Raw genomic sequence first — 144179 nt, 5'->3', positions numbered from 1 at the left:
CTGAATTCTGATCTGATAACATTTCTTTACATAATCCTCTTCCTCTTACCAATTTAGTAATCTGAATATCAACATCATATTCCATTACCCTAGTGATCCATCCAACCCTCTTTTCACTGATGTCCTTGCTTAACAGGAAGTCTTTTACACTTGCATGGGGCACCAACAAATGGATCCTATTGTGGGATAAGAGGTGTCTAAATTTCTTCAAGGCTCTAATGACTGCAAGAGCTTGCTTCTCAATAAAGCTATATTTATCTTCATATTCCTTAAGCCCTTCACTAAAGAAGGCTATGGGCTGCTCCTCATTCTTGTCATTTTTTTGAGTCAAGATAGCAGAAATACTTGACTCACCACCTAAAGTGTAGAGGATGAAATCTTTCTCAAAATTTGGGTTCATGAGGGTAGGGGCCAATGCTATGGCTGCCTTGATCTTTTCAAAACTCTCCTTCCCCTCCTTGGTCCATGAGAAGACCATATCTTTCTTGAGCATGGCTGTAAGGGGTTTCACCATGGTAGCAAGATTAGGAATAAACCTTCTTACAAAATTTATCCTACCAAGGAAACTTTGCAGCCCTTTCTTGTGTTTAGGGAGAGGAAGGGCAAGTATTTCTTTTGTTCTTTCTGGATCAATGGTTAATCCATCTTTAGATACAATGTGTCCCAATAGTTTCCCGTGGTTTGTAGCAAAGACACATTTGGCTAGGTTGAGAAAAACCCCAAACTCTCTACATCTTAGAAATACCTATCTCAAATGATCAAGATGATCTTCCACATTCTTGGAATACATAGTTATATCATCAAGGTATACTAAGACAAACTTGTCAATTAATCTTTTGAAAGCTACCTCCATTGCCTTTTGGAATGTGGCACCTGCATTTGTTAATCCAAATGGCATTTTTCAATAAGCATAGGTGCCCCATTTAGTAGTAAATGCTGTCTTATATCTATTAGACTCTTTAACCAGCACTTGGTTATAACTAGAAAACCCATCAAGAAAAGAGAATCTCCTTGACCCACTGACCTTGGATAGAATTTGCTCCATAGAAGGAAGAGGATGGTGATCCTTAAGGGAAGCCTGATTGAGATCCCTAAAGTCCACACACAATCTGATTTCTCCATTCTTCTTCCTCACAGGGACAAGGTTAGCCAGCCATGATGAGTGTTTAATAGGAAAAATTATGTTAGCTTCAATCAACTTGGATAGCTCTTTCCTCATCAAAGGTTCAATCTTGGGATTCACTAGCCTCTGCTTTTGCCTTACTGGTTTGACCCTATCAACTAAATCTATGGTATGCTAAAACAAACTAGGGTCAAACCCTTTTAAATCATCATATGTCCAAGCAAATACATCACTAAATTCTTGACATAGATGAATGAAATTTTCTTGCTCAGCTTCAGAACACACCTTCCCCATGTTAAGAGATTTTCCATCAGCAATAGTAACTGGGGCATGGTCATCCTTTTCTGCAGCTAGATTCATCCCTTTGCCTCTTGTTTGATCATCAGGGTTAAAGATACTTTCCAAGGTAATGAGACCCTTGGGCAACTTGTTGGAACTGAGGTGAATAATCTAATCACCATATTGATCTTGTAGTCTTGACTAATTTCTCTTTGAGAATTCTGCCTCATTCTGCAAGAAACTTACAATTTCCTCATCAGACTCAAACACTTGCCAATGAGTATTATTATCAGGAATAGCAGGCCTTACTACTACCCTTATTTGTTGCTTCTTATCTTCCTCAAGATTCCCTGGCACATCATATGATGCACCCACTACTGCAAGTCTATCAGCATGTTTATTTTCTTTCCTAGGAATGCTCTGAATATTAAATGCATTGAAACCCTCAAGAAAATCCCAGACTCTGTGTTTATAAGACTTGAGCAAGCCATTTTTGGTGATATTCTGATTTCTCACTTGGTTCACTACCAACTCACTATCCCCATATACTTTCAAGGCTTGAATTCCCCTCTTTTGGGCAAGTAGGAGACCTTGGATCAAGGATTCATACTCGGCCACATTATTGGTACAACCGAATTGGAACCTAAAAGAGAAGTAGTATCTTATTTGTGCAGGATAGATCAACATAACACCAGCCCCTGATCCATTTCTATTCCTTGAGCCATCAAAGTACATACTCCATACTCCATTTATGTCGTCATTAGTCCTAAAAAGGTCAGGAACTTGAACCTCTTTCTCTATTATGCAATATGTACTAAGGCTTGTCTCAAGGGTTTTCGACATAGGCTCAAACTAACATGTATTTGCCCACTCATCTAAGAAGAAATCAGGAATCTCTGCTATGGAAGTGACAGGCTCGTTTACTATGTTATTTTCGTCCATCTCTAGGATAGGGAAATTCATATTGATGAAGTTGGGAGTGTAGGGTTCAGTGTGATGAAGGGCTTGAGGTTCTACTCTTATTGAAGCATTGGCCCCATATCTGGTCTTAAATGACATGTAAGACCAATCAGCAGATATGAATCCACCAATTTGAGGAGTGAAGTCTCTTGAAAGACAGATGGAAAAATAGGGCTTAACCTCAGCAACAAATATGTCTTGAATAATAGTACAACCAGGGCATGCATGTAGGGTCATTTCCACACTTCTAAGGATGCCTACGGTTTTGACAGTACTCCCATCTAGTTGTAACACATCCCTAACAATGGGCTCATATTTCATCCCTAAAGCATCAGCAACACACCTAGGCATTACTGAGCTACTAGCCCCCGAATCTATCATGCAATTATGGACTAATTTGCCCCCTATAATTAGAGAAACATAAAATGGAGGAGGTCTAACCTTTTTATTTGCCTCCACATCTCCTATTGGTTGTACTAAACTAGTGGCACTCTCCATGGTAGACGACTGATCCTTGGGTTCAATCCTTTCCAATTCTTGCTGCAACATCTTCCTCTGCATTGGTATGGTAGCAACAACATCCCACATGGAAATGTTTACATTGGTCTTCTTCATTTGCTCTACCACACTCAATGGTGCGCTAGGAATTTTGGTAGAAACTTTGGGGGCTGCACTTATAAGAGGTTGAGATGGGGCAACAAAAGGATCACTTGCATCCTCATTTCTTGGACCTTGCTTTTGCTGTTGTGAAGTGTTTTTCTGCTCATTTGCTATTTGTGTATGAGGTGTAGGACTTGAAGTTGAGGCCTGATTGGGAGAAGGGGGGGCAGCATGTTCCATAGCTCTCTTCTTGCTTCTTGTGTTATGAGCAATGAAATCCTGGTTTACATTACAATGCTCCTCCATCTGGTGATTCATAAAAGAGAAATCACCCTGCCTCTAAACATATGAGGCCTCCTTGGGATGATCTTCCTTGTGTGATTGCTTTACTGTGGACTCCTGGACAGTTAGGGCCAAATAAGATTATGCTTTCTGACATAGGCAGTAGGTATAAGAATAGTTACATGAGGGACAAAAATCTTGGTCTTGGGCCTAGTTATTTTGAGGGACTATAGCTCTGTTCTGATTTGAGCTTGAAGTAGAAGCATGACTATTCTTCCTATTCTGATCAAAAGGGCTATTCCACTGATTAGGAGGCCTACCACCACTTGGAGCTTGATATTGCAATTGGGGAGGCTTGCTACCTTGGGCCTGCTACCTTTCTAAGGCCACCACCTTGTTACTCATCTTTTGTATTAGAGAAAAACTATCCTCTAGTCTCTTCCCTTGGTCCTTCAACTCCCTCCCCTACTCTTGTAATTTTTTATCTAGGGTCTTCTCTTTTTTTTTGTGCTCAGCACTAGACCTTGGAGCATTTCCTTGAGTTCATCTATTCTGTTTGACGATGTGGAAGCTTGGGGGACTGGAGTAAGGGCTTGTAATGTAGGAGTTGTAGGAAGAGGGGCTATCGCTGGTTGGTGGTTGGGAACATCAGGAAAGAAAGGCATAGGAGGCCTTGGGGCTAACTTTCCACCTTGTATTAGGATATTCTCAGCCTTTATAGCTGTCTCAGAAGCATTTGGTAATGTATCTCCTCCCATAGTTTGGATTGTGGTGGCAATGTCACTGTTGAAAGCTCTAAGGTAATGCAAGAAGGCATTACTAGGGGTAGGTTTCACTATAGTAGGTATTCTATCCCATGTCTTTTGGAATCTGTAATTAAAATCAGTCATACATTCATGGGGGGCTCTTTTTATTGTAGTCAGCTACTCTAGTAGTGACAAATGGTCACTCTTATCCTCAAAATGTTTGCATAATCCTACTCCTAGTCCATCCCAATCAGTTATGGAACCATGAGCTAAGCCTCTATACCACTGTAATGCTTTTCCTTTTAAAGATGAGGCTAGAAGTCTGACGGCAACGTCATCTTCTATAATACCATGAATATTGCAAACATTCGCTACCTCTTGGATATGCTCTAGGGGGGAAATAGAAGTTTCACCAGTAAAATTAGGTATGCTTTTCAGTGTAGCTACTGGTATATCATGTCTTTGGGCTAACAATAGAGGACTTCCACCATTAAAGGTGGCAAAAGGATGAACTCTTGGCTGTGCCATATAAACAAGTGTTCTATTGATGAGTGCTGATGGCAATCTAGGCTAAGTTTGGACAGTAGGAGGAGTAGAGACAGATCTTACAGGTATATTAATTGTTATTCCACCTCTAACTGGTGATAATGAAGCTCTATCCCTCCTTCTTCTAGGACTTGAAAGTGAGAGTTCTTGATATTGAAAATTACCTCTAGAAGATGCCCTTGTTTCAGCTCTAGGCATGAATTTTTGCAACTTTGGCCTGAAACCAGATTTGTTGATGTTCAGAGTCACCAAGTACTTAATGAATCAGCCTCTTGAAGGCTTGAATATTGAAGCCAGCACTACTTCTTTAGCATTAATCTCAGAAACTCTTTCTTCTTTAGACACCAGTAGACATGAAATCTTCTGATCAAGTCCCACCGGGCGTGCCAAAAACTGTTGTCACTTAGGTTTGCACCCTTGTCCAAGGCCTAAGCATGAGAACAACCTAGTGAAACATGGAAACAACCTCCAAGATATGGGACTTGAACTACGAGGTTGAGTCTCTGGAGAAGGCTGGCTTCCTCTTACTGTCAGGGCGCACCTATCTATTCTCAGAAGGGAAAGGGAAAAAGAGAGCGTTAAAGCAAATCTACCTAGTCTAATCTAAGGCGGTGATGCACCAAAATAGAGTGTTCAAACATATTCCTACCCATATATGCACTAAAAAACTAGGGTAATATACAAAAGTCATACACGTCCAGACTTATATCGATCAATAGTCACATACAGATCAGAAATCCAACTTAATGACACCAGGAAATGAGATTTCACTTGTATATTATCCAATAGGCCAAAGATAGATACAGTATGTAGATCACTGATCTCAACAATACACCAATGGGAGGAAAAGTGATGCACATGCACACTAATGGCTGAAAGAGATGATACAAGATATTACATGGCTCAGAGACAAAGGGATTTTACACTGCAAGTCTGCAAGCAGTAGCAGAGAAAATCAGGAAGAGTCGACCCCAAGAATAGATCACAAAATTGCCTTTATAGCTTAGGCATAACTGAAGATTTCTGCATTACATTCACTTCTCACCTACTGACATTAACTCCATACTAAAAATCCAATCAGAGATCTGATTGAATCCTAACTTGCATACCAAGAAATCTCATATCCTTCTGAGAAGGAGCCCGGAGGAGACAAAACGGCGCCACAACATTCCCTAACAGGGTAGATGAGCCGACTGAATGGGTGGAGTGTCCTTATATCTTGCATTTATTCCTGGCAGGTCAGAAATGATCACGAAGATCAGAACGCAAGATAACGTCGATCATTTCTGCTTCTTGGTTCATGAATCGACCTAGCCTATCAGTCGACCAGGCTTCTTATATGTCGACTAGGCCATGCGAGCCAATTGTATCTCTTTGTTTTGCCACCTGGAGAGTCCTTCTGTGGTTGACTGCCTTCATCGAATTAACCGTGCCATCTTTACCATCTAACCGCTAGACGTTAGCTAATCGCCACGTCAAAAACTGGACTCGCGAGGACACGTGTCCTCCGAGTGCTAACTCGCCATTGTAAAATTTGTGCAGTTCCTCCATGGTGAGATATCGCCGACCCTAGATCTCTGCAGATTTGATGGTGGAGAACCCACCCCTTAATGCACTGGTTGTATCAAGAAATTTGGCCCCTCGACATATCTGTGTTCTGACTCGGCACATGTGGTTGTTTCTGATTCACCGTGGACCCTCTTTCCTGCGACTGAGCCCGTCCGAATCGATGCCACCTCAGTGATGCATCCAGCAAGACCTGACCCCACCGACACGCATCAATTGGGCGCGATGTCGCCATGGTAAAAATCTTGTAGCTTCACTAAGGCGACATGGCACCTACTGTTGATCTTTTCTCATCTGACAATCACAGATCTGACTTCTCGCGACCTTTCTTTTCTCATGATTCGTCGGGCCCGCGGATACGTGGCATCTGTCCATTGGTTTGTCAGTCATCCAACCCTAACTGCTTCTAGTGGCATGAAATGCAGCCCCGCTAGGACATGTGGCGCACGGGCGCTATGTCACTGATGCTAAAGTCTGAGCAGTTCTCGATGGCGAGATAGCGCTAGCCGTAGATCTTTGCAGATCTGACGATCGGAGTGACGTTGTACTTCACTCACCATCCCTTCTGAAAACTACTAGGCCCAAGGTACACTGTGGTATGACACATACACATGGCATCATCTGATTGGTTCGATGAACACCAACTGGCAAACCCAAAACTTGATCCACAGAACGGCCACATGGCGAATGGGCGCTATGTCACCATGATAAAATCTGTGCATCTCCGCCATAGCAAGATGGCGCCATCTGTTGATGCGATCCAATCTGACAGTGGAGATCATAAACCTTGACTGTGCTAACCATACTGATAGAGACTCCAGCCTGGTTACACGTAGCTACTTTTGATTTGCCACCGCGACGTTGGGCTAAAAAACTATACACGCTTAGTACCGTCGGGACCCACCTGTCTAGTCATTCTTCACCATGATGAACTTTTCCGTTTGGGCACTATGTCGCCATCGAAAAACACATTAGTTTTCCATTGGTTCCATGGCGCCTCGCTGGTATTTGGAACTTTCGCCCTGTGAAAACCCATTGCCCGCCGATGTGAGCATCTCCGCTGGGCGCTATGTCGCCATGGAGATTTTCTAGTCGACGTGCGATAGCGCCATAGCGCCTGCGGAATTGGTAAACTTTCTCGACCCACCCTCAGTTGTAGCCTGCTTGCTGGGTCCACCAGACACATGTCAATTGGGTGCGATGTTGCTGATACTATCTCCCGTTCAACTTCTGATGACAAGATCGTGCCGACCGTCGATCCTTCTGAAATCTGACAGAAGAGAAACTTTGGCGGGTGAATATAACAATAACTTGCTCATCTCAAACAATACTGCTATCAGTTTCTTCCATGTCATCATGAATAAGATTTTTTAAGACCTTATGTTGTTCAATAAAAGATAGAGAATGAAAAGTAGAGACATTAACCCCATCACATCCCAAATTTGATAAAAAATCTACAACTTTATTCCCTTCATGATAAGTATGCAAGAGGAAAACTTCTAAACATTCATCAAGGAGTCTCCAAATTTGATTGAGAACATACTTTAGTTTCTAGGAAATATTGTGTCTATGAATACAAGCATCAATGATAACTAAAGAATCCCCTTCAATATGTAGCTTATTAAAACAACCTTGTTTAGCTAATAAGAGCCTAGCCAAAAAAGCATGGGCCTTAGCAATATTGTTTGTGTCAATAGGTAGAGGAGATACACTGATTGCAACAACCTTACCAAAGGAATTTTGAATACAAACCCCAAAACCTAAAGGACCAGGATTACCTCTAGAAGCACCATCAAAATTTAGCTTCCAAAAACTAGAAGATGGAGGTCTCTAACTATTCTTCCTGAGTAAGATCTGAGCTGGTGATGGAGTAATCTTCCACCCATTATGGATAAATAAAAGTTTTCATTCCTAGACCAGTTGTGAATCCCAATGAGTCACAATTGGATTAAATTTAGTCCTTTTCAAACTGGAATTAATCACTTCCAAGATAGAACTTTCAATACCATTTAAGACAATTTCTAATGGAAGGGATTTCTTTCTAAAGATACGTTTATTTCTTTCCCACCAAATAACCCAAACTACCAAGGCTGGAATACATTTCCATAGGTTTGTAAACAATGATTTATGATAAAATATTTTGTAATCAAGGTACATTAATATTAATCATAATTGTCTTTGGCATGTGTTGTTAAAGAGGGAGAAGTTTACTATCACATCTTTCTAAAAAATTATAATTCCAAGAAGGAGAAGTTAAGTAGTTCATTCAAGAGGGAGAATCTTTCTGATAGAGGGAGTCTTGTTCTCAAAATTTCATTGCACTATGACATGTTGTGTTTCCATCAATGCCAAGGAGGGAGATTGTTGGATACAATTGATTAATTGTGTGTTGGCTTTGATGTTACACAAATGTCATATTAGTTGATAGTTAGTGCATGCCAAGTTCACTTAATCAATGAAGAAAATTTTCCTAGTCTACCAAGTATTCCTTACTCTGCTATATACAGAAGACAACATCTACCAAGCTCACTTGATCTTTGAAGGAAGTTAAGTAGAAACGAGTGTTAATCAAGCTCACCCAGTTAACAAAGGAAAGTTGAATAGAGTTAGTATTAACTAGGCTCACTCGATTATCAAAGGAATTTTGTAAGTTCATAATGTTAACCAAGCTCCTATTGGTTAACACAAGAAATCACTTCAGAATCAGTTTCTACTGAGTTGGGTTGGCTACCAAAGGATTTTCTTATTTTGGCATGTAAATCTTAATTATTTTACCCATTGATTCTAGCTAACTGAGGTGATCAATATTGGTTATTCTAATTTGTACTTAAGTCAACTTGACAATCTAGAAGGTATATGTAAAAGGTCAATTCATGATTTCAATGTATGCAAGTTGAATGAGTTGAAAGAGATAAAAAGAGTGAGGAAGTGAACTTGAAGGATAAGTTGGTTTTCTTGTGGAGTAGAAAAGTGTTATTCAATCAAGAAGGATCAAGTATAAGCTACACCAAAAATATGTAATCAGCAATTCAGTTGCATCACAATTAGGTCATTTCATTGTTACTCTCTAACCATTATAGTAGTGATCTAAAATCTCCTAACAGAGTTGGTTTAACAACCATTTGTAAATCCTCTAACAAGGCAACAATTTTATTGAATTTTTTCAAGACCTCTTACAAGAGGTCACTCCTTATAGGGTGATTAAATCCTTTAATAGGGTCACACCTAATAGTGTGTTTTGTAATATTTAATAGGGTTGGCTCCTAATAGGGCTCACTTTAGAAGAGTGAAAAATAGTAACTAGTTTCATCTGGTGGTTTTTCCCAAATTGGGGTTCCATGTTAAATCCTGGTGTCATATGTGTTCATATTTACAAGTAAATTACTGATAACATCTTAAGAGCTACTAAAGTATACACATGAGCTATATTTACTAAGTTACAAAATTTTTTGTATGCTTACTAAGTATCGATAGTAATCAATTTTATTAGTCTAGATTTTATTTGACATCTAAGGGATCTAGGATTTATTATAGGAGTAACTAATTCACCCCTCCCCTCTTAGTTACTCCTCTTATATTTCCAAAAAACTCAACCTTTCCTCTAGGTGCTTTTGTTACATCTTATTGATCAAATCCTCCTCATCAATAAACTAAGTGATAGTACTTGAAGCTTGTAAGTAGTTATCTTACCAAAAAATAGCAGGTTTGACATCAATGACAAAACAATGATTGAAACACATAGTCTTCTTCAATAATCTCCTTCTTAACAATACTCTTTTCAAATGATCTTTTCAATCAGATATCAACAATCTCCCTCTTTGGCATTGATGACAAACCAAACTAATCAACCAAGTCAATCAAATGATAAACATCTTATTCAATTAAACTAACTAGGTTAAAACAATAAGACAATACCAAAAAGAAAACTTGTATTCCCTCTATCAATAACTTCCATCTTTTGATTAGGTTACAAAAACTCTTTCTTATAACTCCCTCTTTGTTCTGATCCATTCTTTGATATGCTTTCTCCTTCTCTAATCACTTTCTTTCTCTCTGATCAACAGATCAATTTAGGACTTTCTCCCTCTTATCTCTTGCACTTGATCAGTAAAACTCTTCTATTGATGATGGTCAACTTAATGTACTTTCTCCTTCTTTGACAATAATGCTAAAGATATATACCAAACACTTGGCATCTTAGTACATGCAAATATAAACTTTTTCAAGTTCTTCAATTTCTCCCTCTATCACCTTGCTTGTGACTGCTTTGTAGTTCTAGTTCTATGATTACTTTAGGTAGTTCCTAAATTAAGATACACTACATCAATTTGTATTATATGAAAATCAGCTTGTTTTACATAGGGAACTCCCTCTATTTCTTATATAGCCTTTGATAGGGGTATCACCCCTAGTTTACCTCTTAAATACTCATAAACATCCTTAGGTAATGGTTTTGTGAAGATATCAGCAATTTTATCCTTTGTGTTAACATATTCCATCTTCACTTCTTTATCTTGAACCAATTCTCTTACATAATGATACTTGATTGCAATGTTTTTTGTCTTTGTGTGCATCACTAGATTCTTTGGTATATTGATAACAATTGTATTATCACAATAGAGTATCACTGATTTTGTGATTTTTTACTTCATTCCTTTGAGTAACTATTTGATCCATACAATGTTTGTGCAGTTTATATCAGCAACAACATATTCTACTTCAATAGTAGATTGGGAAGTACAATTTTGTTTCTTGCTAGTCCATGTAAGTAGTATTTTGCCTATGAAGACTGCTCCTCCACTAGTTATCTTTCTATCATCAATGTTTCTAGCCCAATTAGCATTAATGTAGGCTCTTAGTTTAAACTTTTCATTCTTCTTGTAGTATAAACCAAACTCTTCTATTCCTTTTAGACATCTCATTATTCTCTTCACAACCATTAAGTGATTTTCCCTGTGATTAGCAAAGATTCTTGCAACTATCCCTATAGCTAATGCAATATCAAGTCTGCTATGTACTACATATTACAATTTTCCAATCATTGACCTATACAATGTCTAATTCACCTTAGCTAAATCATCAGTCTTTGACAACTTGTGTTTTATCACCATAGGTGTACTTACTGGTTTGAAATCCTTTAGTCCAAATGTCTTCAATATATCTTTGACATACTTTTACTGAGTGATGTATATACCATACTTCATCTGATATACTTGTAATCCCATACAGAATTTAATCTCTCCAAACATAGATATTTCAAATTCTTGCTTAATTTGATTTGCAAAGTCCTTAAACAAAGCATCTTGTCCTCCAAATATGATACCATCAACAAATATTTTAGATAAAAATATACCTTTGTCCTTTTTCTTCTTCATGTATAGATTTTTTTTATCATTAGTCCTTTCAAATTCAATCTTCACAAGATAAGTATGAAGTATCCCATACCATTCTCTTGGTGCTTGCTTCAATCCATATAGGGCTTTGTGTAGTCTACATACCATGTTCTTATTTTTATCATCAAAAATTTCTTTTGGCTGTTCTATGTAGACTTCTTTTAATATACCATTCAAAAATGCAAATTTAACGTCCATTTGATAAACTTTGAAACCTTTGTATGCAACATAAGAAAGTAGAATTCTCACCCCTTCCATTTATGCAATAGGGGCAAATGTCTCACCATAGTCAATTCCTTCTTCTTGTGCATATCCTTTGCAAACTAATCTTGCTTTATTTCTTGTCACTTCACCATTCTCATCTAGCTTGTTTCTAAATACCCACTTGGTGCCAATCACATTCTTATCTTTTGGTCTAGGAACTAGACTTCATGTTTTGTTCTGCTCTATCCATTGAATCTCTTCATCCATGGCCTTGTACCTATCATAATATTTGAATGCATATTTCACTATTTTGGGCTCATTCATGCTTACTAAAAATGATTCACTTCTCAATCTATTTCTTATCATTGGCCTTGCATCTTTGTTTTCAATGATTTGATCAGTAGGATGATGGCTTTTGACATATTTAGACAATCTTGGCTCAACTCTTATTTCTACATTTTATCTTTCAACTTTAGAGTCATTGTGTACATCTCTGTCAAGTATCTTAGCATCTCTTTCATGTATACTGATCTCAAAATCAGAATGTGTATTTTCTTCATTCTACAACTCAACATCTGAATGTAGCTCAGTTCCTAAATGCAACTTGGCATTCACAAGATGTGACTCAATAGTTACTGAGACTTGTTGTTGCTTTGTAACTTGATTTTTAAAATCTTCTTCAGCAGATATTCCTTCATAAAAGTATACAAATGATTTGTATTCTTTTGGTTCTTTCATAGGTTCAGCCTCATGTACTTCTATAAATTCATAAAAATTCACATTTGCACTTTCCACAATTTTGTTAGTGTTAGTATTCAAAACCTTACAGGCTTTGCTTCTTGTGGACCATCCAAAGAATATACCTTCTTCACTTTTTGCATCAAACATTCCATTCCTAAAATCTTTAAGAATATAGAACTTACTTCTAAATGCTTTAAAGTATTTTACATTAGGTGCATAGGTGCATATCCATACCATAGTTCAAAAGGTATTGAATGAGTACCTTTCTTGACTTGCACATGGTTTAAGGTATATATAGTAGTACTTATAGCTTCTCTCTAGTATTTTGGAGCAACATTCTTCTCCATCGTAAGTGTTCTAGCATAGTCCATTATAGACCTATTTCTTCTTTCAACAATTCCATTTTGTGGAGGGGTCCTAGGTGCAGATGCCTATCTTTTAATTCATTTATCATTATAGAATATCTCAAACTCATTTGAAGTGAATTCTCCTCCTCTATCTAATCTCAAGCATTTCATACTCTTACCTATTTATTTTTCAACTCTTACCAAGTACCACAAACATTTAAAAAGCATCAAATTTCTATTTTAGAAACATGACTATCATCATCCTAGAGTAATCATGAACAAATAACATTATGTACTTATCTCCTTTATATCTTTGCACTTCAATTGGTCCACATATGTCAGTATGAAAAATCTCTAGTATTTCTTTAGAGGTATAAACTTTACTCTTAAAGCTTGACTTTGACATTTTGTCTAGCTGACATTATTTGCATACTATAAGAATTTGGCTTAGGTTAGAATTCACCCAAGAACTAAAGAACTCAACACAAGAACATTGTAGACCAAAATAGATAGAGTATGATCAGAATGATGATATTAATTCAATAATTGAATACAAGAGTACACTAGGAGTGCTTGAATATAAAAGCCTCAGGAGAGCTTCTAGAATGCATAGAAGTCAGCACCATGATATGTCATACAATCAGGCACATGTCCACCAGATATGGATTATCCTCCATTAAGCATGGGATTAAGTGTGATGATGTGAGGATAAGACTACAATGGTGTAGCACACAAATTAGTGGAGTAGACAACATGTGCTAAATGAGGAGTGCGAAAAACTATGTTGTTATCATAACAACTCAGTGAATGATGCATACTCCTATGTTGTAGACACCATGTGCATAATTAGAGTTGCATAACTTAATGAGAGTTCACAAAATCTTAAGTGTCTCACCTAAAATAATAATAAAATAATGCAAAATAATAAAATAATGCATTAACCTAAGTAAAGCTTAAGTAAGTGTAATAAGTAAATACTTATTTACACCAACACCCCCCCTTAAGTGAAAGTTAGGGAAATGCCCTTAAGCTTACACAATCTAGGATGAAATGAAATATGGGTCCCGACTACTAGGCCATGTTAGGTACCCATGTACATAATGATATGCAATCTCCCATAAAGCAAGAAAAGAGGGAAAACCTCATGGGAAAAACCCTCCCCCAAAAAGAGAGATAAAGAAGGATGCATTGATGGATGGAGTAGTCAAGACCCTCCCATTATGATATACATACAATATATACATAAGAGAATGATGAAAAGAGGTAGAGACATAGGATGGACTCCCTCCCCAAAGAAGAATGCTGAATAGTGAATGCTCCAATGAAGAAGCTGATCCAAGACTACAGAATGGTGTTCCTCCCTTTAGGAAGAAACAATGCCAAAGGTACAAATGAGACACTTCCACTGTGTGTGGAAAGAATCCCATGGATAAATGATGTCTCTGAAACCTGCTCAACTAGTTGAAGAACCTTTCCCAAAGAACTATCTATCTTTGCAATTGATGAAGAACCCTGCTGCAACTGTTGATCATGAGTATCCACAATCACTTCAATCTGTGATGATTGATCATGTAGAGGATGAACAAGAGAGTTTGAAACCCTCGTGACAACTAAAGAAGGTAATTCTACATCAAGAAGAGGTAGATCATCAAAACTGTCCCCCAAATCTATCATTGAACCTATATTTGTTAGACTGGATGTACCCTACTATTTTGGACCTATCACTGTGGCGATGTATGCATGTGGACTGAACTGATGAAGTGACCTCTCACTATATCTATTGATAGAACTCCACATATTTGAATTTTTTGAAGCTCTATCATTGGACTCACTATTAGTATCCACATTATATGATGTGCGAAGAGGAGTAGAGGACAAGTTTGGAGAAATTTCCTCAAAATGTACATCCTTTTCCACAAAAATTTGATGTGTCTCAAGATCTAGAAGTCTATATGCCTTCACACTGTCTTCATAACCAATAAAGGTACAAGGCTGAGATGTCTATGCCTTGTGACCCTTGGAAGATCTATTTGCCTATGCAGGACAACTGAAGATTCTGAAGTGTGTCACAATAGGTTTTTTGCTGCACCATGCCTCAAAAGGAGTTTTTCCATCTAAGGTTGGATGAGGAGAACGATTAAGAATGTGAGTGGCATTAGAGATTGCCTCAACTTCTAATGATGGATCTAGAGACTTGGCATGAATCATGCAACTTTCCATAGACTTAAGAGTTCTAATCCTCAAAGCTACAATATTGATCTTATGTGGACTGAATGCGGAAGGAGTCTGAAGATCAATGCCCTTATGTCTGCAAAAATTATTAAGTCTTCTGTTCACATCCATGTTTCCATTGTCCATGTGGAGTACTTTGATGGCCTTTCTGGATTTCTATTCTACATGAGCCTTGAAGTCTAGAAATGCATCCAAAACTTCACCCTTACTATGTAGAAAGTAGACCCAAGTGAACCTTGAAAAGTCATCAACTAAGGTAAGTATGTAGTGACCCTGGCTAGATGCAAAAGGACCTACTAATACCATGTGAACCATCTAAAGAACACTAGTTGCACTAGAAGATTTCGCTCTTTGTAACTTTACCTCTGGATGCATATCCACTAAATTTGATGAACACTTACCCTTAGAAAAGTTGATTTGAGGTAGACCTTTCACCATTTGGTATGTGCAAATTTGTTGAAGACAGTGATAGTCAAGATGACCATACCGCTCATGCCATAATTGCATGTTTGAATGTGATTGAGTTAACAAGGCCTTTGAAGGAGTCTTGTGTACAAAATGTGAGAAAGTGTACAACCTCTTGTGATCATTCACTTTCCCTACTGCAACCAAGGAATTATCTCTAAGACTATGCACTTTTACTGAGTCAGGAAGGAACTCAACTCTATGTCCATCTCCAAGGTGAGTGATTTGGTAGATTGATAGGAGATTTGAACTTAGGTTTGGAACATAGAGAGCCTCTTGAAACTCTCCAATTTCCATTTTCACGTTGCCTTTGCCTTCAACTTCCATTTTGCTATCATTCCCCATGAAGATGTGTAGTACCTTTGAGTGATTCATTGAAGAAAAATCCTCCTTTGAAGAACCCATATGATATGAGGCACCAGAGTCAAATATCCATTCCTTAGAAGAGTTTGCATTTTCCATGAGTGCTTGCCCTTTGCCCTTTGAATTTGAAGAAGATCCCTTCTCCTTGTAAGCATTAGGCAATGGAACATTATGTTTCCTCATGATGTTGATTAATTCATCAATCTTTTTAATATAAAACTCATGCTCTTCATGAACCGATTTCTTGCAATAAGCACACTTCTTCTTATCCTTATTATTGTTGTCCCCTTTCTTGTTGGAATTCAAGGACTTTCCTTATTGATTTGATTGAGGTGTTGTCTTTTCTGCATCCTCAGATTTGTTCTTCCATTTCTTCTTACACTTTCCTTTATTTGAAGACTGTCCAGCTAAATGTTGAGAACCCTCATTGGCCACCAATGTTTTGGACTAAGGTGATTTGAGAATCCCCATTGTTTTCAACTTCTTTTCTTCATCATCCAATAGTTTAGCATATTCATCAAAAGTGACTTTCTTGTAGGCAGAACCTAAGGTAGTCTTTGAGGTTATAAAAGAAAATACAAAGGTGGAATATTCAGATGGCAGCTTGTTATGGATGAGATAGATCAGTCTATCATCTTTGATAGAACTCCCATAATCAGTAAGCTTTGTCCTTAATTCATTCACCTTGATGATGAAGTCCTATATTGAGTCATACGACTTAGGATCTAAGGATACATGCTCATCTTCTATTTTGAACACATCATCTTCAGACACTTTACCATAAAGGCTTTCGAGGGTATCCCAAGCTTCCTTGTATGTAGTACATTTCTTGATTTGATACATTATTTTATCATCTAACCCCAAACATATATCACGTAGGGCTTTCCTATGCATGGCTACCCAATCTAAAATTTCACTTGCTGATACATTAGCACTTGCTGGTTTAGGAATATTACCATCTACATATTGTGAAACTCCATTATGCATTAAGTGATACAACATTTTGATTGACCACGAAACATAGTTATGAGGAGTTAATTTAGCAAACTTAAAGTTGCCCATAATGCAGAAAATGAAAGGAAATTACAGAAAAGAGAGAACACAACACCAAGAACAACCCCCCTTTTCACTAAATCAAGAAACCCCCCCAAAAATAGATGCTTAGGGAACTTTATTAGTTGTGCGATTACAATGGGCCACTTGCCAATTTTGGCCTTTGTGGACTTCTAATTTTTCTTATTACAATCTCTTGATGGAGTACAAATCTGAAACTTTATAATGTGCTACAATACTGAAGCATTACAAAGCAAATAAAGGCCCTATGCTAAAAGTGACAATTTTGTCCATATAACACTACAAGTTGATGCCAGATCTAGAAAGTAGACACAAAAAATGCAATTTTAAAAAATATGGAACCTATTTTCGACTCCAGATGTGCCCATATAGAGCATTTGAAGTTGCAAAATGTAGGATTATCTAGCTGCACCACTAAAAAATTTAGAAAATTTTACCCAATTTCAAAAAAATTGCACCTAATTTGGAGTTTGGATGTGCGAGTTATGGCCTCTTGAAGTTGGACTGTAAAAACCAAAATCAATTTGGTGAGGGGTTGCACCAGCAAAAGATGGGGTTAAATTTGATGGTCATACGACTGTCGTAGTAGTTCTAAAAAGGCCTATGATGATGTCCAGATGGGTGTCAATTTTAGGCTCATAAAATGATGACATCAGTAGAAAAAAGGCCCACTGGATGACATGGCAACTGACTAGTTGATCCATATGGTACAGACTATATGGATGGTATAGAAAAAACCTTCATGTTAGGTGACTTGGTGATCCAGTCCAATGATGACTGGACGACGTGTATAGTGACTCAGATGTTGACCATAGGACAACTCAATACGGACTGGGCTACTATAAGATGGTGTGGGCATATCAAACTACACCATGTGGCGCTGGCGCAAGCTGCTAGACTTGGAGCAGTGGCGGTCAAAATTGCCTATGCTGCCAGAGATCCAACTGATCTATCAAGACAAGAATTCATGCCAAAAATAACCTTTCACCATTGGTGGAATCAATATTCATTGCCAGAGATTTGAATCGCTATTTCACTGCAATCGGAGATGTGAATCGCTGAGGAGGGAGAGTTGACAATGTCGATGCCAGATTGTTAGAGGTGAGCAGGCCAGAATTTTGCTAGAGACTACTTCAATGCTATCGAGTTATGAGCAATGATCGCAGGAAATAATCTCGCATTCATGGGGTGCGCAGAGTATGCACTGTTTAAAAGCAACAGGCCGTAGTCATAAGGCAACAATGCCTCACCAAAATTGATGTTACCAGATGTCATTACCAAGATGTTTGCTTGCCGCCAACAATGTGGGCTGCGGTCATCAGTTTGGTGCCGCTAGGTTGGTGAAATATTGGCCTCCGGTTGATGTAAGTTCTTAGGGTCCACAGTACAATACTCGCAGAGTTTAATATAATATGCCTTATGATTAAAATAAATTCCACCACTAAAATTATAGTACGAGATCTGACAGCTCGTACTGTAAAAAATTTTCTTTGATAGAAAGATGAATATCAAAAATGCTTTCAGAAACTGCAGAGAGAAAATAAATTTAGATCTGAGAAATAATCAAATAGATCCGAGAAAAGATCATACCCAGATTTGCAAATCAGTGCCTTTGGGTGCTGGTTTGCAAATTTTTTTTGCCTCACGATCAACTTTCACCCAATATAGGTGAGTTTATAGTCAATCTTCACCAATTCAGCACACTAGACAGAACGGAGAGGTTAGATTTGGCTCTAGACACTCCCAATTTTTGTAGATCCTCCAGAATCGAGGTGCTAAAGCATGAATGGTCTCAAACGGCTATATGATGAGAATCCTCCTTGGCTCTGATAGCATGTAAGAATTTCTCTTAGGCCAAAATTCACCCAAGAACTAAAGAACTCAACACAAACACACAGTAGACCAAAATAGACAGAGTATGATTAGAATGACAATATTCATTCAATAATTGGATACAAGAGTACACTAGGAGTACTTGAATATAAAGGCCTTAGGAGATCTTCTAGAATGCATAGAAGTCAGCACCATGATATGTCATACAACTAGGCACATGTCCACTAGATATGAATTATCCTCCATTAAGCATGGGATTAAGTGCGATGATGTGAGGATAAGACTACAATGGTGTAGCACACAAATTAGTGGAGTAGACAACATGTGCTAAATGAGGAGTGCAAAAAAATGTGTTGTCATCATAACAACTCAGTGAATGATGCATACTTCTGTGTTGTAGACACCATGTGCATAATTAGAGTTGTGTAACTCAATGAGAGTTCACAAAATCCTAAGTGTCTCACCTAAAATAATAATAAAATAATGCAAAATAATTAAATAATGCATTAACCTAAGTAAAAATTAAGTAAGTGTAATAAGTAAATACTTATTTACACCAACACATACTATATTATTAGGTTTCTTCAACTTAGGAAAACCTCTAACTCTTTTCATGTTACTAATACTAACTAAATTATTAAAATTAACATGACATAATCTCTTGTACAAAAGCCATAAATCATCAAGTTTTGGAATAAGACAAGTGGCATCCTCTATATCTAGATAGAATAGATTACTTCTAGCTTGATCACCTTTTCCAATTAGCTTTCCATTTGTGTCATATATTTTGGCAGTTTTGTTCTCAAATTTGACCTTACATATTGAATTATTCAATTGTGACATACTTAACAAGTTATAATTCAGTTTTTCAACATAATAAGCATTGTCACATGAAATCTTGTGTATGAGTTTGATAAAGCCTTTTCCTTTTATCAAACATGGTGCATCATTACAAAATATTACACTATTTCCATCATAACAAGTTAAGGTAGTGAACTTACTTTTGTCTCCAGTAATGTGATGTGAGCATCCACTATTACTAATCCATTTATCATTCTTATTCACACAAGTCACAAGTCTAGTTGCCTCATCCTCATCAGATTCATCCTTCATTGCAACATATACCACTTCGTTACCATGTTCATAAAAATTATTTTCTTTAGAAATCTAGCATGACTTCTTGCCTTTGTCTTTGTAATCTCTGTTGTCATCTTCTCTTCTATTTTTGTACTTGTTTCCTTCTTTGAGGTTCTTCTTTTGTGTAGATCTTGTGGTGATATGACCAACTTCAATGCAATTGAAACAAATGATGGATAACTTACCTTTGAACTTGCCTTTACCTCTATGAAATCTCCTTGCTAGTAGTGCTTCCAATTTTTCAATGTCTTCTTTATCTGTATTATTGTTGCTAGATGCAGATTTTATCTTTCTCTTCTTCTTCTTCTAGTTTACCTCCTCAAAATCCTTCAATAACAACTTAGCTTTGAAAGTAGATTCAAGACTCTCAAGTTTGTAATTGTCAAAGTTAGATAGCTCAAAAGTAGTGAGTCTACCTACTGGACCTTCAAGGGTTAGATCATTTCCTAGAATACATCTCAACTCTTGGATTGTAGAAAATCTAATAGCATAGATAGGAAATAATGTTCTCAAGGCTTTACTTAACACAATATCATCATCTATATGACCCTTAGCACCTTTTATTTCACTAACAACTTCTTTTATCCTAGCAGTATATTGAGCAATATTCTCACCTTCTTCCATTCTTATGTCATCAATTTTACCTTTGAGGCTCTGAGACTTGGCTCTTTGAACATTTTTGTCTCCTCCATAGATGGTAGTTAGGGCATCCCACATCTTTTTTGCAGTGTTTTAGCCTTTGATATCATCAATTTTGACATAGCTTAGAGTAGAGGCAATCTCCAACATCGCTTGATTGTGTTCCTTTTTCTTCTTTATATCTTCAATAGTTAGGGCTCCTACTAGATCAACATGTTCCACTGCAATGGTAGATTGTGCATGATATTCAAGTCCTCCAAGGTGTAGCTTCATTGGACTTTTCCATGCAGGAAAGTTATCTCTGTTGAGCTTGGGTACTTCTCTTTTAGACATCTTGATCTTTGTGCTTCTAGTACCTTAAAACTAGTCCTCTTAAGTAGATGACTTTAATACTATTTGTTGGAATTATTTTAGAATAACTGAGAGGGGGGGCGGGGGGGGGGGGGGGGGGGGGGGGGGGGGTGAATTAGTTATTCAAGGTCCAAATGTACAAATAACCATAAAACATTCATATTCATGCATGCATCCAAATGAATATGTAAACACTTAAAAATTGTAGGTTACTATTTAATAAAATTGCAGAAATGTAAGGCATGAAACACAACACATTCAATAACACACGTGACACAATAATTTAGCATGGAAACCCAATTTGGGAAAAACCACTAGTAACATGCTACTCCTTTTCACTCTTTTGAAGTGATTCCCTATGAAAGGCTAACCCTATTAAAGGTTACAATACACACTATTTAATGTGACCCGATTAAGGGATTTCTACCACCCTTTTAAAAGTGAGCCTTGATAGAGGACTTTAGGCCATTCACTTGGAATGCCACCCTATTAAAGAATTTTTTAATGACTATTAGGTCAACCTTAATCCAAAGAATTTACCCTAGATTGATACAATTTTTAGAGATTAATAGTAGAGCTTTGATCTTATACAACTTACAACTTCACCTATAGATTATAGATCTTAGTTCAATCATCAATTCTAGCTTTCATACTTTGCAGCTCTGATAGCTTATTCACCCTTCAAGCATTCATCTCCTTAAGCCTTCTTTCTTGGTATGCCATTGTAGACTCTTCTCTTGGGTCACTTGATGAAGCAAAACTCTTAATTCCTTCTCCTCCTTAGGTTCTCACACATGACACTAACTTTCCTAACCTCTTTGCTTCATGACCAAACATTCCTATATAAAGGAAATTAGAATATTTTCTTGCTCAGTATCCATTGTCTAAATTAGGGTTTTGAATGGATTAGGTAGGATACATTGTATCTAACCCATATCTTGTATTTTCTAGAAACTTCTCTTAGAATCCATTTGAATTCACCTAAAAATGGTTTACATCAAATTCTATGCCACCAGCTCATCAATCTTATCTTCCTCCTAGTTTACAACTTCCAAGAACATAAACTTGTCAGCTTATATTTGGCATATCTTTTATCTTTGTCATAATGCAACAACTCAACATTATCAATCTTCTGATGCTTAGCACATACTGCATCACTTAGCATCAACTGTATAATCACTTGGCATTAACTAGATTTTATTGGTGCTCAGCATCAACTAAAATTTACTTGGCATCAATTGCCTTACTTCACATCTAATAGAATTTGTTTTTACTCAGCTCCAACTGACTTTTTTGTTAGCTTGCACTAACTTTTCTCAGCACCTACTATCCACTCAGTCAAGCTTAACAAATAAACTTTGTGTAACTTGTTCTTCTAAAATTTCTAAGTGTAGCCAACCATTTTGTAAGCTTAAGTAGATCATCAATACATCATGTCATCACTATCTTAATTGATCCTTGTACTTCATTACATAAGCATAACTCAACCTTTCCTCTAGGTGCTTTTGTTACATCTTATTGATCAAATCCTCCTCATCAATCAACTAAGTGATAGTACTTGAATCTTGTAAGCACTTGTCTTACCAAAAAATAGCAGGTTTGACATCAGTGAAAAAATAATGATTGAAACACATAGTCTTCTTCAACAATCTCCTTCCTAACAATACTTTTTTCAAATGATATTTTCAATCAGATATCAAGAAGAAGTCTAAAATCCAACATCTTGAGAGAAAGTTATGGCTATTTTACTAAGATAGTCTTTTTACCATTTTCACTGTGATTTTATTTTTTGTGACAAATTTTTTGATAGGATTAAATTTGACGACCATCATAGGCTAAAACTAAAAAATTCTTTTATTTTCTCTAAACATGGCCAAACTAGGACATATTAAATATCAACATTTATAAAAGCATAAACCCATATCTAATGGTGAGTTCTATTTTTACCTAAGAGGTCATTTTTGCAACCTCCCTTTAAAACCCTCATTTAGATGAAATATCTAAAAAAATCTTTTTACCAAAAATTTCACATGGCCAAAATCTACCAATATTCCATCATAATAGTAAACCAAAAAATCGTTAGATCTACAATAAAATACTCATATATCTTTCCCTTTCTTTTATTGTCTCATGCATTCCCATAGATTCAATCTAGGGTCACAACAACAAAACCATAGCTCTGATACCACTTGTAAGAAAACTTGCAACAAAGAATATAACCATTTTCGAAAAACCTATAATAAATCTAAAAAAATATGCAATTAAAATCCACATGCAAGTGAATAGGCAACATACCCACAAAAGTTGTGACACAAGATATACCCTAGGAAACCCTCATTGAGGGAAAAACCTAGCCTCCAAAAGAATCCATCACCATGTATTATTCAACAAAAACACCATTGCAATACAACCATGGAAGCCTTCAAAGCCATAGCCACAACCAAGAAATCCATGTGAAAAAGCATAAATCCACACATCCCATGCCATGCTTCCAACCTTCACAAATGCTCCCTTGGCTAACCTATCAAGCCTTGTCCCACTCAACTCTTTCCCTTTTTTCCTTCTGTCTTCTCACATGAAAAACTACCCTTGTGTCTACTTATATAGTATCAAGTCCCATAAAACCACCAAGTGGTATTACATAAACCATGTGATACCTAACCCCTTGAGCTCACATTTACAATTGAAATTTTAATTCTTTTCTCCAATATTAAATAATTACATCAAATATTATCACAATGTTATAATACAACTCATCAAGTATATCACATGAGAATATTTACATGTTGCATGCCCATCTAGGTGCATTACATAACAAAATAATACAATCTAACACTATTATGCAATGTGTGCAACACCCATTGTCTCAACACTCATCATAATCTCTACCATACAACTATAGATACAAATTACTAATTAAAAATAAACTAAATAAATATGTTTATATTTAATTTTAAGAAACAATTTTACTAATCTATGTTATGTTTTTTTAAACTATTTTGTGATTGAATATTAAGAAGATATTCATAAAAACTTAAATAGAAATAGGAATCTATGTATTTTTACATTGAATCCCAAACTAAACAATTTACATTAAAAAAAAATTAATCTTATTTTATGCTTTTGATGATGATTAAAAAAAATTAAGGACCTAATATAGTATAGTTAAATTATTCTAATTTATATAGCATAATTAAAGTTTTAATTAAAATTTTAAAGTCATTACGATATGAATAACTGTGTTGTTATATAGTATATTTATTAGTTATTAGGGACTACATATGACACATATCTATTTTCCCATTGCATTTATAAAAATGGTTGAGCGCTCCCCACATTTTCCCAAAGTTCATCTTTGGTTGTTAATCTAACGAAATCAAAGGATACTACTATGAGCATATTGATGTCACACTTGATCATGTTTTCCATGTGTCTTGTTTCTAGGGAATTTGGAAAAGCTACTCGATTGTTGCCAAATTTGGCCTGAAAAACATCTGAAGTCATTTATCTTTGCTCATCCAACAGTCATTGCAACATCACCTTTATAATATTACTAACATTATTCTTAAATATATTAAAATATTTCTAATTTAAAAAATGAAATAGTTTCTCAATGATATTTTAAATTTTATTTTAAAATAAGTCCATCCAATGGAGGATTAAATCTGATTGTAAAAGTAACTATTGATTATGTTCCACATATTCTATTATTCTATATTGCTAGTGTTGAAACCAAACACTAAAGTAAGTGTCAAGTGATTGATTAATTAAATTGATTGTGATGTGAAACCTCAATATGTTCATTTTAATTCAATGTTAAATGTTCTATTTTGTTTCTTAACAATTCAATAAAAAATTTCAAAAATGCTAAAATATTGCATAAGTAAGCATAATAATGAAATATAATTTTATATGGAACTCCAAAAATTTCATTGACATTCCTTGAAAATTAAATTTTGAGGTAGACACATGTACAGTGATTGTAATTTGATTAAAATAAAAAAAAGGTGAAACCAAACTTCAAGGTAAACTATAGTACTACTATATTAGTTATTGTAGAAAACACAAGACCCAAATAAGGTTGTGAATTCTTCTAGCCACAGCTTGTCTTGTGCCACTTGATCTAGATTATATGTAACATAGAAATTTTTTTAACCATACAATCTCAAATTAAACTAATTTCACAAGTAACTAAATTCATTTCACCTGACATTGATTTATATCATCTAATTATAACTGAAGGAAACTCTTTTCAATCTATCTTACATATTTATGAGAATAAAAGAGATATTCAAGTATTGCTAACATTTTAACTACTTTTAAATATTCAACTAAAAATTAAATATGGCTAATTATATCAATTGAAAAGCTTATTAACATAAAGTAAACATTTTCTCTATATTGAAATGAGGTAAGTAATGTGGTTGTAAGTAATAATGTAAAGATTGTTGGCAATATGGCCAATCAATCAAATAAGGTAAGTCAATATATTTGTTTTGTAGATTAGTCATGTTCATTGGTGAACAAAAATTGTCTAAGTATCAGACAACATCACAACAACATGACCAATTTGATGATAGCATAATATTCCCTTGGAATATTCTCTTGCATAGTTAACTAGAGATGCATGACATCATACTGATGATGTATACCCATGCACATGTCTGTAAAATTAACCAAATCCAAGTTATGAAGGAATTTGTGATGCAACAATGATATTACATAGAACAAAGTATCTCAGCAAAATGTGTTGAATGACTTGATTTATTATTTTGAGTTACCATTTCTTAATGAGCTGACTCTAATGATGTTATGTGAGCCAACTAAGGTAGAATTTACCAATACATTTGGTATAAGTAAAGAACTTCATTTGTGAAGTTAGTGTGAAGTGAAGAAGTGAGAAAAATAAAATCAATGATTGCGAACTTGATATGATCTTATGAAATGAGAGTAAATATGATGTAGATTGATATGTGTGCAGTCACTCTTGTATGAAAAATTGTCAGCCAAAATATTTGTGAAGCACAACAAGTATGTTAGTATTGTCTGTATACTTATTTTCTTGAAGATCTTATTGCATAGTTGCATGTTAGGGTAGTGGGCTCTTCTTGCACACATTTGTATATAATCCACCAACTCCTAATAGGGTTGAAGTAACTCCTAATAGGGTTGAGGCTTCTAATAAGACCTAGTCTCCTAATAGGGACTCAAGACACTATACATTCTTCATAGACTCCTAACATGGTCAATATCTTTAACTGGATCCTTTATATAGTGAATCATCTAGTGGGTTTCATCCCCACCGGGGTTTTCACTTGGCTAGGGTTTCCCTAGTTAACAAAATATGGTGTTATGATCTCTCTTTGTGTATGGTTTTTTATACTATTCAAGGTAAAGTAATTTATAATATCTAGTTGTGGGCAAAAAGATTTAAAATACTGTTTCACACCACCTCTCAATATTATCTATTTCTAACACTTATGATAAGACTAGTCTTGGTTATTTGATTAACATGTCTACAAAGAAACTTGAGATTAGATAAAATTTGAAAGAAAAAGACAAATCTGATGATAATATTGAGTCAAGTCAATCCTCTAAGAAACCTAAAGAAGTTGAAAAAATCAATGAAGTTGAAATCTTGGATGAACCAAAGCAAGTGGAGACTCCCAAGATAAATAGGTATGAATTTAGAGGTAAGTGATTTTTATGTAATGAAATAGGTCATATGAAAAGAGATTATAGTAGTAAGTCATTTAATCATGTTAAGGAGTTTTATTGTCATAATTGTCATGGTATGGGTCATAATGCAATTGATTATAGGAAACCTAAGTATGATAATGATATAAGAAATAGTAGAATGTCTAGAAATACTAACCCTATAGATATGATCTTATGATGATAGAAGGCAAATTGTATGCTATAAGTGTAACAACTTAGGACACATTGCTCATAATTGCTATACACCTGATGATCAGTAGAATCCTAGAAACAGAGCATCTATATGTCAGTTATGCAATAACTTTTGACACAACAAGGTACTATAGAATGAACTAAAATTTCAAAGATAGAAGGAACAATAGAAGAAACTTTGGAAATAGAAGGAACTAGGAAATGAACCTCAAAACTAGTTGAAGCAATGACAAACAAAGAAACATTGTAAGTGAACTTCAAGAAGAACTTAATGAAACATTTGTGAAAGGAATAGATATCTCAAAAGAGAAGTTAAATGATGATGAAATAGAAAGATCAAAGTCAGTTGTTGAGTTTGATTCAATTAAGTTGAATTAAGGTTGTTCACAACATAAAAAAATGAGAACTTCAGTCAAAGACCAAATTAAAGGTAGTGAAGTTGGGAAAAGGTGTATCTAGTTGCATTTAGATGGTACGTAAGCTTGCTTGTAATTTGGAGCTCATCTAAACAAGTTATGATGAATTTCAGAGTTATTGGTATTACAGTAAGAGTTGATTCTATAACAGAAGATGAAAATTACATTTTTGCAAAGAATCTCATGGTGTGAAGTTTTGACAATGTTTGTCATGATGAAAGAAGGCTATAGTAAACCTTAGATGACATCTAAAGATTAGATAGATTAGTTTGTGTAGTTATCTAATTACATAATGCAAATAGTAGCTTTTCATGTTTGTGATAATATTGTGTTGATTCTGGGTCATAGGTAACCCTCATACAAAATCCATGAATATTATTTTCCATTTCCACTCGGGTACTTCATTTGGGTATAATAGACCTGCTAGGTACCAATGTTCTGCCTTTACTCTCTGAAATTCTAAGCATCCTACTACAAACTCAATTATTTCCCTTTTCATCTCTTTTAAAAAATATAAAGGTTTTATATTAGATAATATTTTCATTACTCTTAGATGTCCTAAATATGGAGCTGAGTGATATTCACCTAAAATTAGTCTTCAGAGTTTAGGGTCATTAGGCACATAGATTCTATGTTGGTTTATTAATAATCCATCTTCTTCTAGGCTAGACTCTAAATACTTAGGATCTTGCAAGACTCTAATAAGAGTCAAGCTGATTTCTATATAAAACTCATCATGCTCTAAAGATTGTAAAATTTGGTCCCTCAACCTAAAGTTTACCATAGTCATTGTCGAGATGTGTCTTCTCTAGCTTAGGGCATCAACCACCTTGTTTTCCTTGCCTTTAATGTAGCTTATGTCAAACTCATAATCTACTAAAAATTCCAGCCATCTCCTTTGTCTACCATTAATGTTCTTTTGAGTGAAAATATACTTCAAACTTTGGTGATCAGATCTAAGCTCAAAAGGTTTTCTAATTAAGTAATATCTCCACATTTGTAAGGCATGCACAATTGCTGCTAATTCAAGATCATGAGGTGTATACTTTTGTTCATAATTTTTTAGTTTCCTGGACTCATAAGCAATGACTTGTTCATCTTGCATTAACACATCCCCTAGACCTTCTCTAAATGCATCAGTTATAACTACAAACTATTTCTATGGATCAGGTACCCTCATAATAGGTGCAGTAGTCTTTTCTCTTAGAAACTTGAAAGCTGATTAACACTTCTCTATCCAAATGAATTTCTTTCCTTTTCTCTGAAGTGAAGTGATTAGATGGGCTATCCTTGAGAAATCTCTGACAAACTTTCTGTAGAACCCAGCTAATCCCATGAAGCTCCTAACTTCAAATATGTTTCTAGGTATAGGCCATTCCACGATCACTTTTATCTTAGATGGATCTACTATTATATCCGGAGCTGATATAATATGCCCTAGATACTAAATTTCCTTTTGGTAAAATGCACACTTGGATAGTTTTCGTACAACTTGTGTTCTATTAGTCTTTGTAGAACTATTTATAAATGATTCTAATTTTCTTCTTCATTCTTGAAGTATATTGAAATTTCATCTATAAAGACTAATACAAACTTATCAAAAAAATCCTGAAATATACTACTCATTAAATTCATGAAAGTTGCTGGGGCATTGGTTAACCTGGAAGGCAATACTATAAACTCATAATGTCCATACCTAGTTCTAAATGTAGTTTTATGTATATTCTCATCTTTAATTCGTAGTTGATGATATCTTGACCTTAAATCAATTGTTCAAAATACTATTGCACCTTTCATTTGATAAAAAAGATCATCTATTCTTGGCAATGGGTATAGATTTTTGATGGTGAATTTATTAAGCATCCTATAATCTATACATAGTCTCATGGTTCTATATTTCTTCCTTACAAACACACTAGGGATCCCCATGGTGAGACACAATGTTGAATCATCTTTTTATCTATCATATCCAATAGTTGGATTTGTAACTTCATTAACTCTATGGTGGATATTCTATATGGGGCTCTGGATATGGGTTCTGCTCCTGGTATCAAATCTATGGTAAAATTAAATTCTTGGGAAGGGGGTAGTCTAGGAAGTTCCTCAGGAAATACATCTTGATAATTCTTCAAATAGGGGTATTTTTCTTTGAAGGATTCTTTTAACTTTTTCCTAATTTCTCCATCTTCATAAATGTAATTATTGCCATATGTGGTTGTTTTAGACTCGATTGTATCCTCAATTCTAATTGCAAAAATTTTATAGCCTTTCCTCCCATGTCTCTTAAGTTGAATTGTAGAAATTTGTTTTGATCTAATTTTATGTTTAATGCTTGAAATGCTTGTTAGTCTACCTTGATCACCCATAGTTTACAGTTTGACAAGACAATCTACTTTGGCCCTATGTTCACTAAGCCAATTAATTCCTATGATAATGTTGTATGACATAGTGGTGCTAGATATAAGTTCAATTACATAAAGAAATTCAGAAAGTCAACCCGAGCTTTAAAAAAGAATTTCTCCACCTTGGCCCTTGACTGGTTAGCATACTCAACTGTCCATGGTTTTTCCATAAAACTAGATGTTTTTGGGAACCTACTTAATAGTCTAGGTGATATAAAGCATTTAGATGCTCTAGTATCAATTAATGTGGATACAGGGTTCTCGTAAATCTTACCTAGAGTTTCAATAAGGCCTATTTGCTACTCTACTTGCCTATTATCCAAGGCTACATGAATCCTCTATTGAAAGGCTTGTTATTATTATGGAAAAGGTGAATGCTATAGATAGAAAATGTTGGGTTTATTGGGGCATTGCCTCATATAATGATTCCTTCTATAGTTAAAACATCCTCCTAGTGATCCCTTCTATTTATACCTATTGTTCTTATTTGCATAAAATTTTATTTTGACATCGTTTGCTCCACCACTTTTCAATTTAGGTTTATTATTCTTATAATCCTTAAATTGTTTTTTCTATAGTTCATAGTCATCACCTTCTGAATTCTAGGTAGTTTTCCTTTTGTTGTCTTGGATGGAATCATCCTTTTCGATCTTGTGTTACTATCGAACAACTTTTTCTAGGGCCTCTTACATGGTTCAGGGAGCAAGAACATCAACAGATCCTCCTATCCTATTACTCAACCCCATGATAATTTTTCTCACCTTTAGATTGGTGTCTTGTTGATAAGGTGGCGCGTATTCAAGCAATTGTTTGAACTTCTCCTAGTATTTATGTACTGACATGTCTCCTTGTTTTAAGTTATGAAAATCTAAGAGCTTCTAATCATAAAAGGTCTAAGGTAGCCAATGTCTCTAAAATATGCTCTCAAATTTATCCCAAGTGATTTTAGTGGTTTTAATGTTTTTCTTGACCTTAGTGTTTCCCCACCAAGTTGTAGCTTCCTCGATGAAATGATATATCCCCCTAACTATCTTTGAGGTCTCAGAGAAATTCCTAATCTCAAAATATTGCTCCATCTCAGTTAAACATGCTTTTTCTTCTTCTCTAGACTTAGAATTGAAAAATTTAGGTGGTTTTATCTTCTTTATGTCTGCTAATAAATCAGCCACTATCTACTTCTTCTTTAGGTTTTATTACATTCAGAGACAAAAAAGTGAATTTCGTTTGCACTTCCTCATGGTCCAGCCCTATTTGGGCTACCATTTCACTCATTCTTCTTTCCATGGTTTCTAACTTTAATTGTATTTCTTGCAAGATTTGGAGTAGCAGTTCATTCAAAGATTGAGGGTTCTTGCATATTATATCTTGGTTTTCTATATTCCTGCCGTTATTCATTTTTATAAGTGCAACCATATTTGGGCTACCATTTAACTCATTCTTCTTTTCATGGTTTCTAACTTTAATTGTATTTCTTGCAAGATTTGGAGTAGTAGTTCATTCAAAGATTGAGGGTTCTTGCATATTATATCTTGGTTTTCTATATTCCTGCCATTATTCATTTTTATAAGTGCAGCCCTATTTGGGCTACCATTTCACTCATTCTTCTTTCCATGGTTTCTAACTTTAATTGTATTTCTTGCAAGATTTGGAGTAGTAGTTCATTCAAAGATTGAGGGTTCTTGCATATTATATCTTGGTTTTCTATATTCCTGCCATTATTCATTTTTATAATCAAGATTCCCACCTGTTAGTTTGTAATTGTGTTATTATGTGGAAAGAAGAAATTTATAAGTGAAAAAGTCTTACAACACATATTTTCAAATAACTTAATTTTATTTTCATTGCTCAACTAAGCAATCTTATTTAAAAAATTTCCTTTATTGGTGAAGTCTACATTCACATAGCTTTTAATCTTTCTTTGCAACATTACATTTTGGTTTAGATTGGTACATATCTCATACCACCAGGACCTATGAAACTATAAAATGGGGCTACTCTGCTGAGCATTCCAACTTTGTATCAGCTTGTTTCTATAGGCCACTTTCTTAGCAGAGTCCATCTAACTCTTTCCTTCTTCATCTATTGAATTTCCTGATTCAAGGTTTTATTGTCTCGGGGCTTAAAACAATACGAATAGTCATATTTAGTCATATTTCTAATGAGATAGGGAAAGATGGGATGCCAAATTTTCTTGTAGGGAGTTTTATGTACTAATATCCTATAGTCAATTTAGATATTCATTAGGTTTCAAGAAGGTAGGGTGTCTGAGGTTCAGTGTCAAACCCAACACTCTGATACCATATGTAACATACAAATTTTCTTAACCAAATTGTACAATCTCAAATTAAACTAATTTTACAAGTAATTGAATTCATTTCACCTGACATTGATTTATACCATCTGATTATAATTGAAAGAAACTCTTTTCAATCTATCTTACATATTTATGAGAACAAAAGAGATATTCAAGTATTGCTAACATTTTAACTACTTCTAAATATTCAATTGAAAATTAAATAATGGCTAATTATATCAATTGAAAATATTATTAACATAAAGTAAATGTTTTCTCTATCTTGAAATGAAAATAACCATCTATTCATTAAGAGGTTAAAAGTAAAATAAACATATCGTATAAATGAAATAATTTCTTTAACTCATTGTCCAAGCCTTGAAATTGGTGAGAGGAGAAGCATTATGATAGGTTTAACCTTCCAACCATGGACCATTACTTATCTCTACATATTCTAATTTAATAAAATGACCCTCCCACCTTGGGATTAGGCTTGGGATGTTCATAAGCCCAACCATTAGAGTAATTAGGTGCGTTGAAGTCCCAATAGTTATTCTCCAAAATAACTGAAGCATCTAGACAATCAACATAGGTCACATGTTTGGCATATTTGCCTAATCTCTACCTTGGCCAAGGATTTCGAGTTGGGTCTACAAACCCAATCTCCACCACTGGACTTGACAAATTTTTACATAACTAGAACTTGCATGAGTTACTATAGCTTTTAACTTATTATTTATTAAATCTGATGCCATTCTTATTGTGCAGATTCTCTACACATCCGTACCTTTTTTAGGCTACCAAGCTGGTGATTCCTAGGTGCTTTCAAGTTTATAATCACAACATTTCTTTACACCTTCTTCACCTATACTGGCATCATTGCCTGGTGAATTCCTCAGTGTTTTGATTCATGATATCATTTTCACCTCTATGAGATATAAATGGATGTAATTAAATCTAAATTGAGATGATTGATTTTACATGATTGATATACTTTCATGGCAAATAAAACATCAACATTATATATTGCAGATTAAATCTATTTATTATCCCTTGAATTTAGTTTGGAATGATAGACATAGAGTTATAGATTCTATGATTCAATGGCACAAATTCTATACTACTGGTGCTATACAAAGGAAATAAAATGTAGAAGGAACTAGCAGTATATGAGTTATATTCTATTCAAAATGCATCAGAATTAGCATAAGAAGAACATAAAATAAGTTCATGCTACGGTAGATGTGTTACATGACTCCTCTAATGTAATTTAGAATGCTTTGCGCTCGAGAGGAAGGACTCAAATTACTATTCTGAAACTCATGACAAGGTATGAAAGAAAGAATGATATGGATAGTATATCAATTGAAAATTGAGCTCTATTGTTTGAGAGATACCAATAGTAGAGAGTTTGAAGGAAGAATGAATACATTTGATACAATTATGGAGTTCTATTAAAAGGAAGATGCTTGACTTTATAGCTCCCTTCAGTTACAAGAATTCATTGAAAACTATTCAAATTGATAAAAGAGGAAAGAAAAGAAGGAGGGAAGAAAAGGAAAGAAAAATAAGAAGTTAAAGGGTTATTATTATTATTTTATTATTATTATATTTTCTTATCTAAATTCATGTGTATGTATTGATAAGGTGGCATCATTAGATTATTATTTATAATGTATTGGTGTCACCTTATTTTTATATACATATGTTCATATTTAATAGTGTATAATATGATTAAATAATAAGTTCTTTGATAATTATTTAAAGATAAGAATTTATGTTTATTTTATATTATTTATTATAATGTTCCTTTTATAGCTCATGTGGTTCCACCATGTAATATGTTGTCAAGTCCTAGTAATCTTGCCAAGATAGTCTTAGGTCAAACCTATCAATTTTGATGACTGGACCATTCAACCATCCCCTTCCAATGACCCCATTTAGTAATATTTCCCCTCTCTTCAATCTTCTTCCTACAATAACTCAAAGATACATTCTTGCCAAGACATTAATTCAAGATATATTAATTGTTAATTCAAAACCATTGCCAATCATCTAGAGACCTTTAGATATTTCATCAATGTTTAAACAACTAACTCATTTCACATGAAAATATCTCATTATCAGTTAATACCACATATATGCTTCACATGATCAGGAAGAAATAAATTGATACACTGGCTATAATTAACTAACTCACTTCACATGATCAGGAAGAAATAAATTGATACAATGGCTATAATTAACTAAGTCACTTCACATGATTAGGAAGAAATAAATTGATACAATGGCTATAATTAACTAACTCACTTCACATGATTAGGAAGAAATAAATTGATACAATGACTATAATTAACTAACTTGATTCACATGATTAAGAAGAAATAAATTGATACAATGGTTAAAATTAACTAACTCACCTCACATGATAATAATTTGTTTTTGAAATTAAAAGCGACCAAAAATAAGGGGGTTGGCCCTTAACAGTCAAAAGGCTGGTAACGAGCACATTACCAACCATTAGCAAAAATAGACAAAAAGAACAGGAGTACTAGTAGGTAGAGACTTAAACCATAGACCAGAATTAAGCTAGAACCAGAAGGGAAAAAACCTAGCTACTAACCACAAATTCCAAAAATGCACCCAGGCCTAATAAAATCTTAAATACAACTGATTACCAACAAAACCATAACTACCATAGAAGCATATAAAGTCTTTGGATCCTTAGATCCTCATAACTAAATAGAACTAAAAAAGACTTAGATTATTTTGTTCCTTTTTCCCCTTGCATTAAGTAGAATTTGGGCCCAGTCATTGGCAAGAAACTTGAAGAGTAATTTTTTGTCCTCCATGTCCAAGCCAACTTCTTCCTTCTCTTGTGCCAACAATTGGAGGGTAGTAGTAGCAGCATGAGTAACTTTATGTCCAAACTTGGAGAAGGTGAAAAACCCCTCCTCTAAAGCTTTGACCCTTTCCTCCAAGTTCATGTAATGCTCCTCCACCACCTTAGTCTCCTCTTTATGCTCCTTGACCTTCTTTGCAACAACCTCCTTCATTTCCTATCCCTGTGGTTTATCCTAATGCAATTGTGGGTTAGAGGAAATATTTGAATTTTCCTTAACAGGGGAAGAAATGGTAATTGGGGAATTATGATTTTTTCTCATCTCATTACAAAAAGTAATAGGTTTAAGTGAGATTCTAGTTGAAACATGGGTTGTCTCAATATTCCTTTCTTTGTCGTTTGATAGTTGAGTTTGAGTGTCATCCATCAAATTGTTCCCAGAATTGAAACTTTTTTCTGCCTCCTCATTACTTTCATCCTTTTTGGAGTTGGAAATATTTTCCTCCTTCCTTCTGTTGCTATTATTACCTGAGCTATCTTCTTCAACTTCCTCAACATGGTATCTAATGGAATTCTTCTTACACCTAGCCTTGAACTTAGCTAACCTACCAGACCTTCTTCTTTCTTTTCCCCCAATATCCTTACCCGAATCCTCTCCAACAACCTCAACCACCTTTTCAACTTTAATTTTCTTGTTTCCCTTTTGTTCTAGGGCTATATCAGGTTTTTTCTTTTTCTTAGTATCCTTGCTAGGAGATGGCCTAGGAGTATAGATTTTTATCCTAGTATTGGAGCTCATGGGGGAATTCAGACTATGGCGGGGGTTTTCCACTACAACCTCTCTAGGGGGACACAAAGCTAAGTTGAAATGATACAGATGAAAAATTAACCCCTGGTGAATAATGGTGAAGTTTAAGCCTTTAATCTTTTTTCCCCTAATATCATTAATCATATCCTCAAGTGAATGCAAAAGGAAAAATAGAATGGAAATGAAATCCCTATTGCTAAAGTGATTCAACAAAGGAAAATGATAATGGTAGCACACACCAAACCTGCCTTCTAGTGTAAGATACTTCATCAAGACTAGGCACACATCATCCCAGGGCTCAGGTAACTTATCCCTTTTAAACCCTCCTCTATGGCAAATTGGCTCCTCATTCTTTGCAAAGAAGTTATTCATGCTAGCCTCATTTGATACTTTAGTAAATTTCTTCCATTTTTTCCCCTTCATAGTGAGTCCTATTGCCATGGCAATTACCTCCTCCATGACTTGAAAAGTAATGCCATTGATTGCAACCTTCCTATTGTTCCAACTATTCACAAATTGTAACACACAATTTTCATCATACCCAGCCATGGACATCATATAGGGTAGAAAACCCCCTTCTTTCAAAAGATACTAGGTCATCATCCTATCCTTGAAGTTCTCTAATCTTGTTGGTTCCAAGCAATTCAGATCACCTCCCATTTCAATTCCTCCACTATCTGGTCTCTCTTCCTTAGAATTACGCATCAGAACTTTATCACTTTCAAATTCTCCGTAGCTTCTCTCTTGCTTAATTCCTTTGAGGAAATAGGGATTGAATTTATAGAACCATGTATGATGTGCTCCAAAATCCCATAACATCTTATTATGAGATTTGTGGGTATTAAAAAACCTAATTTTGTCTCCCTGTCAATTTTTGACATCCCAATCCATAATATCTATTGTACTTCCTTTTGGAGAGCAATTCAAAGCTTGCAATGAGTTTCCATAATTACGAAAAGATAATTTCCTTAATTCATAATTACTCCACTTGTCATTTGTACGACCACGTCTGTCTCTTATTTCCAAGATGCTAAAGTTTAATTTAGGGACAAAGTTCTCCATCTTACCAAATTTGGCCTTAGTTTTAAATTTAGTGATCACCATTTTGAATTTTTCTACCTTTCTCCTTGGATATCAACATCCTTAGATTTTTGTTAATATCAACTAAATTTTCCCAGCACATGATTGCCCTAATATTAAACCCCATGGCAATCACAACATCTGCCACTTGATTACCCTCTTGGTAGATATGCTACAAGTGGACCATTCTCATTTCCTCCAATATATTTTTATTATCTAGGATGATATTTCTAATCTTCCATCTCAATTTTGCCTCCCCCCTAACCAAATCGATCACTAGTTTGGAGTCCCCTTCTATAGTTAACTCTAAAATGTTTCTTTCCCTAGAGAGTTGAAGACCCTATAATAACATCGTAGCTTCTGCCACATTATTGCTACCAATCCCCACTTGGCCTGAATAAACCAACAACACATTACCATTCCTATCCCTAAGCACACCTCCAGCTACTCCCCATCCTCCTTTCCTAGCTCCATCAAAATTTAGTTTATACTGTGTGATGGTGGGTGGTCTCCATATTGTCTATTGTCTCCTCCTCCTAGCGAAGTTATCAAATAGGAAGAAATCCTCTTGACAACCCCAATTCTCAGCCATAATGCCTTCAAGTCTTTTGGGTTTGTCCTTTGGCATTTTGTATTTAGCTACCCTTAGATTTTCCTTCAATAGTTTGTTCATCACTCCAAAAACCACTTCAACCATCCTATTTTCCTCCCTGAATATCCTGTTATGCCTTTCTTTCCATATGTATCTTCCATAAAAGGATTAGTCTTGGATGATGGAATGGGCAATCCCAATTGTCCAAAAACTATCCCAAATTATCTTTCATGACCCAAGCCACCCCCAATCTTTCCCAAACCTTAGTCCAAATGTCAAATGCAAACTGACATTCAATGAAAAGGTGGTAAATACTTTCTTCCTTTTGTTCACAAAGGCAACAACAGTTTGTTATGTAGAATCCCCTTTTTTTCAAATTATCAATTGTTTAAAATTTTTCATGTTGAACCATCCACCAAAAGAAATTAATCTTAGGTATAAGGTTACTAATCCATACCTTGCACCACATAGTTGGGCATAGTTCCTTATTGAACATTAAGGTATTAGCAAATTTGACAGTGAAGTTCCCATTCGGAGTTAAATCCCAAGCAATGATATCCTCCTATGGCAATAATGGGAGTCTCTATTCCTTTATTAGTTCTTCTAGTTCCTCTATGAGAATAACTATCTCCTGTAGATAGTCCTCCTTATACAACTTCTTCCATCTCCTCCCCTGATCAATGTAGTCTCCCACTTTATCCCCTATGTCCTCCTTAAGGATTCCATTAAACCTCTATATTTACTTAAGGCTAGTGGTTTCCCATCCGTCCACCTGTCTTCACAAAACCTTATATTGAAGCCATTGCTCATAATCCACCTCAATCCTTCTCTTAGTAACCCTCTATTTCTAACAATGTTCTGCCAGATCTTTGAACCTCCTGGGAGGTCATTATTATATAGGTTCCACTGAAAGGAGGTATTAGGAAAATATTTACCTTTCATAATATTTTCCCATCCCGTGTTTCCTTCTGCTAGTCTCCATCCAATTTTTGTGAGAAGAGCTTTATTAAGGTCTTTCATTCTTCTAATCCTAAGCCCCCCCTTAGCTTTTGGTTTACATAGCTCCTCCCAATTGACTAGATTCAATTTATTTTTCTCTTCAGTCTCTGACCATAGGAAATTCCTTTGAATTCTTTCAATTTTCTCAGCCATATTTAGATTAATCTTGAATATGGATAAGAAATAAATAGGGATTCCCTAAAGAGTAGTAGCAATCAGTTGTAGTTTTCCAGCATTGCTTAATATCTTCCCTTTCCACCCTGCAAGCTTCTTTTGAATTCTCTCCACTACTATATTCCAAAATTCATTAGAAACCTCCTTGGTAGTGAGGGGGAGGCCTAAATAAGTGTCTAGGAGGCAAGCATATTAGCACTCCAAGATTTTCCTAATCCTTCCTTGAAGTGAAGAATCAATGTTAAAGAAATAAATCTTGCTTTTATGGTAGTTTACTTGTTGCCTTGAGCTTTCTTCGTAATTATGTAAAATTATTTTCCAGGCTTCAACCTCCATGATTGAAGATTCCCCAAATAGGAAGGTATCATCCACAAATTGCTATATAACCTCAGCTTCAGCATTAGTGGCTGGTTTAATACCTTTAATGTAGCTCGAATCCACTAATTTACAAAATGATCTTCTCAAGACTTTAGCTACCATGATAAATAGGTAAGGTGAGAGTGGGTCACCCTATCTTAAGCCTTTTCCTACCCTTATGTTACCCCATGGGGACCCATTTAGTAGGACAGAGTACTGCACTAAGCTCACCATCAACATGATCAAGTTTATAATCCTATTGTTAAATCCAATTCTTTCTAGTACATCCTGAAGGAAGTCCCAATTGACCTTATCATAAGCTTTGGAAATGTCCAACTTGAATGCCATTCCTGGATGCCTGCTCTTTTCCATTGAATGGATAACCTCATGGGATGTAATAGCCGCATCAAGGATCTACCTTCCTGGCACAAACCCCTTCTAAGGACTTCCTATAATTTTTTCCAAGAAAGGCTTTAATCTATTCACTAAAACCTTGGCAAAGACCTTGTAGATAGTATTACATAGACTTATAGGTCTAAAATCATTCAAATTTAGAGGATTAGAATTTTTTGGAACTAGGGCAATAAAAGTCTTATTTATGCTTTGTAGTAGTTTACCTACTTTGAAAAAATCCTTAGTCACCCAAATTACCTCTGATTTGATCACCTCCCATAAATGCTGATAATTTGTTAAACCAATGATTATGTTCGAATTAAAATTTAGGGCAAAAATTTGGGATGTAACATTATACCATTTTTGGAGAAAAAAAAATTGATTTGTGCCCATTTCTTATGGTGTTTCAACTGCTGAGCAGTTAGGCCCAACATAATGTTGACAATTGGCTAATTATGATATGTAATTGTTATCATTAATGGAAACACATGATGTACATATTGTTAGGAAACCTTGGAAATAAAGATCCTTAATGTTTCGTAATCATAAAATTGTCTAAGTACATAATTTGGTTTACAATAGTATATTATTTTGTTTATAACATGTTGTAGACATCATATTATGACAAGAAAAGTTAAATGGAGATAATATACATGTTGATGATGACATGTATAAACTCAAAATTTTGTATAGATAGAATAGATTTAATCATGTTTTGATGAAGTAGGACAATGGAATTGAAGGAAATAATTGTTTTGGTTACAAAATAATTACTTGTCCAATTACAGCTGACATCCTAGATGTTTACCCTAACTTGGAAAAATGAATTATGGTCTTAGCTGACCTAGCAGTATTTTATGTAAAGGCATGGTATTTATGCAAAGGGCTTCTTGTGATAAGAAGCATGTAATCCTGATGTATCATAAGTGCAAACTTTTGTGAAAGCGATATATGCAAAGTTTAATATGAACTATTTGGTGATTTGAGATCAAGTTAAAGGAAGGAAAATAATAGTAGATTACTTTTTTGAGTAGTGAGCTCTTCATGTAGTTGAAATTACATGTTTGGGTAGTGGGCTCATCTTGCATACATTACACTACAACTCCTAACAGGGTTGGAATGTTCTAATAGGGATTCAAAGTCTCCTAATAAGGACTGTTATACTGAATTTTCTCATTAACTCTTAACAGGGTCCATCCTCTAGCAAGGAATATATATATATATATATATTGGGTATCATCCCCACCAGGGTTTTCAATTGGCCAGGGTTTCCCTAGTTAACAAAATATGGTATCATGAATTATCTTTGTGCATTGTTACTATTACTGTTCAGCATTACTTTATTGATTTGTTATGCATGGTTTAAAGTAAGTAATAATATCTAGTTGGAAACTAAAGTTTGTAGATTATTGATTCACCACCCTCTTAGTAATTCTTATTTCTAACAATTGGTATCAGAGAATAGTAACTTTGAAGAGGCTTACTAGCTTAAGTAAGATTCCTATGGATATGGAACAGTTGATGAAAAACTTTGAAGAAGCTCTTGAACAAATTGATCTCCTTATTGAAGAAAGATATAAGTTGAAGGATAGATATGAAGACTCCAAACTATACATTGGTTAGTTGAAGGAAAAGATTGAACATATGAAATCTAGACTTGAATCTACTAAGTCTAGAACTATTGATGATGACTATTCAAAGTTAAAGGCAGAGTACAAAATCTTGAAGCATGAATTGAAGATTATAAATCTGAAATTTAATTTGAGAAGTGATCCTATCAAAATTGAATTTGATTTGAAGATTAAAAATGCAGATCTGAGAGCAAGTTTGGCAAAGGAAAGATTTGATTTTGAAACATCAAAAGAAGATCATGAAGAACTCCATAAGTACAATACTATTGTGAAAGGTGAATTAATGTAGTGCAAACAACATCTTGAGAAACTCTATTCTAGTAGAGAAAAACTTGATGATTCTATGTCTATACAGAGACCTTCTTATTGTTGGCAATATGTCCAATCAATCAAAAAAGGTAAGTAACATGGTTGTTATTTATAGAAACATATTTGTTTTGTAGATAAGTCATGTTCATTGGTGAAGGAAAATTGTCAAAGTATCAGATAGCATCACAATAGCATGATAGATTTAATGATAGTAGAATATTTCCTTAGAATATTCTCTTGCACAGTTAACTATAGATGTATGACATCATACTGATGACGTATACTAGTGCGTATGTTTGTATGATCAACTAAGTCCAAGTTATGAAGGAATTTGTGATGCAATAATAATACAGCACAAAACAAAGTATATCAACATAATGTGTTGAATGACTTGATTTATTATTTTGAATTACCATTTCTTAATGAGCTAGCTCTAATGATGTTATGTGAGCTAGCTAAGGTAGAATTTACCAATACATTTGGTATAAGTAAGGAACTTCATTTGCAAAGTTAGTGTGAAGTGAAGAAGTGAGAAAAATATAATCAGTGATTGTGAACTTGATATGATCTTGTGAAATGAGAGTAACAAGTGAATGCGATATTATGACATATGATGCAAAGAATTGTTATGTGAAATATGATGTAGATTAATATGTGCATAGTCGCTCTAGTATGAAGAATTATTAGTCATAAGATTTGTGAAGAACAACAAGTATCTCAGTATTTTATGTATATTTATTTTCTTGAAAATCTTATTGTATAGTTGTATGTTAGGGTAGTGGGCTCTTCTTGCACACATTTTTATATGATCTACCAACTCCTAATAGGGTTGAGGCTTCTAAAAAGGCTTAGTCTCCTAACAAGGACTTGAGACATTATACATTCTTCATAGACTCCTAATAGGGTCAATATCCTTAATTGGATCCTTTATATAGTGAATCATCTAGTGGGTTTCATCCCCACTGAGGTTTTCCCTTGGCCACGGTTGCCCTAGTAAAAAAAAATGGTGTTATGATCTCTCTTTGTGTATGGTTTTTCATACTGTTCAAAATTATTGGTTTACTTTCTTGTGCATGTGGTAAAGTAATTAATAATATTTTGTTGTGGGAAAAAAGATTGAAAATACTGATTCACACCAAACGCCCCCCCCCCCATATTATCTATTTCTAACAATTGGTATCATAGCTTGGTTATTCAAAAGAGGCTTAATAGCTTGAATAAGATCCCTATGGATATGAAACAATTGAAGAAGAACCTTCAAGAAGCACTTGAATAGATTGATCTCCTTACTAATGAAAGAGATGGCCTTAAGGATAGGTACAAGGATGCAAAAGCCTACATTGGTGAATTAAAGGAGAAAATAGATGACCTAAAGCAAAAAGAATCTAGTAAGCAAACTAGTGATGATGAAACTAAAGATCTAAAGAAGGAAAATGAGATCCTAAAACATGAGTTAAAGATAGTTAAACTTAAGCTGAGTCTTAAGAAAAATGCTGAAAATGCAGATTTGAGATCCTAGTTAAGCAAGGTGACATCTAAATTGGAATATATTAAGATAGAATATGTAGAATTAGAAAAATACAACACCATTGTGAAAGGTGAGTTGGTATAAAGAAAACAACAACTTGAGAAATTATATACCAACAGTGATAAGATTGAAGAACAAATATGTGCACAAAGATCTAGTTATGAAAATATTGGACATGGATTCTTTCTTGGTCAATCCACCAAGAAATCTATTGAGAGAAAAGAATATGATACTCCTAAAAGTAATAAGGATCTAAGAAAGATAGATGATACACCCAAGGAAAAAGAGAATGTCACTCATTCTGAGAAAGATAAAGAATCTAATCATGATATGCGTAACCAAAGAAAGGAATATTATGCTTGGTGTGATGAACTTGAAGACACTAAAGTTGATTGCAAAGATAAGTCCTTAAAACCTATTTCAAAGTTTTATTTTCAAAATTGTCATGGATATTGTCATTATCTAGTAGATTCTAAGAAACCTAAATTTGATAGTAATAACGCAAATAGTAGGATATATAGGAAAGCTAACCATGTAGGAAAGATAAGAAGATCCCACAGTAATGAAAGTGGAGAAAGAAGAAAAAATATTTGCTACAAATGCAACAATCTTGGACACATCGCAAGGAATTGTAGAGCATTGACAATCAACAGAAGGAACAGAAAAGAAATGTACCTGTATGTTAGTTATGTAATAACTTTGGACACATAACAAACTTTTGTAGAATGGATAGAAGAGACCTAAATAGGAATCAAAATTATAGAAGGAACAATAGAAGAAATGATATAAATGAGTAGACAAATGAATTAAAGGAAACCTTTATCAAGGCAAAGGAACTAGGATACTCTCATGTAGTTATAGAAGATGTACCTAACAAGACAATGAAGTCACTTATTGTTTGTGACTCCTCTTACCAAAATTAAGCATTCTCAATGAAATAGAGTATCAGTTATTGATAACTAATAATAGATTAAGTATCAAAGGTTGCATAGTTGACACTATGTAGTAGACACTAAGAGAAGTCTACAGTGAAGTGTGCATTGCCTAATAAGATTAGGATAAGGATATGTAAGAAGATTAATATCTGTATTGCACATAGATAATACACTAAACTAGTGGTAGACATGCATTTAATGTAAAGTATAGATTGTGAAAGATTTAAAAGACACAAATTGATTTGCATACATCATTTGCTTGTACGAAGTTTGAGTGCAAGATTGAAGAAAAATTTGAAGAATTAAAGAGGCTTGCAATTACTTGAAGTCACTGGAAACCCTAATATACAAAATTGAGGTATTTTCTGAATTGTTGAATATAATATTTCAAGAATGGTAAGACAAGAAGTCTTTAATGTAAGCAATAGACCTAGGTATAATTTCAAAAAACACCTATTTTTTTCTTTGCTTGATGACCCTATTGGAGCATTTTCACAAGTTCTAAAAAAATGTTCTTCACATTGAGGATATAAGAGGATATATTCATTACAAGATTGAAAGCATAGGTGACTTAGAAATTCATAAGGAATTGGAGAAAATGTGCAGTAATTAATGACTTGTCATTGAAACTTAAACATAGATACCTAGAATGACTTAACCTAGTTAAGCATATGTTCTACATGGATTTCAACAATAATGAATGGAAAAGGATAATCCTAATTAGAGTACATGGTTATTTTCTATGGTTGGGAGATTCTATCATATGTATTGACAATAACCTAATTCACAATGTCACAGGTTTGAGCAATGAAGTATGCAATCTAGTAAATATGAAAAATGTGCACAAGATAGTTGAGGAAAATCTCAATACTTTTTTTTATGGTAGAAACATGAAAGTAAACACCATTCAAGATGATGGAGTGAGACTCATTTGTAAGATTTTGGGCTATAAGTACAATCATGGATCTATGATAGATTCAATACCTACATGATTTCTTCATGCAACTTACTTGGCAGTAAGAGGTGAAAAGGTTAATATGTGTGATATTATCTAAACATAGTTGTTGGATAACATGTCTAGAATGAAGATATCAAGAAGTGCAGTCTTTAGGTTTGAATCCCTATTGACACATATATTTTTCTATACTACTAAGAAGGTCCTTGAAATCAAAAATTGGAATAAAAGTGAGTGCACAATGTAGTTAGTCACTTGAGCATTAAGGTCAAGATCTGAAATAGTGAGAGACAATGATATTGGAAGAATAATGAAGTCTTTCCAAGCTGAAATGCAACAAAGGTATAAGATACCTCCTATGCTACTAGAGAAGTATAAGGATGACTTGTGTTTCATGGTTCAAAAAAATTTAACTTGCATGGAAGTTGTAGTTCCAAAAGTAAAGTTCATTGAACCTATGGGATATGAGATGAGTGAGGAATTTATTGAACGGTATGCAAAAAAAATCCTTCATTCTATAGTTGATTCTGAATGTCCTAGATGGGGAACATATTATGAGAAAATGAGAGAAGTCAAAACTAATTAAATAATGAAGGATTCCAAGAAAAAGGTGGAGAAGATAATTGATTCTATTTTGAAAGAATCTAGGATGACTAGGAAAGAATTTGATGAGGTGAAAGGGATATCTATGGAAGTGAAGGCTAGTGATCAATCTAAGATTTTGACCCCTACACCCATTGCAATGGCAATACCTACTAAAGAGGTCATAGTTACCCAAACAAGTGCATAGAAACCTAATGTGCCTTATGCCATAGTTGAACAACAACAATCTCCAAGGAGTCAAATGAAGACTAAAGAAGCATCAGCTACAAGAAAGCCTACAAAGTCTAAAAGGACCAAAACTCCTCCTAAGAAGAGGGTGAAGCCAACTACAAGTGGTCCAAGCAAGAGAAGAAGAAACTTGTAGATTAGTTCTTCTAAGTCTAAGGAAGAAACTGGTGATAGACTAGTAGAGCCAACTAATCAAGAAGCAAAGACGTTGGCAAGGAAAAAAGCATGGAAGCCAAAGTTAGAGAATCCTGACATTCAAATCATTAATGACAATCATTTTGTACATTTTAATAAGTACTATGATTTTTATAATAATATGGATAGAAGATAGTTAGAAAATGTAGTAGTTAGGAATATGATCCCGAAAGATAAAAGGTTTGGTAGTATAAGAGGTAAAATACCTGAAGACTTGTACAATAGATTGCTAAATAGAAAGAATAGAGTTTTAGAGGAAGATAAACAAATAAGAATTAATATGGTGAAAATGTTATGTTCTATAAATAATGAGGAGGAAATAACACTTATTCTGAAAGGTATAGCACCTTTGTTATGTAATAAGAAGAGATCCATTCTCCTCATGGGAGGAAATTATAAAGAGGTTAATAAGGAAACACAAAAGGCTATAGTCAAATTTATGTCTACTATGACTAAGGTAACTACACAACTAGAGAAGGCAAGCTAGATGCCTAAGGAAAGTGTGCAACCAAAGGAGGCAAGCCAGATGCCTAAGGAAAGTGTAAAACTAGAGGAAGCAAGCCAAACACCTAAGGAGTGTGTGCAAATAGGGGAAGCAAGTCCTACTGGAGATAGTCCACCCCATAATTTTGAGCAACCAACTAGAACACCTATTTCTAGTAATTCACCACATATCACCATTGATAGTGAATCAATGCAAATAGATAAAACAAAGGTGATAGCTGATAGAACTAAGGATCCATTCAAGGATTTTGGTGCTAGTATTGTTGGCAATATTGTTCATTATAGTAGCTCATTTGATGAAGCAAAAGATTAGGAGCCAAAGGAAGAAGATGCACCTTCGGATAAGAAAATTGAGCCCACTAGTGAAGCAGCTACTTCAAATGTACCCTTAACACCAGTAGTAGTAACTCCATCCACACCACCTACCCAAGCAGTAGTTGTCATAGTAACAACAACTCAGTTAGATGAAGAATATGAAGAAAAAAATCTCTTATCTTCTTTGAGAAAATTTCTTGAGAAGAAGAAATCAGTTAAGTCCATTGAAAAGACTTTGATTTCAATATTGGATAGAATGGAAAAGATAGTGAGCCCTGTTGAAATACCTACAAAAATTCAACAACTTGCAAAAATCTTGTGTAAAGTGTTTGATGATGAGTTCACAACACTCACTAATGTGGCTACAATACAAGCACAAGTGGAGCATGATGGTAAACTCCTTAATGCCATGTGCACAAATATAAGGAATAATATAGAAAATTTGAATGAATGCATTAAAGCATTAAGATAGAGTATTGAAGAAGGAAAAAAAGTTTATGCTAAGTTCAATTTGATATACATCAATCTTTAAAGTTTTGAGAGAAGGTAATTGAGCTTTAAACATAAACTAACAAATTTTTGAGACAAAATCAGAGAGCATGCAATGCAAGCCATTCATGATAGCATCAAGTATTTACAAGTAGAAAAGGAGAAAGCTCTAAAAAGATTTACTCTTTTGAGAGATCACTTATCTCCACATGTAACATTGCTAGAAAATTGGTTGGAGGAATGCTTAGTAGCAAAGTCCTCATATGAAAAATTTGTGGCAACAGATCTGAACACAGTAGAGTTAGCCACATATGCCTTATGTGCACTAATTAGTGTATCTGATGCACTAAAAGATAGTTGGAAGAAACACCTTGCATAGTTAAAGACTAACTTTAGTGATTGTTTCTCCAAGTTTTGATGCATCTACCAGATTTTGATAGACTTTTCTTTTTGTGACACCTTTGTCATTGATTTCGAAGGGGGAGATATATGGAAAATTGTAACTAGTAGTGAGATTTTTTTGTAATTTGTAAGGGAGAGCAATATGTTGTAATCAGAGTTATAAGGGATGTAATCCCCTTAAAACATGAATACAATGGCTTTTACTATGTTATGATTATTTGTTTTGTTTGGTATGACAACATGTTTGGGACTTAGCTGATTTTTCCAAAATGTTGCCATCAATGCCAAAGGGGGAGATTGTTGGAAATATGTCCAATCAATCAAATAATGTAAGTAACATGGTTTTCATTTATGGCAACATATTTTTTTTGTAGATTAGTCATGTTCATTGGTGAAGGAAAATTGTCTAAGTATTAGACAACATCACAATAGCATGAAAAATTTGATGATAGCGAAATATTCCCTTGGAATATTTTCTTGTACAATTAACTAGAGATGCATGACATCATACTAATGATGTATACTAGTGTGCATGTTCATATGATCAAATAAGTCCAAGTTATGAAGGAATTTGTGATGCAATAATGATACAATGCAGAACAAAGTATATCAGCAGAATGTGTTGAATGGCTTGATTTATTATTTTGAATTATCATTTCTTAATGATCTGAATCCAATGATGTTATGTGAGCTAACTAAGGTAGAATTTACCAATACATTTGGTATAAGTAAAGAACTTCATTTGTGAAGTTAGTGTGAAGTGAAGAAGAGAGAAAATTATAATCAATCATTGTGAACTTGACATGGTCTTGTGAAATGAGAGTAATGAGTGAATGCAATATTAGGACATATGATGCAAAGAATTGCTATGTGAGATATGATGTAGATTGATATGTGTATAGTCACTTTTTTATGAAGAATTTTTAGTCAGAAGATTTGTGAAGCACAACAAGTATCTTAGTATTGTATGTATACTTATTTTCTTGAAGATCTTATTTTGTAGTTGCATGTTAGGGCATTGGGCTCTTCTTGCACACATTTGTATATGATCCACCAAATTCTAACAAGGTTGAAGCAACTCCTAATAGGGTTGACACTTCTAACAAGGCCTAGTCTCCTAACAGGGACTCAAGACACTATACATTCTTCATAGTCTTCTAACATAGTCAATATCCTTAATCCGATCCCTTATATAGTGGATCATCTAGTGGGTTTCATCCCAACCAAGATTTTCCCTTGGCCAAGGTTTCCCTAGTTAACAAAATATGGTGTTATGATCTCTCTTTGTATATGGTTGTTTATACTATTCAAAATTATTGGTTTACTTTCTTGTGCATGTGGTAAAATAATTTATAATATCCAGTTGTGGGCAAAAAGATTGAATATACTGATTCACTCTCCTCTCAGTATTATCTATTTCTAACACTTATGATAAGACTAGTCTTAGTTATATGATTAACATGTCTACAAAGAAACCTAAGATTAGATTAGATTTGAAAGAAAAAGGAAAATCTGATGATAAGATTGAGTCAAGTCAATCGTTTGAGAAACGTAAAGAAGTTCAACAAATGAATGAAGTTGAAATCTTGGATGAACCAAAGCAAGTTGAGACTTCCAAGAAAAATAGGTATGAATTTAGAGGTAAGTGATTTTTATGTAATGAAATAGGTCATATGAAAAGAGATTATACTAGTAAGTCATTTAATCATGTTAAGGACTTTTATTATCATAATTGTCATGGTATGGGTCATAATGCAATTGATTATAGGAAACCTAAGTATGATAATGATAGAAGAAATAATAGAATGTCTAGAAATACTAACCCTATAGATATGACCTTATGATGATGGAAGATAGATTGTATGCTATAAGTGTAACAACTTAGGACACATTTCTTAGAATTGTACTACACTTGATGATCAGTAGAATCCTAGAAGCAGAGCATCTATATGTTAGTTATGCAATAATGTTGGACACACAACAAGGTACTACATAATGAATAGAAACTTCAAAGATAGAAGGAAAAATAGAAGAAACTTTGGAAATAGAAGAAATTCTAGAAATAATAGAAGGAACCAATAAAGGAACTTAGGAACTAGCAGAAGCCATGATAAATAAATAAACATTGTAAGTGAACTTCAAGAAGAAATTAATGAAGCATTTGTGAAAGGAACAAATATCTCAAAAGAGAAGTTAAATGATGATGAAATAGAAAGATCAAAGTCAATTGTTGAGTTTGATTCAATTAAGTTGAATTAAGGGTTTTCACAACATCAAAAATTGAGAACTTCAATCAAAGATCAAATTAGAGGTAGTGAAGTTGGGAAAAGGTGTATCTAGTTGTGTTTAGATGGTACCTAAGCTTGCTTGTAATTTGGAGCTCATCTAAACAAGTTGTGATGAAATTCATAGTTATTGGTATTATAGTAAGAGTTGATTCTATAAAAGAAGATGAAAAGTACATTTTTATTGAGAATCTCATGATGTGAAGTTTTGACAATGTTTGTCATGATGAAAGGAGGCTATAGTAGACCTTAGATGACATCTAAAGATCAGATAGATTAGTTTGTGTAGTTATCTAATTATAGAATGCAAATAGTAGCTTTTCATGTTTGTGAAGTACACAATTAATGCAGTTTCAAGTTGATACATAAATAGAGTACATAATTGATTTTACTACATTTGTGAACACATTTGAAGTGAAGTGAATTTTGAAGTGACTTGTTAGAGAAATTTTGAAGCAAACACTATTTTTGGAAAGAGGTATTTTATCATTTTGTCACAATATTTGTTCAGTAAAGGATATTGTTGTTAAGAATTATGGGTATGTCAATTGTTCATAGTATCAAGAATAAGGATAGACTTGAGTTTAAGGTAGTTTTCATAAAACCTAGTGATGGAAACACTAATTCTACATTGTCTATCACCCTGAACAATGTAGCCTATTTGGAAGATATAGAAAACTATTTTAATTACAAGTTTGATTCTGCTAGTAGTGAATATATGAATAAGGATATGGAAATAGTCTTTAACCATGACATGACGATAAAGATCAGATTTGAGAATTTGAGTGAATTGGACTTGTTTAAATATCATTTTTATCATGAACTAGATACAAATGAATGGACACAAATTATAATAAGTAGAATACATGATGTAAAGTTATGGATGCAAGATAATGTAGTAGAAATTTTTGCCAACCTTATACATGAGGTAACTGGTCTTAGCAAACAAGGCAGTGTACCCATAGAAGAGAAACTGGTCAAGAAGAAAGTAGAAAGCTACACTAAGGCAATTTACAATGGGAAGGCTATGGTAATCAGCTCCATCAAGTAGGATTATGTGAGATTTCTTAGTAGAATAATAGCTTATTCAGTTTGTGAAAGTTCTAAGATGGATGAACTTTTAGCAGGTTTTATGTATGCAGCTTAGAAGATTTGTGTTGAGAAAGAACAAGTGAATTTGAGTAAAATTCTAAGAATGCAACTCCTGAAAAACCTTGAGAAGATTAAAAGAATAAAGAATGGTGTATTTAAAATCAAATTATTGATTAATCACATATTCTTTCATGTGCTAAAGAGATTCCTTAGTTTTTAGTAACATATGTTATGAGTAGTGATAGATGCACTATAGAAAAGATATCGGAGGTATGTAGAAGACTTCCTAGATAAAAGGTATTGGATCGAGGTAATCTGATTATGAGAACATTCCAAAATGAGATGAAACAAAGATTTAGGATCTCACCTACTATTGTGGATAGGTTCAAAGAGGACATATGTATTTTAGTTGATACTAAATATAAATACATTCAAGTAGTAGAACATCAGGAAACCTTTTTGGATCCTTTGAGCTATGAGTTGGGTGATGATATTGTAGTTGGATACATTGATCTATTGTTGAATTATAAGATAGATAAAGCTAAGTACATATTTGGTAAATTTGATGAGATCACATAGCATGCTCATCAGGCAACCTTGGAGAAGGCATCTCAAAGGAAGGTTGAATCAATTATGAAGGCATTATCTAAGGCCAAAATGATAGAAAGTGATTATGACGTAGTGAGACAAACATTGAAACAATATGTATTGAATATTCAACCCTTGTTAGTTTGAGTTGCAAAGACAACTTCAGGAAAAATAATACCTTATGTTGTAGTATTTGATGTTTAGCCTAGTGAACATAAGAGAAAATCAGAAAGATTAGCTATAGTTCCAACAAAGGCGAAGAGAGTTAAGAAGATGACTTCAAGACCTAGAAAGAAGCATAAAGCATTGTTGACAACTGAATCTAGTAGTGATGAAGAAGTTGAGGAACAAGAAATAAAGGTGACCCCACCTAAACAAGAAATAGGAAAACCTCAACAACCATGAAAGCCAAAGATTGAAAAGATAAACACATCAATTGCAAATGAGAGAAACTTTGTTTAGACAAGAAAAATTTATGATCTTTATAATAACTTTGAGAAAGATCAAATTGATATCTCTACTGTAGGACATATCATTGAAAATTATCTAAGTATGACGGATTTCAAAGGAGTAGTGAACTAGAAAGTCTATGAGAGACTTATAGAGAAGAAGACTCTAGCAAGGGAAGAAGACCTTGAACTTCAAAAGTCTATGCTAAGGAAAATCTACAAGATTGGTGATGAAGATGAGATTAAGAGATTGCTGAATAACCTTACCCCATATTTGTAAAATAAATTAAGATCATTTTTATTTATGGTTGGATAGAAGAATAAGTTGAGAAAGGAGACAATAGTAGCTATCAGCAAGATGTTGTCAAAATCATGGATAGAAACTCCTCTAGCCCTTAAAACAATGAAAGTATTAGTAAGTGGTGATACCATGAAAATTGATCAAACCATTGTTACTCTAAGCATTGATGATACCAATCCATTTTGTGGCTCCAAACCAAATATACTTGATATAGAGGATGTTGAAGATAAGTTGAAGCAAATTGAGGAAGAAAATAGGCTTATCAAAATTGAAAAAAAAAGATAGAGGAAGCCAAGCAAAAATTTTTTGAGAATGAGAGGAAAAGAAAGGAAGAAGAAGATAATAAAAAAAAATAGAGGAGGAAGAAAGGAAAATATTAGAAGAAAAGAAGGAAAGAGAAGAAAAAGAAAGGAAAGAAGAGGAAAAGAGGAAAGCTAAGGAAGTAACAAAGAAATAGAGGGAGGATGAAACTAAACCATCTAGTTCATATAATTTTCTCTCTCTTTCCAGTCTATCTACTGATGATGATGATCAAAAAGATCTGATCTCATCCTTGACCAAATTAATTGAGAAAAATAGGAAAGTAAAGAGTTTACAAAGATCAGTTATGGAAGTGACAAATAGGCTAAATAGTACATTGGTAGTTCAACACTTAGAACCAAATCCTGAATACAGAACATAGGTAGTGCTAAAGTCTTTTGATGAAGAGTTTACAAATTTGCCAAATGTTGTAGAGACAAAAGCTTAGATTTCCCATAATGCTAACTTGTTTAGCACCACCTTTCAGAATATTAAGAATGACTTAATCAACTTTAATATATGCATTAAAGAACTTTGGAAGTGTTAGTAGGAAGAGAAGTTCTTGTATGTTAAGTTTACCTTATCATACAAACTGACTACAAATTTGGACAGTCAGTTAGAGGCAAAGTTAAATGAGTTAGAGGCCTTATCTAGCCCAATCCAACACCTATCAAGTAAAGTTGATGGTATTGAAAGCCAAGTTTCCAGTGTTCATAGCAAGATCAAGAAATTGGAACTTTAGAAAGAGAAAATATTATGGAGAACATCTGATTTCAGAGAATCTATTAATATGAAGTCATCATTTATTGAGAAGCAAATCGAAGAATGTGTCAAGGACAAGGACACATATACTAACTTCTTGTATTAAAATATCAATTTAGTTGAGATTGCATCATATGCATTATGTACAATTCTCTGATCAGTAGAATCTACAAAAGAGACATGGAAAAAAGGTATGGACAACTTGAAAAGTATTTTTGAAGACTATATGAAGATTATTACACCATAAAGCAAAGATAACAGTTTTGATAATTTTTGAATATAATCTTGACATTCTATGACCTTTGTCATTGATGTTAAAGGGGAAGTAATAGTAGAGAAAATTGTGAAGTAGAGAAATGCTTGTTTAGTATGAAGTATATTGTAAGGGGGAGCATATATATAAAGTTGTAAAGTTGTAATAGATGTAATGTTTATTTTGTTAGTTAAGTTTTTGTCACTTAGACAATTTTCCCTATTTTATTACCATCAATGCCAAAGGGGGAGATTGTTGACAATTGGCTAATTGTGAAATTTAATTTTTGTCATTAATGGAAACACATGATGTATAAGTTGTCAAGAATCCTTAGAAATAATGATACTCAATGTTTGGTGATTAGAAAATTATCTAAGTACATAATTCGGTTTACAACAATATATTGTTTTGTTTATAACATGTTGTAGATGTCATATTATGACAACCAAAGTTACATGGAGATAGTATACATGTCGATGATGATGTGTATAACCTCAAAAGTTGTATAGATTGTACAAAATAGAGTTAATAATGTTTTGGTGAAACAAGATAGTGAAATTGAAGGAAAGAATTATTTTGGTTGTAAAACAATTACTTGTCCAATTAGGGCCAATGTCGTAGATGTTTACCCTAACTTGGAAAAATGAATTGTGGTCTTAGTGAAGCTAGCAATATTTTATGTAAAGGCATGGTATCTATGCAAAGGACTTCTTGCAATAAGAAGCATGTAATCTTGATGTATCATGAGTGCGAGCTTGCGAGAAAACTTTTGTGAAAGTGATATATGCAAAGTTTTTAATGAACTATTTGGTGATACAATATTAAGTTGAAGGAAGGAAAATAATAGTAGATTACTTGTTTGAGTAGTGAGCTCTTCAGGTAGTTGAAATTGCATGCTTGGGCAGTAGGCTTACCTTTCATACATTACATTACAACTCCTAAAAGGGTTAGAATCTTCTAATAGGGATTCAAAATCTCCTAACAGGGACTATGTTAGATACAATTGATCAATTGTGTGTTGTCTTTGATGTTACACAAATGTCATATCACTTATCAAATAGAGTCTACCAAGCTCAGTTGGTCAGCAAAGTGAATTACAGAGTCTATCGAGCATTCTTGAAAGTTACTCTGGAAATAGTTTCTACCGAGCTCACTTAGGTGTTGAAGGTTTCTATGGCAGAAGTTAGTTTCTACTGAGCTCACAAGGTTATCAAAGGAAAGTTAGTGTTCAATGAGTTCACTTGGTCTCTAAAGGATTTTATAGAGTTTATAGTGTTTACTGAGCTTCAATTGGTTAACACTGGAAATCATTTCTGGAGTAGTGTTTACCAAGCAGGGTCGACCAATGAAGGATTTCATTATTTTGGGAAATAATGTTTAATTATTTTATGTAATGTTTGTAGCTAACTAATGTAATGATTATTGATAATTGTAACTTGTAAATGAGCTAAATGGATGATTTGTAAGGTAGAAATAGAAGGTCAAGTTGTGAATTCTAAATTGTAATGAGCGAGCATGCAAGTGAGTTGAGTGTGTGAAGAGGAAAGTGTGAGTGAATTTTGAAGAAGGATTAGATATCTTTGAGGAGTAGAAAAGGTGTATTCAATTAGAGAGGATCTAGTGAAGCAAAATAGAGATTTGTATCAGCAAAGTTTAGTTGCATCTCATTTAGGTAACTTCATTGTTGCTTTCTCACCATTGTAGCAGTGACTCCTAAATCTCTTAATAGAGTTGGTCTAACAACCATTTTGAAATCCTCTAACAAGGTGACAATTCTATTGAATTGTTCTAAAGTCCTCTAGCAAGGCCACTCCTAGTAGGGTGATTAAATCCTCTAACAAGGTCACAACTAATAGTCTATTTTGTAACCTTTAATAGGATTGGCTCCTAACAGGGCTCACTTCAGAAGAGTGAAAATTAGTAGCTAGTTACTTGGTGGTTTTTCCCATTTTGGGTTTCCACGATAAATTTTTTGCCTCTTGTGTTCATCTTATTTCTTTTATGCATGCATGTTAAACATTTGTGAATGCTTAAAGATCAATAATATGTTAACATTTAGTACATCTATCAAGTAATGACATTTTTCTATGTGGCTATAGAGTGATAGCAATAACTAGTTTTATAAGACATCTAAGGGATATGTGAATTTTTTTTTGTTGTAATTGATTTACCCCCCCTCTTAGTTACTCCATCTATATTTCGAATAGACTATTATACTAATTTTTCTCATTGACTCCTAATAGGGTCCATCCTCTAACAAGGAACATATATAACAGTATATTATCTAGTGGGTATCCCCTTGGCCATGGTTTCCCTAGTTAACAAAATATGGTGTCATGAGTTATCTTTATGCATAGTTATTGTTACTATTCAATAGTACTTTATTGATTTTCTATGCATGGTTCAAAGTAAGTAATAATATCTAGTTGGCAACTAAACTTTGTAGATTACTGATTCACCCCCCCTCTTAGTAATCCCTATTTCTAACCCATAAATGGTTGTAGGGTCACATTCTAGCCATGTTCTAGAAGCTTATCGATTTCACCTGCCAAAGGGATGCCAACCCCTAATTCTACATGAGAAACAATATGAATGTCATCTCCCAAGTATTATTCTTTAAAAGTCTTCCTCAAGCGAAACAAAATGTTGACCCTTGCTTCTATGACATCAAATAAGGATGCTAGAAAATGGGACATAATGTCAACATTGACACGGTTCCTATTTTTAATCTCCAAAAACTTACACCCCATAGCCATTTTCATAGTATGAATAATGAAATTCATAGTAGGAATAACCTCATTGCAAATTGACAAGAGGTTTTCATTAGGGATGTCAAGTGAAAAGGACTTATATTCCTCTTTCAATTTGCATGTTAGGAAAATTGGAATGTCTATCTCGACAATAGAGAAAGGACTACCACTCTACCACACCAAGTAAACTAGACCAGAATTGAATGAATGAGCACTAAATGTATACCTATTAGTAGACTATTGACTACCAAAAATGAGATCAATAATGATGAAAGAAGTCACTCAATTGCTTATAAATAATTTGAGTGTATAAGAAATGCTCCTATATATTAGTCTATCTAGCTTCTAGTTCAATTTTTTATAGGTTTATTATCTCACAATTATTCAACATAAATGCAAGTTTGAGCTGAAAAAGTTGCAACAGATGTGAATTAAATGGAAGAGGGAATGCTACTAAGAGTGACAAGATATGTATTTAATATCCACTACAAGTGGTACAAGATGTAAGGAAACATTTCACCATTCTAAAGACTTGAACACGATCAAGACTTCATTTGAGATATTTGGCCTAAAATAAATCTTTAGGCATTGATATATTGTCATTTTATGATGGTCTATAAATGCATGTTACTAGTTACACACATATGTTGGAGACATGAAATGTTATTAGAAACATTTCCCAAAAATTCATTACTTTATGTGTCAATTCATGCTTGCATGCGGCATGTATAGAATGTATTGTGTATTACTGCTAACTAGTAAGTACTTACTAGAAAATGAAATCATGAATCTCACAAATTTAGTAAATATAGTTAAATACATCATTTGATTATTGTAAAATTACTAGATCCCACAAGAAAACACCATGCCCATTGAAATATCAAATGTCCACAAAAAGGGTTTTACTTTGCATTATATTCATGTATTTGCTTTACATTTCCTCTTCATAAATAAATAAATAAATAAATATATATATATATATATATATACCAATAATGGTTGTATTTTATCTTGGAAAGTGAAGTAACAAAGGTTTGAACCATTATATTTAAGATTCATACAGTTTTGGTAATATGTTTTACAAAATAAACCTTAATTAAAGTGATGATTCTTCATGTAACACTTCTTTTATCCTTCAAAACATCCCAAAGATATTGAAATTCTAGTTTTGTTGTTCCACCTCATTTGCAATTTGTTCTTCAACAATGTCAAGACCCATTTTAATGAACATTGCTCAAAGGTCTTCCTTTTCCTACTCCTCTTCAAGCTCTTTGATGGTGTCCTTAATAATAGTAGACATAACCTATAAAGTTGTAATAAGCCAAGTAGTAAGATCATCGTGTTAGAATATATAGTCCACTAATATAATTGAGAGAGGTGGCAGGGTGGGGTGGGGTGAATCAATTATCCAACTAATATTACAATTATCAACCTTAAACAAACTTAAACATATGAGTAATATGAATTGAAACCATAACAAGATACTCATACATAATAACACTAGATATGTTAACTAGGGAAAGCCCTAATCAAACCTGGAAAACCGTAGTGAGGATGGTACCCAAAAGATTATGTACTAATAAAAATATTTCTTGTTAGAAGATGGACCCTGTTAGGAGTCTATTAATAAATTCAATATATATGTGTCATTTTTAGGAGACTTTGAATCCTTATTGACATATTCCAACCCTATTAGGAGCTATGGAAGACATCTAGACCCACTACCCAAATAGTTTCAAGTGAAAGATCAATGAACCCAATGTCCAAATGATCTATGCATAATTCCTTGTCGAATAATAGATGGTACTATATTGTTCCTTCCTCTTTCTTTGTCCTATCAACCGGGCCTCTACTACTTCTAATCTTGTAACTAGATCACAAATCTCACATCCAATAATCCCTTAGGTTGCTTACACACATTCAATAAGCATGTTGCTTCTTTTCACACTTGACACTTCAACAATGATCACGATACTTTAATACACTCTTTACACTCAAGAAAAATATCTTTCCTTCATAGCATATCTTCATAATAATTCCTTGAGTTGGCCTTGAGGCTTTGCCAATTAATTATAATAATATAACTAATTAATTAAATTACAATAGTACTATTGGCTCATAGTCTATACAAACATTCACACGTGTGATACTAGGGCTCTTGCACTCACTAACATCATTAGTTGACTATCCTTTTTCACCATCTAACTTCACATCTCTTCATTACATCTTAGATGTAACATAGCCAACAAATGTTAGGAATGTCTTTTCTAATACTCTATCTCTAAAGTAATCTCTATAAATAAGGTACATCTTCCTTACATCTTCAAGTCAAACATTGTGTAGTTGACCATGTCATTAGGATACTATAACAAACATGTTCATAACTATACATGACCATAAAATCAAACCATTGTGTATACCATCAAGATCTATATCTAGTACTAAACTAATCTTTATAGAAACCATAATATGTTGACATCAATGAAAAACATAATCATGAATCCAACATATTAATACTCTCCAATTCTTAGGATAATCCCCAAAGTAGTATCATCAAAATTCATGCTAAAAATCTCCCCCTTTGAAATTTATGGAAACATAGATGAAAAATCATCTAAGTTCCAAGAATACCAAACAATGTTCTACTACTGTTGCTAACCAACATTAGTTGTCCACACACTAAAAGGAATATCAAACACAAAAAATGTACATAGGTGCATACTCCTTCTTCTTAGACATCAATTTTTTACTTCACACTAAACAATTCAAAATACATTAGATGCATATTCCAGCTTTCTTACATGAATTTTCCTAAATGTCTCTAAAAATATATCTCTCCCAAATACTTAGGATATTTTTTTCATGCATATTCTCCCCAATGAAATTAATGTCAAAGAACTCAACCTCAATATTACAACATATTGATTATTAATTGCCAATTTCCAAGAGTCCTTAGTTACTCATATCATCAAAGATACTCCCCATATGAGAAGCACCAACATTCTATCTAGGATAACAATAGTGCTATGTAATAATGGATTGATTCATTATCTACATCATCTACTTAGAAGTAGGTAGGGGCATAACCCCAACCATACCTCTCAAGTAATCAAATGTATCTTTAGGAAAGGGCTTCGTAAAGATATATACAATCTAATTTTTAGTATTCACATACTCCAATCTAATCTCCTTTTCTATTGCTTTCTCTCTTAGTACATGATAGTTAATAGATATATGCTTAATCTTAGAATACAATACAAGATTCTTAGACATACTCACTGTACTTGGGTTCTCATAGTAATTGATAATAGGTTCTTCAAACTTGATTCTAATATACTTTAGCATCTTCTTCATCAACATAACTTGATTGCAATTATTTTCTGCAACAACATACTTTGCCTCATTGATACTCTATGGAATAAAATCTTGCTTCTTTCTTAGCCAAGAAACCAATCATCCTCCAAGAAAGATTACTCCACCAAAAGAGCTCTTTCTATCATCCATACTACCTACCCAATCTACATTGGTATGTTCACATATAGTGAAATCAATCAATCTGTCATACCTAATTCCATAATTAGATGTCCCTTTTAGATATCTAAATATTGTCTTTATTTCTACAAAATGATATTTGTTAGGATTATCTTGAAATCTGGCTACAATCCTGACTACATTTTCTATATTTTCTCTAGTCTGAGTCACATACTACAAACCTCCAATCATGTATATGTACTTCTTCTATTCTATTGTAGGTGCCTCATCTTCATTGGATACCTTGTCACTAGTTATCATAGGTGTACAAATAGGTTTACAACTTTCCAAACCAAACCTTTTCAAAAAATCTTTCAATTACATTTTTTGTAAAATGAAATACCATCACTATTATGTACAATGTACAATCCTAGGAAAAACTTTGATTCTCTTATCATGCTCATTTCAAACTCATTCTTCATCTCTTCAACAAACTTATCACTTTCTTCATCATTACCTCCAAAAATGATGTCATCAAAAAATATTACGATAATTAGTAAACCATTTTTAATTTCTTTCAAATAAAACTTACTTTCTATCATACCTTTAGCAAATCCAAGATTTTCCAAATAACTATCCAACCTTGCATACCATGTTCTAGGTGCTTTGTTCAGACCATATAAACCTTTATTTAATATGCATACCATGTCTTTGTCTTTTGATAAAGGAAAACCTTCACGCTGCTCAATATATACCTCTTCTTCAAGTTCTCCATTCAAATTGGCCAATTTAACATACATTTGATAAACCTTGAACTTCTTATTTGCTGTATAAGCTAGGAACATCCTTACTTCTTCCATTCTTACTATAGGTGCATATGTCTCCTAGTAGTCTATGCATTCTTTTTATGAATATCCCTTGCATACAAGTCTAGCCTTGTTCCTCACAATTTCACCTTGCTCATTCATCTTATTTTTGAATACCTATTTGGTTCCTATCACATTCCTGTCTTTAGGTCTAGGAACTAGCTCCCATGTATCATTCTTCACTATTGTTAGAATATATAGTCCACTAATATAACTGAGGGAGGGGGGGGGGGGGAGGGGGTGTTGAATCAATTATCCAACTATTATCATAATCATTAACCTTAGAAAAATTAACCATGTGAGTAATATAAACTAAAACCACAACAAGATACTCATGCATAATTAACACTAGATATTTTAACTAGGGGATCCCTTGATTTGAGGGAAAACCATGATAGGGATGGTACCCAAAAGAATATGTACTAATATAAATATTCCTTATTAGAGGATAGACCTTGTTAGGATTTTGTTACAAAATTTAATAAATGTGGGTCCTTTTTAGGAGACTTTGAATCCCTATTAGGAGATTCCAACCCTATTAGGAGTTATGCCAACCCTATTACAAGTTGTGGAAGATAACTAGACTCATTGCCCAAATAGCTTCAAGGTTAAGATCAAAGAACCCACTATCCAAATGATCTCTATATAATTCCTTGTAGAATAATAGAATTGAAATGTAATTTTTCCTCTATATATGTACTATCAACTAGACTTCTTCTCCTTTAGATCTTGTAATCGGATCTCATATTGCACATCTAATGATCCCTTGGATCACTTACACACATTTAGTAAGAATTATGCTCCTTTTAGAACTACATACTAATACTTCACATTCCACTTGATCCACTTGATCCACTTGAGGCTTTCCCAATTAATTAAAATAAGATAATTAATTAATTCACAATTACAACAACACTATTAGCTCATAGTCTATAAAAAACTTCAGACATGTGAAACAATGTCATGCATACACTTTGGCATCAACACACAACTTTCCTCTCTCATTATTATCTACATCATCTTCATTCAATCTTGGCTAGAAGATATAATGTAAACATAAAAAACTACAAAAAAGATGCTTTATTTCTATACTGGTTCTAGCAAAACAAGTGTAACTTCCATACAACATCAAATCAAACTTACATATCCTCCACTATGCATCATCTAAAACTTCCTCATCTTTATGCATAATAATATTATAGATTTCTATTCTTCCAATCTTAACAGAATTATTTCTATGTTGACATCAATGAAAAATATAGTCATGAATGTAACTTATCAATACTCTACAATGCACTCTGACAATGTAATATCATCAATATTCATGCTAATAATTATTTGATCTAATTCTTCCTTCATTTCTTTAATCCATTAATAATCTTTAACTACTTTATCTATGCTCTTAGGTTCAACTTGAGATATCAAACATCTCTCCTCATTTAGTTTATTCCTTATCATCACAACTTTGTCTTTTCTTCCAATTACCTTCTTAGTTATTCTTTGTCAATGATGCAGTACAAGGAAGTAGAATACAAAAAGGAGATTTCCTAACCCCCAAAAAATAACCACACACTAGAATATAAACAAAAATATAATATTTGATACCTATTCACAAGTATTTATTCATAAATTAACTGATTACATGCAATTTGTTGGGTTGTAAGGCCTTCCCAATTATGGTTAAATATAATAGAAATTACAATAATAGTTCTATAAGATCACTCGAGATCCAACTCAATTCCTAGCTAGCCCAAATCTATAAGATAAAAACAATCTAGTAGAAACCTCCAAGATCTCAACTTGTGCTTGCAAGCCACCAAGAAACCTCTTTTTTTCTAAATCACAACCACTAGCTCTTCTTCAAATTATCTATCTCAACTACTCCTCTACTTATGATATAGAATCCTCTAAAAAATGTTCTACAATCATCCTCCAATGCTCCTGATGAGGGCACAACCCAAGATGAAAATGAATGCAATAGGAAAAGGGGCATATTATTATTAGAAGTGTTCTACTAGTACATGCAATACAATGAAAATAGATTCACAGACATGCCCTATGGGTTTACAATGTTGTATGATTGTAGAGAAAAAAACCCTCCTCTAGTACCTTATCTTGAGCTCCACCAAAAACTACCTTTACAATGCCAAAAATGTCCATAAGTAAGCCAAATTAGGTTTAGGGTTAGGAATACATTTTAGAATAAGCCTTTAGGCATCCACTACCAAAATAGAAGGTTCTAGAAAACATGTCAGAAGTTGGTGTAAAATTAGAAGAATCTAGAAAGGCATAACTTTTGATTGAGGACTCCAATTGATGAATTGTTTACATTTTCGAAAAGCTCTCCAGGTGCTCTATAACCTATGGACAAGCTTTTCTACACAACCTAAGACAAAAATGAACACAATAAGAAAAGGGGAATATTATTATTAGAATTTTTCTACTATTACATCTATTACAATGAAAATAGATTCAAAGACATGCCCTATGGGCTTACAATGTTGTATGATTTTGGAGAAAAAAACCCTCCTCCAGTACCTTCTCTCAAACTCCACCAAAAATTACCTTTACAATGCCAAAAATGTACTTAAGTAAACCAAATTAGATTTAGGGTTAGGAATATAATTTAGAATATGCATTTTGGCATTCACTACCAAAATAGAAGGTTCTAGAAAACACAAAAGTTGGTGTAAAATTAGAAGAATCCATAAATGGTAGCCCAACTTTTGGGAGGCATAACTTTTGATTAGGGACTTCGATTGAAAAACTGTTTACATTTTTGGAAAGCCCTCCAAGTGCTCTATAGTCCTATGGATAAGATTATGTCATCTCCCAATTTTTGGGCCTATACAAGGCCATTTAGTGCCTCAAATTTGACTCTAAAGTACTCTTAAGAGGTCTCTAGGCAACTTAAAAATGCAATAACTTTCAAACCATAAAGCCTTTTGACCTAATTCTTTTTTTAGAGTGCTTTAAAATAAAAGTATAATAATCCCTCCAACTTATACCCTCTAAATAATTATAATTATGGCTCAATTAGAAAATAACCTATTTTCTACAATGGTATGTATCCCAAGGTGCTCAAAACTCTAACCTAGAAAACCAATAGTGGAGCTATGAGAGTTGGAATCTTTATTTGACCCAAATGGGTATCCAAAAATGAAATTTTTTTAAACAAAAACAAAAAATAAGTATATTTTTGGGTGATACAAGATTGCCCTTACACCATTGGATGCTTCTGCATCAAACACCTAGGGTATATTGAAAAGTGATCCTGTCACTTATAGTAGGTAGAGAAAAACCCAAATGCGAAACCTCCATTATAGATATCCAAGTTGAGTCTTCTGTTGGTTGTCCTTTCCACTTCACAAAGTGTTCTTCATATTGCCTATTTCTAGTACTCCAACCCACATGACTATCCAAAATTTCTTCAATCTCTTCCTTTATTGAAGTGGGAATTGGACATGGCTCCAGAATCAACTCCTCATCTATACCATCATCATGATATTCTATTAAATTTGAAATATTAAAAATAGGAGAAATGTGAATCCCATCTGGAAACTCCACCTCATATGCATTCCCTAAATCACATTTCTTCAAAATTTTGCACAGGTGAAATTTCTTCATCTTCAACTTGTTGTAGGTACCTACTAGAAATTTTTCCTTCCTCAAGTATACCATAACCTAATCTCCAACTTGGAACACCTCATCTCTCCTCTTTTGATCTACCCTAGCCTTATAGTGTAGGTTCATCTTGGTAATATGTGCTCACACCTGCTCATGTAGGTTCTTGACATGTTTAGCAAAGTCTTCTACCTCAACACTTGACCTCTCTCCTTGCTCCATTTTCCTTAGCTTTGGTGCAATCATTGGACTACTCCCATAAACAATTTGGAATGGTGTTCTTCTAGTACTCATATTTATAGAATTATTGTAAGAAAATTCTACTTATGGTATAATCAAATCCCATCTCATGGGGCTTATCTCCTACTAAAAACCTTAAAAAATTGCCTAGACTTCTATTTACTACTTCTATTTGTCCATCAGTTTGTGCTTCAATTCTATGTTAAAATTCTTCCAAAAAGTCTTCTAGAAATACCCAAAAAATTTAGTATCTCTATCATAAACAATACTTTTCAGGAGACCATGTAGCCTCACCACCTCTCTAAAAAATAAATTTGCAATATGCATTGTGTCTTGAGTCTTGTAGCATGGAATGAAATGTACCATCTTGGAGAACTTATCAACCACCACAAATATTGAGTCATTACCCCTTTGTGTCCTTGGAAATCCAAGAACAAAATCCATATGTCCTCCCAAGGCTTCGATGGAATAGACAATGGCTGATAGAGTCTAGTATTGTGACTAAATCCATTGGCTTTTTGACATACTTAACAACTCTGCAAAAAATTCTTCACATCCTATGACAATTGAGGCCAAAAAAAATGTTCTCTAATTCTAGTAATGGTCGTATCTTGACCAAATTATCCTGCCATCCCTCCACTATGATTCTCCTTGATCAAGTGTTTTCCCTTATGGAACTCCTTGGAATACACAATTGACTTCCCTTGAACAACATGTTCCTATTTAGAGTAATAGGTTCTTTACAAGCCTTCCAAGCCTCTACAAAGTTAGGATCCTTAGGGTACAGATTCTTTAGTTCATCAAACCCAACCACTTGAACTTGCATTACTATTAGCAACAACTACCTCCTGCTTAATGCATATTCAACCCTATTAGACCTTCCACTTCTATGTTTTAATAAAAATATAAAGATTTGCATGAACTCTACCCATTTTAAATTTCTCTAATTTAGTTTACCTTTGCTATTTAGGTACTACTATGCCTGGCGATCAGTATAAAAACCAAATTCTTTTGGTAACAAATAATGGCTCCATTTCTTTAAGGCCTAAACTATTGCATAAAAATCCTAATCATAAACAAATTACTTCTTCATATCATTCAAATTTTCACTAAAATAGTCAATAGGTTTACCTTATTGGCTCAATATAGCTCCAATAGCATTGCCACTAGCATTTTAATCCACCTGGAATACTTTTTTGAAATTAGGAAGTGCCAACACAAGTTTCTCTATCACATTTTTCTTCAATAGTTCAAAAATCCTTGTAGCTCTTGTAGACTACTTGAACTCTTTTCTATACCCCCTCATTGTTTCAGTTAGGGGTGCACATATACTATTCAAATTCCTAATGAACTTCTTGTAAAAACTAGCTAGACCATGAAATGACCTCACCTCAATGACAGACCTTGGAGTAGGCCATTCCAAGATGACCTTCACCTTCTTTGGGTCCACTTTAAGACCATCAGTTGATACAACAAATCCCAAATAGTCTAACTCCCTTTTGAAAAAGCTACACTTCTTCAAATAAATCAACAATTTCTCTTCCCTCAACCTTTCAAGGAAACTACAAATGTGCAATAAATGTTCATCCAAAGGCTTATTGAAAATTAAAATATCATCTAGATAGATAATAACAAATTTTCCCAAAAATTTCTTTAGTACCTCATTCATAAGCCACATGAAGGTGCTTCACATATTGGTCAGTCCAAAGGGCATGACTAACCACTCATATAGACCATCCTTGGTCTTGAATGCAATCTTCCACTCATCTCCCTCTTTTATCTATATTTGGAAATAGCTACTCTTGATATCTATCTTTGTGAAGTATTGAGCTCCACTCAAGTAATCCATAAGATCATCTATTCTTGGCAAAGGAAATTGATACTTGATGACTATTCTATTTATAGCCCAAGAGTTTTTACACATTCTCCACTCTCCATCCTTCTTAGGTGCTAGTACTGTAGGTATTGGACATGGACTTAGGCTCTCTTGAATAAAACCTTTCCTCAACAGCTCCTAAACTTGTCTGTTTAGATCCTTGGTCTCATTAAGAGTCATCCTATGAGCAACCTTGTTAGGAAAACTATCTCCATGGACTAAATCTATCTGATGACTAATTTTCCTTATTGGTACAACCCTTCTAGAACATTATTAGAGATGACATCTCCATAGTCACTTAATAGATCTAAAACATCAAGTGGAATTTCACTACTACCTTCCTTATCTTTTCTAGGAATTAAAGCATAACACATAAGCTAATGTTTCATGCCATCTAGAAATTTTCTTCCATCAACAAGACATACCCTAGCACTACTACATACCTTTTCACCCTTCTTTATCAAGGGATTTAATTTGTAGTGAACTCCATCCTTTGTTAGTGAGTATGTATTTGAATGACCATCATGTATAGCATGCCTATCAAGCTACCATAGCCTTCCAAACAATAAATGATAGACATCCATTGGAATGATGTCATAGAGAGCCTCATCATGGTAACTCCCAATCTTAAAATTTGTCAAACATTGCTCACTAACCAAGACCTTATGATTATCTTGCACTTAAGCAATCTGATAGGGTTGTGGGGGTTTCTCCCTCTTGAGCTTTAGCTTTGAGACCATCTCCTTTGATACCAAGTTGTCAGTGCTTCCACCATCAACAATCACGTCACACCATTTACCCTCACGCATACACCTAGTATGAAACAAAATCATCCTTTGTCTAGGTTTAGTCTCACTGCTTAGCAAGACCATTTCATTAACTAGAACCTCTCCTCTTTTTGTTTCCTCTAAATGTAATGACTATGCATCATCATCCACATAAGCAACTCTTTCTTGACCATAAACTCTCCTATCTATTCCTCCTTGGCATTGAGGGCATTCAAAGACATGGTGACCTTCTTCATTGCAATGAAAATAGGTACCATGGAAGCCTCCTCTTCCTAAACCTTGTCCACATACTCTACCTCTTCCTCTTTGAGCTCCAAAGTTTTGATCATGGGAGTAGTTGAAAGCCTCGTTCCTTTGATTTTGGCTAGTACCCACATCTTCATTTTTCTTCTGGTTCTCATTTTAGCCTCCAAATGACCTACCACCACCCCTTCTCTTTGACTGCACCCTCTTTTCCTTCCATCAAACTTTTTATTTAGCTTCTCCTCAACTCACAAGGCAAACTAGTATGCCTCTTGAATGCTAGTCATTCTAACTAGACTTAACTCCTCCTAAATGCTAGGTCTAAACCCACTATGGTAATGGGCAACCTTCTCCTTGTTTTCTTTTGCATGCCTCACCCTAATAAGGACTTAGTAAAATTCCTCTGTGTATTCCTAGATAGATTTTTCTACTTGCTTTAACCCTTGCATCTTTTTGAACAAATCAAGCACGTAATCAATAGGACTGAACTACTTCTTTAGTTTGTCCACCATGCAGTCCCATCTTGTGATTTTCTCCTTTCCTCTTCTATTTCTTTCCAACTAAATATCTTGCCACCAAATTTTAGAATTCCATTTTGGCCTTCATAAACTTAACCCTATTAGGGTTCCTAATAACCTCATAATCAAAATATTCCTCCAACTCATTGATCCAGTCTATCAACTCATCCAAGTTTAGATTTCCCTAAAACATGCCAATGTCAATTTTAGGTCTTTTTCCAAGCTTGGAAATGGCCCTAAAAAGCCTCTCCTCTTCCTAGTTTAGGAATTCTCCATTTTTTCCCCCTTCCTACCCAATATTTCCTTCTTCTTCATTTTCATCCTTACTTTCATCGCCTACAAAAATATTCATCCCTTTATGGATCTCCACATGTAATTCCTAGACTTGTCTCTGAAGGGCTCTAACCTTAGGAGTTACAAATCTAGCCCTTCTACCACACTTCCTTCATGGAGGAACCTTCTTGTATCAAAACTCACAACTACACAGTCCTAGTGCAAACTACCTCATAGTTGGCACTCTGTCTACACATAGGAAAATGTGCTCTGATACCACTTGATGAGGGCACAACCCAAGACAAAAATGAATACAATAGGAAAAGGGGAATATTATTATTAGAAGTGTTTTTCTATTACATCTAGTACAATGAAAATAGATCCAAAGGCATGCCCTATGGGCTTACAATGTTGTATGATTTTGGAGGAAAAAAACCCTCCTCCAGTACCTTCTCCTAAACTCCACCAAAAGCTGTGTTTACAATGCTAGAAATATCCTTAGGTAAAAAAAATTAGGTTTAGTGTTGAGGATTAAATTTTAGAATATTCATTTTTGAAGATGTCAAAAGTCAGTGTAAAATTAGAAGAATCCAGAAATGGTAGTCAAACTTTTGGGAGGCCTAACTTTTGATCAGGGACTCTAATTGACGAACCATTTATATTTTTTGAAAGATCTCCAAGTGCTCTCTAGCCTTATGGAAAAAATTTTCTTGTCCCCCATTTTTTTGTGCCATAAAAGGCCATTTAGCTCCTCAAATTTGACTTTGAAGTACTCTTATGAGGTCTCCAGGCAACTTAAAACTGCAATAACTTTTACACTGCAAAGCATTTTGACTTGATTCTTTTTCTGGAGTGCTTTAAATTATAATTATAATCATCCCTCCAACAAAAACCCTCTAAATCATTATAATTATGGATAAATTACAAAATAACCTATTTTTTGCATTGTCACATATCCCAAGGTGCTCAAAATTTCTAACCTAGAAAACCAATAGTGGAGCTATGAGAGTTGAAGTCTTTATTTGACACAAATGGGTATCCAGAAACAAAAAAACCTTAAATAGAAACAAACACTAAGCATATTTTTGGGTGATACAATATTTTCCTTAGACCACTAGATGCTCCTGCATTAGATCCAAACTTATCCCATAATGATTTCTACAACAACAAAAGCTCCATATATAGCTAGCTAAGCCCTAAGTTGGCTAGTAAGGAAATTAATTACAATATAGGTCCACCTTGGAGGAGTAAACCAAAAATATAAAAAATAAGAAAAAAACTTAAGAAAAAGTTATATTGATGGGGACACAACCCAAGAACAGAATGGAACCAACAGAAAGGGAACATTATATTAACTGAGAAAATAAGCTAGTACAAACAGTGCAGAGAAAATAAACTTCAAAACATGCCCTAAGGGCTTACAATAGCATAAATCTGGAGATAATTTCTCCTTTAAGTACCTCCTCTCAAACTCCACTCCGAACTACCTTTTACAATGCCAAAAATCTCCTTAAATAGACCTCGGAGGGTTAAGGACTAGGAGTACATTCTAGAAAGTTCTAGTAGGCATCCATCGATGAAAATAGAAGGTTCCGAAAGCTGCGTTAGAAGTCGGTGCAAATCTAGAAGAATCCAAAAATGGTAACCAAACTTTTGGGAGGCATAATTTTTGAACCGTAGCTCCGATTGACGAACCGTTTACATTTTCGGAAAGCTCTCAAAGTGCTCTATAGCCCTATGGACCAGCTTCGCTCATCCCCCATTTTTTGCCCCTTTTTGAGGTCATTTAATGCCCCAAACCTAACTTTGAAGCATTCTTAGGAGGTCTCCAAAACCTAAAAAACTATAATAACTTTCAAACCGTGGGGCCTATTGACCTAATTATTTTTTTGGAATGCTCTAAATCATAATTACATTCATCTATCCAATTCACACCTTCTAGTTTACCCAAATACATGCTCCTATTTTTTTGGGATTTTCAAACACACTGATAGTTGAACTATGAGAGTTGGAACCTTTAATTGAGCCAAGTGGGTATCCAAAAATGTAAAGACATGAAACAGAAACTAAGTCTAAGTACATTTTTTTGGGTGACACAGGATTTCCCTTATACCTCTAGATGCTCCTGCATCAGACACCCAGGGTAGATTGAAAAGTGACCCTGTCACTTTATGGATGGTAGAGGAAATCCCAAATGGGAAACCTTAGCTATTGAAATCCAAGTTGAGTCCTCGATCGACCGTCCTTTCCATTTGACCAAATACTCTACATACTGCCTATTTCTGGTACTCCTACCCACACGATGATGTAGAATGTCTTCTATCTCCTCCTTCTTAGAAGCAGGAATTGGACATGGCTCTAAAACCAGCTCCTCATCTGCACCATTATCATAATACTCTGTTAAATCTGCAATGTTGAAAATGGGAGAAATGTGAATACCATTTGGCAGCTCCACCTCATATGCATTTCCTGAGTTATGTTTCTTCAAAACTTTGCAGAGGCCAAATTTCTTCATTTTCAGCTTGTTGTAAGTACCAACTAGAAATGTTTCTTTTCGTAAGTGCACCATGAATAGATCCCCTACTTGGAATTCCTTATGTCTTCTCCTTTGATCAGCCCTATCTTTATACTCTTGATTCATCTTGATAATGTGTGCTTGAACCTCCTCATGTAGATGCTTGATGTGTTCAGAAAATTCCTCAGCTTCAACACTTGTTCTCTCCCCTTGTTCTATCTTCCTCAATTCTAGTGGAGTCCTTGGGCTATTCCCATATACAATTTGAAATGGTGATTTTCCAGTACTCCTATTTATAGAGTTATTATAAGCAAACTTTTCCTGTGGTAGAATCAAATCCCATCCCTTGGGCTTATCTCCAACTAAACATCTCAACAAATTGCCCAGACTTCTATTTACCACTTCTGTTTGGCCATCAGTCTGTGGGTGATGCGTGGAACTGAATTTCAAGTCTGTTCTCAACTTCTTCCACAATGTCCTCCAGAAATACCCCACAAATTTAGTATCTCTGTCAGAAACTATACTCCTTGGAAGACCATGTAGTCTTACCACCTCTTTGAAAAAAAAGTCTGCAATATGGACAACATCATGAGTTTTGTGGCATGGAATGAAATGTGCCATTTTTGAGAACCTATCAACCACCACGAATACTGAGTCATTACCCCTTTGTGTCCTTGGCAATCCAAGAACAAATTCCATACTTATGTCCTCCCATGGCCTTGATCGAACAGGCAATGGCTGATATAGGCCAGTATTTTGACTAAACCCCTTGGCAACTTGACAAACCTGGCAACTCTATACAAAATTCTTCACATCCTGTGTAATTTGAGGCCAAAAATAATGTTCTCTAAGAATGGAAATGGTCTTATCCCAACCAAAATGTCCTACCATCCCTCCACTGTGTTTCTCCTTAGTCAGATTTTCCCTCATGGAACTCCTTGGAATGCACAATTGACTACCTTTGAACAACATCCCATCCTGAATCAAATAGTCTAACCATGAAATGATCTTACCTCAGTAGCAAACCTTGGAGTAGGCCATTCTAAGATGGCTTTTACCTTCTCTGGATCCATTTTGAGACCTTCAGGTGATATAACAAATCCCAAATAGACTAACTCCCTTTTTGCAAAGAAACACTTCTTTAGATTAATTAACAGTTTCTCTTCCCTTAGCCTTTCAAGGACACTACAAATATGCAGTAAATGTTCTTCCAAAGTCTTGCTGAAAATTAAAATATCATCCAAATAGACAATAAATTTTTTTCCCAAGAACTTCTTAAGTACCTCATTCATGAGCCGCATGAAGGTGCTTGGGGCGTTCATCAATCCAAAGGGCATGACTAACCACTCATAAAGACCCTCCTTGGTCTTGAAGGCTGTTTTCCACTCATTTCCTTCTCGAATCCATATCTGATGATAGCCACTCTTGAGATCTATCTTTGTGAAGTACTGAGCTCCACTCAAGCAGTCCATAAGATCATCAATCCTTGGTAAAGGAAATTGGTACTTGATGGTTATCCTATTTATAGCTCGAGAATCTGTACACATCCTCCACTCTCCATCCTTCTTTGGTGCAAATATTGTAGGTACTGCACATGGACTCAGGCTCTCTCGAATCAAGCCCTTCCTCAGCAACTCCTGAACCTATCTATTTAGCTCCTCTATTTCAGTAGGAGTCATCCTATGAGCAGCCTTGTTAGGCAAACTAGCTCCTGGAATCAGATCTATCTGATGACTGATTTTCCTTACTGGTGGCAATCCATCTGGAACATTATCAGAGATAATATCTCCAAATTCCCCTAGTAAATTTGAAACTTCAAATGGTATTTCACTACTACCTTCTTTATCTTTCCTAGGAATGAAAGCATAGCACATATGCTGATGTTTCATGCCATCTAAAAACTTCCTTCCATCAAAAAGACAAATCCTAGCACTGTTACATACCTTTTCACCTTCCTTTTTCATGGGCTTCAATTTGTGGCGAACTCCATCCTTTATCAGAGAGTATGTGTTTGCATGTCCATCATGTATTGCATGTCTATCAAACTGCAATGGTCTACCCAACAATAGATGGCAAACATCCATCGAAATAACATCACAGAGAACTTCATCATGGTAACTCCCAATTTTGAATTTTACTAGACATTGTTCACTTACCGAGACCTTATGATCATAATTTACCCAAGAAATCCGATAGGGTTGGGGATGTTTCTCCCTCTTGAGCTTTAGCTTAGAGACCATCTCTTCTGATACCAGGTTATTAGTGCTACCACCATCAATGATCACATTACAACATTTATCCTCACACTTGCATCTGGTACGAAACAAACTCCTTCATTGTCCTGGTTCATTCTCACCACTTAGTAGGACTCTTTCATTTACCAAGGTCTCTCCTCTTTCTGCATCCTCTGAATGTGATGATTGTGCATCCTCATCCACATGAGCAACCCTAGCTTGGCCCTCAGCTCTCCTATCTGTCCTTCCTTGTCATTGAGGGCATTCAAAGGCACGATGACCTTCTTCATTACAATGGAAACAGGTACCACGGAAGCCTCCTCTTCCTTGTCCACATCCTCTACCTCTTCCTCTTTGATTTCCAAAGTCTTGATCATGGGAGCGGTTGAAACCCTCATTCCTCTAGTTTCTGCTAGTACCCTCATCTTCATTTTTCTTTTGGGTTTCATTGTGGCCTCCAGATGATCTACCGCTTCCCCTTCCTCCTTGACCATGCCCTCTTTGTCTTCCTTCAAACCTTTTATTTAGCTTCTCTTCAACTCGTAGGGCAAACTGGTATGCCTCTTCAACGCTGGTCATTCTTACCAGACTTAATTCCTCCTGGATGCTAGGTCGCAACCCACTGATATAATGAGAAACCTTCTCCTTATTTGCTTTTGCATGCCCCAATCTAATCAAGAGTTGGTAAAACTCCTCTATATATTCTTGGACTGATCTTCCTGCTTGCTTTAACCCATGCATCTTATTAAACAGATCAAGCTCGTAGTCCACAGGAATGAACTGCTTCTTCAATTTGTCCACCATGCGATCCCATCTTGTGATCTTCTCCTTTCCTCTTCTAAGTCTTTCTAGTTGAACCTCTTGCCACCAGATTTTGGCATGGCCTTTCAGTTTGGCCTTTGCAAACTTAACCCTATCTGGGTCTCTTATATCCTCATACTCAAAGTATTCTTCCAGTTCATTGATCCAATCAATCAACTCATATGGTTTCAGATTTCCTGAAAATATACCCACTTCAATTGTAGGTCTTTTCCCAAACTTAGTAATGGCCCTAAAAAGCCTTTCCTCTACAGGATTCAGAACTTCCCCGTCAACTTCCTCTTTTGGTCCCATTACTTCCTCTTCATTGTCATCCTCACTATTGTCACCTATGGCAACATTTGCTCCTCTACGAAGCTCCTCTTGCAATGATTGTACCTACCTCTGGAGGGCTCTAACCTCCTTAGGATCAATAGCTCTGGCCCTTCTGCCATGCTCTCTTCATGGAGGCAGCTTCTAACTCGAACCCACAACCACACAGTCCTAGTGTAAACTGCCTCACAGTCGGTGCTCTGTCTACACACTCAGGAAAACTCGCTCTGATACCACTTGATGGGGACACAACCCAAGAACAAAATGGAACCAACAGAAAGGGAAAATTATATTAATTGAGAAAATAAGCTAGTACAAATAGTGCAGAGAAAATAAACTTCAAAACATGCCCTAAGGGCTTACAATAGCATAAATCTGGAGATAATTTCTCCTTTTAGTACCTCCTCTCAAACTCCACTCCGAACTGCCTTTTACAATGCCAGAGATCTCCTTAAATAGACCTCGAAGGGTTAAGGACTAGGAGTACATTCTAGAAAGTTCTAGTAGGCATCCACCGACGAAATAGAAGGTTTCGGAAGCTACGTTAGAAGTCAGTGCAAATCTAGAAGAATCCAGAAACGGTAACCAAACTTTCGGGAGGCATAACTTTTGAACCGTAGCTCTGATTGATGAACCATTTACATTTTTGAAAAGCTCTCAAAGTGCTCTATAGCCCTATGGACCAGCTTCACTCGTCCCTCATTTTTTGACCCTTTTCGAGGTCATTTAATGCCCCAAACCTAACTTTGAAGCATTCTTAGGAGGTCTCCAAAACTCGAAAAACTGCAATAACTTTCAAACCGTGGGGCCTATTGACCTGATTCTTTTTCTGGAATGCTCTAAATCATAATTACATTCATCTGGCCAATTCACACCTTCTAGTTTACTAAAATGATGGCCCAAATACATGCTCCTATTTTTTTGGGATTTTCAAACGCACTGATAGTTGAACTATGAGAGTTGGAACCTTTAATTAAGTCAAATGGGTATCCAAAAATGTAAAGACATGAAATAGAAACTAAGTCTAAGTACATTTTTTTGGGTGACATAGGATTGCCCTTATACCTCTGGATGCTCCTGCATCATATATTTAGGTCCACACATGACCCAATAACATGAAATCTCATTTCCTCATATGAAATTGTACAAGATGAAAACTCTACATGTTTCATGCAAAAACTACTTGAAAATTGATACTTGAGAAAAATCACAATATATCCTCACTTTGATTGAATCAAAGATTTGAGTTCTTAATTAAAGATTATATAACCCCTTAAGAGAGAAAAGGCTGATTTATTAAGGGCAAGTGTGTATCCATCCCAAAAGTCACGCACGTAAACCTATCACAAGAACTTAAAAAAAATTGATGCATTTGAAAAATGACCATATCTCCCAAATCATAAGGAATTAGAACTTTCTTTCATTACCATAGATATTAATCTATGCCCTCTTCAATCCATGAAAGTTTCAGCCTAAGAATCATTGCATAAAATTAGTTAAATCACCTAAAATAGGCATGCAGAATACAAAAAACACAACTCCAATAGTAAGGTAATATGGCTCTAACTTTAACATGATAACTCCAATCTCTTTGCAATCATGAGGAAAGGCCCCCCAATGTGTCTCCAACACATCCCTATCTATACAAATCATAAATCACCAAAATCCAAGCTTGATGCTTCTACATCAATAAGATTCCTATTAGGGGTAGGAGTTGACATTTCAATTCTTATCTCCTCTCAGTTATGATCTTTGCTCTCCTCTTTGCTCAATGATTAGCACATTATTCCACAAATTATTTTTAGTCTAAAAGAAAACTTCAACATTCTATCTAAAAATTCCATATTCTTCTCCATCTAAATTATAATCTACCATCTTTTCTTTAGTTCCAAACTTTTAATCAATCCTTACATTTTTTGCATTCAACTATTGTCTTAGTTCTATAGTTGAAATATATGTAAGCTTTTATTTTCAATCAATAACCTAGAAACATACCTTCATCACTTCTTGGATAAAACTTACCAATGTCATCATCTCTCTAAATATAACATTTTATTCCAAATATTTTGAAATAGTTAATTAATGGTGAATGACCAAGCCATAGTTCATAAGGTGTTTTGCTCATACTTTTTCAAATCTGTATTTTTTTGAAGTATATACTATTGTATTGACTACTTCTCTCAAAAATTTATTAAAAACATCATTCTCAAACAACATCACTCTTGCTGCTTCTACTACTAATTTATTTCTTCTTTCAACAATCCCATTTTTCTCAGGTGTTCTAGGTATAGATAGCTACCTTTTTATTCCATTGTCTTCACAAAATAAGTTAAACTCTCTAGAGGTGAATTCTCCACCTCTGTCAAATCTCAAACACTTTATCTTAACAAAAGATTCATTCTAAACTCTATTCTTAAATATCTTAAACTTTTCAAAAGCTTCAGATTTCTCTTTGAAAAATGCTACCCACATCATTCTAGTGAAATCATCAACAAAAATCATAAAATACCTTTCACCATTGAATCTTTATTTTCTAAAGGAACCACTAAGATCTATGTAAACAATCTCTAGCTTCTCTATAGTAGTGAACTTCTTGTTATGAAATGATACTTTATTTAGCTTAGCCAAAATACATTTCTTACATACAATATTAGTATGATTTGTAATCTTAGGCAAGTGTCTAATTGAAAAAGTTCTACTAACTTCCACAATATTATCAAAGTTTATGTGATAGAATACTCTGTGTCACAACCAACTATTATCCACTTTAGCTACCATATATGTCATTTCAATAGGGTTTAACTAAAATATGTTACCTCTAGATCTAGTGTCAATTCCAATCACCTTACCATGTCTATCTTTGATAACACAGGTCTTCTTAATGAACTGCAATAAATAACCCCTATCCACCAATTATCCAACACTTAACAAGTTACACTTCAATCTATCAACAACATAAACATCATCAGTGTTAGTTTTACCATCAAGAGTAATGGATCCAATTCACGTTATATGATAGGCTAAATTGTTACCAACTCTAACAATACCTCCATTATGATTCTTAAACTAAACAAATTTAATCATATCACCAATCATGTGATATAAACAACCACTGTCAATTATCCAATTAGGTTTCTTTTGCACTTGGGAAACTAGAGCTCTTTCTTCTCTAATTTCTCTATCAAGATCATCTTCCTTGATAGGCACAAATCCTAATTCATCATCACTTTCACTTTGACCACTTTCACCAAATTCTTCATCTTCATTTGAATACAAATAGTCTCTATCTCTATCTCTTCTAGGTTTGAACTTTCCCTTATAAATTTTCTCTCTTTTAGGATATTTAGATGCATAATGACAAATTCATTACAAGTCCAACACTTAAATATTTTCTTATTATCATTTTTCTCTTCTCACAAGAAGGGCTATTCCTTCCTTAATCTTCTTGTCTTCATTAGATCCATTGCTACCAGCAAAATCTCCACACATGTTTGCACTTCTTGTCAAATTAGGTAAAAAATTTAGGAGACTAAAAGTTATTTTGACTCTTTCTAGATCTCTAGACCATCTCGGATTTGGTTTTGCTGATTCTAATCTTCCAAGCCATATTTCCTTTGTGAGATCTTTAGTGAAAGGCACTACTAGCTAAATCATTTGAGCTACTAGCTTGAATGCTAGTGTTAAGCTTTCCAAGATGTTCCATATAACTTCATCATCTTCCTTGGTTCCACCATGAGACCAAATCCTTGCAACAATTTATGATATTCTACCAACATAACTTCTTATGAATTCATCTTCCATCATTTTAGCATCTTGAAATGCACATATCCAACTCTTTAAATCTCATTCTCTTTGCATGATCATCACCTTCAAAAGTAGATTCTAATTATTTCCAAATATCATAAGATGTTACAAGTGAACTTTACTTGATTGTATTCATTTTCTAGAAGAGATTTTAGTAAATCTTCTCTTTCTCTCATGTTACATATGGATAGATCTCTTTCTTGTTTACAACATCCTTCAAACTTTTCTTCTTCAATGATTTTCTTCTTTTCCTTTATCAAGATCCAATATCCCAAACCCATGCACAATAGACGAGTCTTCATCTTCTCCTTCCAACTAACATATTTGGCCCCCTAAAATCTAGGACTATCCTTTTTGAAAATATTCTCCATCAATCTTCCAAATTTGTTAAACTTATCCTTAAAGGACCTAATGCTATGATACCAATTGTTAGAATATATAGTCCACTGATATAATTGAGAGGTGGGGGAGGGAGTGATTCAATTATCTAACTAATATCACAATTATCAACCTTAAAAAAACTTAATCATAGGAGTAATATGAACTAAAACAACAACTAGATACACATACACAATGACACCATATATGTTAACTAGGGAAACTCTTGATTAGAGGGAGAAACCCAGTGGAGATGGAATGCAAAAGATGATGTACTAATATAAATATTCCTTCTTAGATGATGGAACCTATTAGGAGTCTATGAATACATTTAGTACATATGAGTATTTTTTAGTAAACTTTGACTCCTTGTTAGGAGATTCTAACACCATTAGGAGATTCCAACCATGTTATGACTCCATGTTAAGAGATTCTAGCAACGTTAGGAGATTCCAACCATGTTAGGAGTTGTGCCAACCTTGTTAGGAGTTGTAGAAGATAGTTGGACCCATTTCTAAAATTTCTTCAAGGGAAAGACCAATGAACCCATTTTCCAAATGATCTTTTTATTATTCCTTGTAAAATGATAAAATGGTACTGTATTGGTCCTTCCTCTTTCTTTTTCCTATCAACCAAAATTTTACTCCTTTTGATCTTATAATTAGATCATAAATCTCACATCCAATAATTATTTGGATCTCTTACACACATTAGTAAGCACTCTTCTCCTTTTTGCACTTCACACTTCAACAACAATCATAATGCTTGAATAAACTCTTTACAATTAAGGTAAACATTTTCCCTTTATACCATATCTTCATAATAATTCCTTTAGTCATCCTTGAGACTTTCCCAATTAATTATAATAAGATAAATAATTAATTTAAATTACAATAGCTCTATCAGCTCATAGTTTATAGAGAACTTTGCATGTGCAATGCTAGGGATTATGGACTCACAAACATCATTGGCTTACTATCCTTTCTTACTACCTAACTACACATCTCTTCAATACATCTTAGATGTAAGATAGCCAAAAAATATTAGGAACTTCTTTCACAATACTCTTTCTCTAAATTTCTCTTTGTAAATTGGGTACATCTTTCATACATCTTTGACTTAGACATTGCACACTTGATCACTTAATTAGGACACTATAATGAACATGTACGTAACTACAAATCATTAGAAAATCAAACCATTGTTGGTACCATTAAGATCTATGCCTAGTACTTAGCTAGTCTTTACATAAACTATGCTATATTGATATTAATGACAAACATAGTCATGAATGCAACATGTCAATACTCTCCAATACATAGGATACTCCCCCAATATAGTATCGTCAACATTCATGCTAACAAACTGTGTTCCTCATTCTCCTACATTGTCAAATTTGTGTTGACAAAAGGGTTTGGATTTTTATTTGATGATTTCTCTTCAATAGGAAGTCCCATTTTTGGAAACAAACTACTCTTTTAAGAATGGAAACCACTAAGTAGGATGTCTAGAATTTAAGGAATGTCTTTTCAACCAGATTCCACTATTCCATAAATGCAACAAGACATTCCACATACATGTCATTCTATAGAAACCTCACTTTCTTATCACTCTTTGATTTCATAGTGTAAGCTTTTGATAGTCTGACAACTAATTTGAAAATCATACAATTAATTTCTAGTCATTGATTCATTAAGCAATCATGTCATTTTCTAGCACATTCATTAACACATTATATATGTTGTTTCAATATATGAGAAAAATTTCTTGGTCAATTTTCTTTTAAATGAACAAGAAAAATTAACTAATCAAATATATAATTTTCCAATAAATGGAAAAAATTTCCATATAAAATATAGACTTCTTGTATTAAAATGGACAAAATCACCTCAATTTTATGAAATTTTATAATGGTTAGAGAAAAATCACATCTAACATTAAAATTTTACTAACATTGAAAAATAAATTCACCAACATAAATTAAATTTTTACCACCAATACTAATCTTGGATTCGCCATGAATTTATATATCTTTTGAGGAGGGGGTTTCTTAAAGTTAACTCTAGGGCTTGTTTGGTTTCCCTTATTTTCCTTTCTGTACTTAATTCCCATTTACATATAGAATCAATTTTATTATATAATTCATGGGGTAATTCCTTACCTAATTTTATAGGTGTATATTTAAAATTTTCCATCATATCCAAAATTGCTTACTCGGCTATTTCTTTGTCACCTTTATCTAAAGAATCATAATTTGCATGTTTAAATCCTATTGACCTTGCTAAACATCTAATTTTATCGTATGCCTTTTTAATATCTTGAGGAGCTTGCCTAGGCACCATTTGAAGCTTTCTCATATCATTTTATTTAGTCCTCTTGGATTTATCATCCCTCTCTTCATCATATTAAAAAATAAATTTCCTCCTTGACCTTTATAACCTCTTGTTTCCTTTTGCTAGCCTTATTATTTTCACTATCACTTTCTTTTCCTTGTTAGCTATAGGAGTTTCTATGTTGGATCCTTGTCTAGTCAATCTTGAGGTGTAGAAGTGGGTTGTGTAACCACTATCTCTATGCTCCTTTTTACCTTAGGTTCTACAATCACAACCTTCATACCATTTTTTCCCAAGGCTCGATAGCCACTTGATCTTTACCTTTAGATTCATCTTCTTCATCATCACTATCATTATCTTCTTCTTTTCGTTTAGTGATTTATAAGGGTGTTTCTCCAAGTTTCCCTTATAGATCTTGAATCATTTTTTTTCTCTTCTTGTCCATCTTAGGGACCTTTGTTTGCATCATCATCTTAATCTTTGCAATTTCATATGTGTTGAATGGCTCAACATTCTTGTCAATCTCCTTTGATAATAATGTTGTTACTATTGCAGATACTTCATCAATAGTCACTTCATATTGCATGGCCTCAACCACCACTCTCGATATAAAGTCTTGAGTATAGGTGTAGTTGGTATCTACCATGAAGATATTGATCAAAAATGGACTTATGGATTCTAATCCTATTCTTCATTTTCCTTTTGAAATCATTACAATATCCAACAATTTTTTTTTCAAAAATTTCACCTAATTTCTCAACATATGCATTGATCTACTTGGTTATGAGTCTATCCTTATCCCACACAACATATCCAATGGTAGGAAAATAGTTTGTATATAAAAGAATATAAGCAATAAGAGTGAGAAAAACTTATAAGATGTATTATTTTCCTTCCTCATGGCTCAAAGATTTTTTGGTACCTAAATCAACTATAGCTCAACTGAATCATAGCTATGGTTATTTTGTGCTATATCATATCCAAAATCTATAGCTACATAAGATACATTATTAAATTAGATAACTCATAGAACTTGTTGGCTCCTAATTTAATAAATTTAAAAATAACCAATTAACCAGACCAATACATCTAAGGCTAGAAAATTCCTATGATGGATGCGCTTGACTGCCAATCTTGGGCCAATTATAAGGCTAGACCCTTCTTATACTTCAAGCTCTACAAAACATAGGTAGGTGTACCTTGAGGTTCTAATATATAGTACCTGTGCAAATAAACATAACATATGAACCTATTAATAGCAAATGAAACCCTTATATCTTCTAATACTTATGCCATAACATAGGAAGCAAATAGCTACAAATCATAACTTATGAACCCATAAGCCAAGTGAGGGTTAATTATTTTTAGCCCACTAAGAAACATTAAAAACTAAAATGTTTTGTGCAAATGACTTTCATCTCAACTTGCATTTGATTTAGTGATTAGTGCCTTATGCATTGCGACATAGAGTCATTACCAACAAGATGACCTAACTTGATTGCCTTACAATTAAGTTTATCAATTGAAATCCTCAAACTCCATTATTATTAGCATCCCCTCCATACATCTAGAAACCATATCAAATCATTGAAGCAATTACTTAACTCCTTGAATTAAAAGCAATAACAGATCAGACACATAACTTATCCAAGCTATCTTAAATTAAATGAACCTTATTCATTCAATCACAAAGTTAACAACATATGAATAACTAGGAGACATAATAAGAGAACAAAAATAATTCTTTATAAATCCCTTTTTGTATTTATCCTTGGAAAGACTAAATACATTGACTGACAAAACTAAATGAAACTCAAGATATATCACATGATCTATCATCAATTTTTATTATCTTAGAGAAACAAAATATGAAATGAACCCATAAATCTACACAAGAATGGATGTGTAGCCTTCATAGCTAGAGCTCTACTCCATAGATAGGAAGTAAAACCAACCAATAATGTCATGTCCCCTTTTAAAATAATTAAAAAAATAATAATCTTTGCTAAGGCAGGCAGGCCCAAGAAAGTGAAGTTTCGGAAAAAGGGGGTTAATCTTTGGAAACCGTTGGACTAATAAATGAAAATTATTATTAAAATATGTTTCATTAACCTCTCTTGGACGTGAGTTACAGTTATGCCCTCTTTTAAGGGGTTTGGAGGCATTTTGGGCTGATTCTAGAACTTGATTTTGCTCATTCCTTGTTATTCTTCAGAGGCTGCCAAACCTGTGGAGGAGACCCAAGAACGGGAGTTTGTAGGTTTCCAGGGAGACCCAAGAATGGGAGTTTTTAGGTTTCCAAGAAGGCTAAGTATGGGATTTTGAAGCCATTCCATGTGCATGCTCATGCAGAGTTTGCCTTTGTGCTAAACAGTGCAGATTTGTGAGTTTCCGGGTGTATTTTTGTAAGAGTTTGGTGTTTCCGGTTGAGTATTTCATATCAGTTTGGGTTGCTGCTGTATATCAGAATTTTAAATGTTAAAATAGATCTGAAAATATGTATTTGGATATGATTATACTTCTGTGATAGATTATTAAGTTTTTGTGGTGATTTTGGGCTATTTTGTGCTATTTTCGGGAGCCTGATGAGCATTGTTTTTGTCCTCCATTTGGGAGCTATGGTGTGCATGTTATATAGATATGGAAATGAAATTTTATAGTCTGTTATGCTGCTCAAATTTCTGTAAAAATTTCTACTTTCAGATTTATTAATAACAGGTGAAGCTGTGAATTTTTTTGGCACTATTTTCGGCATACCCGATTTGGGGTTTCTTGAGAAATTTGGTGGATCTTTGTGATATTAGTTGTTTGATTTTGAAAATCTGATTAGAGGTGTGAAATAACATATCAAATCAGAAAAGGGGACATTTCAGTGGTATCAGAGCCATGATCTTGCCAGCCTAAGGGTTTGTAGAAGTTTGCAGGTCAGTTTTGACAACTACCCAGATCTTGCATTTCAGTTTTGAGAACTACCCAAATCTTGCATGTCATAATTTATGATTGCATGTTGCTTCTAATCAGCTGCATGTCAAAATTTATGGTTGCATGCTACTTATAATCATTTTCATGTTATTTCTTGGTGAATTTGGTGGTTGTAGAAGTTTGCATTTCAGTTTTGACAAGTACCCAGATCTTGCATGTTAGTTTTGACAACTACCCAGATCTTGCATGTCATAATTTGGTGGTTGCATGTTGCTTCTAATCAGTTTCATGTCCAAATCTATGGTTTCATGCTACTTCTAATCATTTTCATGTTAGTTCTTGGTGAATTTGGTGGTTGTAGAAGTTTGCATGTCAGTTTTGACAACTACCCAGATCTTGCATGTCAGTTTTGACAACTACCCAGATCTTGCATGTCATAATTTGGTGGTTGCATGTTGCTTCTAATCAGTTGCATGTCCAAATCTATGGTTGCATGCTACTTCTAATTATTTGCATGTTAGTTCTTGGTGTTTGAAGAAGTTATATCCTATTGGGGTTACACTCTACTTTATCCAGAATGGACAGGTATAGTACAGAGTCTTAGAGGGAACAATCTTGGACAATTGATAGCCAAAGTCAAAATAGTAGAAAGGATGGTTATTTAGACATTCGAGATAAACTTATGAAAATAAGCTATGACATGTCTAAACAGTTGGTTGAGCACCACCGTATAATGAATGACATGTTATTTGACCTAGCTAAGGTGGATAAGTTGACTGGATTTCTATTTGGCAGATTTTCTCATAGGACAGATGACACAATTCCCAAGAACTTGCATGAGGAGTTTGAGAAACTAGTTGATAGCCAGGTAGAGGTCTCAGATTCTACTCTACCACAGGAGGTGGTGGGAAAGGATATTACACAGATTGATAGTAACGGTCAACTTGATACTCAAATTGAGACAATTGTTTACAGGTTGTCAAAGGGTGATGCCACAGGTATTTAGGATGGTATAGTTACAACAGGTAGTGACTACAGTGTAGTGGGTTCAGATGATGATTATGAGGATGTTGTTGTGCAGGATGGTGAGATACCTGGTAGAGATGAGAAAAAATTGAGCATTCATGACTTTGCTGAGAAAGAGTACCAGGCACAGTTAGATGCTTCATCACATGAGGTTGAGGTAGGTAGTACTTCACATGATTTATCCCGCCAGTTGAAGGTGAGTGAAGATAGTATTTTGACTTCATTATCTCATCATGATAGGTATGTGGAGTTAGTTGGTATTGGTCATATTACTCAAGTGAGGATTTTGCTTGAGTTACCAGCTGATTCTAGTTTATAGATATGGACTCAAGATTGTTATATTGGCATTTGGGATTCAGTTGACAGGAGATCTTTAACACTTTTTGGTAGCAGTGTTTGTTTGGGTGCTATCATGGATTTGATTAGCAGATTGCATGGTGTTGTCTTTTCTTGTGCTAGTAGCTTGTCCAATGTTGGTATTAGTTTTTATACACCGATGTTGGGCTTTGTTCATATATCCAGTCGACCATACTTACTAGAATGTGTTGATGATATTTCATATTTGGCAGTGTGTATAGATGAGTCCCAGGATCATATTGGCATTGATGACATTCATGAGGATGCAGTGGGCAATTTTGAAGACTTAGTTTCCTTGGGTATAGAGGAGTTGGACAGCAATGCTAATGTTTTTGATACTCCGTATGTTGATATGAGTTTTAGATTTGATTCATAGGATATGGATGGTAATACTCTAGAGACTAGTAACTTTGAGGATACTCCTTTAGACAGTGCATCAGAGGAGGTTTGTAGGAGACAGTCAAGCCAGTGCCATCATGTGTCTAATCAATTGAGAGTTAGTGACCAAGACATTGCTATCACTTGCCAGCATTTCGATGCTGCTCGTCAGTTGTTAGCAGTTTATGGATGGGGTTCTCCTACTAGTGATGAGTAGAGAGGCAGTTATCTTTCCTTGACAGAGTTCCACTCTTTATGGGAGGCTATCCAGATTCTGAGACAGGATTATATGCAGTTTGTAGCCGACAGAGATTATCTTATGAAGTGGGGCAGTACAACATATGATGCATTATTGGCCAAGGAAGATGAGGTGAGTGAGCTTACTGAGCAGCTTGTGGTGACTTCTGAGATTCTTGAGAGTACACAGTTGGCTTTCAAGGAGTCACAGTTTCATTTGGCTAAGGTGACCATGGAGTTAGAGCGACTACAGTCTTCACCTAATTCTATACAGTCACAAGTAGTGGTGTTTGGTGATCTGAGGATGTCCATGGCCGAGATTTTCAGAGACAGTGGAGATGGGGATGCATCCATTCTTGATACTAACATTGGAATATCAGGTTCATTTCTACTAGAGTTAGGTTTAGTTGAGTTGGGTGTTGTAGAAGATTTTTGTATGCCTGACATGGTGGTGGCCTCTAGTATTGATGGCACAGAGACTAGAGATTTACCAAAGATCATGTGTGATGTTGGTGAGTCGGCAGTTGGCATGGTTCCTACTAGTAATACTACTCCCTTTGTGATATCTTCGGAGGTAGTAGTTAGTTCCAAAATGGTTAATGATCAATTGCAGTTAGTTTCATCTGGATTACACTCTAAGCCACTGACTGAGATTGGTGCATTCTATCGGCATTACACTGTGAGGTATGCTCATCAATTTACTTTTGATGACCATGTTGATGAGATAATGATACAGAGATGTACTTTGGTTCCTAGTGCTTATCATCAGTTATGGGACAATTTGATGCCTCAAGATGAGAGTTGTGATGGGCATGACATGGTGATAGGTTCTACAGTTGATAGCTTGATAATACATGACTTAGAGCAGGAGTTTCAGAGTGATGCTTCAGCGGGTGTTGTTATTGATTCTACTCCTTTGGCTATGACATCTCCTGACTTAGCTGGTGATCAGTCACAATGGGTTGTATCACTTGTTCATGGTGAGTTGTTGACTAAGGTTGGTTTTTTTTATCAACATTATATTGCAAGGTATGAACATTAGTTAGCATTTGATCCTTGTGTTGAGGAGTTGATGGCAGGAAGATTTGGTTTGGGTTCCAATTCTTGCTATTTATCTTGTGATGGCTTTTCACCATCAGGGGTGCATGGTAGTTATGGTTATGAGATAGTGGCTAGTGATTTGCAAAGTTGTGTTGACTGTAGGAGTTGTACAGTGTGTGGATTCTCCATACTTGGTATAGTTTCATTCGAGAGCATTCACCATTGTTGCAGAGTTGGATTGTGCATTCCGTATAGGCCAGTGGGATGCGTTGATGGTATTTACTATGTTGGTAGTTTGATTTGTCCACTTTGCTTGGGTTCTAATGTTCTAAGAGTTTGTGCCTCATGAGTTTTTGATTGTGGTAGTGGTGATTTCAGAGTTTGGTTGAGCTATAATTGTCAGTTTGATTATGGATTCCTCTTGGTCATATTGCAGAGGATATTGCAGGAGCCTGTGTTAATTGGTAGTAGTATAGTTTATGACTACATTTGGGATCCAGGTGGATTGATTGGTTTATTGTTCAACCATTGCTTGAGGAAAAGCAATGTTTGGGAGGGGAGGACTTTTCATGTCCCCTTTTCAAATAATTAAAAAAATAATAATCTTTGCTAAGGCAGACAGGCCCAAGAAAGTGAAGTTTCAGAAAAAGGGGGTTAATCTTTGGAAACCGTTGGACTAATAAATGAAAATTATTATTAAAATATGTTTCATTAACCTCTCTTGGACATGAGTTACATTTATGCCCTCTTTTAAGGGGTTTGGAGGCATTTTGGGCTGATTCTGGAACTTGATTTTGCTCATTCCTTGTTATTCTTCAGAGGTTGCCAAACCTGTGGAGAAGGAGACCCAAGAACGGGAGTTTGTAGGTTTCCAGGGAGACCCAAGAATGGGAGTTTGCAGGTTTCCAAGAAGGCTAAGGATGGGAGTTTGAAGCTATTCCATGTGCATGCTCATGCAGAGTTTGCCTTTGTGCTAAACAGTGCAGATTTGTGAGTTTCCGGGTGTATTTTTGTAAGAGTTTGGTGTTTCCGGTTGAGTATTTCATATCAGTTTGGGTTGCTGCTGTATATCAGACTTTTAAATGTTAAAATAGATCTGAAAATATGTATTTGGATATGATTATACTTCTGTCATAGATTATTAAGTTTTTGTGGTGATTTTGGGCTATTTTGTGCTATTTTCAGGAGCCCGATGAGCATTGTTTTTGTCCTCCATTTGGGAGCTATGGTGTGCATGTTATACAGATCTAGAAATTAAATTTTATAGGCTGTTATGCTGCTCAAATTTCTGTAAAAAAATTCTACTTTCAGATTTATTAATAACAGGTGAAGCTGTGAAGTTTTTTGGCACTATTTTCGGCATACCTGATTTGGGGTTTCTTGAGAAATTTGGTGGATCTTTGTGATATCAGTTGTTTGATTTTGAAAATCTGATTAGAGGTGTGAAATACCATATCAAATCAGAAAAGGGGACATTTCAAATAACTTGGTCTCATAGTAAAACTTGAAACCCTTTATTGGTCTATCAAACAGTGAGAAAATTCTCAAAATTTGGACCCTTACAAATGAGAGGAGGAGAGAATATATAGACAAGAAGAAGTTTTTAGATCAAATTTGATGATGCCATGTGTCCATTTGAAACTCTTCCTACTAATTTTGTTGAAATGTATCTCTTATTTGTTGGTGGCCGATAATCAAATCTCATCAGAGCCAAATAATTGTTTTGCAAAATATATCCTTAGAGTGATGAGAAAAAACTACTTTATTGGAAAACATCAGATAAGAAAGAGCTTTTAATTTTATTCTCTTTGTCTTTGTCTACTCTTGGTCATGAAATTCTCAATTTCCTCTACAATTGCCTTCAAGATATTTACTTTTTCTTTGGTGGTCATTCAGAATATGATTTTATATGATTTTACACGATATCCCCTCTCAACTAGAAAATCTAATCCTTACTTGGAGACTACATTTGCAAATCAAATTATTCACTCACTCTATTTGGCACCACATAGAACCATGCCCTATTCCTACATCTTTTATCAAATATATCTACCACCCTAAGTCAAAAATTGGCTTACTTTCCATGTGTCATGTTTTGATTCACTAATTGCCTAGGCAGGTTGCATATTATCTTAGCATCATATGTCTCTTGTTTTAGCTTTATAATCTCCTAACATTATAATTCTATGACAAGGGCCTTTGGTGTAACATTGAAGCTTGATCCTTTTCACCATAGATATTATAATTATGGTTATTTTTGTAACTTCATAACATCTCTGGTTACCCCTCAAACTTCTATGACATTATCATAGACTGTTAACCCTTTCCACCATAGTTTTGTGGGTTTTGCATTTCTCACTTACGATCTTATGATCACGGCTTATTGGTAAAATCAGAACACATCTTTATGACCCTAAGATCTTATGATGAATTTTCTATCATAAGATTGAAGATAGCCAAATGCTATTCAAAACTCATTATAAATTTTTTTCTGGTGCCATTGATCTAGCTAAATGTATATCTAGTATTCATACTAGCATTAGGCCAATTGAAACTAGACATCTATCTAATAGCACACCATCACCTTTTCTTTTCTTTAATATCTTTATGATCTTATGATCATTAATATCTCATAACATCACAACAAACAAATATTTCCTCTACAATCTCCTGACAAACCAAACATTGTTGTAACATCACAAGCCACAAATTTCTCACCGGGCGTAGCATCTTATACCTTCTTCATGAGATTTTTGATCACACAAAATATACACTCAAAAATTTACTTAATGATAGGTCCCACCTTGCCATATGGCATGTTGGAACTTTTATTACTTTGCTTAAAGTTCTTTCACTTTCATAATGTAGGTAAGTGCTACCCATTGATTTTCCAAAGATCAACAACTCAATGATATGATAGCAAAAAATGACCCCACTATCCACCTCAACCAATGAGATTGCCAAAAATTCCAATGTTCTCTAACCATTATTGATAGCTTTGAACAACTCTAGCAACTTTTTCCTGAGGTCATCATGTTGCTACCGACGAAGTTCTCACAGTTTCTAGTGGTGACATAGTGACCATCATGAATCTATAGAAATCTGGTGTTATGAAAAGAAAAAATAGCACATTCTTTCCTTGGTACCTCCTCTACTATGCCTAACACTTTTGATATCCATCATGCTAACAAAGCTCATTTATGATAGACCAAAATCCTGGGGCCCATCTTTAGGTTTGGTCTCATTGTGTTTCACTTTTGTGGGAGGTTTCCATGTTGCGAAGGCAAGAGACCTTGTAACTTTTGGTAATGACATAGCAACCACTATTGATCTTTGAAAGATTTAATGGTGTGGGAAATTTATTTATGAAACCATGCTTAAGAACTAACTAGGTCCCACTTGGTCACCATGTTGCATGTAGTAAAAACCTTGCAAATTATTAGTAGTGACTTGGCACCTATCATAGATTTTGAAGAGATCTGGCAATGTAGGCAAAGCATACTAAATCCTTGTCAAAACTAAATTGGGCCCCAGAGGTTGGTATGTCACATGCAATAAAATGAATGTATCTTATTTGGTAACAAGGCAACCACCATAGATCTTAAAAGATCTGACGGCAAAGAGGATTTTGGAAGATTATGAGGCAAAAATGAAAACTCTTTAAAAGGTTCCCAAAAATAAATATTATTTCAAAATGATTTTCCTACTCAATTTATAATGTACAGACATATGACCTAAACGGCTCACTTAGGGTACATATTTTTATTAATTAGGGTTTTTATTAGGGTTGATCAAATTTTGATAAGACCAAACCCTAATTTTCATTTAAGAAACATGAATTCATAGAAAAACATGTTCAGGAAAGCACAAGGTAAAAACATAACCAAAAATGGCTCTACCTTGGGATGTATGCCCCTTTTAGGCATGGAAAGTATTTAGATCTCTCAAATTAGACCATACACTTGATAGCAAAAACATCTCTTAAACAACTTTATTGAAAACAAGAAATCTACTCCTACTATGTACAAATGATGGCCTCGGGTCACCAAAAAATTTTCAAATCTCCTTACCTCTATCATATACCTAATTTTCATTGACATCTTCTTGAGGTAAATTAAAACTCTCATTCTCCTTTATTTCACCCAACACATAAACACTTTCAATCACATCATTAGGAAAAACAAAACTATCATCATCACTTTCATAGCATATATAAAGACTAGACATACTTTCTTCATCTTTCTCACAATAAAAATATGAATTAGCATTATCATAACTACTAATATCAAACTAAAATAGATCATCACTAATTTACTCATGGACACATTCAACAAGAGACAAAAAAGTTTGGTATTCTACTTCATTTAATGAGTTACATGAATCAATTTGTAAATCACCTTGTGCATTTGGATATGAAGAGAATGTAAAATCTGATTTCTCCTCATTTGTAATATTAGTACTCCATAAATTATTTTGAACACACGTTGCAATTTCCTCACACTCCAAGAAATGATTAGATACCAAATCACAAGAATCATCATGAAATTGCATTTTCACAATATGCTGATCCGTATCAATATTTTCCTCAAATAACTCATTAAAGTGAACTACTCATTACTATTACTTTCCTCATCATATGAACAATCAAAATATATCTCACCCTCATGAAAAAAAGAAGAAAATGAACTAGTAATAGACCTTATCCATACATCTTCTTTCTCAACATAAAAGTCATCATGTGTATTGATATATGAACTACCATCACATACACCTCAAAAACTTGACATAGCATATGTAACACCCTACCAAGGGATCCAAAAGAATTAACCTAAAGTTTATATTAAGTTTGGCAACATATTTTTTTTAAAACATGAAAGATAAACCATTCACATCAAACACATAGTAGCTAACGCAATGACATACAATCAACTCAAATTATACATAACATGTTACATTCCTTAAGGATCCCATGACATTGAATTACATTTGAATCTAATACTAAGTCTAACCACTTACCACATCCACATGAAAGAATAATGAAAAGTCCAATGTCCTTAATATACATTTTTTCTAAATACCTCTTGGCAAATTAATTCAGAATGCTCAATCATCCACTGTACATGTCACAGGGTATGAAAGGCTAAAATAATATACATATGAAGAAATATAAATACAAAATCCTCTTTAGATCCATGATACAAGTACAATAAAATAAATGAAACCAATAACATACATGATACATCCATCAATCATAAAAGACATAAACATCTAACATGAAATATAACTATCCATCATGAAACACAACTAAGTGCATGGTTCCTCCCAACCATCAATAGCATCATTAGACCATCATGGGCCCTAGCCATCCCCCACATGTAGCATCCCAAAAAATCGATTAGATTATCGGTACTATCATAATAGGGATGTCATAACTAAAACATGCTACAACATATGCATAAAGAAATATAACATACTAATCATCAATATAAGGAAATACATCAAGAAATAACATCATCTAAATATGATAAAAAAAACATCCCAAGAAGCTCCAGCCATGGTGATGTTGGAATTAAAGATAGAGTAACTTGGGGGGGGGGGGGGGGGGTGTGAATCAGTTACAAAAGTTAATCTATTAATCCCTTAGATGTCTTAATGATCTAGTTACTACTTTTACTCGGTAAACAACTACTGTAACTCGGTAAATTAAACTATTACTTTCCTTTTAAGAATACATGCATGTAACTGAAAATAAAGTGAACACAAGAGACATTGGATTTAACGTAGAAACCCAATATGGGAAAAACCACCAAGTAACTAGTCACCAATTTTTCACTCTTCTGAAGTGAGCCCTATTAGGAGCCAACCCTGTTAAAGGTTACAATACACACTGTTAGGTGTGACCCTATTAGAGGATATAATCACCTTGCTAGGAGTGGCCTTGCTAGAGGTCTTTAGAATAATTCAACAAAACTGTCACCTTGTTAGAGGATTTACAAAATGGTTGTTAAACCAACTTAGTTAAGAGATTTGAAATCACTGCTACAATGGTTAGAAAGCAACAATGAATTGACCTGAACAAGATGCAACTGAATTTGTTGGATACAGGTCTCTATTAAACATCATTAGATCCTCCTTGATCAAATATGGCTCTACTGCTTCTTAATGATCTCTAATCATCCTTCGAATCTGCTTCCACAATAATCAGTCTTTATATCACATTAACTTATCACTTCTCCTGATCATTTTAAAAAAAAAATTTGCAAACTTGACCTCTTACTTATACCATTCAGATTGTCAAGTCAGCTCATATACATGTTTTATTTATCAATAAATTATTCATCAGTCGGCTATATATATTATTCTTAAAACAAATAAATGTTCTTTAATAGCCGACTCTGCTTGGTAAATACTGCTTCTAGGAATTTCTAGAGTTAACCTTCTTGACTCGGTTAACATTACAATATCTTAAAATCCTTTGGCTTTCGAGTTTACTCAGTAAGAACTGCTTTTGCCAAATTACCTTTGATGACCAAGTGAACTCAGTAAGAAATGTTTCTATCATATTTTCTTCGATTATTAAGTGATCTTGGTAAGAAATGATTTTGTCATATTTTCTTCTATTACCAAGTGATCTCGATAAGAACTAAATTTCTTTGATTACTTTGAAGGCTCGGTAACTAGTTGTCTACTCGGTAACCACTGCAAGCTATCTTTACTAACCTTTTGGACTCAGTAGACACTGTCTATTGTGTTGCTAACCTTTTGAGTTTGGTAGGCACTATCTGATGACTGATATGACATTTGTGTGACATCAAAGACAACACACAATTTGAAAAATTGTAACCAACAATATCCCTCTTTGGCATTGATGGCAACACAACATGTCATAGCATAATGAAATTTGAAAACAAGTCTTTTAATGAAAAAACTCCCTCTTACACAAACTCTTATTATTTGCAAATTTCAGAAAGATATGACAATATATATTCTCCCTCTTTGACAACACATGCCAAGGATAACTCAAAACAACTGAATAACATTTTACCTAATGTACTAATTCATATGCAATGTCTTCATTGGTTTGTTGCATCAATTGATAGATCTTCAATTCTATTCCTATTGATGCATCACTAAACTGTATTTTAGTAAGCTTTAGATAGGAGAATGACCCCTAACTTACCTCTTAGATACAAGAATGCATCCTTAGGTAAAGGCTTTGTGAATATGTCAGCAATTTGTTCCTTTGTATGCACATATTCCAATCTTATTTCCTTTTCTTGCACCAATTCTCTAACAAAGTGATACTAATGTGCTTGGTTTTTGAATGCATCACTGGATTTTTGGAGATGTTAATTGCACTTGTATTATCACAAAACATAACAACTGGTTCTATAATTTCTTACTTCATACCTTTCAATAATTTTTTAAACCACACAATGTTTGAGAAATTTATTGCTACTGCAACATATTCAGCTTCTGCTATGGATTGAGATGTACAATTTTGCTTTTTGCTTGTCCAAGAAACCAACCTTTTTCAAAGAAAGAAAGCTCCTCCACCTGTGCTCTTCTTGTCATCAATATTTCCTGCCCAATCTGCATTAGTGAACACCTTTAAATCCAAATTTCCTCCAAGTTTATACCATAATCCATATTCTTCAGTTCCTTTCAAGTATCTCATGATCCTTTTGATTGTCATCATGTGATTTTCTTTTAGTTTGGCTAAGAATCTTGCTACAATTCCTACTACAAGAGCAATGTTTTCTCTTGTGTGCACTACATATTGCAACTTTCCAATCATAGATCTATACAATATCTGATCCACTTCCTTTGATTCATCATCCTTGGTGAGTTTTAATCCAATACACATAGGTGTCCCAACTAGTTTGTAGTCTTCCATACCAAAAATTTTCAGTATCTCCTTGATGTATTAAGATTGAGTGATGTAAATGCCATTCTTATTCTGATGAATTTGAAGACCAAAAAAGAATTTTATCTCACCAAACATTGACATTTCAAATTCCTTGTTCATTTGTTCTAAAAATTCTTTGCAAAGATCATTATTGCCTGTGAACAAAGTATCATCTACAAATATTTCTACCTAAACAATCTTATTATCTAGTCCTTCCTTTATGTACAAATTGCTATTGTCATTAGTTCTTTGAAAACCAATCTGAATAAGATAGTTATGCAATATTTCATACCATGCTCTAGGGGCTTGTTTTAGACCATATAGTTCTTTATGCAACTTGAAAACCATATCCTTTTCTGGATCAAAAAAACCTTTAGGCTGCTCAATGTAAACCTCTTCCTCCAATATGCCATTGAGAAATGCTGAATACCATCTTCATTTAATTTGTTTCTGAATACCCACTTTGTTCCAATCACATTCTTGTCTTTGGGTCTAGGTACAAGAGTTCATGTTTTATTTTTCTCTATCTGTTCTATCTCTTCATTCATAGCTTCAATCCAAATTTCATTGTTTAGTGCATCTTTGAAATTTTTAGGTTCAAAATCAGCAAGTAAACAAGTGCCTTTCAACTTACTTCTTGTCATTGTTCCTTTTGATTTATCACCAATGATCTAATCTTGTGGATGATGCTTTCTGACATATTTGGCTAACATCGGCTCCTTGCCTTTTGAATAAATTGCATTTTTATTCTTCTACCTCTCATCTTCTAGTTCTGATTCAGGTTGCTAGGGCTCAGTAGATGCTAACTTTGTAGCTTCTATTTGCAACTCAGGTTCTTGCAGTTTGGTAGATGCTGACTCGATTTGAACTTCTTGTGACTTGGTTAATGAAGACTCTAGAGTTGATGATTCCTAATTGATAGGTATACTTGGTATTGTATTAGGTTCAATTTAAACAAATCTTCTATAGTCTTTAGGTTCCTTTTTGCTTTCTTCTTCTTTTCTTTCTGCAAACTCATCAACTTTCACATGTGCACTTTCTATAACTTTGTGAGTAGATAAGTTGAAACATTTATATGCTTTGCTTTTGCAAGAGTATCCCAAAAATATTCCTTCATCACTTTTTACATCAAATTTACCTTTCCTAGATTCTTTCAAAATGTAACATTTTCTTCCAAATACCTTTAGATAACTTACATTGAGTTTGTAGCCATACCACAATTCATAGGGTGTTTTGAATGAGTCCTTGTTTAGCTGTACTTGGTTCAATGTATAAACTAAAATGCTGATTGCTTCCTTCTAGTATTTGATAGTAATGCCTTTCTCAATCATTAAGGTTCTTTCAAAATCCATGATAGATCTATTCTTTCTTTCTACTATTCTATTTTGTTTAGGAGTTCTAAGTGCTGAAACCTTTCTTTTGATTCCCCTTTCAATGTAAAAGTTATTGAACTCATGTGAAATGAATTCACCACCTCTGTCAGACCTTAAGCATTTCAATCTTTTGCCTATTTCCTTTTCTACTCTGGTGAAATACCATTTGAACATTTCAAATACTTCTGATTTCTCTTTAAGGTACATGATAGTCATCATTCTTGAGTAGTCATCAACAAACATAATGAAGAATTTTTCCCTAGTATAAATTTCAATGCCAATAGGTCCACACAAATCAGTATGAATAATTTCTAAAACTTCTTCAGTCTGATAGTTCTTTCTTTTAAAACTAGTCTTTCCCATTTTATCAATTTGACAATTCTTGCATAGACCAACCTCAGGTTTCTTTATGTTAGGAATACTTCTTACTTTCCTAAATTTACTAATCTTTATTAAGTTGTCAAAGTTTACATGACACAACCTCCTATGCCATAACCTGCTTTCTTCAATTTGAGAAATGAAACATGAACATTCTCCAAGTTCAAGATAAAATAAGTTACCTTTTGTTTGAGTGCCAAATCCAATCAGCTTTCATTTTCCATCTAGTAATCTTTCTTTTCCATGCATGAATTATACCTTGAATCCATTATTGAGTAGCTATGCAACACTCAACAAATTGTGCTTTAGTCCTTCTACCCAATATGCATTATCACACACAAGTTCCTTGGTTAGAGAGATTCTTCCTTTTGCTCTTATACAACAAGGTTCATTGTTACCAAATTTTACACTACCACCATCATAGTCTTTGAAATATTCAAACTTAGTTTTATCACCAGTCATGTGATGAGAACAACCACTATCTATGATCCATGTATCATTTTTTCTCATATGAGAAATTAGTGCCATTTCCTCATCATTATCATATTCATCTTTTATATCAATGTAGACAATTTCATCTTCTTCTTCATCATTAGAATCATTGGAATCTTTTGCCATAAAACATATTTTCTTACCTTTATCCTTGAAAGATTTGAAGTCTTTCTTGCCATTGTACTTGTGACCTTTCTTTTCATCTTTGTTCTACTTATTTGGACACCTAGTAGCAATATGTCCAATTTATTCACAAGATAAATAGATTAGAGGAACTTTACTTTTGTATTTTCCTTTTCCTCTTGAATATTTTCTTGTTAGTAGAGCTTCAACCACTTCAAGAGCACTGTCTAAACTTTGTTCTAATTCTTCATCACTTTCTGATTGTGGTTCCTTCATCTTTTTCCCTTTTTCTTTGAGTGAAAGTTTTGCTTCAAATGTTGATTCAACATTTTTGGCAACTGGAACATAGTTTTCATAGTTGTCTAGTTCAAATGTAGTCAATCTTCCAACTATGGCCTCTAAATTTATTTTATGATTTGCTTCACATCTCCTTTCTTGAATTGCAAAAACTCTGATTGCATAAATGGGAAGTAGAGTTCTAAGGACTTTACTTATAAAAGTCTCCTCATTGATATCTCCTCCAAATGCTTTGATTGCACTAACACATGCTTTAACTCTTTCAACATATTTTGCAATGTTTTCATCCTCTCTCATCCTCATTTGGTCAAATTGTCCTCTCAAACTTTTTGCTTTGGCTCTTCTCACATTATCATCTCCTCCATAGATTTCTTTCAGCTTGTTCCACATTTCAGAGGCAATTTTGCAATACTCAATGTCATCAAATTCTTCATAACTCAGAGAAGATGCTATATCTATCATCATGTTATTGTGAGTCTTCTTTTCAGCAATATCATTGATAGATAATGTACCAGTAGGTTCTGCATATTTTTCATCAAAGGTACTCCAGTCCTGTATCTCTAATGTAATCTAGATGAAGTCTCATCAATCCTTGCCATGCTGATAAGTTGTCCCTATTAAGTCTTAGAATTTCCCTCTTATAAGACATCTTGACCTTTGGCTTAGATCCTTGAAATCTTTTCCTGAAAAAACCAAGAGCTCTGATACCAATTGTTGGAATTAAATATAGAGTAACTCGGGGGGGGGGGGGGGGGGGGGGGGGGGTGTGAATTAGTTACTCACAAAAAGTAATCTCTTAATCCCTTAGATGTCTTAATGATCTAGTTACTACTTTTACTTAGTAACCAACTACTGTATCTTGGTAAATTAAACTATTACTTTACTTTTAAGCATTCATGCATGTAACTGAAAATAAAGTGAACACAAGAGACACTAGATTTAATGTGGAAATCCAATATGGGAAAAACTACCAAGTAACTAGTCACCAATTTTTCACTCTTCTAAAGTGAGCCTTGTTAGGAGCCAACCCTGTCAAAGGTTAAAATACACACTGTTAGGTGTGACCCTATTAGAGGATTTAATCACCCTACTAGGAGTGGCCTTGCTAGAGGTCTTTAGAACAATTTGACAAAACTGTCACCTTGTTAGAGGATTTACAAAATGGCTATTAAACCAACTTGGTTAAGAGATTTGAAATCACAGCTACAATGGTTAGAAAGAAACAATGAATTGACTTGAACAAGATGCAACTAAATTTGCTAGATACAAGTCTCTGTTCAGCATCATTAGATCCTCCTTGATCAAATATGGCTCTATTGCTTCTTAATGATCTCTAATCATCCTTCGAATCTGCTTCCACAATAACCAGTCTTCATATCACATTAACTTCTCATTTCTCCTAATCTTTTTTTTTTTTAAATTTGCAAACTTGACCTCTTACTTATACCATTCAGATTGTCAAGTTGTCTCATTTACATGTTTCATTTACCAATAAACCATTCATCTATCAGCTACAAATATTATTCTTAAACAAATAAACATCCTTTACTGGCCAACTCTACTCAATAAATACTGCTTCCAAGAATTTATAGAGTTAACCTTCTTGACTTGGTTAACATTACAATATCTTAAAATCCTTTGGCTACCGAGTTTACTTAGTAAGAACTTCTTTTACCAAATTACCTTTGGTGATCGAGTGAACTCGGTAAGAACTATTTCTATCATATTTTCTTCAATTAATGAGTGATCTCGGTAAGAACTACTTTTGTCATGTTTTCTTCTATTACCAAGTGATCTCGATAAGAACTAATTTTTTTTGATTACTTTGAAGGCTTGGTAACCAGCTGTCTACTCAGTAACCACTGCAAGCTATCTTTACTAACTTTTTGGACTCGGTAGACATTGTCTATTGCCTTGCTAACCTTTTGAGTTTGGTAGGCACTATCTGATGAATTATATGACATTTGTGTGACATCAAAGACAACACACAATTTGAACAATTTTAACCAACAGGTGAGTATGGATGGATCTCAATGGTAAGAGTAAAAAGCACTACCACCCAATCATGTGGAACTTATATGAGTCACTACCACCATGCTGAGGAGATAGTCTCAAGTCCCAAATAGGATATCAAATCACACAACACAAAAAATCTCTAAGTATAGGAAATCCTAAAAGTATTCTAACTCAAAGGTTCCAATTATAGATCGACATCTAGACCTAGAGGCACACAAGACACATAGGAAACTTACTATGTAAGTGGGTAAGTTTCATCACACGAATCATGTAGGAGTTACCTTGGCAGTTAGCTTAGGACTCTAGGGTCCCTAGTGATCCCTATGTAGCCACTACTATCCTCTCATACTGACAAGGCATACTATAGAATGCAAGGTCATAACCAAGCATTCTCTCTACTCCCATCCTAGTTTGTACTAGCACTAGAGGCATGGGTGAGAACATAAAATTAACTCTTATTAGGTTCATTTAAGTTAGTATTTAGCATAACATTTTCACTCATTAAAACAACTTACAATGAGTTCCCATGGTAGCCACTTAGGGCCTTGTCCCCATTGCAAGCCACTTCCTAACACTGCATATAGATTACCTACCCTAGGCTCATAAATCACAAAACCAAGAATCATAGTAAAACCACCTCAGTCTTGGACAAGTGACTGGAAAGAATCATAAATATAATCATAATAATCACATCAGTTCTCTATAAGCAACTAAAAAGCATCAAATGATAAATCAAAATATCCATCGGTTCTCCAAAGAGCAATCAAAAAGTATCCTAAAGTAAATCACAATTTCCATTGGTTTTCAATGAGCAACTAGAAAGTATTCCAATAATAATATTGATTGAAGAATCCAAAATGGTCAAGTCAAACATGTCACAACATGACATCATCAAGAATAAATCATTCAAAACACCTCAATCCTCTCAAAGTGACTAGAAATAAAATCAAATATAACTGATCAAGACTCAAAAATGGTTAAGTCAGATATCTCATATACATACACCTAAGCTTAACACAAGGAAACTGAAAAGCAATAAAAAATAATAATCTACACACACCATTGAGCATGCCATTGCATTACCATGGTTGGGTTTTAAAAAGATCGAGATCAAAACAACATAGCATCACAATCACACAACCCTCGAGCCTCTGGTAACAACCTAAATTGGTCAACATCTACTCAACCCCAAAACCCCAAACATAGACATCACATAGAAGACATAATAATCTAATAGTTTGGTTTGTTTTGAAGTCACACATAGTTAAGTTAATCAATAAGTTTCTAGTTTCCATTTACAATATAAGTTATTGAGTAGATAAGAATCACAATTTTACTCTATACGTTAACCCATTCATCTCTTCAAATAAACTATAAAAAGATTCACCCTCCCATAATATTTAGATCAATTTTCTAAAATATTCCAAGAAAAATTATTTATTTAAATCATTAATCAATTTACAATTTTTAATGAACCCAATATTATAGATAACAATTAAAAAAAAAACTTCAATTTATAACATTCTCTATTACTTAACCTTAAACTAAATTTAATTAAGTTAATTATTATTTCTAAATATAAACTATATTACTATTATTTAATTATTTATTAAATTAATAAATAATAAATAAGTTTATTAACAAAAACTAATAATAATTAATAATTAAATAATTAACATTTATAAACTTTAAATAAAATTATATATATTTTAATAACTATAACATAAACTTTGTTTAAAAAGAAAAAGAAAAAAACAAATATACCATACAAATCATATTGTAGGTAAGCAAGTTGTAAGGCCCACAACTGCTGTCATAGTCGTACTATGATTGCAGTCACAGGTGTGGCTACATAGCCGCCATCGGCTTATGGCCGCTTATAATAATGGTAAGGGGGTAGGGGGTGGGTAAAACCCACCCCTCCCCAAATAAATTTAATATTTCTTTTTTTTTAAATTTTGTTTTTAATTAAAACTTTCACAACGAAACCCCCCTCCAATATTATTAATTAATTTTAAAAATATATATTTATTATTATATTTTTAATATATATATATATATTTTGCAAATATAGTCTAATAGAAGAATTTCTATCAACCATATTTAAAAAAAATTTAGAATGTCCAATTTCAATTTCAAATCTTTCCCAAATCATCTAATAAAAAGGTTTGTTTAACCCTCAAATTTCTAATTTAAAAAAAAAATAAAAAATCTCAAACCCTCCCTATTTTAATACTAATTTCTTTCAATCTTAGCATATAGATGAGATCAATACAAATATCATAAGATTCAAACAAGAGAATGAAAGAATCATACCACAAAATCTAGAGAATTTGATCTCAACAATCACAGGCATCAAGAAGACATGAAAGAAAAATTGTGTAATTAATTAGTGATAAAAAATACAAGACCCTACCTGAACCTGATGCTAATATGCAACCACCCAAAGATTGTGAGGGAATTCGCTTCTATCCAAAACTTCTCTATGAAACTTTCACAAAATTCCTTCCCAAAATTCGCTTCCAAAATTTGCATCCAAATTTTTTTTCAAAATTCTTGTCCCTCAATAATGAACCCCCTAATTGTGATAAAGAGTTCTCTCCTTAAATCGGGGCATTGATTGTGAGTTCACCCAAGAGAACTCCTTGCTCACAACCCTTAACTCCATATTAACTCTTATTTATCTTTCTTTTATCTTGCATTAATCTTTTTTCATGCACGTTTATGAATTATTAAATTACTTTATTTAATTTTCAATTGACTTGCTTTCAATTAATTTATTAAATTTAATCTCATGCACACTTTATGCAATTACAATAACATTATTCATTTCACTTGTTTAATCTTTTAAATTAATTTCTTATAATTTCATCTTATGCAAGCATCATGCGAACTTAAATTTTTTTTCATAATTTAATATCTTTTTGACTCTAATTTATTTTTGAAAATTAATTGATAAAATATTTATTAACTTAAATAATAATAATATTTAGCATTTATTTAAAAATGAACTCTAAATATATTATTATTAAATTAACTAAATATTATCACATTCTATATTTATTCTTATAACTTTTATCTCAGAATTTAATTCTTTTACTTAATTAATTTCTCAATTAATTAAATATAATTAAATATTAAAATATCATAATAATTTTCTATTAAATTAAATCATTAATTTAATCTTTTAATTAGACTTAATTAGTATAAAATACACCAAAGACTCATAAAACAACATACGAAAACCCATCATAGCAAAACACATACTAAATCGAACTAAAAGGGTTATAATCATGAATTAACATCATCCGATGCATTCGAAGGGTACACAACTTAGATACTTATCCTAATTTTCAATTAGGACAAATGGCTTAAAGGATTAGGATTTCGACTTAAGAATTTAACTCCCCTCTCTTACCATTGAGATAATGCCATAGGGTACACTCATCTTGGCAATTCAAGGAAGTCGTTACCCAGTACTTGCAACCTGCATCAAATCCATGCATGTACAAACACAATATTCTAAGCTAAACATACAATGGCAGGAAGTGGTTCATCGTGTAGATCTCGACTAGCAAGTGACTATAACTCCCTTCCTTAACCACATCAGAAATGCCATACATAAAGAAAATAATCACATATACCATAAACATGCATCATGGGGTAAGTATCCATAAGAAAACACATTTGATAATCATCATCAATAACTAAAATCATTGAATAATCATCATGCATACATGAAATATAGAGTACCAACTAATCTCATCATTTAATCAACTGAATGTAAAACAATACCTAATAATCTCAAAATAATGTTACTGATAACCAAGCATAAAACTAGGGTAGACACTACAACATATTTTGAAACTATATCTTCTTCAAAATTAGATTTAGGGGAAATGACTTCACCATATGAAAAGGAAAAATGTGGCAAAGCACAAACATCCTTGGATAGATTTGTATACCTTTCAAAATCATGAGCCAACAAATCTGAAATCTCATCAACACTTAACAAGACTTCATCACTAGTTTCTTCTCCTTGGTTGTGATTATTATCTAGATAGCTTGACACAGTTACAATAGCACACTCATTAGTAATAAATTTTGAGAAACCAAAACTCTAATCATCACATACATCTTCTTCTTTAGATAATAACTCAACAATCAGTATCTTAGCATATTCATATTCATCACTAGAAGAAAGATTCTCACTACTATTACACTTTTCCTCTTCTTTACAATTATCATCATAACAAGATGAATCCACATTATGCCAATCATCAAATTGCTGATTACTGTCCTCTAATTCATAAAGCTAAGACTCTTCATCTTCAACATCATTTTCAATGGATTCATTGCATTCATTATCATTTGCAACATATTCATTTCTACTATCATTATATCATTAGCATTCGAATCACTTTCAATCTCCATGATAAAATCTTGGAATTCAAAAATCTTTTCTAACCTTGACTTTGCTAAACAATCAATTAAATGTGGCATACAAAATTCTAAAAGTACCATTGGCCAAGAATACTCCTTAGGTCTACAATACTCATCAAGATTCATAACTACTAATTTAAACTTAATGTAAACTTCAAATCCAGTAAGACCCTTAATATTATCAATTTCATTTCTTATGCAAATGATGATTTTATTATGAATCTCTCTTTTTAGCCTAGCAATATTTGCACAAACACTTTCAAGAGTTGGCACATCACTTTCAAACCTAGACTCTAAATCCATCTTTTAAAATTTTAAACTTCTACCTCTATTTCCTTAGTGCTAAAAACACTAGATGGAGGCAACCATTTCTACCATTCAACTTTCATTGAAGACAAATACATGAGAACTAAAAATACCTTTATGTGTTTCTATATGAAACCTCTGATCTACTAATTGGCACTATGTAAACATAAAATCCTTCACACCATAGATAAAATCTTTGTAGAGCCACCACCTCCTTCAAGAGGAAAACGAAATCACAGTAGTGATTCACCTTTTGAAATTAATTATTTCAATAGATACAAACAACCACATAAACTATCAATCAAGAAACTTATACTTCCTCTTTCCAAATAGACTAGATCTACCCATAAATACTAAAAGCCTTTGATATTAAAATAAACCATGCACTAGTATAGAGATTTAGACTAGAGTCACCACTCACACTTTGTGAGAAATGATTTTAAACAATTTACCACTTGTAAATTCTAAACTAGAATTTCAATATTAAAAACTTGTAGATCATCAACATCTTGAAAAGAGAATACACTTCATAAACCAATTCACAAATTTGAAACTTTCTTAATAGCACATGCAACAACAAAACTGATTAAAGATTTACTTCTAAAAGTTACAAAAAGTAATTTACATCCAATCTTACAACATATTGCTGTCCATAAATAAAACTTAAATGGAGAACACAAAATTTCAGCAAAGAAATGGAAACCACTTCATAACCTTACTACTGTAGCAAATCCTTCTGAATCTTTTTTAAATTCTCAAGGTTTGTGTATCATATAGATTCTGAAAATGCTATTTATACTAGATATTCCAATATTTTTGACAATGAATTTCTTCATAGACTCCCCAATAGAGTCACTCTTTTGTTGGCTCCTGATTTAACAAATTTAGAAATAACAAAGAAATAAGAGCAATACATCTAAGGATAGAAAATTCCTATGATGGATGCACTTGACTTCCAATCTTGGGCCAACTACAAGGCTAGACCCTTCTTCTACTTCAGGCTCTACAAAACCTAGGTGAGTATACCTTGAGGTTCTAATATATAGTACCAGTGTAAATAAACATAAACATAAAATCTAAACCTATTAATAGTAGATGAAACCCTAATATCTTCTAATACTTATTCCATAACATAGGAATGAAATAGCTATAAATCATAACCTATGAACCCATAAGCCAAGTGAGGGTTAATTCCTTTAAGCCCACTACAAAAAATGAAAAACTAAAATGATTTGATTAAAATGATTTGTGAAAATGAGCTTCATCTTAGCTTGCATCTGATTTAGTGATCACTACCTTATCCATTGTAACATAAAATCATTAGTAATAGGATGATCTAACTTGATTGCCTTACAATTAAGTTTATCAGTTGAAATCCTCAAACTCCATTCTTACTAGTATCCCATCCATACACCTAGAAACCCTATCAAATCATTGAAGCATTTACTTAACTCCTTGAACTAAAAGCAACAATAGATCAGACACACAAATCATCCAAGCTATCTTAAATTAAATGAACCTTATTCCTTCAATCACAAAGTTAATAACATATGAAGAATGAGGAGACAAAATAAGAGAACACAGATAATTCAATGTAAATCCCCTTTTCTATTTATCCTTGGAAAGACTAATATATTGATTAGCAACAATAAATGAGAATTAGGATATATCACATGATCTATCATCAATTTTCATTATCTTAGAGAAACAAAATATGAAATGAACCCATAAACCTACACAAGAATGGATGTGTGGCCTTCATAGCTAGAGCTCTGTTCCATAGATAGGAAGTAAAACCAACCAAGAACCTGGTCTCATAGTAAAAATTGGAACCCTTTATTGGTCTCTCAAATAGTGAGAAAATTCCCAAAATTTATTCCCTTACAAACAAGAGGAGGAGAGAATATATAGACAAGAAGAAGTTTTTGGATCAGTTTTGATGATGCTATGTGTCCAATTGAAACTCTTCCTATTGCTCTTGTTGAAATGTATCTCTTCTTTCTTGGTGGCTGAGAATCAAATCTCATCACAACCAACTAACTATTTTGCAAAATATCTCCTTAGAGTGATGAGAAAAAGCTACTTTATTGGAAAATATTAGATAAGAAAGAGCCTTTAATTTAATTCTCTTTGTCTTTGTTTGCTCATGATAATGAAATTCTCAACTGCTTTTGCAATTGCCTTCAAGATATTTAATTTTTCTTTAGTGGTCATTCAGAATCTAATTTTATATGATTTTTCACCATATCCCCTCTCAACTAGTTAGAGACTACTTCTACAAATCAAATTATTCACTTAATCTATTTGGCACCATGCAGAACCATGCCCTATTATTGCATTTTTTATCAAATATATATACCACCCTAGGTCAAAACCTAGCTAACATTCCATGTGTCAAGTTTTGATTCATTGACTGCTTGCGTGGGCCTCATATTATCTTTACATTGTATACCTCTTGTTTTAGCTTTATGATCTCCTGACATTATGATACTATGATAATGGCCTTTGACATAACATCAAAGCTTGATCCTTTTCACCATACGATCTAATGATTATGGTTATTTTTGTAACTTCATAACATCTCTAGTTTTCCCTCAAACTTCTATGACATTATGATAGACCATTAACCCTTTGCATTGTAGCATTGTATATTTTGCATTTTTTACTTACAATCTTACGATCGTGGCTTATTCATAACATCAAAACACATTTTTATCACCCTGAGATCTTACGATGAACTGTATAACATAAAATCAAAGATTGCCAAATGCTATTCAAAATTCATCGTAAAATCTCTTCTAGTCCCACTAATCTAGCTAAGTGTATATCTGGTATTTGTATTAGAGTTAGGCCAATCAAAATTGGATAGCTATTTGAGAGTACACCATCACATTTGCTTGTCTTTAATATCTTTACAATCTTATGATCATAAATATCCCATAACATTGTAGCAACCAAATATTTCCTCTACAATCTCCTAACAAACTAGAAATTTTTGTAAAATAATGAGCCACAAATTTCTCACCAGGCATAGAATCTTATACCTTCTTCATGAGCTTTCTGATCATATGACATACACACTTGGCAAATTCCTTAATGACAGGTCCCACCTTGCCACACGGTGTGCTAGCACTTTTACTGCTTTGCTTAAAGTTCCTTCACTTTTATAATATAGATAAGAGCTATGTGTTGATTTTCCAAAGATCAATAATTTAATGATATGGTAGCAAAAAAGAGTTCAACAATGATAGAAAAAATGCAAACTAGGGTAGCCACTACAACATATTTTGAAACTATATCTTCTTCAACATTGGATTTAGGGGAAATGACTTCACCATATGAAAAGGAAAAATGTGGCAAAGCACAAACATCCTTGGATATATTTGTATACCTTTCAAAATCATGAGCCAACAAATCTGAAATCTCATCAACACTTAACAAGACTTCATCACTAGTTTCTTCTCCTTGGTTGTGATTATTATCAAGATAGCTTGACACAGTTACAATAGCACACTCATTAGTAATACATTTTGAGAAACCAAAACTCTAATCATCACATACATCTTCTTCGTTAGATAATACCTCAACAATCAGTATCTTAGCATATTCATATTCATCACTAGAAGAAAGATTCTCACTACTATTACACTTTTCCTCTCGTTTACAATTATCATCATAACAAGATGAATCCATATTATGCCTATCATCAAATTGCTGATTACCATCCTCTAATTCATAAAGCTAAGACTCTTCATCTTCAACATCATTTTCAATGGATTCATTGCATTCATTATCATTTGCAACATATTCATTTCTATTATCATTATATCATTAGCATTCAAATCACTTTCAATCTCCATGATAAAATTTTGGAATTCAAAAATCTTTTCTAACCTTGACTTTGCTAATAAATCAACTAAATGTGGCATAAAAACTTCTAAGAGTACCATTGGCCAGGAATACTCCTCAGGTCTACAATACTCATCAAGATTCATAACTACTAATTTAAACTTAATGTAAACTTCAAATCTAGTAAGACCTTTAATATTATCAATTTTATTTCTTATGAAAATGATGATTTTATTATGAATCTCTCTTTTTAGCCTAGCAATATTTGCACAAACACTTTCAAGAGTTGGCACATCACTTTCAAACCTAGACTCTAAATCCATCTTTTAAAATTTTAAACTTCTACCTGTATTTCCTTAGTGCTAAAAACACTAGATGGAGGCAACCATTTCTACCATTCAACTTTCATGAAAGACAAATACATGAGAATTAAAAATACCTTTATGTGTTGCTATATGAAACCTCTGATCTACTAATTGGCACTATGTAAACATAAAATCGTTCACACCATAGATAAAATCTTTGTAGAGCCACCAACTCCTTCAAGATTAAAATGAAATCACAGTAGTGATTCACCTTTTGAAATTAATTATTTCAATAGATACAAACAACCACATAAACTATCAATCAAGAAACTTATACTTCCTCTTTCCAAACAGACTAGATCTACCCATAAATACTAAAAGCCTTTGATATTAAAATAAACCATGCACTAGTACAAAGATTTAGACTAGAGTCACCACTCACATATTGTGAGAAATGATTTTAAACAATTTACCACTTGTAAATTCTAAACTAGACTTTCAATATTAAAAACTTGTAGATCATCAACATCTTGAAAAGAGAATACACTTCATAAACCAATTCCCAACTCTAAAACTTTCTCAATAGCACATGCAACAACTAAACTGATTAAAGATTTACTTCTAACAGTTACGAAAAACAATTTACATCCAATCTTACAACATATTGCTGTCCATGAATAAAGCTTAAATGGAGAAAACAAAATTTCAGCAAAGAAATGGAAACCACTTCATAACCTTACTGCTGTAGCAAATCCTTCTGAATCATTTTTAAATTCTGAAAGTTTTTCTATCATATAGATTCTGAAAATGCTATTTATACTAGATATTCCAATATTTTTGACAATGAATTTCTTCATAGACTCCCCAATAGAGTCACTATTTTTTTGGCTCCTGAATTAACAAATTTAGAAATAACCAAGAAATAAGAGCAATACATCTAAGGATAGAAAATTCCTATGATGGATGCACTTGACTTCCAATCTTGGGCCAACTATAAGGATAGACCGTTCTTCTACTTTAGGCTCCACAAAACCTAGGTGAGTATACCTTGAGGTTCTAATATATGGTACTAGTGTAAATAAACATAAACATAAAATCTGAACCTATTAATAGTAGATGAAACCCTTATATCTATTAATACTTATTCCATAACATAGGAATGAAATAGCTACAAATCATAACCTATGAACCCATAAGCCAAGTGAGGGTTAATTCCTTTAAGCTCACTACAAAACATGAAAAACTAAAATGATTTGATTAAAATGATTTGTGCAAATGACCTTCATCTTAGCTTGCATCTGATTTAGTGATCACTACCTTATCCATTGTAACATAAAGTCATTACTAAAAGGATGATCTAACTTGATTTCCTTACAATTAAGTTTATCAGTTGAAATCCTCAAACTCCATTCTTACTAGTATCCCATCCATACACCTAGAAGCCCTATCAAATCATTGAAGCATTTACTTAACTACTTGAACTAAAAGCAACAATAGATCAGACACACAACTCATCCAAGCTGTCTTAAATTAAATGAACCTTATTCATTCAATCAAAAATTTAATAACATATGAAGAATTAGGAGACAAAATAAGAGAATACAAATAATTCATTGTAAATCCCCTTTTCTATTTATCCTTGGAAAGACTAATATATTTATTAGCAACAATAAATGAAACTTAGGATATATCACATGATCTATCATCAATGTTCATTATCTTAGAGAAACAAAATATGAAATGAATCCATAAACCTGCACAAGAATGGATGTGTGGCCTTCATAGCTAGAGCTCTGTTCCATAGATAGGAAGTAAAACCAACCAAGAACTTGGTCTCATAGTAAAAATTGGAACCCTTTATTGGTCTCTCAAATAGTGAGAAAATTCCCAAAATTTATTCCCTTACAAACAAGAGGAGGAGAGAATATATAGACAAGAAGAAGTTTTTGGATCAGTTTTGATGATGCCATGTGTCAACTTGAAACTCTTCCTATTGCTCTTGTTGAAATGTATCTCTTCTTTCTTGGTGGCTGAGAATCAAATCTCATCACAACCAACTAACTATTTTGCAAAATATCTCCTTAGAGTGATGAGAAAAAGCTACTTTATTGGAAAATATTAGATAAGCAAGAGCCTTTAATTTAATTCTCTTTGTCTTCATTTGCTCATGATCATGAAATTCTCAACTGCTTTTGCAATTGCCTTCAAGATATTTACTTTTTCTTTAGTGGTCATTCAAAATCTAATTTTATATGATTTTTCACCATATCCCCTCTCAACTAGAAAATTTGATCCTTATTTAGAGACTGCTTCTACAAATCAAATTATTCACTTAATCTATTTGGCACCATGCAGAACCATGCCCTATTATTGCATTTTTTATCAAATATATCTACCACCCTAGGTCAAAGCCTAGCTAACTTTCCATGTGTCAAGTTTTGATTCATTGACTGTCTGGGTGGGCTCCATATTATCTTTACATTGTATACCTCTTGTTTTAGCTTTATGATCTCCTGACATTATGATACTATGATAATGTTCTTTGGCATAACATCAAAGCTTGATCTTTTTCACCATATGGTCTAACGATTATGGTTATTTTTGTAACTTCATAACATCTCCAATTTTCGCTCAAACTTCTATGACATTATGATAGACCATTAACCCTTTGCATTGTAGCATTATAGGTTTTTCATTTTTTACTTACAATCTTATGATCGTGGTTTATTCATGACATCAAAACACATTTTTATCACCCTGAGATCTTACGATGAACTGTATATCATAACATCAGAGATTGCCAAATGCTATTCAAAATTCATCATAAAATCTCTTCTAGTCCCACTAATCTAGCTAAGTGTATATCTTGTATTTGTATTAGAGTTAGGCCAATCAAAATTGGATAGCTATTTGATAGTACACCATCACCTTTTCTTGTCTTTAATATCTTTACGATCTTACGATCATAAATATACCATAACATTGTAGCAACCAAATATTTCCTTTACAATCTCCTAATAAACTAGGAATTTTTGTAAAATCATGAGCCACAAATTTATCACCAGGCATAGAATCTTATACCTTCTTCATGAGCATTCTAATCATATGACATACACACTTGGCAACTTCCTTAATGACAGGTCCCACCTTGCCACATGGTGTGCTGGCACTTTTACCGCTTTGCTTAAAGTTCCTTCACTTTCATAATATAGGTAAGAGCTATGTGTTGATTTTCCAAAGATCAATGATTCAATGATATGGTAGCAAAAAATGACTCCACTGTCTAGCTCAACCAATGAGATTGCCAAAAATTTCAATGTAATTTTGACCATTACTAACATCTTTGAAAAACTCTAACAACTTTTGCGAGAGGTCACCATGTTGATACCAGTGAAGTTCTCACAATTTTTGGTGGTGACATAGCGACCACCATGAATCTAAAAGACTCTAGCATCATGAAAAGAAAAAATAGCATGTTCTTTCCTTGGTAGTTCCTTTATTGTGCTTGACACTTTTGACATCCATTGTGTTGGTGAAGCTCACTTATGGCAGACCAAAATCCCAGTGCTTGTCTTTAGGGTTGGTCCCATCATGTTTCACTTTCATGGGAGGTTAGCATGTCACAAAAGGGTAGAGACCTTGTAACTTTTAGTAATGACATAGCAACCACCATTGTTGCTTGAAAGATCTGATGGTGTAGACAATTTATCTTTGAAACCATGCTTAAGAACTAATTGGTGTATGCATGAATTTGTGGGCCTTTGAACCTCACACACACTTTAACATAGTCATTACCTATGGATTCATCTTGGAATGAACATGGGATAGTTCATCCAATAGGTCCAATATTGTGACCAATTTCCTTCTATCTAGGTGGATATTACTTGTTTATGCTCTTAGATTTGAGGTATAGGTAATCAGACCATTCTAGAATGAAGGGTTTTAAAATGATTAATCTATATGCACATGCAAGTAATTTAAAATGATTATGCAATTAAGCTATTAGCATATGAAATAAGATTAACTAAATGTATGCAATATTAAATCTAAATGATATTAAGCTAAGAAATTAAAGCCTATAGAAATAAAATAAGCTTAGATGAGTATGCACTTTAGTAGCAATTTGATAGCAATTCAATTCAACCTCCTTAATGAGGAATTAGGAGTCGCTTAAATAGAATTCCTAGAATCCATCAATGATCAGGATCAGCTTGGATTGATAGTCAAGATTAAAGCAAAGACTTAGTCAGAGTGGAAGATTCCCAATTCATAAGTAAATTGCCTCAGATCCTGAGTCTCAGAAATAATTAACTCAAGTTTACTTTAGTGTGGGAGTGAGTGATTTGAGCCATTTCTAATTCAAGAAGTAGTTAAATAGGAATTTCCCTTTTGAACTGAAAATAGAATTTAGGAATATATTTAATTCAATAAAATGAGACATCATCTCATAAATACCCTTTTATTTAATTGAATAATCACATCCAATTAACTAAAATAAGCATAGTTATTAAATCAAATAAATTTAATCCCTTAGTACATTAGTCTTAGGTGATAATTTAATTTAATTAAAGTATAAATACTTTAAATTAAATTAAACCTTAATTAGTAGGTTTAATGTGACTAATATGAGTCAATACTTTAGGAATTAAATAGAGTATGATGAATGCAGATTTAGGGTTTTTTGCATTTGACAATTAAGTCAATTAGCGATAATTTGAATGAGAATTTCCTAATGAGATAGGTATTTAGAGTTGATTAGAAATAGACCAAAATTGGCGATCATGATAATGATCCAATTTTGGGGTATTCCATTTTTACCCTCTCTGAATTAATGTGAAAATAACACATTTGATTCAAAGAAAATTAGAAATTATGATGCAAAGATCAAGAGATAAGATTGGTTCTAAAGTTGATGATATGAAGACTAGTTGATAAACTATTGAGGACCATCTCTAGAATGGAGCTTGATCCTAAGGAATCCAAGTAGAACACGTATATACCCAAATTGATAATCATTTAAAATATTATCTTGAGAACGAAGCTTAATCTTTAAGGATCTAGATAGAACACCTAGATATCTAAGAGTTGAAAAGAATTTAAAAGATTATCTCTAGAATGGAGCTTAATCTTTAAGGATCTAGATAGAACACCTATATACTTGAGAGTTGATAAGCATTTAAAAGATTATCTCCAGAACAGAGCTTAATCTTTAAGGATCTAGATAGAACACCTAGATACCTAAGATTTGATAAGCATTTAAAATATTATCTCCAGAATGGAGCTTAATCTTTAAGGATCCAAATAGGATATCTGGATACCTAAGATTTATAAAAGATAGCAAGATCAAATTATGAGTTATAGAATCATCCCTAGAATGAAGCTTGATCCTTAGGAGTCAAGGTTTAGATTGTCCCGATACCTGTCCATCAAATTCTAACAAAAAGTATTATGAAGTGTGATCAACTAATGAGAAGATGAAATAGATGACAAAGATGCCATTAAGAGGGAAACAAGATGCCCTGAGTGATGAGAGCATGAGATGGGAACAAGATGCCCCAAGCAATAAGGATTCAGTTTGATTTGAATTTCAAGCTCAATGATGTAATCATCCTACCCCCTTGGGAGCAAAATTGAAACATGACACTAGAAATATGAGGTAAAGTAATATGTAGGGGAAATCCAACATTTAGCAAAATGTAGAAAAGATCAGAATGATCAGAAGGAAATTTAGAGTCAATTTCTAGTGATTTCAAGGTCTAGAAGACCAAGTTTGACCAAAAGTTGACTAGATTTGACCATAGCTGACTTTTTCCAAAATAAATTTTGAAAAAATGAAGAATTTTGAGCTAAAAAGATTCCTAGAATCACAAAGCATAAAAAAAATAGTGACTACACAAGCATTCGATCACGTCAGTCCCAAAAAATTTAAAATGCATTTTTGAGGTGCTTAGGTGTGTTAGATTTTGAATTTAATCTCAAAAAAGGATTCAGAATAGTCAAATTAGCTAGGGGATGATTTTTGCACAAATTGAAGGACTTTGAAAAATTAGGTCAAACCCTGTATAAGGGCCCAAGAGGTCATTTTCAATTCATTTGCACCTTTTGTCTTTTGTGAATAGGAGCTTTGAGAGGACGATGGTAGTGAACATGCGACATCATCAGCTTGAGCACTTTCAATGACACAACCAGCCAACAAACTATGGACCACCAGTGAGTAATCGATAACCATCCTTTGTAATTTCATTGTCACACTTTTTGATGTCATTTATTGCATGTTTAGCACATTTTTAGGAAGTCCCAATCGATCTTCATGCGAGACTGTCCTTTCTCATGCAAAGGTAGTCTCTTCTCATGCAAAGATTTGCCAACCCAATGTTTCTTCATGCACGTTAGTGGGGATTATCGAATGGGAGATACCCACTTCTTATGTGAAGAATGAGATAATTTCACATGGATGTTGTCACCTTTCATGCGAGACTATCTCTCTTCATGTGAAAACTTGTTTCTTCGTGCAAGAGAGTCTCTCTTCACACAGGGTTTTGATTGCTCATGTGGGATAGCATCTCTTCATGCAAGGACTTGTTTCTTCATGTGAAGATGTACAATATCACATGAAGAAATGAATTCTTGTGTGAGGAAATATATCTTTGTGTGAAAATTCATGACAATAGTGTAGTGAAAATTTGCATTTTTTTACATTTTAGGGTGAATTTCATATTTCTTTCTTCATCGTTCTAATTTTTTGATTGAGTACTAACTATTTTCTTGTCATTTTTTTTATTCATGTGTGCAAGAGGTATTTGGTGACATCTCATTTAGGTCCCATTATCCACCATATGGAGCATTATTACAGAGCCTTGATGATGCTGACCGGCTCACATAGATAGATTGAGACTTACTTCTTTATGCCAAATCCCATAATTGCTAATGAATCATGAACTTCTGACTACCTTAGTGGAGAATTTCCATTTTAAAATGAACACCTTCCACTTTCCATAGGGAGAGATGATTGTGACTCTTGAGGATATATACAAGATTCTATGCATACTATTTCATTGGCTGAGAGTATCATATTACATAGTGCTCTAGGTAGGTAAAGAGGCCTTGTGTGCCATTTTTTAGGGGAAGCTAGCTACTGGATAGGCCATCACTTGGGATGAGCTCATCCATACATATGGATATACATATAGGTTAGCATTAGTTTTGGCCATATTCATCATCTACTTCCTAGTGTGAGATAGAGGGTAGCACAATTTGGAGTGGGGATGGGGAGTTATGTTACAACACATGCTTAATGCACCAAAGAGATTTGGGTGGGGCCAGCGCATGTTGGCTCATATGTTATATGAGATACATGAGATTGTATATCATGAGTGGAAGAGTATGGCTGCTGGTGTGTATGTTCTTTAGGTTTGGGCATGGGAGCACTTGCCAACCACATGACCTATTTTTGAGGATTCCCAAGGAGCTTGTGGAGCCATATATATGTAGATATAGGGGAAATATTTCTTAGGTAGGCCTAGGTAAGATAGAGCACTGGTGGTCTCATCTCGATGACTTGGTCTTCATCATATGGTAGCCCTAGCAAGAGATGGAGGATTGGGATGATGCTCTTAGGGAGTTAGGATGGATGTTTTGATCGTGACTATTGGTGGGGAGGATGATCTAGATTATTCAGCAATTTTCCATCACCTGAGTGTGGAGACAATATGGGAGGTAGCAAGATATGTACCAAGAGTTTTGTGTCTATGCACGAGCCACAAAGGATCTTACATGAGGATGGTCGATGAGGCTAGATGTAGGCTAGTTGATGATTGATGTGCACAACCTAGTTGTGGCACAGTGGGACTACCTTCTAGAGGTAGTAGATGTAGGGGTGATGGCAACATATCAAGAAGATTTCATTAGTCACCTTGTCCCATGATTCATAGATTCTCTGGAGGGAGTAGCACCAGCCCCACAGTAGGCACCATCACAATAGTAGAAAGTTCCCTAGCAGTAGGCTCCCTAGTAGTAGGGACCACAAGGCCCCCTACTAGAGGTGTGATAAAGAGTGAGGTAGGTGCAGATACCCACATGATAGATGGGGTTAGACCTAGGTGCAAGAGGTAGTGGCAGAGAGTAGAGGTTATGACAAAGACTGAGGGTGGAGGAGTAGACACCCACAAAGTAGGCACCCAAGATGCTTGATGAGGAGATGTAGGAGTAGCCTGCTATAGGATCCCAGGATGCATTTCAATGATAGAGGGAGCAGATCTGGTAGGCATCTTGGTAGATTGGAGAGCTATAGGTATAGGTAGTGGTGAGGGGCACATAGATTTTAGAGTGGGATTTTGAGATCCAAAGATTGTGGGAGCAGGTATATGTAGCTGAGTGGAGGGGAGAGATGCTACAAGATGAGTTCATATTACAAATGGCCTAAGTGGCTTATTACTTTTTAGTGTACTCTATAGTTGTGCCTAATAAGGCTCAGCAAGTTCCCTAATTTTCATTGTATGCTTGAGGTTTAGAGGGTTTACGTCCTCCTGCAAAACCAAATATTCCACCACCTCCCCCTCCTTTAGTTGCTAGGGGTGATGGTGTAGGTCATAACTAGCTATTGATTCTCTTACCCCTAATTTTGATTCTGGCTATGTATCGATTGGTGTACTAGCACCATTTTGTATCATTTTTGACTGATAGTACTTGAGTAGCACTCATTTTTTTTGTATTGACACAAATTTTTGATATACATAGATACGATATTTTGAGCCAAGTATCCTTGTCTACATGTCATTGTCAGTGTATGTGCATTATTGTGATGTACATGAGATGTGTATGTGATTATTATGAGGTGCATGTGTTATATTATGAATGCATGTTTTATTTGATGTGATGCGATTATGTAGTGTAGATGATAGGAGTATATGGATGCAATGCATATAGAAATGAACTGACATCTCATGAAGTGTTGTATGTTTTTGTTTGATAGTAATAGGTATCCCCTTGAGGAGTGCATGAATAAAAACCAAAGAACCAAATGCTTGTGTAGTCATGGAGAATCCTGATACATTTGAAGATATCCACAATCCCCCATCATGAAGAATGAAAATAGAGTTTCAATTGAATCGTGTGCTTATGCAAGTGAAGTATGGAATGCAAGACTATGTCAAGTGCAACCCTAGGTCTGATTACCAAGCCTCAACCATTTATCATCACTAAGCATAGGATGAAATCCAATATGTCATACCATTCCCACTAATATTGTAATTATGGGAATATGAATAGGACATATATTATAAGTTTTTCAGGATTTAATGTAAGCATTTGAGGCACAAGAAGCCATAATGACTAGAAAATTTGTCCCTTTTATTATAGCAAGTTAACATAAGCATCAAAACATAAATGTTAGGATGACCAGAATGTTGCTTGCATGGCAGACACACCAAACACATGAGAGATCCATCTTTTTCCAAGTACTTAATATTTATTTTGTTTGCAATGACCCTTATGTTCGTAACCTAAGATAGAAGTGTGCTTGATATAATCATAGTGACTGATATGTTTACTTAACAAAATGAGTATTAGTATGTACTATAGCATGAAGAGTTCACTCCAATAGAGAAGGAGAAGAACCAACATTATTGACATATCCATATAAAAGGAGTTGAGTTACACCTGGCCATCCAATATGAGATGGAGGCTCTTATAGTGGACACCCCTTTTATTGGAATAGGTCAAGCAATTGGAACTAAATTGTAAATAGAAAGAAAATAAAATATCATGCCCCCAGTCATTAATTCTCTAGTCAGAAATGACATCATCAAGTTACTTGAGGAGACATGATAAAGAAAAATCAAAACCAACAAATAAAATGCCCAGCACATCCAAACAACTATGTCATTTTGAGTTCAATGTTTTTGGGATTGATGTCTAGTGTTAGTGTCTAGAACATGTTTAAAAAAAATCTCTTTAGTAGGGTGACAATAGTAGGCAAACGTAGTCAAAATGACTGGTGACTATTGTGAAAGATATTTGATGAGGAGAATCTTTACAAAAAGTGACACTAGTGATAGTAGGCAAACATAGCCAGAATGAATGGTGACTATCACAAAAGAGATTTTATGAGAAGAATCTCAAAAAGAGGGTCACTAGTGATTATAGGTAGATGTAGCCAGAATGACTAGTGACTATCATGAAAGAGATTCTATGAGGAGAATCTTGAAAAGAGTGACACTGGCAATAGTAGGAAGACTTAGCCAAAACAACTAGTAACTATTGGAAAAGAGATTCTATGAGGAGAATCTCAAAAAGAATGATACTAGAGATAGTAGGTAGACATAGTGAGGACTACTGTTAACTATTAAGCAAGGGATTCTATGACACTAAAGGGGAAAGCCCCTGAGTTGTGACAAGACTCAATCCATGGATACGTGAGCAAAAAGTGGGAAAAGTAGTAAAGTAGCTATACAAATAGCCAAAAGATGTGTTGGAATATGGAGCATTGGGAACAAGAGGCACCTGTTTACCAGGTTTTCACCTTCTTGGCAGAGCTTTCATTTTTTTGCTACCATGGTACCTTTTTCTAGGTTTTCATTAATGGCACTTTTATTTTTTGTTTTTCAATTTTTTTTTATTTTTGTATTTTTCTCTTTTTTTGTATTTTTAAAAGAATTTCCTTTTTTTTGGTGTTACCAAGGTGCCTATTGCTAGGTTTTCATCGGGGTAACAATTCTTTCAGGACATATAGATACATACAAAGAGCTACTAAGATAAGGTCAACTATAAAACTACTTTAGGTGGAGAGTGTTGATAGGTTCCTTGAGAACTTCTCCTTTGGTTATGGAAAGTTGGTAGGCATCAAGTCCATATACTATAGTAATGATGTAAGAACCAAGCCAGTTTGGTTCAAATTGCTCTTTTTGGACTCATTGTTGTTGATTCTTAGGGTTCTCTCTCAGGACGAGATCACCTAGGTAGAAGTCATGTGGCCTAACTTTTTGATTGTAGCTTCTTGACATGTGTTTTTTTATAGGTTCACAAATGATTACACACCACTTGTTAATGTTCATCTAGTAAAACTAGCTTTCAAAGCCAAGCTATCGTATAATCATCATCAGTAATAAGGCCCGTCATAGAGATTCTCAACATAGGAATCTCGACCTTTATTGGGAGCACAACATCTACTCCATAAACCAAAGCAAATGATATCATACCCATTGGAGTCTTGATGCTTGTCCTATATGCCAACAAGGTTGGATTAATATGGAGATGCCAATCTCTCATAGATTTGCTGATTATGCAATAAAGGATTTTGAGAATCAGCTTATTGGATGCCTCAACCTATCCATTACCATAAGGGTAATAGATGGAAGACCAATTTTGTGTAATTTTGAACTTCTTGCATAGTTCCTTTAGGTCATTTTTCTTGAATTATCCTCCATTGTCAGTAATATTTGAGGATGGTACACCATATCTGTAGATGATGTAGTTTGTGATAAAAAGAGCTACAATTTTTCCATTGGCAACTATGAGAGGTACTGCCTCTACCCACTACATGAAGTAGTTTTTAGCTATGATAATAAACTTATGTCCATTAGAAGAGGTCGGGTGAATTTGACCCACCAAGTCGAAGGCCCATTGTTGAAATGACCATGTTGTAGTAGAGGGAATTAGCTCTCTAGCTAGAGTGTGGATTGGATTCCCATAAAGCTAACACTACTTGTAGGACCTAGCATACTTGATAGCTTCTTGCTCCATTTTAGGCCAATAGTAACAAGCTCTAAGGAGCTTCTAAGCTAGTGTTAAGCCATTTTAGTGGGATCCACAAATGCCCTCATGAATGTCAATTAGTGCACATTTGGGCTCTTTAGGTTCTAAACACCTAAGGAGTGTTCTATTGAGACCTCTCCTATATGAATTGTTAGCAATAATGAGATAACATGAAGCATTGCAGATTAGATAATGTTTCTTATTCTAGGTTAGACCTTCCAGAATGGTTTGATTATAGAGATAGGAATAGATGTGATGGTAGTAGGATAAATCTTGTCCTACAATAGAATAGATAATCCTAGAATTAGGGGTGTCATAGGCTAGGTAGCATAATGCTTCCACCAAGAACTCATGTTGGAGATCATTTTCAGGCATCTGTAGCAATCCAAAGTAGCCATAGCATTAGACACTTTATTATGTGCTCAAGGAATACGCTGGAAGGTGATATGTGCAAAATACTTCTTTAAGTCATCAACCATGCATTTGTAAGGAATTAATTTCTCATCCTTTTTTTAATACACATCATTAACCTAGTTGATTACAAGCTGAGAGTCACCAAAGATTTCTAACTAATCCACTCTCTATTAAACTACAATTTTCATGCCATTGATCAAAGCCTCATATTTAACAATGTTATTTGTACAAGGAAACATAATCTTGTATGCTTTGGGCAATGAATATCTCTATGGTGTTATGAAGAGTAATCCAACACCCAATCCCTATTGTGTGAAGGATCCATTGAAGAACATAACCCATGTTTGGTGTGAGTGTTAGAATTGACTCATTAGAGAAATCAATTTTCATTAGCAAGAGACTCTACATAGGTGCATCAGCTAGCTAATCTGCAATTGCCTATCCCTTGATAGCTTTGTGTTCAACATATTGGATGTCAAACTCACAAAGTATCATAACCCACTTAGCCAATCTTCTTATGAGAGTTGCCTTATTGATCAAGTACTTTGTTGGATCTATTTTAGCAATGAGCTGTGTAGTGTGGGAAATCATGTAGTGTCTCAACTTCTAGGAAGCAAAGACAATTTCCAAGCAAGCTATCTCAATGATCCTATAGTTACTCTCATAAGAGATCAGTGTGCGACTCAAGTAGTAAATAGATCTCTCTATTTTTTCATTTTCTTCCTAAGCAATTAGGATTCCCAAAGATGTTTTAATTGTTGAAATGTACAAAAGCAAAGGCTTCCCATGGATAGGAGGCATCAAGATTGGCAAATTGAAAATACATTATTTGAATTGTGTTAAGCTTTGCTCACAATCTTGGCTACAATTGAATTTCACACCCTTATGTAAGGTTTTTGTGAATGGTTGTGATCTATCTACCAATTGTGAGATAAAACTATGAATAGATTAGAGCTTTCCTTGTAGACTTCTCATATAACTAATTTTTTGAGGTGGTGGCATATCCATTATTACTTGTACTTTCTCTGGATCCACCTTAATTCCTTTTGCAGAGATGATGTATCCTAGTAACTTTCCTGATGTGACACCAAATGTGCATTTCTTAGGATTGAGTTGCAACCTAAATTTTTCCATGCAATCTAGGATAGGTCCCAAATCTTGTAGATGAGTATTGCATTTAGCACTTTTGACCAAGGTATCATCCATGTAGTCCTCTATTGTATTATGCATCATGTCATGGAAAATTATGGTTACTACTCTCTGATAAGTTGCACCAGCATTTTTCAAATTGAATGGCATTACCTTCCAAAAAAAGGTTCCCCATGCACATGTGAATGTAGTTTTCTTTTGGTCTTACGGTGCAATTTTTATCTAATTGTAACTAGAAAACCCATCCATAAGAGTGTACATCTCATAGCCTACCATCATGTCCACTATCATATCAATGTTAGGAAGTGGAAAACCATCCTTTGGATATGCTAAGTTGAGATCAAGGAAGTCAATACAAACTCTAATAGATTTATCATGCTTGGAGACTAGAACAATATTGGATATCCATTCAACATAATAAATTGCATGGATGAAACTAGCTTTTAGAAGCTTCTCCAGTTCTACTTTGACTAGCAATGCAATGTGAGGATGCATTTTCTAAAGTTTTTGTTTAACTGGATTGATGCTTGGTGTGATGGAAAAGTGATGCATGATAAGATTAGGATCTAGTCCTAGCATGTCAAAATATGTCCAAGAAAAATTTATCTTCTTCTCTTAGAAAAAAACAATGAACTCTTCCTTTTCTTTAGGTGACAATGACTGTGCCAGATGTATCATATGAGGATATTCTTCTGTACCCTAGTTAATTGGCTATGTCGGCTCTATCAAAATTGATTATCTCTCTTGAAAGAAACTTGGAAGTGCATAACATATCTCATTCACAGGTTCCTTAGAGAGGTTTTTACCCTTGGATATGTCTTTTGTTTTTACTTTTTCGGGTTCCAATACTACCACAATGCGGTTTTCACCATCAGACCTTTTGCATTTTTACTTTTTAATTGTATTATTGAGATATTTGATATCAGCTTTAGTCATGTTGATGTTCTATTCATTGGTGGAAGACATTATAGGTTTGACAACATTTAGGTAGTAGGCAAGAGCATAGTCATTCTAGAATGTGGGGACTTCACTAGATGTATTAGGGTTCTAGTCTATAAGCTCAAGATGTGTGAGTGAAAGAGGAGTGACTGGTTTGATTGCATTCACAATATAGTCATTAAGTGCTTGGAATAGAAATTCAAGACCTATGGAAACTTTGTCCACAGATGTGTTTGAATGCCTTTGAGTACTAACATTAGCAATTGATGACTCTTGGACACTAGTTGGATCAGATCCATCCAACCTAACCCTAGATGCTTCACCCACTTCAATTTGGTTTTCATAGACATGAACTTGGTCAATATCTTTATCATTAGTCCCTTCTAAAAGAGAGTCAAATTCATATTCCTTAGAATCTGTGCTACATGGTGAGATACTATAAAACTCCCCAATAGTGATAGGGACATACTCACCTTCATCAATTAGGTTCTTACACATGTACTCAATACGCAATGACTGACTAGACTCTCCCTTTCTAAATGATCTTTGGGTTGCTTAGTATTGACCTCAGAAGAATCACTAGTGTCATCCATAGTGCTAACATGTGGCACAAAGTCATCTAGTTTAGCAAAGAATTTAGCAAGATCACGAGGAATAGGATAAAGATAGGGATCCTCATCATTAGATTATTCCTCTTGAGCATCTGACTTAGCTTGTGACTCATTTCTAGATGAACTCGTAGGTCCCAAATGGAAAGGAACCTTCTTAAATCCTAGGCCAATTGTGTCACTATTGCTTCAAGCTATTTCCTTAATAGGATCAATTAGGCCATTGTTATTGCATCTAATAGGGGTAGTTCCCTTGTAGCCAAATGCTTCATGAGCCTAAGACCAGGCACATATTTTTTAGGAGTAATTAATTGAGCTTGTTCTATTAAGTCTACTGGAGTCTCTTCTCTGTGAAGCCATGCACCAATGACTCTATTTTCACTTTCATCCTCTAGGGGAACTATAGTCTTGACAAAAGTTCCATTATACTTGGTTTGAGGTGTTAGCACAAATAACTTCTTGGCCTTTGAGGGTCTCCCATAATGATGAGGAGACTTTGGAAGAGATGTTAATGATAGCACTAGTTCAATATAGTACTCTCCCATGCTAGTTTCTTTTAGTTTGAATGGCTGCTCAATTTGTTTTATCTTATTGTCATGATAATTAGTGGATTCTTAGTTAGTAGGGACAAAATTTTTAGCAACTTTGAGCATATTGCAAGTATAGCTAGTAGTGGTAGGATTAGTAACTTCAGAGCCATAAAATGAGAATTTGATGCATTGGTGATATGTGGATGGCACAATGCACATCTCATGTATCCATGGCCATCCTAACAGAATATTATAAGCCAAGGGAATGTTGAGCACCTGATAGGTGACATCCCTTTCTACATGACCAACATGAATGGGTAAGACCTTAAGACCTAGAGACTTTTGTTTAACTTTTTCATATGCTTTGATAGTGATCTTGCATCGAGGATCAATAGAGTCCTTAGAATAATTCAATTGTCTAAGAAAAGTAGTAGAGACAATGTTTAAGCCAATGCCTTTATCAATGAGTACCTAATGAACACGTGTTTAATGTGTAGAGGTTGATTGTATAGGTGACTCAGTGAGTTATCATCCTCCTCAAAGAAGGAAGGTGAGGTTAGGTCACCTACCAGAGATTGAAATCACTCAAGATCAAGGTCTTGAGAAACATTTTCCTTAGTGAGGGCTTTGTCTAGAATCTTCTTGTGAGCAGGCAAGATTTTAAGTAGCTCAAAGATGGATATCTGAGCATTAGTTCATTTCAGTTGATTGAGATCACTTTGGTTGCCATTGAGTTAGTTGTGAGTTTTTCACCTTTGCTATATGGACCAATAAGGGCTTTGTCTTTATGTTTTTCAGGATCAAGAGTAGAAGGCATAGGGGCTTTGAGCACCAACTTGGCATGAGAATGTGCGACGATGTTATCATAATGTTGTGAAGGTATGTTAGCCATTTTGTTGGAAGTAGGGCCCCTCAAGAAAAATGGTGTCTTGGGTTTGTCATTATTTTGTTCATTCTTAATGGTAATGATGTCGCAATATTCAAAATCCACAAGTTCAACCATGTTGATCACATTGTCATCATTGGAGTATGCATAGTTGACCTTGTTGTTGGGTATTGGTTTTGAAGTCTCTCCTTTTTCATAGGTTGGGAAAGGCTCTTTGAATGCCTTATGATCTGAGTTTTTGTTATGTCCATCTATTACAAGTTCACCAAAAAAAATCATGTCCTAGACTTTATGGTGCAAGTTTATGCAGTTGCTAGTTTTGTGTCCCTTATTTTGGTGATACTCATAGAATGAGGTTTCATTCCACCATGGTGGGTGTGGTTGCAGATCATAGGGACAAGGGTTGTCTAGTGGTCAAATAAGCTTGTTTTGTAATAATGTTTGTTAAGCCACATCCAAAGGTTCACTCAAGGGTGTATACTCTCACTTAAGATGTGTGGCCCATGGGTTTCTCAGTTTGTTCTTGGATCTCTTGTTGTCAAGAGGCTTCTCAACATTTTTGGCCACATTGAGACCATCTATGAGATTAAATGCTACCTTAGCAGGTTTGGGAGTGACATTGTCAACAACTCCATCATGTATAATTTATTGGTTCTTGTTGACATATTTGGTTTTATCCCTATTGGTGGTGGGACCTTGTTTTGTCTCCTTCTAAAGAGTGAGTTCACCTTCCTTGACCATAAATTCTTTGATGTAGATAGCCTATGTGATCATGTCTTCAAAGGTACATGGACCTTGAAGTTGGATTCTATACTCAAAATTAGTTAGGAGATTGTCAATGAAAATGTCAAGCTTCTCCATTTTTTGAATTTTGTGTGAATACTTAGTGTAAAGTTGTCTTCACCATTGGAGGAATATGAGAAAAGGTTCCCCAAATTTATACTTAAGGTTACATATATCTCAAATGTTGACATGGTGTTGAATGTTATGAGAATACTTCTAGACAAATAAGTTGGCAATTTCATCAAACATCTTGATACTGAGAGGTAAGTGTGAGAACCACTCTAAAGCCTGACCACTTGGACTTTTGGGGAATAAATGCATGAGGTATGTCTAGTTGTGTATGAACTCCATAGATAAGGTGCCAAATTCTTGCAAGTGATCTTGGGGATTAGTGGCACCAAAGTACTTTTCATACTTAGGTAGCTCTACACCTCATGGGAAAGGAGGTAGGCTTATGCTCTTGTAAAATGAGAATGGACAAAGAGTATCCAATGTGTATGTTTTGGTAGGTTTCTCTTTTTCTTGCATCATTTGAGCCAGTTGGTCTTGCATAATTTTTAGTTGTTTTTAGAGTTTGGAAGTCTCAATTTCTTCTTTTGGAATTTTTTTGGTTCCCACATTGAAATGTGAGGGTAGCTTGGCTCCCTCTTGGGAAAGTTTGAGAAAGTACTTTTCTTTCTCTTTGTTGAGTAGAATTCCCATGCCATTTTGAAAGTTTTGGTCTCTTTGACATTTTTCTATGCATTTAGGTAGTATTTCCACCTCTTCCTATTCCTCATCATTATCAAGGTCTTCTTCTTTCTCTTTGTCATTCCTAGGTGGTTCTTGATGTCTTCTATGACTACCATGTTTAGGTTCATGATTAGTTATTGTAGGAACATGTTTAGTTTCAATATGTTGTGTTTTGAAAGGTCCTTTGAAAAGGAAGTCTGACATGTTGTTTGGGGATATAGGATCTCTACTAGTCTTAGGATCATCTTGATACAAACGGTTCCTAGTTTGTCATAAGTTTATGGAAAATGTTTGTTTGACTCAAGGTGACCAGACAGGTGAGGGAGATCACGAAGATGCCTCACTAGACAAACTAGATGCAGATTGTGTAACAAAAGGAAGTTGATATCTACCATGATTATGACCCCTCCTATGTCTAAGAGGATAAAACACATTGCCACTTCTTGTTGCAATAGTCATAGATAAGGACAAGATGCAAGAACTTGGACAAGGACCACACTAAAACTTAGTTTGAAAAGGACAAGACAAGAATGCTATATACTAAGGCACAAGTAGTCTAATTTGAAGGCTAGAACATCCAAAGGTTATGACTATCATGACACAAAGTATGACAAGCACTAAAGAGCGAGAATCGAGAGAACTAAAGAATGAGACTAGTCAAAGTGCAAATCACAAATCTTTAGTTTAAGCTAAATGCCATTGTTTGGGGCTGTGTATAGATAGAGAAGGGACAACTCAATATAGAAAAAAAACTGAACTCAAATCACAAATTGGTCAAATAATCTGATTTTCCAATTTTAGAGCACGATCTCATACAAAGATTCTTTGTGAGTAGCACAAGAAAGTATACTCGGTGGTGCAAAATCTTGAAATAGCAATTTAAACTGGTGTGAAGAGTTACTATGGCTCACACAAAGAAATGATAGGACCAGCAAAGATAGTTGGAAACATCTCATGTGGGCATACATAAGTTCTCACACAAAGACTTGAACTGGCTCGTGCAAAAATGTGAATTCTCGCATGAAGAAATGCAAGATTGTGCGCAAAATTTAAGACTAGACTGACAATAGAGTTGGATTTTGAAGATATTTTCAATAGTTTTAGATAGATTGTGGGTTTTTTTGACTGATAATAGATAGAATGTAGGTTGATTTCAGACTTATGAAAGTGGTGTTGAGTTTCAAATAAGACAAAGTGTTTTCAATAGAATGTAGGAAGCAAGTAGTAATCGAATACAATCCAACTAAGGGAAAAGAAACTTAGAGGGACAAGGGAGTCTTGAATTTAAATTTGTTTGAGGAAGTTTTGACATGTTTAGGACTCAATAAAAAACATGCTTTATCCCTAGAAAAAAAATGGTAGAGAAGGAAAAACCTTTGTCCCACATCTTATGCACATGTATGTACCTTACACAGCCATGCCAACCCTTAGAGGGCGCCTGTGTTTTTGGTATATTCAAAGGACTCAATAGTATACATTAAATGAGCACCCTTGTGGTAGGGGAAAAGTGCATGTACTACCTTCCAATGTCCAATAGCATGCCTATGATGAGTTCTATAGGAGAGATTCTTCCCCCTCCTTGCACAAAGATTATGCCTCCTTTTGGAGGTGAATCGGGTAGCTTCTAACTATAAGCTTTTTACTTGGCTTCCATTCAAATTAATTCCTGGTCCTTCATAAGTAAAGTTAAGACCAAAAACCCACACCAACATCTAAGAGTGCACACACTTGCTTAGCAAGACTGGGGCTAGTGCAACCCAGTACAACAGATAGAGCTTCCCCTTGATATGCAATATCAAGAATCAAGGGAAAGAAATTAATCAAGCTTTGGAGTCTTTCAATCTACAAAGAAACTTGATTATAGTGAGTTGGAATCTCTAGCTAAAGGAGTGTGCTCACTTGGGTAATTCCCAAAGGTTGGATCACTCTAGCAGACACTCTAAAGTATTGACGCAGACTGGTGGTTCAAATGCAAGGATCAAATTTTTTGATTTCCCTCAAGAGGAAAGAGCATACTCCTTTACCTTACTTTCTCACCCAAACACACAAAACAAGTTGATTACCAACTTAGCTCAATCAATCTACACTTGTCCTTTCTCAAGATTCTAATTCCCTAAAAGGAAACCATCATCCCTTCATAGAAAAGGACCCATACTAGAGAGCCACTGAGCTATTTTCCTTCTTTGAAATGTCATCTTTCAAAGGCATCTAGGTTTTTGATTCGCCCTTGGTCATGACCTCCAAGTGGTGAAGAGCATAATCCCCTATTCTTCTATCTTGCACCTTAGGAAGTTCACAAGCCCTAATTAGCCTATGTTTCAAAAGCAAGAAAGAAAACATGCATTTTTTGGGTTTTAAAAGTAGTCTTTGTCAAACGTATCTTTGGCAATCATCCTACAAGCAAACAATTAGTCTATGTTTGAGTGGGTTTTATAAGGAATCTTTGGAAAACATCTTACAGACAATAGTTAAGTTGTAGAGAACCAAATAAATATAACAATAAAGATTTAGAGAAAAAAACATTAGAAAAATTAAATGAACAGGATGCTAAAAAATGATAAAATTAAACTTGCTGTTGTAGAATCTTGCATAGAGCCATGCGAAATCTTTCACTGAACCACGTGAGAAGATGATGTGCCATGCAAAGACTTGCATAATGGGGCACTTTTTCATGTGATACGGTTTAAAACATCACGTGAGAACTTCAAATCCTCACACAAAAATTGAATGTATCACATGAAGATTCGAGTGATTATATGAAATTGTACAAACATAATGTTAAAATAACAAAAAAAATGTAGATGAGGCCAGAGAAATTGATTTCCTCAGCCCCATGGTGGGCACTAGAAATGTATGCATGAATTTGTGGGCCTCTAAACCTCACACACACTTGAACATAGTCATTACTTGTGGATTCATCCTAGAATGAACATGGGATAGTTCATCCAACAGGTCCAATAGTGCAACCGATTACCTTCTATCTAGGTGGATTTTACCTGTTTATGTTCTTAGATTTGAGGTACAAGCAATCAAACCATTCTAGAATGAAGGGTTTTAAAATGATTAATCTATATGCACATGCAAGTAATCTAAAATGATTATTTAATTAAGCTATTAGCATATGAAATAAGATTAACTAAATGTATGCAATATTAAATCTAAATGATATTAAGCTAAGAAATCAAAGTCTATAGAAATAAAATAAGCTTAGATGAGTATGCAACTTAGCATCAATTTGATAGCAATTCAATTCAACCTCCTTAATGAGGAATCATGAGTCCCTTAAATAGAATTCCTCGAATCCATCAACGATCAAGATCAACTGGGATTGACGATCAAGATTGAACCAAAGACTCAGTCAGAGTGGAAGATTCCTGATTTAGATGTAGTTAACTACCTTAGATCCTGAGTGTCAGAAATAGTTAACTCAAATTTACTTTAGTGTGAGAGTGAGTGATTTGAGCCATTTCTAATTCAAGAAGTAGTTAACTAGGAATTTCCCTTTTGAACTGAAAATAGAATTTAGGAAAGATATTTAATTCAATAAATTGAGACATGATCTCATAAATACCCTTATATTTAATTGAATAATTACATCCAATTAACTAAAATAAGCATAGTTATTAAATTAAATAAATTTAATCCCTTAGTACATTCTTAGGTGATAATTTAATTTAATTAAAGCATAAATACTTTAAATTAAATTAAACCTTAATTAGTAGGTTTAACGTGACTAATATGAGTTAATACTTTAGGAAATAAATAAAGAGTATGATGTATGTAGATTTAGGGTTTTCTACATATGACAATTAAGTCAATTAGCCACAATCAGAATGAGAATTTTCTAATGAGATAGGCCTTTAGAGTTGATTAGAAATGGACTAGAATTGGTGATCATGGCAATGAGCCAATTTTGGGGTATTACAATTGGGTCTCACTTGGTTGCCATGTCTCATGTAGGAAAGACCCTATAAATTTTGATAGTGACTTGGTGCCTACTGTACATTTTGAAGAGATTTGATAGCGTAGGTCAAGCATACTAAATCCTTATCAAAACTGAATTGGTCTCTAGAGTTTGCTATGTCGCATGCAATAAAATGAATGTAACTTTCTATGGCAACAAGGCGACCAACATAAATCTTAAAATATCTAATGATAAAGAGGATTTTGGGAGATTATGAGGCAAAAATAAAAAATGTTTAAAAGGTTCTCGAAAAAAATAAATTTATTTCAAAATTATTTTCTTACTTAATTTATAAGGTAAAGATATACAACCTAAAGGGCTCACTTAGGGCACATAGTTTGCTTAATTAGGGTTTTTCTTAGGGTTGATCAAATTTTGATAAGACCAAACCCTAAGTTTCAATAAGAACTAGGAATTCATAGCAAAACATGTTTAGGAAAGCATAAGGTAAAAAAATGACCAACAAAACTTATGTGCAATCACTTGGATAGAAAATTGCATGACTAGATCCTCAATTGCATTGATAGACATTGCTTGACCATTCTACTTTTCCTTAGTAAGTTATGCAATTGTATTCTTTTCCTAACATCATACAATATTCACTCGCTTAAGGGTTGGGTAACCAATAAATTGATGGATGATTGATTTAGTGATCTTCTCTAGCCCATTTTCTAGTTACAACTTCATGTTAGTAATTTTAAAAAAAAAATCTTGATCCATTCCATCTTGATAGACTTTGGAAAAGCTAGGGCAAATGTTATCCCTTTCTTAACAACTACTCTATTTTCCTCCTTCAACATTTCATTCTCACATAGGTTTTCATATGCATTCCTTAGCTCAAAATCAAAAATTTCACCAATCTTACACATGTAATATGATCTTACATCATCCACCATAATGACATGGGGTGGAATCGATGAAAATGCTCCAAAAACATCTCTAATCATCATAATCTCTTGATAAGCCCTAAATTTTGGTGCAGGAAACACATCATTTCACACAAGCTAAGCATTTCTATCATTCAATGCCTCCTTCTTTCCACTTCTAGAGGTCGAAAATCTCATTGAAAAATAGGGTTTTGAACTTTGAATGATTTTTCAAAATAATCAAACTTGGTTCAAATAGACTTTGTATTCTTACTTCCACCAATGGCATAAATTAGATCCTTCTGGAATTTGTAAAAATTGTCGTGGAATCTCCTTGATATTGCTCTACAAACTCTAAAATCTCTAGGTGAATGAATAAATGAACTCAAAATCTACTAAATGTCTTAAAATAGTTAAAATACACCTTTATTTAATGCTTCATACTTTTAATAGGTAAACACATTCTGTGTATGACAACTATCTTGGCTCTAATAAAAAAACTTCACATTCATACTTCCATTCACTAGCTCAGTCAACACAAAAAATTGGTTACAACTCCATTCCCATTCTTAATCACAACTTGAACAAATATATGAACTTGGTCAATATAGGAGCTTGGTTGACACTATGATTGAGTCATAATAGAAATTGATACTAATACTCAATAATAACTATACTTCAACTTGATAAATATGGTCTTTTCTTAGTTCAAACTTTAGACCTATCCTAATTCATCATGTCTGCTATAGATAGGGACTTTAGTACATCAAATTTTAGGGAATGATGCATGATAAACCATGTGAAATATAGTTCCTTACATACCTATTAGCATGAATTTTGATGGTATTCCTTTGGGGAGTATTCTAAGAATTGCTAAAGGTTTAGGAGATTGGTAGAATAATTGATCTGTTGAATTTATGACTATGTTTATCAATGATAATAATATAGTATGGTTTTTGTGAAGATTGGCAGAGTGGCAGATAGAGATTGAGGTTGTATGGATAGAGGTTTGATATTCAAGTCAAGCATTGTTAAGGACATTTTTTACATTTTATCTTGAGGATGAGGTTAAGTGTACATGAACTAAGTTGAATACATATAGACAATATGATTAATTTACAAAATGAAATACAAAGATAGAGTACTTGATAAGAAATTTTTGATGATTGGATTGTATCTCCTAATAGAGATATAATTAGGATAAGTGAAGTTGTATAATGACAGAGGATAGTTTGATGATGATGTAAGTGAGTGCATAAGTTTTGGAGTCACACATGTGTAAAGTTGTAAAGACTATGAGCCAGAAGTATTGTGTGAGTGCAAAATAATAAATAATCTAAATATGGCCCTATTATAATTAATTAGGAAAGCTTCAAGGCTGACCCAAGGAATTATTTTGAGTACATCATATAAAGGAAGGTTATTTTCCTTTTGGTAAAGTGTGTGATGTATTCACTAGGATTGAGATCAAGTGAATAATAGAAAATTATTTGGTAAATGTGAGTAAGTGATCCAAGGGATTATTGGATGTGAAGTTGGTGATCTAGTATCAAGATCAGAAGAAGAAGAGAAACAATCTAGTTAACAAGATAGAGGAAGAGGAAGTAATAGTATAGTTTATTTCTATTATTCTGAAAGGATTAATACAAAGACAATTTTGATAGTGGGTTCATTGGTTTTTCCCAAGAAGTTGTTTGGACAATGGGTCCATCTGCCTTCTATAACTTCTAAGTGGGTTGGAATCTCTTAACAAGGATTCAAAGTCTCCTAATAGGGACTAATATGTATTGAAAATTTTTATTGACTCCTAGTAGGGTCCATTATCTAACAAGAAATATTTATACTAGTATAACATCTTGTGGGTACCATCCCCACCAGGGATTTCCCTCTAATCAAGTGTTTCCATAGTTAACATATCTAGTGTTATTGTGTATGAGTATCTTGATGGTTTCTAATTATATTTTTGATATGGTTAAGGATTAATAAAGTTGATAATTATTATAATAGTTGTGTTGGTATTTTTACACTACTAAGTAAAAAAATACTTAATACATACCAATATAGTAAAGATGAAAATAACCTAAGGATTAGCTATTTCCAATGATCAGCTAGATGATCTTCAAATTTGGACCCAACTTCAACAAAATCATAAAAGATTTTCTACTCTTTTGGCTCTACAAAATCAAGGCAGGTGCACTTGAGGGATAAAGATATTCAAAACTTGATACTACTTTCACATTTCATTCATTCCATGACATTTTATTACAATATCCATCCTTTACAACAGACTAGTCACAATTCTTCTTAGATCTACAAATAATTTTGGGTAATAGTAGCTAACTAAGACTCGAAGATCAAATGTAAACAAGTATTGACCATCTATGACATTCTTCATACATTTAAAGTAAAATTGATTTTAATTTTAAGATTGTGCTTGATTCTTATCCATGATTTCTTCATATGAAAATAGAACTAATTGATCAGTGCCTCATCCATTGGGATTTAGAGCCTATCCAATTTCTTGACCTAATTGAGTGTATTACAATCAATATCATCAACAATTCTCCCTAAAACTCATTCTTATATAAATCCTTCTTATTGCTTAGAGATATTATCATTTTCACTAAAACATTTACTTAATCTATTGAATCAAAAGAAATAGTGAATTGGTATACAACCTATCCAAGTTGCTTTCAATTGAGAAAGGCTTTGCCCACCCAACCTCAAAATAACTAGTCAATAAAAATGGAGACAAGATTCAGAGAAAAAAAGATATGGGGATAACTCATCTTTGTATTAATTCTCTTTGACAATTATGAAACATTGGGTAATGCTAAAAAAAAATCAAAACAAGACACCACGGTCCTTGAAAATTAATGCATTCTAAGATTTGTAGAGAAAATGCATCATAAAACTTGCATCAAGGACTAGACCAAATAAAACTTAACAAAACTTAAAGTTATACAATTACTCAGAGCCTTTCTCTAGCCTTGGAATCTCACTTCTATAGTGTGATATGTAACAAGCTTCAGGTCTATAGAGTATTGACAACTATCCTTAAGACAAAAAGATATTTACAAAGTTATTATCACAAAAGACAAAAAATGGTGCAGTAGATTGTCTTTCATCATGAATATTCTCTTGTGAGATCACTTCTGCTACATTTTTCATTATTGAGGAATTTATGATTGTCTTTACTATTATTGTTCTTCCTTAGAGTGTGTGATCATTGGACTCACATGTGATGGGCCCTATTTAGGTACCTAAAAGCTGAGTTGAACCTGGGGTTCTCTATTAATGCCATCTTGTACTAATAGATTGATAGTCACAATCAATTGTCCTATTGTCAAGTCATCTATTTGGGCATCTATTCTTGTAACTACACTTGGTTGCTTACCTTTTTCCTTGTCTTCTTTTACTAATGTGTCAATCATTTGCACTTAATCCTATTCCATTTCATCATCATCAATTTCATCATATTCCAATTTTTTTGCATAACCAAAATCTACCATCCACTTGTCACAAAGTGTGTCATCTAGCTAGTTAAAATTCATAATATCATGTTGTCTCTTGATCATATATTTTCCCAATTTATCAATCTCAATAAAATATTCTTTTAAACAATCATAAAATAATTGTACTTCTACAACCTCTTTAGTTGTATCGTCTTGCCATGCATTTCCCTTTTGATTGACACTATTCATCTAAAGACATAATAGGTCACTCAATTCCTGGGCCCATTCTTCTTTGTTCTTCAAATTATTCTTTCTATCCAAGGCATGGGGGAAGAGTCCAAAAATTTTAAGCTTATATTTTTCAAGATAAATAATGATTCTCCTTTGTAATGTAGTTCTTTTATCATCAAACTCAGAGAACTCATTAGTCAATTTATAAGTCTCTTCTATATGCTCACAAGACAAAGTAATAACTAAAAAACACAAAAGAGTGACATATTTGTCCCTCTTGATCCACTTATTGATAATTGGCTTTAGAGCATCATCACTTTCTTTTAGCTCATCCCATATGTTTATTACCTTTTCTAATTGCTCATTAAATTTTGGTCAAGCAATTTTATCAACTAAATACATGATATCTTTCCTTAATCTATCCTCATATTGGATATCTAGCTCTACATGCAATGCCCATAGTTTACTCTTTTCTTCATCAAAATCCTTTGTAGTATAATACTAAGGTCTTTTTGGTGTATTTGGAATTTCAATAAGAGGAGTGGATTTAAAAGGCTGCACTGGTGGGTGAGGATAAGTGATTCTAGGCCTGCTAGATTGTCCTTGTTGTCATATCAACTTATTTTCAAGTTGAATTCTCTTGTGAACTTCTCTATTATAAGATGCTAAAACTTTCTCATACTTATCCTATAACTCTAATCTTTCCATTTTATCCCTCTGAGTTGTGGTTAGGGTTAAGTTGGTTGATCCATCACCTAGCTCTGTGGCCTCTTCACTTTTAGTATTTCCACAATTTTACAATCAAATTTCCTATCAAGCTAGTATCATTAGGCTGGGAAGAGCTAGTTATAGATCCTTTTCCCATTGACCAGATCATTAATGTAGCATGACCCACACTAAACTTGGCACCTTTCATCTCTTTCTTCACCTTTTCATCCACATTTAATTTCTTTGTAATAGAATTAAAGATCATTACATTAACAATGTCCCAATTTGGTAGAAGTAGGGCCCAAAATGATTTTATCATTTTCCTCCCTCCTTAGGTGTCAAGATTTTAAACTCTTGCATCATTCCTCTTTTATTTGGTTCTATATATCTACCTCCTCCATCTCAAGATGCTTTGTTTTTATTTTATTACACCTTTCTTTAAATATTGGTCCTCAAAGAAAACTGATAAAAATCTCTAGCATTAACAAAACTATCATCAAAAATAAATTCATGGCTAGCCTTTTCTACAATGAGGTCCAACTCCCTTCCTTTGTAGTTAGAAATAGTTAACTCAAGGCTTGGCATGGGAGGTTCTTAAGGATTCCCTTCTTCCAACTCTAAAGTAGTGATGAAAATTCTCCCTCGAGATCCCAATTGTTCCATTTTCTCTTTAGTGAGTTGTTCATCTCCTATATGTACTGGGGACTAAGTGGGTGAATATTCCTCTATTTCAAGCACTTTTTCTTCTTCTACCTTTTGCCTCTTAGAAATAGGTTCATTAGGCCTCTCTTCCAAAACAACAATGGTTGACCCAATTATTTATTTTCCTTTGTCCATTACAGGCCTCTTATTTCAAATTATATTATAGCTAGGTCTTCTTTGAATATATATCTACCTTGATCCTACTATAGGGGTGAAAGATAGTTTTCTCATGATCTCTTGAGCCTTCTCAAGATAAGAATTAATAAATAATAACTTCTCATTCATAGCCTCCATGATCTATGAAAAAATTATCATCAATTTATTCAATTTATCTGCCTCTATCTTTGCATTTTCTACAGACTTATAATCCTTATCAAAATATTTAATAATTTCCAAAACCTTAGAGTAAACTCTCTAGTTCTCTTTTCTATTCTCTTTATCTTGAAGAGATAATTCATTTCTTATTATGTCCTTAGGGAAGGTTAATGGTCCTTGGCACCAGTATTAGCCCTTTGTCTAAATATATCAAATGATCTCTCACTATCATTGAAACAAGCATGAGAAAAAACCATTTTATATTGGATCAAGAATTTATACAAATACAACCAACAACCCTTGGTGATTATAAATTGGTGAAAAACTATGCAAATTTGGAAAATTGAGCCCCTAGACTCACTAGTCAATTGTGCTTCCTCTAACCTACCTATCTTTCATAGCATTTCAGCTATTCCTACCTTTAGAGGTACTTGGTAAGGAAGTACATGCGGAGTCCCTTTGAATCCATATAATCTAAAAACTATAGACATGGGGTAGGGTATGATATCTACCTAATTATGAGACACCTTTAAACCAACAGTGTTGTCCATAGGCCTAATAAAATCTAGTAGTGCCTTGTTAATTTTGGATTGTCCCTTAATATGAGGTTTATCAACTTGGATGTGAAGTACCTATCAAATCTAACAAATCTAGCCTCCTCTGCATCCCAAGTCACATCTACACTCCATAACTATATTTTTAGATCTTCTCCCTCATATTCTCTATATAAAACCATCTCTTTGTCAATGTAAGTAACCCCTTTAAATAAGAACATATGCATCAATAATGAATAATGGCCAAATGTTTTCTCAAGTTTTCTCTTTGCAATTCCAACAAAACCTAAATAAATTTTCTCTACTAAATAAGATGCAAAATCAAAGATGATATCTACACCAAAAGATGAAATCTGTGTCATCATGTACATGTACTTTATGGGCATAAAATCTTGTCCATCCTCACTAAAAAGCCTACACAAGGTCATGCAAATGTCTATGGCCCTAGTCATGAAAAATTTCTTCTTGAAAGGCTCCTTAGTTGATGTTGTAATGTAAATGAAGTTTCCAATTATGGCCAAGTGTCCTCTCAAAGTACCTTTGTTGACTTAATCCTTTTTAGACAAATACTCCTTTTCTAACCCATGAAAATCAATGATCTCATGGTAATCTATGAGTGGCTCCAACCCAAAAACCTCTCAAATTTCTCTAGCATTAATTCTTATCAGGCATTTCCCATCTACTCTCCTTACTATCTTAGCTACTAGCTCATAATTTTGGGCTATGGCTGTGAGAAGGTCTAAATCCATGAAAACCCTAGGGAATACTAACTTTCCCAAATCAAAATTCAAGATATTTCCATGGGGGCAAACAAATTCATTTCTAAGAACCATTTCTTGAATAACTAGAGCCCTATTTTAGAAGTAATAACATCCCTAGTCCAATTCCTTTTATCATATAAACCATCTATAATCTTTAGTCTAGGATTCACAGGAATTAAATTTTTCATTTGGGCTTACTCATTTGTAGACTCAGTTAATTATTCTAGGAAATTATTATGTATATTCCTACTAGCATGCTCTATTTTCCCTAAGAAACCCTTCTTTGGAGGCATATTCAATAACAATACAAAAAAAACCAAAATTATTTGAATTGTATTACAAACTAACATACTTACTTGGTTCTCTATTTTCTTCTTTTTGAATTTTGAAGTGAATTACTGATACAGAAAATTCTTTCACAATTCTACTAAGTGAGAAAGTCTCTTCAACAAATTCTAGCTCTTAGAAAATCAACAATACGTTTGCACGAAGAAAATCTTTCTGTTTTGCAATATATCTCCAATTTTTACTTCACACTAGGAGCCTTAATTCTCATAAATGGACCATAGAGAAAAATAGAGTGGCACCACCTTCAACATTTAAAAATAAGCCATCAATTTTTGAAAAAATTGAAGATTGAGGAATAAAATCTTTGATGACTCAGCTTCAACCCTCCAAGTTGGAAGTCAACCTAATTAAATCATTCCACACAAGCCTTTCCTTTCACTACTGGTAATTTATATTGGTCCCACTTGTGCCATTGGTCACGTGCCATGCTCTTGCTATGTTACCAAGGGTAAAATTTGAGCAACTTCCCATGGCAACATAGTGACCATCATCAATGTCCCTTGTATTGGATGGTAGAATATTTATGATTATTCCATTGTAAAAGTGGTGGGCCCATGATATTTCCTTTTGGTTGTCATGTTGCTAGCAGTAAAGTTCTTGCAAGTTCCCATAGTGACAAGGTGACCACCATCGATCTTGAGGAGATTTGATGATGCAAATCAATAGGACATTACTTTCAATGAAAAACCTTAATGGCAATTGACAATCTAACAAGTGACATGATGACAAGGCTATTAATGGTAAGTGAATTCATGGTGTCATCTTTAGGTTTGGTCTCATAGTATTTCCTTTTATTGGTGGTTGTTATATCACCAAGGATAAAAACCTTGTGACTTCCCATAGGGAAAAGGTAACCACCATCGATCTTGAAGAGATTGGATGGTGTGGGTCACTTACCTTAAAATATTTTACCTATTTATTGACTAGGTTGCACTTATGAACATTGCTTGGTTTCTATGTCACTAGGGATAAAAGGAACATGATTTCTTATAATGACATAGTGATCGCCATCGATCTTGAAGAGATTTGATGGTTAAAGATTATTTTGGGACCTTTAGGAAAAAAATGCAAGCAACCTTTTAAAAGGTTCACAAAAATATAAAGGGGCAATTTAAAAATGGTGTCTCTGACTCAAAATACTTTGAAGAGGTAAATAACCCAAAATTTTTTCTAGGGAAATATTTTAGCAAAACAAAATTTTGAATTTTTCTAGGGTTAACAAAATAGAGGGACCAAACCCTAATTTTCACAAAAGGAACTTGAAATAATAACTTAGATATATTTAGATAGGCATGAAGTGAAAACATGACCAACAAGCTGGATAACTGATTCACTCCCCCTCCCTCTAAGTTATATTGGTGGACTTTACATTCTAAAAATACATTCATTGCTTGGTTTGAGATAGTGTGATCACCTAATCCATTAGATTGCATGGTCTCAACTTCATTGTTTGTAGTGCTTCTTTCTTCTTCCTTCTTCTTCCAAGTTTCCCTTATCTAATTGCTTCTCCATTCTATATTAATAGGACCTTTTTCCTCTATTATATTTAGTACTTAGTGTTGGTGCTTGTGTCCTATAGTTTCTACTCAAATGTCCAATCTTATGACAACTATAGAAAACTATACTACCATTCATACAACTCTTGGATTTTCCTCTAGAATTTTTTCTTATATAATTCACTACAATTTGGCTATATTCACCACCTAAATGAAAATTTTCCCATGTGTTGTAATCCAAATTGTAAGGGTTACCTTATTTAGGTGCATTTCCTTGCTTCTTGGATATCAAATTATGTCTTTCTTTTGATCTGCATTCTTGATCTCTATGTCCATATTTTTAATAATTATAGCAACGTCCTTCAAATCTTGGTGCAAGTGGTGAATTTCTAACTTTGGGTCTACACTCATGTACTTGATGTCCTTGTTTCTTACAATTAAAACAACACTTAGTGAGTTTGGGCTTGGGGTTTTTCTTAGCAATCTTGCTTTTGTAGACATTTTTTATATGACATTGTTTTCTATAATGATGACATGTAGGCTTGCTATTCTTTCACTTTGCATTCCTCTTTTCCCCACTTTTTGATGATTCTCCCTCCTTGATAGATGATTAGTACTTAGCATAACCTAGTCTAGATGTGTCATGGGGTATTATTTATGTTTTCATAAACTCTTCATAGTATCTCCCAACTTTAGATTTATTCAGTCTTTTAATGAATTTCTTTTCAAATCTCAATTCATTCCTCAGACACTCATTCTTAGATTTCATATTTGTGATCTCCACATCTTTTCTATTAGTACTTAGTAATTGATTGACCATATAAAATTTATTATGTGTGAGTTTATGCACATAATATATCCTTTCATCAAGTCTTGTGGCCATTTTCCTTTTGTTTTCATCAACCATTGTCTTCTCTTCCTTGGCTTTCTTTTTCTATCTAGTCACTTCACATAGTCTAACTAATTAGATTTCTTGATCTCTCTTTAGTCCTCCTATCTTATTATTCAATGTATTGTTCCTCTCCAATACATCTTCTATTGAAAGATCATTTTCCTTAGAATTTCTATTATCAAGTAGTCCTTTCATGTCTTCTTCTTGACATCGTGTATCATTTTGCATGATTTCCATCTCCTTCCTTTTCTTTAAGGATTTCGTCAATTCCTCTCTTGCTACTTCAAGTTGTTGCCCTAAAAGATCTATATCAAGCTTTTAATTTTCAATGATCTTTCCAAAATTATAGGCCTCCATCTCAATGATCTTGAATTTCAAGTGGTTAGACTTATGGTAAGCGAACAAAGCCCTTATACCAATTTTTGCAAGTCTATTGGGAAGGTTAGATACTAAGGGGGTGGGGGTGGGGGGTGTTTGGGGGGTTGAATATAACCTTTTCAATCAAACATCAGGTTTGATAACTTCACCTTAAACCCTTATGTCAATCAATATCATAAACCACATGAACATTTAGTGAAATGTTGTATTAGATCTAATAGCTAATCACATTCACAAACATGAAAGTAAATGATCAAAACATAACACAACAATTTTGGTAACCCAAAAACCCTCCAAGGTCAAGGTAAAACTGGGGTGGGGATGAAACCTACAAATATTCACTACTAAAGAAATAATGTTTGCATGTCAAGGCTACAATTTTTATCACATTTGATTATACACCTTGTGAGGGGTCTTCCCTATTAAGATCTTACTAGAATTATTCAATTTTCCTTGATTAAAGGATTTAAACCTATAATTAAGTAAGAATTTTGTTAGGAGATTTATAATAGGTTTATTAGGACCACTCTATTAAGATATTTATCATAAAATACTTTTCTAGAATGTATCAGTGTCAAATCCTTCAATTTTCACTTAATATGTTGATTACAAATCTCCTCTTCTCAATTTCTAATTTGATCTCCAATTTGATATGTCTTTATTCTGTCATTTTCTGCCCTACGTGATTTCTCTATCTAATTCTCTTTCAAAATATTTCCTCTAGAATCGAAACATACACACATACACCATATTGAAAAAAGGTTTGGATCCTTCTTTTATATCCAACTAGAAAAGGTTCTAGATCAAGATCAATGATCTATGTATTTCTCATGTTTTTTTCTTAAACTTTCCATTTTTCTAATTTTTTAATCACCTTGTATAAATATTAATGATCCATAAAAAAATGTAATCATCTCCTTAAATTACTCTTCAATCATTAAAACATGCATTAAGTTGACCAAAAATGATTTACCTCAATGTTTATGCAATTCTAAACAAATATATCAAAACTAGCTTGCTTGACACATGAATACTCTAAAACTTAATAATAACTAATCTTGATGCTTTCCCTTGGGTTCTATATGATTTTCACTTACCATATGACTAATCATGAACAAACTCTATATTTCTAGGCTTAAACTAACTTCTATTTCACTTGGCATGCATAGGAGTGCTCAGTGACCATATACTTTTTGGGTAATAAAAATTATATAGCTTTAAATAAAATATGAACAAGTCTAACATATATAGCTTGGCCTCCATAGAATAATTTAGTCACAATGATGACTGACAAACTCTTCCATATGAGTGACTAAGTGTTTGACTCTAATAGACGACACAACTTAGGGATCCATAAACATTTCATTTGTTCCTCTTGCACATGTATGATGGAAATTCATTTTTTTAATTCCTTTGTTAAGGAAAATAGTTTATTCCTCTTTAAGAGGATTACAACACTTGTTATGCACACACTTATGCATGTGGTAATCATTCACATGGGATTTACTCAATAGCTAGTCTTTTCATCTCTATATAAAATATGCCTCTCTCTTATTCTCTACACTATACACTCACTATGTAGTCAATGTAATGAGTTTTTGGCTCCATTTCTTTCTCATTTGATCTCTCTTTCATTCTTTATGCATTTTCCTAATTTATATAATTCACAGGGGGTTTTCTTTTACTTTCCCCTTTCACAATATATGTCTCCTTTTGTGTTGATCATTGGAAAGATCTCTTTGGTTGATGGTAATTATGTTCATATCAAGTTCTCTTGGGTTATTTTTCATTTTTACTTCATTTCATTTTGATAATATTCTATCAATAATTAGTAGTAAAATATTAAAAATAATATGTTTAATAATAAACTATCCAAAATAAACTCATCAATATTTGGTGTCAGACCTATCTTTCCCTAAAGGATTTACAAACATACTTTTATTTAAGTCAAAATATCTAGTGGTTGTACATGTGTGATATAATCCTAAAACATGCATTTTGAAAAGGGGTTTCTACCCATGCCTACTATAAATAAATAAATTAGCATCTAGGTATTGAAATAAATTATACATTTAAAAAGTAGACTCTAAGAAATGCAATTCTTATTACTCATTTTTATCAAATTCAATCTTTCAAAAATAGAATAGACACTTACACTTTTTACAAAAAAGTGGGACTCACCTTCTTTTAGCCAGCCACATTAGCATGGTTGGCATGGTTAGAGAATTTGATTGAGGCAATGCATCAATTAAATTATTTTTATTGGTATATTTTATCAAATAAGTGATGTGTTTTTATTATTCTCCTCTTTACCAAAATATAGATCCCCTACATTATTAAATTTTCAAAATTATGCATACAATTTGATTACTTTTAATTATAACATTAAATCTCTACATATATTTAGTGTTAATATCATGAAGGTGTATCATTTCAATTTGCATATCTGGTATGCATTTATTTGAATTTTTTTATGACTTATCAATGTGTCAATCTCCACACATCCTATGATCATTGGTAGACATGAGGTGAAATACATTTGTAACATTCAACTAAAAAGTATAGTCAAATAATCTATCTTCATTACCTATGATAGCATCTTATTAAAGTAAAACATAAAACACATATTATGATAACTCTCTTCTCCCATATTTTATGAGACCAAAGTTCTTGTGGGGGACTTTGATTAAAAATTAGAAACAAACATGCTCATGGGATATTTAGTAACTTGGTTCCAAACACACTAACTAGATAGTATGCACATCATGATTACTTAATAATATTATAATTATTTGTATTCATCTTACATGGACCATTTATTTTTTCATATTCATCTAGTATGGGCATCGTGATCACTTAATAAAATATTGGGTATGTGCAAGATCATGGCGAACCAAACTATAGCCTTAAGTGGCAATGAATAATTAGGACATCAATGTGAGTCAACTTGATGTGAAATTGTGAACTAGATGTGAACCTTATATCAAAAATTTGTATGCATAGAATCTATAGTAAATTGAATTGAGTTTATAAACACAAGTCCTTTTGCGATTTTTAAAAAAAATGGTCAATATTTAGAATTTCAATACAAAATTATGAAAAGTTTCAAGAAAAAATAAGAAGTTGGTGTATGTTTGACCACCTTAATCACAATCAAATGGTAATATTTTTTTAAAATATTATAGATACGAGAAGTAGACTCACACTTAGATGTGATGCATATATTTTTGTAATTTTATTCCAAGGAGATAATTAATTTTTAATTTTTTTGCTACAACATATTTTGAAATAAAGAAACTATCATGTTTGACCACCTTAACTTATTTGAAACTATACAAAATTACATTTTTTTCACATAGTAGGAAAAGCATAGAATGTGACACATATTTTGGATTTTGAGGAGGTTATACCATTTTAAAGTTATAACTTTTTTCAATTAGTATGCAAATCAACACTTTTTAAGTAACTTCATTAGAAACTAAGTAATAATTACTTACTAAACTCATAATTTGACATTGATTATATTGATGAAAAGATGATAAGTTCCTTAAGAAACCCTTTAGACTTCATCAAATTTAGATGAAAAGTGATTTTTTTAAAAATAATAATAATAATAATTTTTTTAGATTTCCAATTTTGGCACATCATGATCCTGGACATACCCTACTACATGTTTGTATTCATCGTATTACTCATTTATTTTAGCATGTTTATTTAGTTGATCATATTCATTCAACTTATCATTAAATAGGATTGAAAGATCATTGCATTGATGATATGTTACATGGTACATTCATTAGAACTATTATTCAATTTCTTTTCATCATTCAAGTATGGTATATATAGTTGATTCTCATTTAGTATATATAGAATAGGTGACATTATTGATGGAATGCAATGTAGGAGAATCCCCAAAAGAGATGTCCAAACCCCCAGTAAATAAACACACA

Source organism: Cupressus sempervirens, chromosome 1 (genome assembly GCF_028749045.1).
Source record: "Cupressus sempervirens isolate cs-2001-9-10 chromosome 1, ASM2874904v1, whole genome shotgun sequence".
Lineage (NCBI taxonomy): Eukaryota > Viridiplantae > Streptophyta > Pinopsida > Cupressales > Cupressaceae > Cupressus > Cupressus sempervirens.
This window is presented reverse-complemented; position numbering follows the sequence as displayed.